This window comes from Hirundo rustica, chromosome 24, assembly GCF_015227805.2.
Source record: "Hirundo rustica isolate bHirRus1 chromosome 24, bHirRus1.pri.v3, whole genome shotgun sequence".
In the NCBI taxonomy this organism is placed as follows: domain Eukaryota; kingdom Metazoa; phylum Chordata; class Aves; order Passeriformes; family Hirundinidae; genus Hirundo; species Hirundo rustica.
The window spans coordinates 4,400,818-4,539,143 of record NC_053473.1 but is presented as its reverse complement, the minus strand read 5'-3'; the positions used below and the strand labels follow the sequence as shown (position 1 = coordinate 4,539,143).

The window sequence follows — 138,326 nt, the reverse complement described above, 5'->3', positions numbered from 1 at the left end:
TCATTTTCAGAGTCAACTTTTTAAGTAGTTTAATAGGAAAAACCGGGTCCCCTCTGATCACAGTACATGGAAAGGAAATATCAACCAAATGTTTCTTCTAAACAACTGCAAATTATTAATTTTCAGTGACGTCAGGCACGGCCCAACCGCCTCACACAAACGCCGAGGAATTGGTGAACTTTGGCACCCAAAAGAGTGGCCGTGGGCGCGTGTGTGTGCGTGAGCACGTGCTCAGAGCCCGGGCAGAGGGGACAGGTTGGGGACAGCGTGGTTTTTGGCCTCTGTGGTTGTGGCCACCGTGACTAACAGCGACAGCGGGGTGGCTGCGGCTGCGGGGAGCAGCGCCCTTGCAAAAAAAAACCACAAAAAACCAAAAAAAACTTCCAAAGTGTTACTTAGCAACAAAATACCGGCTGAAACACGGACAGAAATTAAGAAGGAATGCGACGGGAAAATCCCTAAATCCCGTTTACACTTGGGCGCAGCTGGGTAGGGAGAGCAGCATCGTCCGGGCACGGCGGCTGGCAGGGCTGTGCCCCACAGGCTGTCAGACCCCAAAAGCGGCCTCCGAAATTCCTTTGGAAAGATTTGGGAGATTAGACAAATGTTGCTTATAAATATAAACTGTGCAATAAACAAACTTGGTGTAAATAGCTAAGTAGAGTTGAGTCGCGGTTGGGAGCCCGGAGAGCCGTTCTGGTGTGGAAAGGCATTCTGAAATTAAAGGTTTGGTTAAAGAAAAATGTACACAAAGCCCTGTATACCCTCCTGCATCTCACCCTCGCACACACCCACACTCCTGCAACCCACACGGACCCCCGCCAGCCCCCCAGCACACCAAATCCTTGTTAGCTAACTTGTTTATTGCTAACCACAGCCCTTGGAAACTACAAATATTTAATTTCATCTGGCATTGGAACAGATGGGAGGCATCAGGCTCCCAAAGAGATAAAACAAATCTGTGGAAGGAAGAGGATCGCAAGTTTGGGTGTGGGTTGGAGAGCGTGTGGGAGCCTGGCAACCACATGGGGCTACCCATGGTGCTGTCAGGATATGGGGGCTCCGAGAGAGCTGATGCATCCCAGGGTGTGATGCCCATGTGGGGATTTTGAGGGATGACCGGTCCAGAGTCAGGCAGCCATCGTGGTCCTGCTCCCTTCCGTGGCCAGGGAAGGAGGAGTGCGTTTATGGGCACGGAAAATGTACCAAGGGCAGACCGTGAAGCAGGAGTGCCCGTGGGTCTCTCTGTGCCAGAGCAACCCCTGGACTCGGCGCCGGGCTCCGGCCGAGGGTTTGGCAAGGACACCCCCACTGCAGATGGAGAAGGGGACGTTCCCAGCACCATGGGTTGTTGGCTGTGCTCCCACCAGCGCTCCTCTCCAGGATTTGCCAGGTGTCTCCACCGTGACACCGGTGCTGTTCGTGCTCCAGCGGACGGGCACGAGGAGCGATGGGAAAACGGAGCCGGTGTGGACACGGGCTGGAGGAGAGAGAGGCTCATTTAAGCAGGCATCATGCTAAGGTGTGTGGGAGGGGAAATAGCATGAATAGGAATGTCTGAAATTAAGCCAAGGGAAAGACAGCTGCGTGGAGGAGCTCCGCAGCCCGCCGTGTAACGCGCCGGGGCGCGGGGGTGCCGCTGCTCCCCTCCGTGCCAGTCTCAGCCGGGCAGACCCCCAGCAGCCCCCGGAGCTCTTTGCTGGTAGAGGCTCTCGCAGGCTGTGTGGGGGCTCCGTGTCCGTAGCTGTGGTCCCATCCTGTGCCGTGCAGGAGCCACTGCCTCCGCCAGCAGCGCTTCTGCTGCCGAGCAGCTCCTCACCCTTTCCATCTTGGCGGGCACAGAATCACAGAATCACAGAATCACAGAATCACAGAACCACAGAATCACAGAACCACAGAATCACAGAAGGGGTTGGAAGGGCCCTAAAAGCATCTAGTTCCAGCCCCTCTGCCACAGGCAGGGACAGGGGACAAAGTTCCAGCAGCGCAACTTGCCACCTCCAAGGGGAGAGGACGTGCAGCGCTTGGGACACGGAGATCTCCGGGGTGTTGGCCCCGGCTGTCAGTTTGTTGTTGCAGAGCACTTTGCATGGCAATAAAAGCAGGAGGTCAGTGACCAGGAAGTCTTTATCCTGAGGCGCTCCGCTGCTCCGGCTCTCCAGGCAGCCATGCTGTGAAAAATAAGTTTTAAAGTAATGTCAGACTGATGGAGAATGAACCCCGTGGCCTTTGCAAGCAGCCCTGGTGTTCTTGGTTAGGCTGGAGGGAACAGATGGGTTCTCTCAGTCGCTCTGCGCCGTTATAATAATCCTAACTGTGCTGCTTAGTCCATTTTTCATTAGGGTCACTTTCACCTATGGGAAATCTTTCTTAGAAAGAAATGAAGAAAGGGAAAAAAAAAAAAAAAATCCTTCTGCTCTTCCAAACTCATTAGCTTTCACTATTACCAAAAGTGATTTCAGCAGTGCCATGAGGGGATCTGTGCTGGGCCAGAGCCCACGGAAACACAGCTTCTTGGAGCAGCTCACACCCAACACACAGGATGTGCCACGGAAAAGGGAATTGTACATCCAGCTTTATTACAAGGGGATGTCTTACCTCCCTGCCTCTTAGCAAGGGACTTTGAAATCTGGGGAGAAAAAAATTGGTTCTTAAGGAAAAAGCCTATTTTTAATGAGCAATTATTTTGTATTCATGCACCACCAACGATGTCCCTGAGGAGCAGCTCTCACCCAGTGCTGAGCAAAGTTTTCAGACCTCAGTTTTCGGATTCCTCTGATGCAAGATGCCAAGAGCAAAGCCTCCCACATCTGCACGGGGACAGCAGACTGCAGCACCCATCTGCTCCATCTCCCCAGGACCACAGTGTTTCCTCGCTGAAATTACATCCCACTGACTGCACAGGGTGCAGGAAAACCACAGAGAGGGGCCTCTGACCAGGACCTGAAGGCAGACAACTTTAAAAGAGGGATGCACAAGAAAGAGGAAGATAACGGTGCAGAAAATGAGAAACATGTCCCTTGAGTGGCACTGGTAGTCGCTCAGCATTATGATATTAAAAATTATTGAAGTGAGACTAAGGCTCTCAACATGCAGAGTAGTGGCTCTAAGTGAGGAAATTAGGACTATTAATCACTCAAAGGCGTTAACAATTCCAGCAGGCCAGGATGGCCCTGTTCCCAGTGGGGCTTAATAAAATACTCAGGGTTTGGAACACTAAAATAATATCTCAGATGTTTATAGCACCTTGCAGCCCGAAGTGCTTGGCAATTGGCTGTGATTTGTCTGCCACAGCGGGGAGAGCAGAGGAAGGAAGGTGCAGCATCCTTGGGAAGTATGCAAAGAACTCGAGGAGGTGAAATGCTGCCAGGCATGATGGAATTTGCTCTTTAGCAGGCAGAGAGGCAGGGATGTTGGATTTGATCCTATCTGCACAAGCTGTCTCCAACAGCTGCCCACGGCTTTCCAGGCTCCCTCCAAAATCCAGATTTCATGAGGACTCAGTGGGATGGGAAGGGAGCAGCAGCCAGGACAGTCTGGCTCCCAAGCTGATCCTTCAGGACTGCCAAAGCTGTTACAGAGCAATGGGGAACAGAATCACTCTCCCCAGGGGATGGACTGCAACAGCCTCTGATGCCACCAAGAGCCAGACCGTGTTCTCTTCTCAGCCTCAGAGCTCTTTTAAAGCTGTCCACAACCCCCGGGAGCAGATGACATGCCAGGGGTCCAAGGGATTCCAGGTGTCCTTTCCCCAGCTGAGCACACCTTGGCAGGGAGTGGCTGTGCCAGGAAAGGCAAATTCTGCAGCTGAAAACCCATTACCTGGGGTGTCAGAGCTGCTGCCATCGCTAAGACCCTTCGAGATGAAGGAGCATCCCTCCACCTCAAAGGCATCGTGCTGAAGGGGCTCACGGTGCTGACAGAGCTCCTCCTGACCCTGGGCTCTGTGTCCACCCACGCTCCTCTTCCCAAACAAGCTCTGCCTCCAAACAAGGAGGTACAAACTGCTGGAAAAGTTATGGGATCCTCGAGTTTTCACCCACAAACTCTCTCTACATTAATAAGTGACATTAACGAGTGATGAAGCCTCCTGCACTGGTTCTTTGTCAGTCCCTGGTCTGTCACAGGGACCAGTCGTGGGCTCCCTGAGCTTCCTCACGCCTGGATCCTGGCCTGCTGCATCACCAGAGCTGCTTGCACAGACATCCTTCTCCCATGCAAAGAGGTGACAGTGATTTTAGTTAAGCTTAGCTTCTATTAATCTAATTTAAAACTGTGCCTTTAATGGTGTCGGTGCAGCCCACAATGGGAATTTATGACGTTTCAAGCAGCTGTTCAATTCAGAGCACTAAAATCTTGATTTGTCTGAGAATGGCAATTCCAAAGATTGCCCTTTTAAAATCAAGCCATGTTCAAATAGGTTTTCCAATGCCTTCTGAAATGGTGAAAAATGAAATCTTAGCTAAAGCCATGTCCAGTACAAATCCCACTGGAAACTGAATTAGGGGCACTCGCTTATTTTGCAGGAGCACCTTGGTATCACGGAAGAGCAGCAGCACAGTTTCTGATTCCGCGTAATTTTACGAATCCCCATTAAATTAATTTCCTACTTCAAAACCTCATTTTCCCAGGGGCATTTCCTGGCTGGTACCTCCCAGTGAGCACACAGAGGCTCTGGGCTGTTCAGATTGTCACCTGAGCAGGGGACAGAGGCACGGCACGGGCCAGGGCAGCCTGCGGGGAGGTGGCGAGGCCGGGCGGGCTCTTGTGGGAAGCCCAGGAGGAGCAGGACGCATCCAGCACGGAGCCGAGCCGTGGGAGGGGGTCAGCACAGCCCGCACGCTACCAAGCAAATAGATGCGTCTGCCTCCGATTTGCGTGTTTATCTTAGAAGCAATTTAGGTTTCTCCTTGTTTACAAGAGCCAAAGTCAGCAGACTCTCCACAAGAACAACAGCTTGGAAGGCGGCGCGTGACGGTTGTCTCCTGTTCCCTCGTGCCTCGGCGCTGGCGGGACGTTGGGATGTTGGGATGTCGGGATGAGCTTGCTGCAGCCGTGCCTCTGCATGCGTCCCCGCAGCTTGCAGCGAGGACGAGGGCTTGACCTCGAAATCTCCAAAAGCACCTGCCCTTGGAACACGGAGTCTCCATCCTCCGCTGATGCGAGAAGGGAGGAAGGGAGAGCGGGAGATCCAGCGCGTGTCTCACGGCGCGGTGCCTCGCTCCCGGCTCCTGGCAGCAGAACTCCGGGGGAAAATGATGAAATGCACCCAGCTCGGAACTGCACGCTGATCGGCAAGAGGTGACACTGCAGCGTCATCAGCCCAGGGTGGTCAGAGGGATTGTGCCAGGCTCCCATCTGAGCTGGGCAAAGAGCTCGGCGCTTGGCAATGCCAGGGCTTTCTGCTCCCTCAGGAGGCAGCAGCGTATGGAATCCCGTTGGACAGGGTGGGGGATTGTTATCCCCACGTGCACTTAATTATGAATTTCCTTCTTCCTGGACTCCCAGCTCCTTCTCACTGCAGGCTGACCAGCTCCTGCTTCTGCCTCTCTCCTCCCAGCCCTGAAGTCCAGGCCTGGGTAGCCTCTAGCATCAGAAGTTATCTGTCACAGACTTTTCTGAACTCAAGGCTTGGGTTTTGTGGTTTGTTGTTTTTTTTTTTAAAGCTGGAAAAAATGCAGATTCCCCCAGAGTACAGCGCTGCAGAAGTGTGCCACTTCCAGCACAGCTTCATTTGTTTGAAAACAAAGTTCTGATAAGGCAGCTGGGGACTTCTGAGAACATCCATTGTCTTTCCCATTGCAGTGTTTTTAAAATGTCACAGATTTTGAAAAATAAAATTGGAAGAGATGCTTTCATCTATCCAAAACAAATGTTTGGGTTTTTTCCCCTCCCAAAACTCTGCTTGGCACAATTTTCTGATGTTCCTCGCCTTGCTCCATTTCAGAGTAACTGAACCCGACTGGAGCATTTCTCACCAAGTGGAAGCTTTTGTCTTTGCCGAGATAACCACAGCCTTTCCAGGACACGGGAGGAATTTTCCCTTCAGTTGTGTGTTGGATTTCAGTACATAAACTGATGGAATCCTGTAAGTGCTGTTGCAAATCCACTGCCACGGGCGAGGGGAGATGCAGGCGCTGACCTTGGCAGTTCTGGGATGCACAAGGAGAGGTGCTACTGCAGCAGTCGGTGCCCTTCACGCTGCTCCGCTTCCACTTTCTCCTGCCCGTAATGTTTGCTCTGATCTGGGTATTTGGCAGGAGAATTAAGGAGAAGTAATTAGCTTCCAGTGTGAAAAAGGGAGTGCCTAGTGTTTATCTTGTCTGGAGGGTTTCCCTTGATCTCGGTCTCCCAGGGGATGGTGTTAGTGCTTTATCCATCACTCTGCAGCCCGGGAGGCAGCTCTGCTGCCAACTGCTGTGTCCCAGCCCACTGCTGTGGCTGCAGAGCAGTGCCCCAGCTCAGCAGTGCTGGCAGAAGGCAGGGGATGGGGTCCCCACAAGGTCCCTGGTGAGGTGGCTCATCACAGGACATTTCACCTTTTCCAGCTTCCCCAGCGTCACTTTTCCCCAGCAAAGAGGAGCTTTGGCTACTTCTGCTCCTCCATCCTGCAGCCTGCTGCCTCCCAGCATCTCATCACTGCTCCTGCCAGCCATCCCCATCCTGGCTGGGCAGAAGGAATTTAGGGCCGGGGAATCTGTCCATGCTTCCCCGTAGGAATTCTGCAGTCCCACTCGATGCCACCGTGCCATCATCCGGCTGCTGGGGTGCTCCTCTGCCCTGTCCTGCCCGCCATGGGGAGGAACGGGCTGCTCTCAAAGCAAGGCAGGGAAACATCCACAGTCGGCAGTGCTTGAGGAGCTCCTGTTGGCTTTTCTTCCCCAAAGAGCTTCTGCTGTTCCTCTGCTTCAGGGCGAAAGGCTGGTGAGCGTGCCTGTGACGATAATGCTCGCTGCCCCTTGGAGTCTGGGCTCGCAAAGCCACGGGGAGCTGGGTTTATTATCCTCAGCTCCAGCCCGAGATGACCTTGTGCTTCTGCCAGCATTTAAACAAAATATTTTAAAAGACAGAACAGATCCCGTTGCTTTCTGTGCTTGCAGGGCTTTCCTGAGCCTGGGAGCTCTCTCGGGGGTGGAATAGAACTGAGAGAACATGTCCAGAGAGAGACAATGAAATATTGTCCAAGCTTATTGCTTTTTATTATTATTGAAGGAAGACTTTTTGCTTCCAGTCTGGGGGTTAGAAAAAAATCTGAATATCACCCAAACCTCATCCCTTCCAGCCAGAATCCCAGCTCCGTGCTCTGTGGCAAAAATCCTCCCCAGGCACAAGCAGCCAGAGGGGCGAGCGGGTGGTGCAGGCGGGAGCTGACGGGGATGGAAAATTCCATGTTGCTGCCATTGTCCGGGGTGGTGTGAGAGTGCGGGGCAGAGCTCAGGTCCCTCCCCCGTGGCTGTGGAAAGCTGCCCGTGGGGCTTAGCCGGGCTCTGGCGGGCTGCTGTGTGTGCCTTGTCTCTGTGCTGCCAGTTCTGCTCTCTCCCCGCTGCTGCAGCGAGGGGACCGGGAACCAGGCGGGGGCCAGGAAAGACAGGAGCCACAGCGGGGTTCTACCGGTTATGGAGCTTCAGGGCATGAGAGGGAATGTTCAGGAGATGCACAGAGAGGAATCGACAGCTGGGGGATAACGGTGCGGGTAAGGAGGGCAGCACCTGCTCCTCTTCCTCCCTCACCTGAGCGTGCCACAGGTGTCTGTGCCACGGCCGCTCCTGACGGACGCGGGCAGGAGACGGGGCAGAGCCGGCAGGAGCCGCGCCGGGCTCAGCCGGGCTCCATCCTGCTGCGCTCAGCAGGGCTGGGCGGCAGCGTGGGGCTGGGGTGTTGGGAAGAGGGTGGGAGGGAGGTTTTGCACATCAGCAAGTTTCTCTGCTGCTGCCCCAGGAGTTGACGCAGCCCGGGCTTACGGGAGACGTCCCGTGACCCGCAGCACCCGGAGCTGGCTGTCTGCTGCGGGACACGGGCTCCACAGACTCCTCGCTCCTTCCTGCAGTGATGGACACACGGGGAAAAGCTCTGCTTGCTCCCGGCTGGTGCATCCCGGGATTATCTTACTAAACAAAAAGGCTGTGATGGCTCAGCTGTGCCCTGTCCATGAACCACAGCCCCAGGCAGGTCTCCACGTGTGCCCCACAGCTCGCCCGTGCCAAGGGGATGCTGCAAGGGGATGCACTGCTGTGTGGAGACGCTCTGGGCAGAGCCTGGAGCAGCTCTGACACAGATAGGAAGGAAAGAGGGAAAGCTAGGCTTCAACGTAAGACACACCAAGCAGGGTGAGGACCTGGAGTCACTTGGTTTGTTCAGCTGGAGGACGCTGAGGTCAGACCTCGCTGGGGTCTGCAGCTTCCCCTCCTGAGGGGTAGTGGAGGGGCAGCTCTGATCTCTGCTCTCTGTGACCAGGGACAGGAGCCAAGGCAACGCCTGGAGCCGTGTCAGGGGAGGTTTAGGCTGGATATTGGGACAAGGTTCTTCTCCCAGAAGGTGATGGGGTGCTGAACAATCTTCCCAGGGCTGTGATCACGGCCCCAAGGCTGCCAGAGCCCAAGAAGTGTTTAGACAATACTCTCAGTCACAAGGTGGGAGTTTGGGGGTGTCCTGTGCACGGCCAGGAGCTGGACTCGATGGTCCCTGTGATCAGGACATTCAGTGATTCCGTGACTCCCCCGTGCAGGCAGGGCAGTAACGTGGTACCGTTCTCTCTCGCAGGTACATCGGGGCTCTGGGCGCGAGGGTGATCTGTGACAACATCCCCGGGCTGGTGAACAAGCAGCGACAGCTCTGCCAGAGGTACCCTGACATCATGCAGTCGGTTGGGGAGGGAGCCAAGGAGTGGATCCGGGAGTGCCAGCACCAATTCCGGCACCACCGCTGGAACTGCAGCACCCTGGACCGGGACCACACTGTCTTCGGCAGGGTCATGCTGCGAAGTAGGTTCTGCCCTGTCCCCTTCCCACCACCATGGGCCTCGTCTTCCTGGGAGAGTCTCTCCTCCCACAGGGCTGCCATGCCCGGTGGCTTGGATTACTCCCTGAGGAGAGCTTTGCCTTTCCTTGTAAATTAATCAAGTAGTAATGGGAGCAGAGCGCCGCGTTTGGAATAGCTGCACCAGATGAGATGGAGCAGGGGGAGCACTGGGGGAGAAGGGGGAAGGAGGAGACACCTCCAGAGAACAGGCTCATATGTAAACAGTAATGGGATATATAAATATTTGGAGAGCGGGGTTGGCCAGGACTCAGCAATTCACGTGGGAACTGGCTGTTCCCTCGCATGGCAAGGGAGGCAAGGCACAGATGCAGCTCCAGTCCTCGCTTCAGGCTCCGAGGTGGAGGAGGACCATGGCCCTGGGGCAGGTGCCAGCCCTGCACAAAGCACTGGGCACGGCCCTGGCCGGGGGAGATCTTCCCACCCCAGGTGAGGGACGGATACAACACCAGGAAACGTACCCGAGGAACAAAGAGGAAAAGCACGATGGGGACAGGGATGGGGCGGTTCCAGAGCAGGAGCAGCATCCTGGGCTCCAGCTGCCCTGGGAGTGCTCTGGGAGCAGACAGGCCCTGGGAGCTGGCACAAGCCCCGGCGCAGGCAGCAGCACTGCAGGACAGATGCTGCTGCATCCCATGACGTGCTGGGAGCATCCAGCCATGTGGCCTCCAAATCAAAAGCGGCTGGAAGAGTCTTTCCACTCACAGCTCGTATGGAGGACACGTGAGCACCACAGAAGGAGCCGGTGAGTGGGGGGCTTGCTCCTGGCTGGAGGGGATGGGGCAGCTGCCCGTGGGGTGGACAAGCAGCAGAGCCACGAGCCAGGTGCCTGACCTGACTGGGACCGGAATGCTGAGTGCAGCATTCACCCTGCCATGCTGCAGCCTGCCTGCTCAGCCTCTCTGTTCCCGTCACGGCACCTTTTCTGCTGCTCGCATCCCCTCCTGGCAGAGGATGGGGAATGATGAAAGCTCCTCGCCACAGCCCCATCCTGCGAGACCCAAAGAGAGCTCTGCTGCCTTTGAAGTTGCTTTCAAAGGCTCTCGAAACGAAGAGTAGCATGGTTTTGATTTGCAGCTTCTTTTACAACATTATAAAAACAGCTGCGAACTCGAACCAGAGACATAAAATCGCAGGCGGCAAGCTGTGCTGCGCGGGGAGAGCCGAGCCCAGCCAGAGCCGGCGCTGCCTCCACGCACCCACAGGAGGGAGGGGAGCGGCCCTGGTGGAAGGGTGCTGGCTGGTCTCAGCACCTGTGGGCACCCTGAGCGTTGCAGTCAGCCTGAAGGGCTCCAGGGAAGCCGAGGCTGCACATCGTGGTCGGCAGAAATGGCTGGGCTTGGCTTACCCACATCCAGGATGGTCTCGCTCCCCGTGCCCTGGTTCTTCGTGGGCTGCAGGCACTCGGCGCAGCCCGGCACGCTCACAACCCGTCCCTGTTCCTCTCCCCACGGCAGGCAGCAGGGAGGCCGCCTTCGTCTACGCCATCTCCTCGGCCGGGGTGGTCTATGCCATCACGCGGGCGTGCAGCCAAGGCGACCTCAAGGTCTGCAGCTGTGACCCGCTCAAGAGGGGCCGCTCCAAGGACGAGCGCGGGGAGTTCGACTGGGGCGGCTGCAGCGACAACATCAACTACGGGATCCGCTTTGCCAAAGCCTTCGTGGATGCCAAGGAGAAAAAAGTGAAGGATGCCCGGGCGCTGATGAACCTGCACAACAACCGCTGCGGGAGGATGGTGAGTGCAGCCCCTGCAGCGGAGCCCAGCGCTGGCTCGTCCCACTGCGACCTTCCGTAGGGGACTGGGCAGCTGGGACAGCTTGGCCAGAGAATCGGGACCTTGGGCATCTTTGGAGAGCGGTTCCTGCTGCGGATAAGGCTGGATGCTGCCCTGCCTTCCCAGTGCTCCCCTGCACGCTTTGGGGAATGGCCCCACGGGGATGGCAGGACCTTGCTCACCTTTGCGTCCCGTGTCCTTGCTGATGTTGGCATCAGTGACCTCCGTGACACAGCCCCCTCTCCCATTAGGAGCCCCCTCCCACACAGCCAAGGGCTGAAAGCTGCACCAGGAATGAGTAGACACTGGTGCAGTGTCTGATGGCCAGGGTGATCACTGGTCCTTACCCATCCCTCTTCCCACAGGCTGTGAAGCGCTTCCTGAAGCTGGAGTGCAAATGCCACGGGGTCAGCGGCTCCTGCACACTAAGGACTTGTTGGCTGGCAATGTCAGATTTTCGAAAAACAGGGGATTACCTAAGGAAGAAATACAACGGAGCCATCCAGGTGACGATGAATCAGGATGGCACTGGCTTCACAGTGGCCAACAAGAACTTCAGGAAGCCCACAAAAACAGATCTGGTCTATTTTGAGAACTCACCCGATTACTGCGTGATGGACAAGTCAGCAGGTAAAACCCAGAGCTCCAGTCATTACCCAAAAGCAAATCTTCCTCCCTTCCCCACAGGCCAGCAGCTCCCAGCTGGCCCAGCCTGGGGGCTCAGCTCCCCCACCCAACCCCAGTCTTTAGAGAGGGGTTACCCAGACCCAGAGTCCCCAGAGCACCCCACACCTGCACAGGCAGGACTGCATTTGTCCAAAATCCCCAGGCTTTACGCCAAGGCCCCAAACCCCTCAGGCTTCTGGTCATCCCAGGAGCGGAGTGTATCCTCAGAGCCCATCTTCTGCAGAGCAAAGCTCCCTCGAGCAGGCAGCAGGGCCTGTTCCGTGCACAGGCTGCCTGCTGCTCCTCTGAACACAGCCCGAGGCTGGGATGAGAGCGGGGAAGAGGCGCCAGGGCTGCTGGACTCCTGCAGAGGTGACCAATGGTTTCTCAGCCTGGAGCATTCCCAGTTTAGTTTGCAGCAGCCGTGGGAGCTCGGTGGGGAGCTCGTGGTCCTGCCAACCTCAGCCCTCCTCAGCCCGAGCAGAGAGGGCATTCTGAGCTTTGCCAGCTGCAAAGCCTGGCTCGGTGGGCACACACAGCTCCAGGGGCCCCCTGAGGCACGGAGGGGCTGCAGAGCACCCACCCCTGTCCCCTGCCACTCTTACACTCTGGCAGCAGCAAACCCGGGCTTGGGCATGGGAAGGGGGGCATGCAGATCGTCACAGAAACCCAGAATGTTTCGGGTTGGAAGGGACGTGAAAGATCATCTCATTCCAACCCTCCATCATGAGGGACACGAGAGACACCGAAGCCGCATCCCTGGCCGGGCTTGTGGCATCCCATGTCCATAAAACACAGCGAGTGCAGGCTTCGAAGTGCTGCCTTCGGAGACCCCAGTGCAGCACGTGCTGCGACAGAACAACGGGATTTCCCCACTAAAGCAGCCACACCCAAGCTCCCCACTTGCAGACGGAGATGCCCCAGTCTCACCCAGGAACCCCTGCAGGTGGGTGGGCGGGGAACTGCTGGAACACGGTGGAGAAGAACACCCTGACCCGCTCTGGCTTCCTTCCCCAGGCTCCCTGGGCACGGCTGGCCGGGTGTGCAACAAGGTGTCGCGCGGGACGGACGGCTGCGAGGTGATGTGCTGCGGGCAGGGCTACGACACCACGCGCGTCACCCGCGTCACCAAGTGCGAGTGCAAGTTCCACTGGTGCTGCGCTGTGCGCTGCAAGGAGTGCGAGGACACTGTGGACGTGCACACGTGTAAAGCACCCAAACGGGCCGAGTGGTTGGACCAGACCTGACGAGACGTGAGCGCTGAGGGAAGAAGCCACTGCCATCCCCCCTTGCGATTTTTCTTTCTTTTTTTTTTTTTAAAAACCCCTGTGCCCTGAGGGCCGTGATGCTCTGGGAGCTGTAGTTCAACTGCATGGCTTTTATTTAATTAATTCTACAAAGCACTAAGGAAAGGACTACAGTTCCCAGGAGGTAGTGTGGGCCCTTCAATGTGCTCAGCAGAACTAATCCCTGATCTAGCAGGAGGCTGCGATCCTTGCTTAAACTGTGAACCTGCAAAGGTTCTCTTTGCGAAGGGACGGTGCAACCAGTACAGACTCGGAGGACTGACTGTCGGGACGTGATGGCTGAGGAATCCTGCACCTCCCCAGAGAATCTACCTTACAGTAAAGCTTCACCAGCAAAAAAAAAAACACTAGTTCAGAATAATCTACTCTTGTGAAAGCATTCTTGCTTTTTCTTTTTTTGCGAGGCCAGAGGAAGGGTGTTGTGAATCCCTAAGACAGTTCCGTGATACCTGCGTTTCCCTCAAGCAGACCTGGCACGTCACTAACCCCACTGAGCAAGAGTCACCTCCGCACCGGGCTTGTCCCTGTGTCCCCAGCACAGGGGAGAAGTGGAGCTGTAGCTTGGAACTGAACCCTGTGAAGGACTGCACGGAGACAAAGGCCACCTCTAGGTGCTGGTGGACACACGGGGCTTGAGAGAGTAAATGAAACCTGTGAACTCGCTGGTAGGTTCTGGAGTCAGCGATACAACAGCGTCTCTGTACAACTCACGTGTATGTTGTGTATACTGCTTATTATTTTAAGTCAAAATTCATTATAAACCTATATCAGAAAATTACGTCCTTTGCGCTTTGAATTCCTACACACTCAGCAGGGCACCTCCCCAGAGCAGGAACCAGCCTGCAGCGTTTCTCTTCCCTGCTCTCTGCAGCTCCCGCTGTCCCAAAGCTTCCTAGAGAGCTGAGCATCCAAAGCCCCAGGGGAATCCTTTCTCAGCAGCATCACACTTCAAACATGTGGATGCCCCATCCCCAAAAGTGTTCAAGGCCAGGTTGGACAGGGCTTGGACCAAGCTGGCTGAGTGGAATGTGTCCCTGCCCATGGCAGGGGGTGGAACAAGGTAAGCTTTAAAGTCCTGCACCACCCAAACCAAACCCCGGTTCTATAGCACTGGGTGGAGCAGGAGATGCTAGATAAACTTCCAAATCTCTCCCATTAAAAAACCCCAAACCCTCGAAACATAATCAGCTAAAATTGAAGTGGATGAGAGGAGGGGAAGGCAGCTGCAGAGCTGCTGGTAGGTAAGTTACAAGGATCCACGCCTCATCTCTACAAATTTCCTCTTTTTTCCACCAATTCGAGCAAGCAGACTTTACAAAAATGCTTTATTTAGTGTACAGATATTTTCTAGAGTCCGGTCAAAAGGTCCCAGTGCACACAAACAAATACAGTGTATAACAGTTGACTCTGGAAACTAAACTGACCCAGGTGAAGGAAAAAAAAAAAAAAAAAAAAATTATCTAATTATCTTAATCATCGCAATTCCTGAGGCTGAGGGTGCTCCTGCAGTTCCCCCACCTGAGCTAGGGTGCACTTTGCCCCAGGCAGGGCTGTGCTTCCTCCCTGAGCCAGGAAAAATGGGCTTCATTTCCCTAATACTGCCCAGCATCATGCTGATGGGCAAGGAAGGACGTTTCACGCAGAGGAAGTTTTCCTGGAAGTTCCAAATTTATAACAATAAGAAAGGCCAAGTCAACAGGGACATTCACCTGCAAATGCTTTTTGCCAGGGTCTGCTTTAGTGCTGCCAGAGGTCTCCAAGGAGCTGGGGTTTGCTCCTGGAAGCGGTGAGATGTGTGGGCAAGAGGGAGCTGAGCAGGCTACAAGAGCAGAATCTGAAGGAAGGTCAAAGGAGCAGGATGGGATTAAGGCAAAGAAGATTATTCTGGTCCTAAGCCACCCATCAGCTACTGCACCAAGAGCATCTCCAAAGAGGGATTTTACTCAATGGCCCTGGGAAATAGTTTAAGTGGGGAGAGAAATCCCCTTTGAAACTGGCTTTGATGGGGGAACTGCTCGAAGAATTAAAAGAGCCACCAGCCATGGGCCGGATTAAACACCTTCCTCCGTGCCAAACCCCCCGAGAGTGCTCATGCAGAAAAAGGACCTTCAGCAGAGCTGCTGCAAAGCCACAGACAAGCCAGAAGGTGACATTTTAACAGAGCTCCTGAGAGAATTACAGGAATCCCACCTCCCCACTGCCTAACCTGCTTCTTTACAGAATTAAACCAATTCCCTGACAGCACGAGAAGGTTGTGCAGCACCTTCCCTGCTCTTGCACTGGAGCTGGTGTTTACCCAGGAGACTTCTGGTCTCCCCCCAGGCCCTTCCAAGACGTTCTGAATTTCAGGGAGAGACGATTTTCCCACCCTGGCCGTACTGAGGAATGCTGGCAGGTGAGCAGGAGGTCTGAGGCAGGCCAAAGTCATCCCAAGCCAGCGCAGCATCCGTCTGCGCAGGCTGATAGACCGGGAAAAGCCTCTCATTTATCTTCATTACTGCTCCACCTACTCTCAATTTACGACAGACTTGAAAAAAAAACGCTGCCCCCTCAGCCATCAATCCCAGCCTCCCTGCCAGAGCAGGACACACTCCCTGGGCTGGGAGGGACCCAGTGCCTGGGGACCCGGGCTCAGCCCCCCTTTTGCAGAGGACCCCTGAGGGGTGTCTGTAGGAGATCTGTGGGCCCAACTGATGGATAACACCTTAATCGATGGCTGCTGCCTAAATTTATCCTCCCCTTGGATGCAGAGGTTCCTATTTTAAAACAAAGAGGGAAGCTCCTGAGGACAGGTTGTCCTGGGTTTATTGGCTTCCCCCCCCTTTCTTGTTTCATCACTGAGATGCTGAAATTGGATGCCTTCAGTGCCCTGTGGAGTAACCACAGCTGAGACAGGAACCCTCCCTAGTCCTGCCAGGTCCTCCTGAGCAGCTGCATTCCTCTGTCACAGCAGTAAATAAGAGGAGTAAAAATTCTTGGAATCAAGTGCAAGTGCTACAGAAGTACCTGGAGAAGCAGTCATGGAGACAGCTCACCGAGCCCAAGTCCACCTGACAGAAGTGAGTTTTTTCTGCAAAGCACTGTGCAAGGCTACACTCATTTATTAACAAGCAATTAGCAGAAAACCACAGAATTGGAATAGAAATACACGGATCAGCCAGAGCAAACTCCCAGCGCTCGTGCAAGCCAAGATCCCGCTGTGGGCTGAAGGAAATTCAGACTGGTCAGTGCCCTACTGCAGATGAGCCCCAGGGAAGCTCCCCTCAGCACTCCCACCCTTGGCAAGCAGCTGTTTTCCATCTCAAAACATTTCTGAAGGCTGTGGTCCCATCAGGGAACACTCAGGCCCCCTCACAAGCCCCTCTTAAGTAATCTGCCCAAAACGTGGAGGGAGCCTTTTATCCAAGTTCATCTTCTAATTATCTTCCAGTCAAAAGCATGTCTGCACTCAAGGACAAGGTGCAGAATTAATTGCTTAATGAGCTTCTGGATATGTTACCTTCTCTGAAGCAGCTGGACAGGACATACAGGAGGAGACAGAAGCTGTTGGAAACATGGAATCACCTACAGGGCCAGGAATTGGAATTGACATCCAAATGTTCCTTGTGGGTCTCTTCCCCAGTCCAGGAGACTCTATGATTCTGATTTTCTCTAGTGGGTGAGAACAGGCCCAGGTGACACCACCATTGTTTGGGATGGAGGAAATGGCAAGATCTGTGAGTTCTTGAGCTCAGCAATGCAGGTGAATACATTGCCAACTCCATACCAATCCCAACACTCCCCTGTCTCCCCGTGGGCCTTTTTCTCTTCTCTTTGGGTTCATAAAGGCACAGAAAGCTTTGCTGAGGTACCTGTGATCAGTGCAATCCATGGGGAATCACCTCTTCTAACAGGGGCAGATTTATTGTGGCATTTGGGCTAACGTTCGTCCCGCCTGACAAGATCTGTGTGCACGCTCTCACATCCCAGACTGCTGAGGCCGAGGCACAGAGGGCTGCTCCAGCTAGCAGCAGGGGGGGTCACTGCTCTGGAATCACAGCCAGTGAGTCAAGGCAGGAGAATGCAATAGTCACATACTGTGTCACTCTGTTTCATAACTGACGAAAGCCCACGGCCAAATTAGCAAAGGAATCAGGAGCTTGTTAAGAGAAGGGTCCAGCCGATGAGGCCGCGCTGCGATTGCACAACTCAACGCATCCAAGAGTAAAAGGAAAATGTTGCTGGCCAGAAATAACCAAAGGGGGAAGATCCCAAGGGAGGAACACGCTCATCGTGGTGGATGCACCCTCAGTGATGCCGTAAGCAAGGGTGTGTTACCCCTCCCTCCCCAATGACCAGACTCACTGAAGATCCCACCAAAGAGCACACAACAGCAGTTGAGGCTGGAAATGAGGAAAATTCCAAGCACATGAGCAGCATCCCTGATCACGGTCTGGTCCCTCCAGTAAGGGCTGGGGCATGCAGAGCACACCCTGCCAAGGAGGCTCCAGACAGGGAGGAGACAGAGCTGCAAACTGAAGCTCCCTTTACTCTTTATCCACCTTTATTGTAAGATGGGTGAATTCAGAGCACAGGACGCTGAACACAGAAGCCCCACTGTGGTTGTTACTGTCATCCTGACTGATCTGTAGAGATTTTTGATCCAAAAGCAGGTGATAACAGCTCATACATCACCTCTGCAGCCATCCTAATTAAATGCAGGCAAGAGGAGCCTGTCCCTTTTAGCAGCAGAACAGGGCAAGTTGGGCACTGCTCAGAGCTGGTAGAGTGTAAATACTGGAGGAGAGGTTCAGACTGGGTATCAGGAAAAGGTTCTTTCCCCAGAGGGTGGTTGGGCACTGAACAGGCTCCCCAGGGAGTGGTCATGGCCCCTTGGCTGCCAGAGCTCCAGGAGTGCTTAGACAATGCTCTCAGGCACAGGCTGGGATTGTTGGGGTGTCCTGTACACAGCCAGGAGCCGAACTGAGTCCCTTCAGCTCCGGATAGTCTGTGATTCCATGAACCCCATCCGCCCTGCTGCCCACAGTGCCCCCTGCAAAGGGCACAGCACAGCTCCCGCGTGCTCCTGAGCTGCACAGCTGGGCCCATTCGGACACCTCAGCACAGCCCCACTGGCCCCCACCCACACACCCCACAGATTAGTGTTTGGGAGGTGCTGCTCCCCTCACTGCCTCATCTCGGAGCAAGGGGGAAGGGCAATATTAATTTATGTCTGGCCAAGCCCCATACATACATCTCCTTTCCCTAAGGGAGTCTGCTCTCATATTTAACCTCTTCATTCTGCTGGCACTGGAGGTGGATGATGCAGCTTGGAGAGGTGCAGGCACTTCCCTCTCCCCCTCCTCCTGGAATCTTCCTCTCACTTGTGGTCCTTGGGATTCACCCAACGTTTCTCAGGAAAAAAAGAAAGAAAAAAAAAAAAAGGACCTCTAGACAAGTATGCATTTAATAAGCAGTGAGACAAATAAGCTCCAGTTATCCTAGCAGAATTACAACACCAGAGAACAATTTTCTGCATTCCTCTGAAGGCCTGAAGGAACCCAATTGCCTGCTCTCAGGCTAAATAGGTACCAGACACCAAGTGCTCCATAAGCAAACAGAGCCCCCAAAGTGCAAAAATGAAATAAGTAAAAAGCTTCACATTACATATAAACCAGCCGTTTGCACCTTGTTATTAATGGTCTCAACCATGACCTTTACACCCTGCCTTGCTCAGAGTCATGGATCTATGAGGCTTGGCACCCTCACAACAATTCCAAGATGAGGAGCAGGGAATAAACATGCCTGGCCAGCGCTGGAGAGATGCAGGAAGGGAACCGGCCTGTGACAAATCTGCATGGAGAACCGCCCCAGGGCTATCTCCCTATGAAATTGTCCCCATAACCTCAATGACCAAGGTGTCTGCCAGCATGAAAAGTCCTTTTGCCACATACATGCATGCATGAAAGCTACTAACAGGCATCTATTCCAAACTTCAAAAATGAAGGGCTCCCAGCATGGTAAATATCTGCCACAGATCATTCCCCAGAATTTTGATGAGATTTATAGCCCACATGAACTAGGGTTGCAATGAACAGACCTTGTTACCCTGAAGTATTTATTAGTCTAAACTGCCTCACCTCTGCTGTAAGAGTTTTATTATTCTATCAGTGCCAACAGCCAGTGGCCAGGTTTTGCTCTAGCACCCACTACCATCATGGTACGCTGCATAGAAACGCTCCCACTTCAAGAGCTACATGAAATCAAACAGCCAACAGCAGGTAAGCATCAAACTCTTCAAGTCAGACAACATTAGGAAGCTGTTTCAGCGATGTGTTAAATCACATTTGTGTCATCTCTGCAAATGCACGTGCAATAAACTCCTGATTCACAAAGCTCTTTAGACACTTTTCATTAAAGTCAGTGCTAAGATGGGGCAAATTCACACAGGAATTCAGTTGCTTAATTGCTTCACAAATTTTTGTTTTACTGTGGTAACACTTCCCCCTTTCCTACCCTTCCTGTCCCTTTTGGAAAACGCTCCTGGAGAAGTCAGAGGCTGGCAGGAAGAAATGCAGCTACATTCTCTTCCTGGACATCCTGATCAAGAACGAACCTGTCCTGACACGGCGAGACACTGCGAGCACCCAGAACTCCAACAAACCAAACTCACCCCAAACTCAAACTCTGCCTAAATGATCAAAGAGCCCATCATTACCCTGGTTTACAAATACACAGATTCAGACAGAGAAATAAATGCTGATCTTCAAGATTCGACTTTCACTGGCTGCTCTGAATGAACTGAAAGTGTGAGGAGTCTGTTAATGCCACATAAAGCCTTGTGAAAAAGCTATTGCCATCCCAATGGCTGTAAAGTCACCACAGTTCTTGTTTCAAGGAAGAGACATCAATATTCATCTTGTCCTGAGTCATAATTGTAATTTTTTTATGTATACATACATATAAATAGATCTGTTTATATACACACACACAAAACATAATTGATATGGCATTACTAAGGTATGGGTCAGGTCTAAGTCCCTGCTCCTAAGTGGCAAAGGGACACTTCCCAAAAGCATGGACAAATCCTGCTGGAAAATCACAGCACTCCTTCCTCAAGAACCGCTGGCACTTCTAGAGCCAGGAAGATTTTCATTACACAGCCGGCTGCCAGCTCTCCTTTCAGAACGAGCCCATCCCCTTTCTGTTACTGTTATGTCAGGGGAGGACAGTGAGAGAAAGCAGCTCTTGGGATGATACATGGGAGGCAGAGCTTCATTTATAACCCCACACAACTGCTGGAAAAGGTTCAACTTTAAAAAGCATTAGCCTGGTTACCTTATGGGCCCCTGCAGATCACGAAGTGAAATCACATGAACACAACAGGCCTATTAATCACCACTGTGATTCCAAAGTGAGAAACAGCCCCAGTGACCAACTGGAAAGAAAGCTGAGAAAATTACATTCTAGTAGTTAGGCAACTCTAAAAACACTGGTAGTATCTTTCTGTAGGGCTTCCCTTTTGATTCCTTGATGAATTCAAATAGTTAACCTGGATTTAAGTCCAGTCAACAGAAATATACAGAAGAGAGCAAACAATGGCATTTCTACCTAGACAAGTGTGTTTCCCTTCAGAGTTACAAATAAACTACACTCACAGGATATGCAGAGGTGACCTTCTGTTCTTCACAGAACTTGGTTTATAAGGTAAAGAAGGATTTGAAAATAAAGAAAAAGAAAAATAACTAATTCTTGACCTTCTGTGTAAGGAGGTATTTTAAGTCAATTTGAATGACGTGTAATTGACTGATGTAGGGATTGTTTCAGAGAATACAGTAGGCTACAGCAAGCTTCTTCCATCCAGGATTCAGAAACTGGGTTAATTTCCACCACCTTTGGAAGAAGCCATCAATGTCACAAACATTCACAAAGATAACGGAGATCAAATATGTAAAACCTCCCCAGTTCTTAGGGCCAAGTAAATGTGCTTATCTGCAGAAAGATGATGAGTTTTCATGCGCTCGGCATTAGCATTTATCCACAAGCCTGTGCTATCTCTTCACTTCCCCTTTTAAGAAGCCTGGGCTGACACGACTCTGCCTCCCCGGTGCCAAGCAGACCTGGGTGGGAAAAAGGCTTCTGCTCTGATGGGAGAGTGGGAATGGGAGTCACACCTCAATTACCTCAAACCACGTGGCTGCCACAGCCATCTTTTCACCTCTGCAGTAAACAAACCCTCAGGGCTGGTCTGTATGTGAAGCAAATCCTTTGAAGAGTTTTCCACATCTCCATTCTCTTCAAGTTTTCATATCGACAGTGACACTACTATGGACTAACACTCAAAAGTTCAGGTCTCCCAAAAACCTCCCATGCAGGTATCACAACACTTTGGGCAGTTGCAGAAGCCATCCTGTTTTTCAAAATGCTTTTGTCTTGAAGAATGAAAGATGCACAATTAAACCTAAAGAAGTAACGTGAAATAGAGGAGTTTACCATCTCCTTGAGTAGGCTCGTAAGATAGAGAAGAAACAAATCTTTGTTTGCACATTATAATCTATATTAAACAGACACTTAAGAAGTCAACAAATTCAATGTGTTAAGTAGCAACCTTTTAATAAAGAAAGCAGAACCGTACTTTGCTGTTAACAAATATTTTGAAAAAGGCTTATAAAATTAAATCTAAGCCAAGTATCCGGTGCATCTGCAGCTGAGGAGGAAGCATCAATACTCCAAACACCTGCTCAGTTTGTGTATTCTCCTTTCTTACAGAGGAAGTATGAGCTTCCAGTTGTCCCAGTGATTTAGAGAGCAATAAACTATTGCTCAACAAGAACTATTTTCTTAGATGATTACAGACTAAGGCCAAAGAAGAAATTCCCATGTTAAGCACCATCAACATGGAAGCCTGTCAAGGATATCAGTTTGAAGATCCCAGATTTCTTCCTCGGCCCCCAGAGCTGGGGGTCAGCCAACCACCAAGTGAGGCTCACCAGAATAAAATCAAACCATCATGGAAAATACACTCCAGTCACACTAGAGTCAGCTGATGCCAGGGCTGGACAGCAGCAGGTCCTTAATGTGCTCCATAGTGAAGATGAAGGGTGAAACAAGAGTCCTGAAGCACTGAAAGAAACAAAACAATAAATCAGCTCAGTTTCCAAACCAACTTCCTTCTGCAGACTCCAGGTATGAACAAAAACCACCCCATGTCTTTCCCTCAGGGCAACAGAATTCCAATCCCTTCGGTGCTGATGCCATGAAATAGGCTTGTTGTAAACATTAGATATTGATGAAGACACACAGAAGAAGAAAAACCCTCTGGAAGCCCCAGTTCCAGCCTTGTCCACTCACCCCTGGCGCAGTCCCTTCAGCTGGAGGCCAGAACGCTGGGAGCACTCACTGGCCACAGCACCCGCAGCACCTGGGCAAAAGCACAAAAAGCACGAGGGTTAGGATGGCACTCCTGCACACTGCAACTGGCATTCCCACACACTGCAACTGGCATTCCTGCACACTGCAACTGGCACTCCTGCACACTGCAATTGGCATTCCTGCACACTGCAACTGGCACTCCTGCACACTGCAACTGGCATTCCTGCACACTGCAGCTGGCACTCCTGCACACTGCAGCTGGCACTCCTGCACACTGCAGCTGGCACTCCTGCACACTGCAGCTGGCACTCCTGCACACTGCAACTGGCATTCCTGCACACTGCAAAACTCCTGCACACTGCAACTGGCACTCCTGCACACTGCAAAACTCCTGCACACTGCAACTGGCACTCCTGCACACTGCAAAACTCCTGCACACTGCAACTGGCACTCCTGCACACTACAACTGGCATTCCCGCACACTGCAACTGGCATTCCTGCACACTGCAACTGGCATTCCTGCACACTGCAACTGGCACTCCTGCACATTGCAACTGGCACTCCTGCACACTGCAACTGGCACTCCTGCACATTGCAACTGGCACTCCTGCACACTGCAACTGGCACTCCTGCACATTGCAACTTGCACTCCTGCACACTGCAACTTGCACTCCTGCACACTGCAACTGGCATTCCTGCACACTGCAACTGGCACTCCTGCACACTGCAACTGGCACTCCTGCACACTGCAACTGGCACTCCTGCACACTGCAGCTGGCACTCCTGCACACTACAACTGGCACTCCTGCACACTGCAACTGGCACTCCTGCACACTGCAACTGGCATTCCTGCACACTGCAACTGGCACTCCTGCACACTGCAACTGGCATTCCTGCACACTGCAACTGGCACTCCTGCACACTGCAACTGGCATTCCTGCACACTACAACTGGCACTCCTGCACATTGCAACTGGCACTCCTGCACATTGCAGCTCCCCCAGCTGCTCAGCACTGTGCCTTCAGGGATAAACAGGCTAGGGAGGGCAGGACAGAGGAATTTCAGAGAACCACAGAACCATTTAGGTTGGATGGGACCTTAAAGATCACCTCATTTTTTCCATATTTAGGCACAGATTATTTACAGGTCACCGACTCAAAATGAACAGCCCATCCACCAAGACGGGTCTGTGCTTCCAGACGGGATCCATACTCTAGATGCCATCTAAACAGTTCCAGAAGTAAGATTAGGCTAAAACAAATGGTGCAAACTCCCCTGCACCTTCTCAACCCATCCCCCAGATATTCCACTGGCACTCAGGTGATCCTTGTGCAAACCCTCATTTCGTGAATTAGCAACAACAGGACTCATTTACTTTGAAAGTTTTACTTTGGCCCTCCTGGCTTCTATCATAACCTCAAATATTACATTAAAAAGGCTTTTAAAACATAACATTCACAGCAGTGAATGAGCTGTAGGAGCTTTTCCCAGCAGTGGGCTTCTTCCCTGCCCTGTTTGCGTGTGGCACCTTCACATTAAGTGCATGAGTTAAGATGTAGATTAGCAAGGCAAGAAACCTTTGCCCTTGGCATCGACACTCAGCTCTGACAGGAAACTTCAGGCTTTTCTTTCCCTACCAAGTGTAGAACCACTCATTACACATTGGCAGGGAAGTGCACATCTCCAAACTATACACATTTTCTCTTAGATAAGCAAAAGACTCAAGTGTTTATAAATATGAAAAGTTCAGCAGCTGGCTAAAAAGTTAATTCTCCAGTCTCACTTAATGAGCTTTGGGGAAAGTGGTAGGGGGATTTGTTCTTAAAGTAAAGCAGAGTGTCACACAAAGCAGGACTTGCCAGACACGGCTCTGCTTTGCCCTGTTTTCTGTCCCTAGATGGCTGCCACGGACAAAATGGCAAGGAATCCTCCATCAGGGAGCTAGGGAACAGCCAGAATGAAAAATATTTTCTCCTAATCTTACGATCATAAAAAATTAGCCAATTTTTAATTTAAGTCCCATGACTTCTTTCTTCATTGTGAAAGTATCAAACAATCCATATAAAACCACTTTGGAACAGGAACTGTCTTAGGATTTTGTCCAATTCCCTGAAAAAGAAAGTTGTTTTCAGTAGGATACAGCAGGAATACTTCTCCACTATTTTTTCAGTACTTTAGTAACAATTTACCCTGGTCTATTCCAGTAACATAAGGTTATGATGTAAAAAAATGGGATTGATCTGCTTGGAATTGCCCAGAGCAGCTGTGGCTACCCCATGCCTGGAAGTGTCCAAGGCCAGGTTGGATGGGCTTGGAGCAGCCTGGGGTAGTGGAAGGTGTCCCTGCCCATGGCAGGGGGTGGAATGGGATGAGCCTTAAGGTCCCTTCTACCCAACCCATTCCATAATTCTCCATAAGGTATGTTCAGTGTTTTCTGACATCTGTTTACAGTGCCTGCTCTCACTCTCTGTCACTGGGGTTCTCACAGACTTCCTGGTGTCTTTGTATTACAGAAGGAATTGTGCAACCTCACTTTCACAAGATGATACACATCCACCCAGTCCTCCATCTGTGTAATTATTAAGAAATAAAAATTCACACTGAATGAAAAAAACAATCAGACCCTTTTGTCTGCAATTTCAACAGAAGTTGTTATCCAGCAATGTTTTTCAGAGAGCTGGTCACATTATCATCATGTGCATAACTTGCTCCCTTCTGTCACTTACTGTGAGGAATCTGAACAGTAACTGCTTCACAAACAGAGCTGTCTAATGATCAAGAACAGTGTGATGCTCCAAGAGATCAGAAATGGGAATGAAACAAGCAGCGAGGCCCAGGAAGCACCTGCACTGGTACTGCAGTGGATCCTCTACCACTGTCCTCAGCAGCACCAACTCATACAGTTAGCATGGAATCACAGAATAGTTGGGGTTGGAAGGGACCTTAAAAATCATCTAATTTCTAATTTCAAGGGCAGGGACACCTTCCACTATCCCAGGCTGCTCCAAGCCTCATCCAACCCAGCCTTGGACGCTCCAGGGATTTGGCAGCCACAGCTTCTCTGGGCATCCTCGTGAGCTTCTAACCGCATCAGGAAGCGCTCAACGTTCTGCCAGCACCAGTCCCCGACACCTGCGAAGCCCCGGGGCCGTGCAAGACACCAAAAGTCCCGGCGGCGCCGGTTCCCGGGGCTGGGAGCGCGGGGGCAGGAGCGGCTCCCGCAGCCGGTGCCAGCGCTCCGGCCGCTGCCGATGCTCCAGCACGCTGTATACATTGGAACCAGTAAACGCTTCCTTGTGATTTTTGGCCACTTGGAATATTTTTAGCAATTTGCCAAGGTTTACCCCGTGATTTATTATGGAGGAAACAAACTCAAGCACTAACAAATGAAAATATGTAAACTCAGACTTTTCAAGTCAATAGAAAGGTATTCAACTTCTTAAACCCCTTGTGAGGGCGTTCAGCTCACTGTGGATTCAACTGCTGCAAAAACAGTTTGATTAAGAAGTAACTGAAATGTAATCTAAGGAGATTTATAGTGAAAAATTCCATATACACAATACTTTCCAATTGCCATTCCTAAAACTGTGTTCTAGGTTTCCTGGAAATACATTTTGCATTGCTTTTATCTATGGCCAAAGCACTCCAGATATACCAGCTAAACTGTATTATCTCTACGTACTATATTTAATAAATTAAAAAACAAGTAAGATGAAAAATACTCGAAGTAATGAAATACACAGGAAAAAATAATTTTAAAAGCTTTAAAGCACTGGAATTACTCAAAGATATAATACTCAATATAGCAAATAATAATTGCTTTATTACAGTATGCTTGAGTGGAAAGGCTGGTATCATTAAATAGAAGATAATCTTCCATTTTTGGTATGAAAATCCAAGTAGATGCTGCTATTACAGACCTCCAGGAAACAACAGAGTATGTATAAAGTGTTAGCAGCCATCACAGCATTATCTGTAGTTACACTAATGAAGCAATCAATTAACTAAAACACAGAATCACAGAATGGTTTGGGTTGGAAGCGACTGTAAAAGTTATCTAGATGCAACACCCCTGTTGTAAGCAATAAAACCAGAAATGTTACTTTGATGTTGAGTATCATTGTTTCTTACAAGTTTTCTGAATCCCTCTGAAAACATCAGGAATGGAATCATGAGTACAATTATCTAAATAAGTAAAATATGGAAGAGTTTTCATCATTAAAGTATTATTCAGAGTCAACATTAATTCCAGCTAAAATAGCAGAATACTGGAAGTTGGTATTTCCTTCTCAGGTGTCAATCTCTAGAGAATAATACGGAATTCTCTTCTTCCCTGATGATCTCAGCACACAATTTCAACTTTTGCTGATAATAAACTGCCACAAAGAGCGTCCAGGGCCCCTTTGTCTGTGCCTGCTACCACTGATTTGGTTGGCGGAATGCTGTGGCAATGAGCACTCTTCTTGATCATCCCTTTTTTTTTTCAGCTGAACAGACACTATCCATCTTTTCCTAAAGAAAATAAACAAAATAAACACACTGCCAAATGACTAAACCCTGGGAGGTTTTTTTCCCCCCACACTTGGACATGTCACTGGACATCCCAACTGCAAAGCCAACTCAATCGTACAAAGACTTTTCTTTTTTTTTTGGTTCAAGAAACCCAGCAGAGAGAACTTCACCAAGCAATTCTTTGTTAGCATAACATTTGACCTTGTATCTCTTTGGAAATCATACAACTTTGCTAATGCAGCCCTTACAGAATTAATCAAGCAGATAGTTAGCCCCTAGTTACTATGAATCCAGCCAATTATGAGCAGCGCCGAAATTTGTCACTGGCATGTCCAACTACATTTTCCAGCATAAAGATCAACACCACTGTGTGGAAATGAGGCCCCACTCTCAGACCTGCATGACTTGGACACCAGACTGGGCTCACTAGTAAAGGCAACACTTTTAGGAACAAAGTATTCTTAAAAAAAGAACGGCTTTCCTCCTGGGCCTCCATTACCTGTTGCATTAAACCAGCCAGGGTTTTTTCCCTTCTATTTTGACTAGCAAAGCCAGAATAAATTATTTCCTTCAGAGCTCTTTATTTGCCACTCTGCTCTACTGCAGAAGATCCACAGTTCAATACAGGCCAAACTTACTGCCTGGAGTAGTTTGAGATGCTGGAGTGGGAAGCTGCCTATGCACTTTGTTTCTCAGCTTCCAGAATCCAGGGAAAGATGACAAGGCTACAGACAGCAGATGCTAACAAATAAGTAAAGGAAAGAAACCCTAAAAAGAGCAGGGCAGAGAGGGAGAAAAGAGACAAGCACAGAAGGCACCCAGAGGAACAGATATATTTAAGATACATTTAAAGCATCACAGATTATTACCAACGAGTCCAACTTCTGTCCTTGAAAAGGTACTCAAACGACAGAACTGCGGTCACTGAACACATTCTCCATCTAGTAAGTGAAACCAGATGAGATACAAACCCACTGCCTGAGCTCCTAAAAGGTGTAGTGACAGCTAAACTCAGTTCTGAACCCGGTTTGAAGTCCCCAGTTAACTTACCTGTTCTCATCCATTCCATTTACATTGTCCTGTGGGGTTTCAATGCTCACAGAGACCTGTTCACCTGCAGCTGAGCCTGCCTTTTGCTCCTCAAAATCTCCAGTCAACAAATTTATTTCTGAGGCTCTGCCACTGCAGTTGTGCACTCTGACAAGGATAAAATCCATACTCACCACAGTGGTCTGTGAAAAAATTTCTCTGAAATTTTTGCCTTGCTGAAATGCTGCTCTCTAAGAGTGCAAATTAAAGCCGTGGTGTGTAACAGTAACAATTCATCTCTTGACAAAATAGACATTTTGCCCAAACTTCATCATGTGTTTGTCACTACCGAGATTCTTACATAAGCAGGTAAAATAATTTATGCTCCACAAGCATGAGATTGACTAGAGGCTACTTCACCCTGGACCTTGAAATTCCCAAAAACTCACGAGATACCTTCAGAAGCCCCCATGACGGAGGGAGTACTTACAGCTTTTGCAAAAATGACCATCAGCTCAGGGAACTGGTGGGTAAGGAGGGCCAGCATGGCTGAAAAGGAACACAGGCCCGCTGTGAAATGGATGAAAAAGGGAAGCTCCTTCTGGGGGTAAACGGAGACTTCATGAAATGCTGAAAGGAAAAAATGAAGAATGTTGACATTTGATAATCAAAGACTGCTTTCTGAATTATTTTTGGCCTTGTAACTCATTTCTGGACTTTCAGAAGGAAAGACTCCTGCAGCACATCTAAGGTTCCAGTACTTTAATTTCTTAAAACTTTTTCCCCTACATCACATGCTTGTTTTCATTATTAATAGTCTTTAGGTATTTGTTTGCATTATTAACATTCTCTTCCCAGTCTTCTTTTTCACTTTCATGGGCTTTATTCTTTAAGTATTTCATCAGGCTCAGTCTTTGGTACCTACTTTTCTAACAGGACAGAGGGAACACCTATAAAGTTCACAAGCTGCCAAAATTACCCAAACCAACTAAAACAATTCACGTGTTTTCAACTCTCTGCAGCTCTAATCCTGTTACCCAAAAAGAAGAACACATCTCTGCACCCCATAAGAAGCTGAGCAAGTACAAAACGCCCAGCATGTCGTATACACATATATTTCTTAGTACTTCTTGAAGAATTCTGGTTGTAGACTACAGTAAATCTGTTCAGAGCAGCTGACAGAGCAGAGCTCAAAGAAAACAGCACCAGGACTGGGTTATAAATTCTGTACATAGCAGCTCCTTGCAATTTCCAATCTCTGGTAACAAAATCCAAAGCAGGTGATTAGCCAGGCTAAGGGTGGCATGTGGAGCTTTCAGCACTCACAACACTACTACTGGTCACTCGCCGAGGACCTGCTGGGTGAATTTGCAATTATTTACTGGCTCTGGATACCTGCAGCTCTGATTTCCATCCAATGATTTGAAAAGATTTTTAAATGAAGAAAAAGAATCGTTTCTATAGACGTAAGTAATTATAAGAGGACTGCCCTTCTTTGACAAGCTGTTTCTAAAATCTAACAAAAACATAAAATTATAAATGAGCCTTTTTTTGTAAAATGAGAAAATACAATTGTATTCTTTTTTAAACTGAAGTCTGTGGAGGAAAAAGACACTTTACCCTCCCAGTTACTGCTTCTGAATGCTAGCACATTAAAGCACCATTAGAAGAGTAAACCCAGCAAAGTGTCTTGTGCTCTTGCAACTCATTAATGGCAAAGTGCTCAAGGTTTGTTTTGGTTTTAATGATCGATTTTGGAGCACAATTAAGTAGGATATTTGGAGATCCATGTCTAACACCCATAAGAGATGTTAATGGTACCTAGAGATTCCTGCTATATAGAAACTCACCTCACTTCTACAACACAGAGCAATGTAATTCAGGCAAGTGTTTAAAAAATAGGAACTAATTCTTTTTGCAGTAGCTTTTCCTACACTGGGAAATTAAAACCAAATTCAAAATAGGTAAAGACAACTAAAGCTAATTCTATACGTTCACAGACATTTGAGAAGCGTTACTCATCAGACCAATCCACGTTTTTCAAATCATTGATTTGGTCAAGGTTATTTTAAATAGATAAAATTTTTAAATGAGGTGCCAAGATTTCTTGAGGAAGTACTGCAATAAAAGTGTTAAGATGATTTTATTTATAGGTAGTTTTATATTTAAAACATAACAGGAATGCGTGAGTGATCCTGTTGAAATATCTGCATGTGTTGGTGTTTAATTATGCTGGGAAGTCTACAATTTAGGGTTAGTTGCTAACCAAGGAATTCCTTGTGCAATATCCTGCATAAGTGAGAAATGAGTAATTTAAAGCAGTCTGGGGGCAAATTTAAATTACACATTTTAAATATAACTTCAGGCTTTTAAATAGAAACACGTCTGTGCAGTTTTCCTTTCCACAGCTGTGGTCTCTGTAGGGCTGCTGGTGCTTTTGCAGTAGCCCTTTCCAGTCCCTGGGGAATTGTGTTTCTTCAAGATATAGAAGTCCGACCTCAAAGGAATTCAATTAAGATGTATAATTAACAGCTCCATTCTAATCTAAATTAATGCTATTTTCCTAAATATCATGAGTACAGGCAGTAATGATCGAGTTTATTTGTCTTGCCCAAGGGTTCATAACTGCATAAAGTAACCTTGAAGGAAAGAGCAGCTGGATAAGACTTACTCTTCAGTATCAAATATTAGTATAAATCCATAGAAATATATGTATAAAAAGTTCCAGGAGGCAGCCAGCAGATGAATAGACCATTGAACTAACAACAGAAAGCAATCCATGGTCTGTGAAGCTCCAGATTAAGCAAAGATTCTCTGTAAGATCACAGACAGGTTTTACTGGATATCCAGTGCAGAACTGGAATCACGGACTGATTCATTGCTACAACAGCAGTCAAATCCATGAATTCTTTTAAAAGCATTTTTAACAAATGGTCAGTTTTGTTATTCTCAAGGTTGGCCAGACTCAGTCTGAATGTACCACACACAGATTTCATCTCTGAAGGACTCGGGCTATTACAGCATCAAGCTGACATTTACCACACACACATCAAGTGCTTCAGGATCTGTTGGGAGGGACATCAACAAATAGCTGAACCCCCTTCACAGGAAGCTCAAGCTAAAAAAAAAATCACAGTAAGGTAAATACAGAATACCACAAACTGAATATGTCCTTAGCCTGTGTTTTATTATCATTACTGCTTAGAAACCACTTACTTGGCAACAGTTCTCTGTCTGCTGTTTCTGTGCAGCTTGGGTAGGGATAGAAAAGATGTCCTTTCTCTAATGGGTATGGGATCATCCTAAACGCTGCAAAAAGGGTGAGTGACGTTAGATCTGTACCTCATCAGGCAACCAGCTTCTCACAAAGACAACCAACCACGCCAGAGGGGGGTAAAGGCAGAGAGACTAGTCTACTGTACAGAAAAGAATAAAAGGAGATGCTTACTGCCTTCCCACGTGCAGTGCAGCAGGTTTAGAGCCCCTTCTATCCTCTTCCAGTGCTGGAGGTGAAAAAAAGCGTACGCTACTGCCTCACTGTCCCCTCGCTTCAGAATGTGCTCTGGAGGCAGCACTAGGCTTTTCATTTCCAGTAAATACTGAAAGGAAAAAATGGCAAGTACACCTGGTTACATGGAATGTTCCAAACCCTTTCATTGTGAAACATAAATGATCATTTTAGGTATAACTGGGTGTAAAAGGGGCCAGCTTCTACCACACAGCAGCCAGGCTGCACTGAGTGAGAAATGAAAAGCAGCAAAACACACTCCTGTGTATGTGACTCTTAAATTAGTCTTTCATACACACACACACAAAAAAAAAAAAAAAATCAAGAAAAAACATATGGCATAAGACAAAATAAAAATACATTCTTGTGGAACAAACACTAAGGATAATGCTGCAGGTGCAACACCAATGAGGGACAAATTTAGGCTGGTATAAAACCCCAAACCAAAGGTATTTTTGCTCATTACTTCATCACCGAAAGCTTCAATGTAGGAGGTTGAGGACTTGTTAGCTCTGAAGTATGAGCAGCAAACCTGAAAGTGTCAGTGTGCTAACCAAAAGAATAATAATAAACCAAACCCGGGAAAATCTTCTTTTAATGTGGTCTTACCGGGCTCCCACAAAGTATCTTTGATTTCAGATTTTTTTTAATTTCAGCCCTCTTCCTCCATCAGCAGAAAATCTGATGCTCAGAGGGGTCAAAGAGCACAAGGATTAATCATTTCCTATTTCTTTGCAACACAAAACATGCAATTTTTTCTAATGTACCACATTTTCTCATGGCACATTAAAAAAGTCAGGTATCCATTTGAACTTAGCTTTTAAAAACAGATGACTACTTCTTACAAGAATGAAATGACAGTTTCAGCTCCAGTATTTACCTGTGAGCTGTCCTCTCCTACCACACAGTGTCTCATTCAATAACAGCCAAAGTTAATCCACATCTTTGATCAACGTAGCTGGCAATTCCTTGGGGTGTCCCCCAAAGTGTAAGAATGCAGCTAACTCACCGATTTATTTCAGCAGATGCCACAAACTATGAGATTATTTACTAATCCAGTTTGAGGACTTAACTTTTCCCATTCAGACTCTTCAAGGAATGTAGGAGGGGTTGTGCCCCAGCCAAATAAAGCACATTTGCTGCCTGGCTAGGTTCTTCTCCCAGTGCCTTGGGCCTGCACTCTGGAGGGTAATATTCTTGCTAATCCTCTCTAATCCTCTTCAATTTTTTTTTTTTTTTTTTAACACAGTAAAGGATCACTCACACAGCACTGCTGTGGGAAAATGGTCTCAAATATCTGACCCCTGACCCGACTCCTCATGCTCTCCACAGTGCCCACTTTTCCATTATGCTAACTGGGAATATAAATCCAGCAGTGGTGGTGAAGCCCCACTGCAAGTATTGCCACAACACTCCAACGCTCAGCTCCAGGCTTTGGCTCTCTCTGAGCCTATGTTACCACATAAACACAGAAAAATTCCAGGCTGGCAGGTTTTCACATCCATGTTTAAGCATAAAACAGGCAAGGTGTCAGTGCTGAAGGCATCTCAGTACTGAACTGAAGGTTTCGAAGTCCTTAGACGTGATAAAAATCTCTAAGATATTCAGAACATGACTGCAAAAGACTGTTTCATAAAGTACCAAAATGCAGTTCCAGATTTCTAATTTGAAATGGCTTAAGAGGACCACGTTTCTAGCTGGTTCTAACTTTCCAAACAAACCCCAGCCTTGTAAAAGCAGAACAAAGAGAACAAACCTTATTTTATTTTCCTTATGCAATCAGATGTGTGAACAGAGGGACTTCCTGCTTTACATACCCATTTTTAGTCTATGGGACAGAACAGAGTGGAAATTCAAAGATCAGATTCTCTTCCCCCTCTGTGATCCACTGGACAAGTCGCTTCACTTCTCTGCCCTTTTTCATTTGTTTGCTTTGACCATGAACACTTCAGAGTTTTAAATAGCCTGCACCACTAAAATTCTGCTCTGTCATCTAACCAGTTGGTGCCTAAAGACAATATTGTAATAAAAAACCCATGAAGAATGGATAGATGTACAATTAGAAGAGAAAATCAAATTAATGAAACCTGGAATCAGTTTCTGAATTTGTCTGCAGAACTACAGACCATATTTTAACAACAGCCCGTTTGAAACCATCTCTAACTTCTTTTAAAAAGGTATATGAGGCTCCAGAAACAACTGGAGGACACCCAAAACAAAAGGACTTTTAGATAATGATAATGCATTATAATCTTCTGCCCCTAAAGGCAGAGGCTAAAGAAAAATCTGTCTGAGACTGTCTGAAATGAACTTGCCACGCTCTTGATCAGTCATGCAAACAAGCAGCAATTTCTCCCAGCAATTAGCTTCCTCAGTGCACATTCTATTGGATTGGACAGGCAGACAGAACGGAGCGCCCGGATCATTCCAGCCTCCCCAGCAGCAGCCACTGGGGCTCCAGCATCATTTGCAGAGGATTAGACCCTGCACTGAGCCAAGCTCCTGCCTCAAGGTTTCACCCTGGAAGCATCACCAGTACAGTAAAAAGCGGTGCAAGATGTTATTTTCACCCAATGCTCCGTGGAATCTGCGTTTCGATGACGGCCGTTAAATTACAGCCTGTGGTGATACAGACTCTTAATCTTGTTTACACGTGGATGGAGAAAATAAGTGACTGCAGATCTTTCAATGACCATGGAGCCGTGGTTGAAAGCCCAGCAGAGTAAAGGGGTTTGGAATACTGGAGTGATTATTGTTTGGAGAACTTATTTGGCTTCAGGGACTTGGAAGCAGGGCGCTGGAATGAGATATCTTTAAGGTCCCTTCCAACACAAATCATTGTGTGATTATTTTGTGATTTTAAATATCTAAATTTATATTTATTAACGTCCACCCTTACTGAGGGTAAAGCGCCTTCAGTGATACATTACTGTATTTTTCCAAAATTCCAAGTTTAAATTTTTGTGCAAAAACCCCTGTTTGAACATCAGCTATTACTTAAAAAAAAAAAAAGCCACAAAACATTTATGATATAAATCCTAATGTTCTTAACAACCCCATGGCTGGAGTTATAACAAAATTCAAGACTATACATGGCTAGAAAGGCTCCCAAAAGAAAATTATATTATAATATGGTATTTTTCAGAACACATTACTTGTGTATGTACTTAAGTGGTCCAATAGGAAGTAAAATACTCTTACCTTTGGAACATGAGGGTTAAATTCCACAGCTCTGTGAATTGCTTCCACAGCATTGATTTCTGCTGTACTAAGCCCTCTCTTGGAGGCAGTTTCTGGGGAGAACCTGAAGGGAAAAACCCACCTTGAACAAAAGTAATAAATAATAACTGCTAACCAGGTGTTTATCTGCGCTGCAAGCTTGGAGTTCATTAAAAACTGGCTGATTTATAAAGAAAGATAAACAAACCTTTCTGGGAGAAAAATGTTCATGTTAAGTCAGGTATCTTACTGTTCTCCATGCCCACATATGAAAATTCATATTCAATCCTGTCAGGGGAGTGCCCTGACTTTCAGCTCCCTGTTCCAGCATCACCTGCTGGGAGGTGGGGCTGGGCTCAGACCACAGAGAAATGCCAGCAGCAACTACCACAAATATCCTGCACCCACCCCAAAAAACAAATCCCTGAAAGCAAAACACTGAAAACAGAATTTATACCAAAGCACTTGGCCAATACATGGGCTTGTGAGAAACATCCTCACCTGTACGAACTTTATGGATGCTTAAGAGTAGTTTTAAATTGTGTTTTGTTACGCACACAAATGTATGTGTATATATAAATACACTCAACCTGCTCTCAGAAATGTATCTGCTACAGATTTAGGCATCAGCAGGGATGTAAAAAGGATTAAAAAATTAAATTAATCCTTGAATCGAAGCAAAGATTTTTTTACAGATTAGAAGTAATTTTAAAACATAACAGATTTAGACCTTTTCCCTTCATATTTTACATCAAAACCCAAAATTAGCAACAAACCGTTGTTTTCACATATGTCCTTGCTTACCTTTCTGAAACCGCTCTGGCTTTTAGCAGAGCTGCTGTGTAACATATTGCTGCTGATTTGGGAAGACTGATATCTGTGATAAAATAAAATAATTACTTATTAAAGCTCTAAGATTCTAAGGCAATACAAACATTTTAAAGCCACATCCTTCGAGTTCTCCTTGGGAATGGGAGACAATGAATGGAACATCTGGAACATCTCAGCTGTGATTAGAAACTGAATTTCTTTGCACAGTCACCAGTCAGTTTCAGATTGAAAATTCGAAGTGGTATTTAGGTGGTGGGAGTAATATTTTGCTTCTAAATGTACAATCACAATGAAACTGAATCCAAAGAGAAATGCATATATAAATGCACTTAAGAACAGAATGTATTTCCTGTGGTAACCCACAAAGATTTAAACTAAGCTTCTAATCTTTACTTAATTTTGCAACTGTACATTAACACAGTTTTATACAATACTGAGAGACTGACCAGAAGCTGACTGCGAAGAATTACACTACAGACAGGTAGATGAATTTTAACAAAAACGCAATTTCCGTTCCTCTGCGGTTCCACGGGGGAAAATTCTATCAGTTGTAGCTTTGTAGAGTATCTGAAGCCAAGTCTGAGCTGACAATTACAGATTAGAAGGTTAGCACTCCACAGTGTAAGTTTACTTTAAAAGCAGACAAAGTCTGGGGTCTAATTCCCAAGTACCATGTTGTGTATAGTCAGATGGTTCTTGCTTTTTTTGTAAATCCCATCCTGGGCCTGTCCATCACTTACTGCAAGTCTGGCTGTTGTGTCAGGCAAAACACAGGGGTGCTGCAGGGAGTTTGAAGCTTGTGCTCGTTTTTCCAGATGCTCAGAAAAAAGTCAGCAATGCTTTCTTAAGAAAGCGTCACAATTCCTGGTATTAACAGAAAGGAGCACTGGGCAAAGTGCAAACGGTTTTCATAAATTAAAAAGAATCCACCCAGGAGAGGATCAAGGAATGGGAGCAGGGTGCTAGGCTGGCCATGCACAAGTGGCACAGGATTAGGGCTAAAATATAGCTTTGATTCCCTAAGGCAATGAAGAACTGACATAAGAGAGAACTCAACAACTTCTGAGAACAACTGTAATAAAATACTGCTGTGTCCCTCCATTCCACAGGTGCTTTAAGGCCCTGCTCTGACAGCAGCCCACTGTACACTCATGAAGTGGGCACTATCCAGGTGGCAAAACTGAAGGCAATAAAAAATAAGTATATATTTTGTTAACCTTTCTTTAGATTTATACAATATCTGAAACCTACTGAGATGGGAAATGAAAGCAAACATCATCATTTGATGCACACCACTGATCTCTGGCAGCAGCATGTTTGCACACTGCTACTCTCTTGAGGAGCAATCTCAGTATCACAGAAGCATGAGACCAAGCCTGGAAGATGACAAAAAGGTCGAAACAAAAAAACCTTTTCCAGCTTATTTACATCAGTTACTCACAGGGCTATGTGCTGGCTATGAAAAGGCTGATGAATTTAGGCATATCCAGAAAAGGCTGATGAATTTAGGCATAACCAGGGATGTAGAAGAGATTAATTAAAGTAATCCTTGAATTGAAGCAAGGATTTCTTTACAGATTAGAAGTAACTTAAAAGTAATTCATATGCAATTTAATTTGCCTAAATTTGAGCTCAGCAGTCAAGAGGAGACCTCGACCTGCACTCTGCAAGCACGTATTTGTTACTGAGGAAGGGAATCTGCTCACCTTGCTGAGGTCATGGGGACACTCCTGCCTGTGGACAGACATCCCCTGCCCACCTCACTCACGCTCTTACGCAAAAACACCCAGATCTTCCAACAAACATCACTTACCATCATACTTGGCTAAAACTGCCTGGACATCTGCATAAGCCTGTAACTCCAGAAGGGCCTCTAGGAGGTTTTCATGGATATTCAGCATACTGAGGAGTGGAAACTCTTTCATCAACTGCAAATCAGTAAAGAGAAATAAATTACATGTAGAATTGCAGCTGAACCACTGGAACACTTAATAGAAATCAGTACAATAATCTATGATTTTTTTAATGATCTGTTGTTTCAGAGTGTAAGGAACTGGCATGGAAGCAGCATGAAAAGAACTGCATCATTTCATAAAATCACAGAATGGTTTGGGTTGGAAGCAATCAAAGCTGATCTCATCCCAAGCCCTGCCACAGCAGAAGGGCAGGGACACCTCCTACTAGACCAGGTTACTCAAAGCCCCATCCAATCATGATGTGCAAACCTCATGGGAAAATAATTCGATTAGATTAATTATGATGCCTAGAAATGAACTTAAAACCATCAATTAGGACAATGTGACTGAAAACAATGGTTAACTCAGGGGTTTTTTTACTTTTACTTACATCTCTCATCATTTTTACCGCTTCTCGTATTCTTCCAAGTTTCCTGGCACACATAGCTAGTCTCCTTTTCACATACACCAATACATTGGTGTCTCTTCCTGATTACAAAGACAAACAAAATATTAGTCTACCAGTTTCAATCCTTACCTCTCCTCATTATAGCTTTAGCTTTACATTTCTGCTCACACAAACCCAAGAGTTTATGTGATTCAAAGTCCTTACTCAGCTGTGCTTCATGCTGGGGGCTCTGAGAATGGCAGTTCTGAGATTTTCTGTAAATCATTTCTCCTGCTTTCAGAGCCTGCTTGAAATATTTCTCAGCATCCACAATGGTTGTTGCTTCTTCCTCAGCCAGGAGGACATATGCAGTAGCACAACTGAAATAAGAGAAAAAACTGCTAGCTATTTTGAGGGAGGAAGTTTAGCGTTTTTAGTAAGTGTTAGAAGCATTAGAAATGGGCAAGATTCACTTCTGTTTAAGATGTAAGCACTGACAATATTAAAATTCCAAAATACTGACTTGAGTTCAAAGGGGCACTGACAGGAAAAAAGAAACCTTTTCCATTTTACAGTAAAACACACACACACACACCTCTCATTTGGTGAAGAAGCAAAGGAAAAAAATTGTTAAAGCAAGTTAAATTATTTTCCTTGAAACTGTAAAATGGTCTGTAATTGTCTGGAAAGGTTTTTCGTTTGGTTTGCTTTTTCAAAACCAGGAGGTTTTAGAACATTTTATGCAAAAATAACAAGACAACATAACAAAGCAGATCACAGCTGTGGATGAAATTCTTTGGTTTATGCTACAGAGTTCTTTTAAATCCTTTACAGGAGTCCATCTGTGAATTCCAAATACAGTTCTACCAAGAGGCCATCTCTGAAATATATTCTCTTATGTTCAGTTAAGACCATTCTATAGCTGAATAAGATTTCTCATTTGTTATTGCCATTAATACAACGCTTTAACAAAAAAAGCAGCACAAAAGATGTTCTTTGTAGAACAGTTCAATACTTCAGGGCAATTTACAGCCCCAAGTGCAATTCCCAGTCCAAAGAGTTCCCCTTAAGCATTCAGAACTTTGCTAAAAGTGCATAATTAGACGAAGAAACTGACAGTGTGCTCACTTAATCCTTCACACCAGAAACACAGCAACTGAACTTATAAACTTACTCATTGTTCAACTCTAGGGCTTGATGTGCTGCTTTAATCCGGGCTTGCGGGTTCCTCTCTCGCCACGCTTTCTGCATAACTGCAAAAAAACCATGGAAAGGCTGGTGAGGGACATGGACACCTGCGAAAGCCCTGGGAGCCAGTGGAGGCCACACTGGCTGACAGGAGCCAGCTCTAATTAACACTCCCTTCCAGCCTGAAAGTTCCTGTTTGCTGTACAATTGTTATAGGAAGAACAAGCGTCCTAAATTCAGCCTGCTCCTACCAAGCATCAAATTCTTGCGACAGCTCATGACGCCCCAAATTTCATTTAAGAAAGCAACACCACCAGGAAGATTCCTCACTGACCATTTCAGAACTCCTACACAGAGCACAGAAACAGCTTACACAACCAGGCAGATGTACAATTTCTAAATTGCTACAGATTTCTGGAAACATTTCCCAAGACTTGTTGAAAGCTTGGCAGGAGCAATTGTTAAAACACAGGTTCTTGCAAAGACCTGCACAGAACTTAAATTTAAGCTTTCAAACAGAACTTCAAAGAAAATAGTGATGGAGTAAGTGGTGTCTTGCACAGGTAGAGTTTTGTACTTAAATATTAAGTTGCCCAGAGCAGTGTGGCTGCCCCTGGAAGTGCCCAAGGCCAGGCTGGACAGGGCTTGGAGCAGCCTGGGACAGTGGAAGGTGTCCCTGCCATGGTAGGGGGTGGAGCTGGATGAGCTTTAAGGTTCTCTCCAAACCAAGCTATTAGACAACTGTCATATAAAGGGTTAACGATTTCTTTTTCAATTTACAAAGCACATTTGAGTAGCATCACACAGCAAAGTCAATTCAAGATATGAATTTATCAGCTTATTAGAAAGTGTTCTAGGGAACAAGTAAAAAGGGTGAAATCTATTCAGAAGCGTCCTTTGAACTACAACTTGAGTTCAAAATTATTTCAATGCAATGACTCTAAACCCCTCCCCCTCGTGCCTCCATTTGGTAACACTGGAAAACACAAACTGAAAACCAACTTCAAGGAAAACAACACACTCAGAGCTACCATTTTCTATGCAGGACTATTAACTTCCACACTAAAAACCAGTTCCGAAAGTTCATGGAGTTCCATATCTGGCCTATCTCAAGGACGATAAGAAAACTGAAGAATCTATACATGTTTCTTTTGGAACAAAACCTCCTGCTGTCAAGCAAGAATAACGTGGAAAAATATTTGAGTTTTCTTTCGGAAACAAAATATTAGTCTTGGCTCAGCAAGCGAGACAATTCACTCCCTTTTGTGAAATAAAAACACATCTTTCATATCAAACATGTCACAGCCAGCTGACAAGGAACACCTCCGGAATGTGACAAATTGACAATAATTCACACCCACACTGACAATAACCAGGTAAAGAACATTTTCTGCACTAAACATGTGGAACACAAGGAAAAAAAAAAAATCTGGAGACCGCACTATTCATTACTAAGGTTTAAATGAGACCACGTTCTGGCTGTTGAGAATATAATCCAGGTTTGCAATATTGTGTTAATTATTAGAAATGTGTGAGATTTTCAGAAATGTCAGGACCCTGACAGCACGAAAGCTGTAGAGAATGCACAACATGAAACAACATCTTTCCATTAAATTTCACTAAATTTCAAGGTCAGGTTGGAGAGGGCTTGGAGCAGCCTGGGACAGTGGAAGGTGTCTTTGCCCAGGGCAGGGGGTGGAACTGGATGGGCTTTAAGGTCCCTCCCAACCCAAACTACTCTGTGATCCTCTGCATCAATGAAACCTCTTTAGTACTCGAGAAATGCTACAGTTTCACAAAGCATTTGACACGGTACTTTGAAATTCACTAAAAACACACACCTGACACTGTCCAACACTTACACACCTTGCACAGACATCAGTACCTGTGTCTGAAGGCCGAAGGGCATCTGTGTCACATGTGAAAAAGGTCTGATGATCTTGAGCTGACAAATTCATGTCATAGTAAGTAAGAGGCTCCTTCCCAGTCACCCACATGTACCTAAAACAGCAGAAATTTCAGTAAGAGGCATTCCTAGTAATTAGCAATGCTGATACCAAGGGGATATCTGATGTGCCTAGTGCAGAAAATCCGTAAAAAAACACTAAAGCTACTAAAACAAAGTTTCAAGTACTACTGTTCAACAATCTGTAAAGTTCTAAACAACTTCCTAGAAAGCAGCTTTTCCCATGAAGTGATACTCGGAGACTTACAATATAGTTTAATAAAAGAGAATTTAGATTGAGAATCACTGTCTTGACCTCTGAATAAAGTCTTTTTTCCTACTTTACTCTCATAAAGCCCTGATATTACAGCAATATTTTTGTTCTTAACATTGAAACTGCCAAAGCTTGGCTTGGTGCCTTTTAAACACAGGACTGGTATCAATCACCCCTATAATCTTGCAGGTCTCCAGCTGTCTCCTGACATTACCAGTGCAAGCTCTGTGAAGAAGTTATGTGCATACCCCCGATTAAATTTAAAAATATGCAGTGGAAAACAAGATAATTAATACCTGCTATACTCTGCCCCTCTGAAAAGATTGAGAGGATTTCGCCACACTTTGCACTCTGAGGAATAAAAAAAAGAAAAAGTACTTTTGAAATTAAAAGCGTGGGAAATATTACCTTGGCATTAAAATGCAGTAATGCAAAAGCAGTTGTACTTTCAAAAGCATCGTTAATTTTATTATTATGCAATCATCATCATCTTAAACTTCTGCTATTCCATACATATTTTTGCTCCCCAGCCTTGCTGGAGCACAAAAGCACAGGGTGGGAAGATTAAGCAATGCACGTATGTACACTCGTGCAATATTTACCTCGCACATATTTAGAACAGTAAAAAACTAATGCTACTGAAACTGTTTTAGCTAAATGTATAACATTTTCTAAATCATATTTTTAACAATGAAAGCTTCAGAGTAAAAAAAAAAAAAACACCACATTATTATTATTTAACTTATTTTTACCACTACTAACAAAACGCTTTGTAAGATGTAGGCTTTGTCCATTTTTTACAAGCCAAAGCCATGAAAAGGCCACCTCAAAGGTTAAGGAAAGCTCCTGGAGTCAGGAATCACCTGGCATGTTCTGCCTGCCGCTCTCATTCTCCCCCGCCGAGAAAGCTGCTGGGGCTGGGGGGCTGCTCTCTGCACCCCCGATGAGGGGCCTCAGGTGGCTCACAGAAACCTGCTCAATGAAGGATGTGCCGTATTTCCTGAAGTGCCACCACTCAAACACCTGCCACAGGAGGAAAAAAGCACCAGAAATTTCCTCAGGTGACACAAACGTGAGGGATGAAGAGCGTTCACAGCAAGTTCACCCCCTTGCAAATGATCAGGGATGGAAGTTATCTCCATACAGAGTGACATTAATGATCTGCTTTGGCCTGTCTTGTCATGCAGGATCACTCAAAGAATGTGAAAGAGAATGGAAAAAAACAGCAAAATTTTAGTCAAATGCTATGTTCCTCCCTCCCCAGGTCACTAGGTAACTGATAAACCCTTTCAGAAGTGCCTCTATAGGGAAACTGGGACCAGAAGCAAAAAACCATCATATTCTTTTTTTCTGGTGAGGGTATTTCAAGTCGTAGCCCTACCTGTAGTACCAAATTTATAGTATTCAACACAAGTGTAGTTTTTTTTATTTCACAAAAATAATCTAAAAGAATAAAGGATAAAGCAGCTCATTAAACTGAGACGTTCTGCTAACCAGAGAGGAGAGGCTAACAAAGAGACAGGGCTGAGTTAACAGCAATGACAGTCATTTAGCAGAAATTTTGGGCCAAAAATATTATCACCTCTTTTTGAGGCTATTAAAAATACCTGCATACCACAAGCCCTCAAGGACTACATCAAACTGTCAGCCCTGGATCAGGTACTGGTCTCTCCTCTCTGGTGACCAGTGACAGGAGCCAAGGGAGCAGCTGTCAGAGCAGCTAAACCATTCTGGCATTCCCTACAAGTTATTTCCTCACACTCATGCAGTCCCAACACACAACACACACAGCAAAAGATCTGCAACAATACATCAGAGAAGCTCCTTCCCAGCACAAAGGCACCCTCTAGAGTCTGATATTAATTCCCTTTACCCCTCATAAAGTCATCTGAGAGGTGCTAAAGTTGTTTAAAAAAAAATAAATAAGTGGACTACTTACAAATATCAGTCCAGATATAAAACTCGAAGTTACTGTAAGGGCAAAGTAGAATTTTGGAGTCAAAGTGCTTAAGAACACAGTCACTGTTAAGAGAAACAAAATCAAAGACTTAATAAGTAGAACTGAAAAACAAAAATAGCTTGTCTATTAAAGAATGTTGAATAGCATGCAAATATATAGTATACTATAGCCCTAGTAGCTTTATAATGCTACGCTGTTAGGGGAACCCTTACCACCGATTATTTTGTTTGTATCTACCTGTGACAGTCAATTTTTATATTAAAAAAAAAAAAAAAAAAAAACAACACAACAACAACAACAACAAACCACAACAAAACCACACTGTACATTTCTGGACAAAGCATCTTATGGTTTCACCCATACAGTGGCTGGTGGACCACAACAATTTAATGTATTATTTCACTTTAAGACAAAATCATCCTGTTTTGATGCAAATTTATATTCAGTGCCAACATACATTTTCCACAGACTTCTCCCTCCTACTATCGAGAGCACAAGGCAGGGGATGCAGTTACCTAGTGGTGCTCTGGCCACGGTTTGGACTCAACCTGCACATCAGCCCTGTCACCTGCCACCAGCACAGGCTGGACAGGGGCGGTGGCGGCCAGGGCAGGGCTGGAGCCTGACAGACTGACAGAACCCCAGCAGCAGCACTGGGGCAGCGCCTTGGCGGCTTTCAGCTGCCCCAGGAGTGCCCAGTCCTCAGCAGTGTCCCCTGCCCAGGGTTAGGTGATGAGCTCAGCGTGTCACTGAGTGAAGCTCGGATGCACGAGCAGCCCGCAGGCACCGCTGGGAGAGACTCACAGCACAGGAATATCAGTTACTCAGGGAAAGATCTTATCGAGTCCAGCCTGTGATCTGTCACCACCTTGTCAACAAGACCGGAGCACTGAGCGCCAGGTTCAGTTAGTCCCTGGGTACCACGAGGGATAGGGACTCCAGCACCTCCTGGGAAGCCCATTCCAATGCCTGGCGACTTTTTCATTAAGAAATTCTCCCTGATGTCCGACCTGAACTTCCCTTGGTACAGCTGGAGGTTGTTTCCTCTTGTCCTGTCCCTGTTCCCTGGGAGCAGAGCCTGATCCCCCTTGGCTGTCCCTTCCTAACCCTAACCCAACCCTAACTCTAACTCAACCCTTCTTGTCAGGGAGTTGTAAAGAGCGAGGTCCCCCCCGAACCTCCTCTCCTCCAGGCTGAGTCCCCCCCAGCTCACTCAGCCACTCCTGGCGCCCCACATCTTCTCCAGATCCGCTTCCTTCTCTGGACACACTCCAGCCCTTCAACGATCCTCCTGAATGGAGGCTCCCAGACCTGGACACAGCACCTGCGGAGCCGCTCGCCGGTACCCAGCCCAGCGGGACGCTCGCTGCCGCGGTTCCCCGGGATACACTATTCCCGATCCAGCCCAGGATGCTCGGGACGCCCGCCCTGCCCGCACGCCCGGCTCCACAGGCAGGGTCCGCCTCCGCCCGGCGCCATCCGCCCCTGCCGCTCTCACCCGCCGCCAGGCCGTCCCGGAGTCGCACCGGCACCCGCAGCACCGCGTACAGCAGCCCGAGCCCGGCGGCCACGGCAAGGAGCCCGCGGGCCCAGGGCGTCGCAGCCCTCCGCCGCAGCTGCTCCCAGCGCCGGAACGCCGAGGCCGCCCCGAGGCACGGCGGCCCCCGGCCGCTCCCACCGCCGCCGCTGCCCTCCGCCATAACCGCCGGCGGGGCACGCTGGGACAGGGGAGGGACAAGCACCGAGGCGGGGCTCCGCCAGCTCGGGTAGCCGGTTCAGCGGCCCCATCACCGCCGCTCCAGGGCGAAGCGCGGACCGATCGTCCTTGACACCACAGCCGGGATCCCCGGAGGCTCCGGGACGCGGCAGGTCCGCCACCGCCGTGTTCCGGGTAGCGAAAAACCTGCCCGTTGTTATGATGGTGGCATCACGGCGTCTGCCCGCAGCTAAGATGGCAGCGGCCGCGCTTCCGGTCTACGGCTCCCGGCCGTCTCAGCCCACGGGGCGCGCCGGGATGACCAGGGCGGGGCTCCTGTAGCGTGGGCAGCCTGTTCGTGGAGTCCATCACCGCTTCTCCGCCAGGGCATATCCCACACGATGACTGGGAGCCCCGACAGCTCCGGAAGACGGCAGCTCTGTCAGCTGGTACGGCGAGAACCCACCCGTTTCTATGATGGCGGCTGCGCGGCGTCTGCCCGCAGTTAAGATGGCACCACCAGCTCCGTCCGTCCACCGCCCGGCGCTCCCGGCGTGCACTGCGTGGGGCCGGGCACACAGCTGCCAAGATGGCGGACCTGGAGGAGCGGGTGTCGGATGAGGAGAAGGTAAAGGAAGGGGGTGGCCACCCCTCCGCTGTGGGCCTGCTCCGCTGCCCGCGGGAAGGCAGTGGGTGGGGAGTGGCGAGCAAGCTCGTCTGGTGCCGGTGCGGCGGCCTGCGGGTGCCTTGGGGCGGGCGGGCCCCCGAGACCACCGGGCCGCCGCCGTCCAGCGGAGGGACCCGCCGTTCCTTACCAGCGCAGCATAGAAATCCTCATTGCCTTCCGAAATCCTCATTGTCTTCCGAAATCCTCACTGCCTTCCTCACTGCCTTCCGATTTCCTCATTGCCTTCCTCATTGCCTTCCGATTTCCTCATTGCCTCGGTGCTGCTGAGGCGTCTCGGCCAGTCGTTGTGCATGAAAATGGATAATCTCAACCTAAACTAGGGGAGGTTTAGGTTGGACATCAAGAGTTTCTTAGCAGAAAGGGCGATTAGACATTGGAAAGAAGGTGATAGAGTCCTCATCCCTGGTCATGATCAAGGAAGGACTGGACGTGGCACCCACTGCTCTGGTCTTGCTGACAGGGTGGGAGTCAGTCACAGGTGGATCACTTGGTGATCTTGAAGGTCTTTCCCAACCAAAACGATTTTGCGGAAGTGTTCTTTCTGCACTGCTTTTCCCGAATCAGCAAAGTAACCAGCATGTGTGTAAGGTGCTTTGAAACCTCTTCCCTTCCTAAACACCCTCCGAGTGTGTCATCGCGCTTTCTGCTCACTCCAGCTCCTGACAGGAACTTTGATGTAGGTCCTGCAAATTATACTGTATGGAAAGGACTAAGTAGGAGCAAATAGAGCCATAATTACTTTAGGAAAGGGTGAAATGAGCAGTTTGTTCCTCTTGTGTGAGAAGGTTACAGCTTGCAAGTTCTCTGCCAGTTCTCTGTCTGTTGTCTACCCACAAGTTTAAAAATACACTGTTACTCTTCCGTACTTCATAGAAGTGTTACAACTTAGTGCTTGCTTTGTTTCTTAGCATTCCGGAGGAGTTGTTCAGGCTCATGGATCTTCAAGGATCCTACAAGTCCAGGGGTTGCTTTCATTTTTTCCCTTAAACTGTCATTTCAGCTTTGTTTCAGTGACATCATTTGTGAAGCAAGCAGAGCTTTAGAGGTGCAGTTCATCCATTAGTCAGTCTTTTAGGTGATGTTGTTTGAAATAAATATTCCAGAGCAGAATTGATATGGCCTTTTGAACATTCAGTTTCAACTAACTCTATGCCTCACACAGGCAGAGAAGGATAACCTTAAGGGAGGATCTGAAAGAGAAACATTTACTGTAGCAAATATTTACTATGGTATCCATTTTGTGACTGTTCAGATGAGTCTAGAAACTTAATATATGTTGTTTTTATAAGTGTGAGTTTACTGGTACTTTAAAGCAGAAAACCCAAAGCCATCAATTAAGCAACAAAATTAATTCATTCCATCCTCCAAGCTTCACTCCTTTATGAGTGTATTTTGGCTGAGAGATTAATTTCTTACTCCAGACAGGCTGGAAGAGCTGGGGGTGCCCAATCCAGAGAAGAGAAGGCTTCAGGGAGACCTTAGATCTCTTCCAGCACCTAAAGGGACTCCAGGAGAGCTGGGGAGTGACTTGGGACAAGGGCCTGGAGTGACAGGCCAAGGGGAAATGGCTTCCCACTGCCAGAGGGCAGGGACAGATTGGATATTGGGAAGGGATTCTTTCCTGTGAGGGTGCTGAGGCCCTGGCACAGGGTGCCCAGAGCAGCTGTGACTGCCCCTGGATCCCTGGAAGTGTCCAAGGCCAGGCTGGACGGGGCTTGGAGCAACCTGGGTCAGTGGAAGGTGTCCCTGCCCGTGGCAGGGGGTGGAATGGGATGGGCTTTGAGGTCTCTTCCAACCCAACCAGTCTGTGATTCTGTGATTTTCTTTTAAGTTCCTCTGAAATCTCCCCCGTTCTGCTCAAGTTCTTCTGCTGCTGTTTCGCCAGTGTAAAGTAACGGCTGAGCAGCTTCCCTTCCCCTCAACCACTTTCCCCATTTTAGAAGCAGGAAGTTGATGCTGCAGAGCTGAAATGGCACCTGAAATGGCCCCAGGGGCCAGGAAATGGGGCAGGTTGCAGAAAGTCCCGTTTTGGTGTTTCTGCAGAGGAGCGTCCTGACACCGCCCTCCAAGAAACCAGCTCTGAAAACCAACAACCATTCAAGTGCTTGACATTTCAAATTAATCACTCCCCAGCCTGTTTCCTGCACTCCTGATTTCAGTAGTTTGACTGAAATTTTTTGTATTTTATTGATCTGTGAGAGGCAGGGCAAGGGATAATTACCCAAGTGAACACTTTCCACTTGCAGCCTTTGCTTTGTTCAGAACTGGGTTTGTAATAACATCTGATTGAAGTGCAGAGGCCTCTCTGTGTTGGTTTAATTTTGTTCATCCTTCCAAGTGAGAGAATTAGTGGAAGACTGTAGAAATCTCTCACTTCAGGGTAACACTTGGGCTTTTTTTCCTGTTTGTTTATTTCTTTTTCCCGTAAGGATTTCCTTATGAGACTCCATTGATCTAAAGTTCAGCCTACTAAAACCCTTTTGCAAGCGTTTCATGTTCTGCAGCCACAACATCATTGCAAAAACTTATAAGACATTAAATTTTACAGCTTTTTAGAGGCCTTTTTTTGCCACATGTTGAAGCATTTTATGAAAGAGAATCCATTCATCCGGGGAGTTAATTTGTGTATTCCAGTGCTGCTTTCCCACTGAGAGGCATCCTGGCATAGGTGTGGATACTTGAGAGAGCTTTAGCACAGCGATGTTCTGTGCTGTGCTCACAGCTGTACTCGCTCAGAAAAGCACAGATTCTTTTCAGAAATCTCTCAGCCTTTTGGGGCGGACTCTGAGCAAAGTCCACGGAGGATACAGAGCTGCAGGGTCTCTCTAAACTACTGCCAGGCTCTCTTCATCACTGCACAGATTTCTGACAGTGAAATTTGACAATGTTGTGGCAGCAATCTGTCCTAATTACAGCTCTTTAAATAGTGAAAGTTTTCAAACAGTTTAAGAGCTCCATTTTTAGTATTGCTGTATACTTACCAACCTGAAACCATAAGGTTAAGAGAAATTGGTTTTATGTCTTTTTCATGTTTTCTTTGTATTGCTTAATTACTTCAGGCACAAAGAATGTATATCTATTTTTTGAAATCATTGCTAATTTGAAAGACAGTATATTTTTATCTGCAGCTCAATCCAGTTCAGGCAGAGTTGTTACTTGAACCTGTTGAAATAAGGCAATTACCTTTTGTTTGGAAAAGTGTTTATTTCTTTTCTTGGCTTGCTTTAAATAATTATGTGACAAGCTATACAAACAATTTCTAATTAAAGCAGGGAACACTGTTGAAAGAAGCGAGTTATTTCCAGCTGTGGTGATAACTTCGGTGAAGCAGTTGGATATATATACACAATTCTTTGTTTTGCTGCTCAAAATGATAAGTAGAAAGTAATCAGAGTCATAATGAGCAATTCTGCAGTCACTTTGAATAAATGCCTTGTTAGACCAGAGAGGCTCATTGGTCAGCTTTGTTAGCTGGGCTTATCAGAGGAAATGTGACGTTTTTATTATTCTGAGGGAGAGGTTTAATTTTGTCACATTTCCTCTTTCATTTCTTCCAAGAGCTTTCTATTACCTTTGGTCCTATAAAAGCCATAAAAGATTTGATAATGAAAACCATAAACTCTTACTAATTCCAACAGACTCAATACCTGGACCACCTAAATTCTAATGCTGCAAGACATGTGCGTTGGATTTCAGAACACGTTGCAGTTAAATTACACTTTAAGAGGGATGGAGTTTTTCTTTTCCGGATTCAGAGTTTATGGACATTGAAAGTTGGCCTTTTCAGTTATTGGTGCCTTCATCATGACAGTTCCACGTGCCTTCATAGAATCCCAGAATGGTCTGGGTTGAAAGGGGACCCTGAAGATCATCCAGTTCCACCCCCTGCCATGGGCACGGACACCTTCCACTATCCCAGGCTGCTCCCAGCCCTGTCAAGCCTTGCTTTGAACAGTCTTCCAAGACTATTTCTATCTTGACAGTGCAGGCCTGGATTTCTCCCTAAATCTGCCACTTCCTGTCGCTTCAGAGTTGGTTTTGTTGGTGAATTGCTTCAATATGTATGAACTCAGTAAATTGTCTTTTGTCTTTAATGATTTTTCTGCTTCATTGTAGGTGCGTATAGCTGCAAAATTCATCACTCATGCACCCCCTGGAGAGTTCAATGAAGTATTCAATGGTGAGCAATTATGGACAAAATGATCTGTGGTGTTTTCTTCATGTTTTATCTATTATAAAAATCTAAGGCTATGTCACACCATGCTGCTTTTAAAGTTAGTGGCTAGGGAAAGCATGCAGTCCTTCTGGACTACTGCTTAATGAAATTACTGAATCATTTTAATGTTTGCATTTGTACACTTGAAAACAAAGTGCAGAAATAGAAACATTTGATCAAAAAGTCCAGTAACACACCTGAACCCTTTCTTCTCCAGATGTCCGGTTATTGCTTAACAATGACAATCTTCTCAGGGAAGGAGCAGCACAGTAAGTACTGAGGCTTCAAACAGAAGTCAAATTCTGTTCTCTTATACTCATCATTCTGTGACAAAGAAAACCATTTGCTGTATTCAGAGCAATCTTCTGTAATTCTTTACCCCACCTAACAATATGTATAATGAAAGGTGTGGGTGATTGTTTTTAAAAGCCCTAAATTGGAATTTGTGCTGTATAAAAATGACAGGAAGGCACTCTGCCAAAAGTTTAACTCTGCAGCAGCAGCAATATCTGATCATGTTGAATTGTCTGATTGTCTAATCAAGCTTTTTGATGCTAAGATCTATTTCAAGCTAGGTGACAGTCAATCAGCAAGTATTTACATTAGAAAATTGTTGTAAATATTCGTCTGTTCATTTGTTTACCTCGCTGCTGTCTAAATTGTAGCTGGGATGTTCCTGTTTTGCCTTGGCTTGCTCACATTTCCCCAGGCTACCTGCTGTTCTACTTTTGAACTCTGTGTTTTCCTGGTCATCACTAAACAAACCTGCTTTTAAACCTGGGGTTTATAGCTAACTACAGTAAAAGGTATTGAAAAACCCTTTAACAGTGCTTAATTAAGTTGATGTTTACTGTAATATAATTACACATCATGCTTATTCTCAAGTCAGAATAAATGTGCACGTACAGCTAAAGCTCTATTTTCTTTTGACCCTCCACAGTGCATTTGCACAGTACAACATGGATCAGTTCACTCCGGTGAAGATAGAAGGGTACGATGATCAGGTGAGAGGAAACTTTGTACACTTGAGGTTTGTATTGCTGCACTGTGAAAAAGCCATAAAAATGTTTCGTCAGGATGTTGGCTCACGAGTCAACATCACCATCAGCTGACTCACTCATGCTGCTCACAAGGTACCACCCCTTCTCCTTCCCCCACATGTCATGACAAACTTTCTTCTATAAGAACAATGCATAGGCAAAATAGTCTCTTTAAGTTCTGTGTGGTACCATTTAGTAAATCCAATTCGTTGTTCCTTAAAGCTCCATGCTGAAGTCACTGGAATTTTACTTGAGAATATGAATGATTAAAGATTGCTGTCTATTTAAAGCTCACTTCCAAATCCTTATACTGCTACTTGCTTACAGTTCCTACTGGCAATTGATAGTAGATTCTTAATAGTTTGTTTGGTTTATTTTCTGCAATTTTAATCCTTTCCCAGTTACCCTAAAAAAGAAACTGTATCTCTGTTTATACCAAATCATTGATTTGGTGTAGTGATTGTGCTTAATACTGTCCAATCTATGCCAGCAAAATAAGTTGTTTCAGGGGTTTTTTAAATTTTTTTTTTCAGAACAAACAGCAAGTCATAGAGGAGTTAGAAAGCTGCCTGACCATCTGCTCTGTTCTCTGAGCCAAGCTCTGACCCAGCTTTTCTGGTGTCCCAGATATGTTTATGGGAGGCATATATTAAGAGGGCAGTTCATAGAAATAGCTTTGATAAGAAAGCTACAGTACAACCTGCAAAAGAAAAAAACCCCACCCCAATAAAGTCAATATTTGGGAAGCCAGAGAATTAAGGTGAAAAAGAAAAAAGAAGGGAATGTGCAATGCTCCTTTGCTGTCTGCTTTAGTTGGTGTATTTTAGTAGTCACATCTATGTACCCTTCTTGCACAGAAGTAGAGCTGTTGCAACTTGGAACATGGCAATAAATGGTAGATTCCAGAGTAAAAGTCTCTCTCTCCTTTAGAAACGAAGAAGGAAAACAGCTGAAATAATTTTAAAGGCAAAGCAACCTGCTTCTATTGTAAGGATACCAAATTTTAAGCCATATATATATATTATTATAGTTCAGCCTCTTCTGGGACAGAAGTCTACATGCAGTATTACTGTGGAGAGCAGAGAGTTCCCTTTAGCCTCACAACATCTACTCATTTAAATTATTACTGAAAATACTTGATTTTCTTTTTGTGCTCTTATAGGTCAATGAAAGAACCTATTGTAACAGTGGTATGCAAGTAGGCAAAAATGCAAAATAATCTATAGCAGCCTAAATGTATCATCATTTCAACTTCTTTTACAGGTCTTAATCACAGAACACGGTGATCTGGGCAATGGCAGATTTTTAGACCCAAGAAACAAGCTTTCTTTTAAGTTTGATCACTTAAGGAAAGAAGCAAGCGATCCCCAGCCCGAGGACACAGAATCAGCTTTAAAACAGTGGAGAGATGCCTGTGACAGTGCACTGAGAGCCTACGTCAAAGATCATTACCCCAACGGCTTCTGCACTGTTGAGTATCCATCTTGTTTCCCTGGAGCTGTATTGCTCTGAGTCAGTCAGTCCTAGAGCGGACTCTGCTGGGCAGAGCTCTTGGAATTCTCCATCCTCTCAGCATTTTGGCTAACTTTGGAATGGCATGTTCCAAAGAGGGTGCAGCTATCTTGGTGTGCATGCAGAGGTAAAGATGGGTTAGAGGTTTTCCGTAGGCACGGCTGCCAAGCACCTTCACACCTCCCGGTAATAAAATTCCTTCAGGGGAGGTGTTGGATAAAGTAACTCGCGGTGCATGTTCCCAGTGAGGTTCCACCACAGCAGCCTGCACCCTGCTGCCAAGAACAGAGATTGAGAATGGCTTTCCTTAGCTCTTGGGCCTTTTTAACTCTTTTTCTAAATACAGGTTTATGGTAAATCTATAGATGGACAACAGACAATTATTGCCTGTATTGAGAGCCACCAGTTTCAGCCCAAAAACTTCTGGTAAGATTATTTTAACGTAGTGTGTTTTCTTCCTTTGCCTGGTTCCTCAAACCAACCCATCCTCTAGCTCTGGCACAGTCTGAAGGACAGGGAGTTTTGGGCTTCCCAAGAAATTCTTTTCCTTCTGTAGTCTGTTTTCCTTGCAGCCCCCTTGGCATTTACCAAAACTCTTCCGGTGACCTATCCAGAGGAAAAGGCATTAGCAGAGCTGGATAGATGCTCCTTTATATCTCTGGAGCTTCTTTGTACTGGAGCTGCATTAAATTCAGCTGAGCTGCAGAAATTTAACTCCATGCCATCTAAAGCACTAAATCCCATGTGGTATTGGTGATAAGACAACATCAGAAACAACTGGCTCGTTAATTTGGTTCTTTTTGCTCTTAGAGCTTCTTGGAAATGGTTTTTCACGCTTTGATTGCTTTTAGGAACGGGCGTTGGAGATCAGAATGGAAATTCACCATCACACCACCAACGGCTCAAGTGGCTGCAGTGCTCAAAATCCAGGTGAGTTATTTTTTGTGGCAGTAACAGGAGAAACTGCACTGTGCTTGTCTTACACAAATGCATGTGGCTCAGAATGAGATGCTGAAATGCAGCAGAGATGTCCTTCTCAAGTCAGGACGTTATTAAACTAAACAATTCAAGAAATTCTTTCTTAAATCTCATATTTCAGGAGTAGTCTCAGATCTGACCTGTGGTTTATTATGCAGCATTACCCTATAGGCCTCCACTTTGCTTCACTTTATAGGGCTAAAACATCTACCTTGAGTCTTTTATAATTGCTCTTATCTCAGCTCTGGGCATTTACTGATCAACATAATCTTGAACAGTCTTGACAAAGAATGAAACCTGTTAGAAAACCCATCCTGCATTTAGTCTCCATGTAAGCAGAGAAGACTGGCAGGATGCTCTGTTGCGCCATTTTAGCAGCGTTTTGGGGCTCAGGAATTCTGGAGTGAGTGGTCATGATAAAACCTGCATTCTGTCTTTTTCTCCAGGTCCATTACTATGAAGATGGCAACGTCCAGCTGGTCAGTCACAAAGACATTCAGGACTCTGTACAGGTGTCAGTAAGTATGATAAAAGATCTTTATGAGAAGCAACTGTTTTATTCCTTAAACAGCTCATGGGGCATGCACTGCTATGACTGCATTCTCTTGACTTGAAAGTAATTTTAGGGTGAAGCGTGGTGTTTAGAGTCACGTAGGAATACCAGATGGCCAATTGCTTAAAACTCGGTCTTACTGGAAAGTGTCTGTTGGAAAGCTTCTCTTGGAAGTTTGGGTTAAAGAGGACAGAATATGCTTTTCTACCTCTGTGCGAGGGAAAGGAACAGTAAGAGACACACACTAAGAGAAATTTGGAATTCCTCTGGTATGGTAGAGGGAGCAGCAGCTGCCAAGTGACTCCTTTTCCCATGAAGGTCCAGTTCCTTTGTGCGCACTAGGGTGCAGCATTGCTCTAGTTTGGAGCACAAGCTCTACCCAGTAAGGGAAAGGAACCCAGCTACAACCACGAGGCACAAGCTGGTGTTTACCCACTTTATCTGTACTCAGCCTATCATTTGAGAAGAAATCTGTTATGTAGCTTATGTACGTTGCTCTTAAGCACACCATTTTTATTTTTTTTTTCTCCTTCACAGAGTGATGTCCAAACTGCTAAGGAGTTTATTAAGATCATAGAAAATGCAGAAAACGAGTACCAGGTAAGATCAGTGGTAGTTAAATAAACCATAGAATCACATCAGTCTCCATTTGCAGTTCATGGAAATATGGAGAGCTGATCTCTGGTTCTGTTCCTGGCTTAGTCTGATGTTGACTGTAAGAATTGCTTAGAAAAGGGCAGTAGTATTTGTTTAAATAATACAGTTATAAAGCTGTAGTTACAAAGCTGCGTTGTAATAAACTATCAGGTTTGCTGTATGGTTTTTTTAAAGGATTACAAAGGATACGTGGAACAAGCATGGGAGGGGAGTGGGTGACTCGATGTATTTTCCTCTGTGACAGTTAAGAATACTGAGGAGGGAATTTAAAAACTGCACAACAGCTTTTACATTGTCCCAGCCTGTGTGCAAGGACACTGGAAAGAGATAAGTCAGTGAAAGGCCTGAGGAGATGGTGCTGCATTACAGGGGAGGTGAACAGAAAGCCTTGATTTGTACACACACTGATGACTGCATTATGAATTTAGTTAATAGCGTACCTTACACCTTATAGAAAGGGGTTTGTGCCTTTAACACTGAGTTGAGCTTTCCCACAGTGTTTTATGAGTGCCCTAACCAAATCTGCATGCCCTTACAGACAGCAATCAGTGAAAACTACCAGACTATGTCAGACACCACTTTCAAAGCCTTACGCCGGCAGCTGCCCGTCACCCGCACCAAGATTGACTGGAACAAAATCCTCAGCTACAAGATTGGCAAAGAAATGCAGAATGCTTAATGCAGAAACATTGGAGGAGTATGAAACGTTCGTGTGCAAAAAAAAAAAAACAAAAAACAAACAAATGTGGTCCTATGCCAAGTAGATGGTTTCTAAACCAGAGCAGCGTTTTTTTAGGGCTTTCGAAGTTAACAGGTTTTCTAGCCTGAGAGGGAACCGTGGAACAAATAGTTGTCTTTGTGTTTTGTGTTTCCTGCCACATAAACTTCATGTTGTAGCTGCATTTAATAGGTCATTTAAATTCAGCCATTCATGGCCCAGAAGTATAGCTGTTTTCAGTCACTGGCTGGAAAACTTCCTAGCTGGAAAAGCCCTATTATTACCCAGGAGAGGGTGCAGAGCGTTCCTTTCACCTGTATCCAGCACTCCAGGTATCCAGTAAGTTTGTCAAACCTGCCAAGAGCTCACGATGCTGCAAGACACAGTTAAGTGCAAGACAGTGAATCCTCGTGTATCCTTATTCCCAACCTCCACAAAGCAGATGCCTGCAGGCTTAGATTTTACTGTAGAAAATGTGTTTACAGGATCCTTTACAGAATTCCCTACTGACCCAGCTCTTCCAGGGATGTAATTTTTTTTTTTTTTTTTAATGAAGATTTGAGCCATGTTCCCTAAAAGTGCACATCTTTTTTTCTCCCCTCCCTCCTGTAAGTACGGTTACCAGACATGTGCATCTTTACAGAACTGCAGGATGAGTCACTGATGATCCACAAGGGCTGGATGGTGATTAAAAATGCAAATGTCTACAGAATAATAGGTATGTTGTGCTTTCAAGCTTTGTGGCAGGTTCATAGATTTGTATCACAGGTGTATGGATGGATAGTGTACAAAATAAATAAACTTGCACCAAAGTGAAAGAAAAAAATGCTTTCCATTTGTCTCAGTTGTGGACAGTTTCTTGTCATGCTTAAGAGGGGATTTTGGAATGAATCTTCTACGTGCTTGCCCTGCGTTACTGTTTTCCCCTTCTAATATCAAAATTAGCAGTCATAACAGTTTCTCTGAAGGGGAGGATGAAGGAATACACATATGCCTTTCTGGTATCTTGGAACAAGGATTCACTACAAAGTGAACCTCCTTTGGTGAACTCCCTTTGCTTTGTTTGCACTTGGTTATCACTGGGCGCCTTGCAGGTTCTGGTTTTTAAACTGCCTCATGTCTTCTTGTTTTTAAATACATAAAGGAAAAAGGGTTGGAAAGAGTGGGGTGCGGTTGCCTGCATTGTTACACTTCAGGTTTTGCACAACACCACCACAAAATAAGAGTTTATCCTTTGTGAGTTTCATCTAAATAAAATATATTTGTATTTGCTGCTGAGACTGACAATTCATCCCTCAGGCATCCTCTGTATCAACCAGTCTAGTGCAAATAGACCAGTCTTTGTTTAAAGCCATTCGTGTCTGTCCTTCCATGGTCTCACTCCCTGTTAATTCCGGAAGGCTGGGAAGTGGTGCAGTCACCATCCCTGAAATTATTCAAAAACATGAATGTGGCACTTGAGGACATGGTTTAGTGGTGAACACGGTTGTGGTGCTGGGTTGATGATTGGACTTTCATGATCTCAAAGGTCTTTTCCAGCTTTAAAAGTTCAGCAATTAAGGCTGGGATGGTATCACTCCAAACCCCGGGTGATGCTCCCACCCAGGTTTACAGCCCTGGGAACAGGAGGGCTGAGCTTTCAAATTAAAAACAATCACAGAGCTTTAATGCAGCTCCTCACCCTGTAAAAAAGGCAGCAAGGAGGTAGTTCCACCCATCCTCGGTGTCTTAACACCTACCTCAGGCACTCCTGGCCATATCCTACATGGGAGAAAGCAGGGCTTTTTGCAGGGTTGGCACAGTGCTGGGCGCAGAGCTACTCAAGGACAGTTTGTTAGGAGTTGTGTCTGCAGCAGCACCCAGGGGAGATGAAAGGTTGTGTGGGCCTCAGGTGCTGTGGGCTGCGGCCCTGGATCCATCCAGGAAATCGCTGCAGCAATTCCAAGAATGTGAAGCTGAAGTAGGGCCCAAGATAAGACTGCACACAACACAGCTTTTAACTGTCTCAAGGCTAGTCCTCAGCTCCTTACACTGGAAGCAGTTCACTGCCAGCGCTCCAGCCTTTAGAGCATTTCTGTATCTTTGTCCTTCTCCAAATCAGCTAATCACCCTTTAGACTGACTCCTTCCCTTCCTGCCCCTTCTCCCCCAGGAACCTTCCCTACAGCGGGCTCCGATATCCCGCCCGCAGCCCCTCCACCTGCCCCGTGCCGGGCGGGCGGGTCCGTACGGCCCCTCTGGCTGTCGTTCCTTCCTGCTCCGCCAGCCCAGCCCAGCCCAGCCCAGCCCGGCTTAACCTGGCACTCCTCGACGGGTCACCACCTCGGCTCGGCTCGGCTCGGCTCGGCCCGGCCATGTCGTGGTTCAGCAGGGGGGACGCCCGTCTTTGGGGCTATCAATTCGTGCAGTTTTTGCAGGACACGGGCCGGCAGCAGACGAGCCTGCGGGAGACGCTGCGGACCATCTACAACCAGGAGTTCCGGGACAGGTGAGAGCCCTCGGCAGACCCAGGCAACATCCCCTGGGGCAGAGCCCTGACCAGCATCTCCCAATCCCCGGGCCAGCATCCCCAGTGCCTGGCCAGCGTCACTGGTCCCTGGTTCATCATCACTGGGGTCCCCGAGCCCGTCTGCCTCACCAAAGCCCTGCTGGGATGATCCCCAGCTCCAGGGGCCCCCAGCAGCTGCCTGGGGATGGCCTTGGACACCCACTGCCCACCACACTCCCCCACCTCGCCCTGCTGGCACCAATCACACCGGCCCCTGTGCGGTATCACCGCTGTTAATCGTTGGCAAAGCCGGGTCTCAGTGCACTGGTTGGACTGGGAGGAGGTACCTGGAGAGTGATCCCTGCTGGGACCACGGTGGCTGTGCCTTAGCAGAGCCAGCAGCTGTGCCAGCTCGGCTCCTGAGCACTAGCATGGACAGGGACTGTGGCTGTGAGCCAGCTGGAGTGGCTGTGGTATGGCTGGAGCAACAATGGCACAGCACGGAACTGCTGGAGCGGTCAGCAGGGATGTGAGACTTGCACAGGCCAGGGGGAAGCCCAAGTCCTTCTTCCTCTCCTGATGGAGAGGGAACCTGCTGAGAACTCCCTCACTGCAGCCTCAGTGTCTTGCTTCATCTTCCCACTTGCCTCACCTCAGCTGCCTGTGCCCAGGGCGGCTGAGCCACGCTCTCCCACACAAACCCTCTCCTTGTTTCCACAGGACTGACGCAAAGACACCCGGGTTTTCCCGCATCTTGCAGGCACTGAAGAAAACCCACCAGGTTCAGGTGTGCGGGGAGGTGGTGAAATTCAAGGTGAGTTCATGCTGGGGCAGTGCCCACTAGGACTGGCTCCTCAGGAGCTCCCTGCAGGATCCCAGGGCCGTGCTGATTCTGGCTGCTCCTTGCAGGTGAAGAGGCGTGTGGTGGTGGCAGACCAGTACCGAAGACCCAGAAGGAATGCACGGACACCTGTGCCCATGTCTGCCTCAGGACAGCAGCTCAGCTCCTCTCCACAGATGCCCCAGATCTATGGCAAGCAGTGGTATGACCGGCAGCACCCCGCCTTGGCACGGCCCCTGGATCCCCCACCCCGGCTGGGAAAGCCTGACCCTCCCTCCCCACAGGGCTGAGCTCATTCGTGGGAAGCACGGGGTAGAGATCGCCTCAGACTATGACCAGGGCAGTGGGAATATCCGCTTCCCAGTGGTGCCGGGTGAGCCCCGGACAGTCACTGTCCTGGTGCGGAATCGTGGGACCCAGGCGGTGACGCTGCAGCGCTTCCAGCCACGCCAGCAGTCACAGGAGCTCTCCTTCACCGATGAGCAAGGGGCAGCGCAGGGCCAGTCCCTGCTCTTACACCCGGGTAGGGTCCCATCCCATCCATCCCATCCCATCCCATCCCATCCCATCCCATCCCATCCCATCCCATCCCATCCCATCCCATCCCATCCATCCCATCCCATCCCATCCCATCCATCCCATCCCATCCCATCCCATCCCATCCCATCCCATCCATCCCATCCCATCCCATCCCATCCCATCCCATCCCATCCCATCCCATCCCATCCCATCCCATCCCATCCCATCCCATCCCATCCCATCCCATCCCATCCCATCCCATCCCATCCCATCCCATCCCATCCCATCCCATCCCATCCCATCCCATCCCCTGCCCTGTGCCCTGCCCTGCAGAGAGGATGCAGGACCCAATCTCACCCCTTCACCCCGCAGGTGAGGTGTACCCCATCCAGGTGCGGTGCCTCACCGCCTGCAATGGGCACTTCAGTGCTGTGGTGTTCTTTGAGTTCACCACGGAGCCACACAAGCCCTTCAGCATCTCCCGCTACATTGCTGCCGTTGCCGAGAGCCAGCTGGCCAAGGACCTGGGGCCCTCGGCACCTTTCCAGCCTTACGAGGCCAGCCTCCAGCGCCTTGTCACGGTCATCACCGAGGATGGCATCCCCCCTGACAGGTATGTGGTGGAGTCACCTGAGCAGAGGGGCCCAGCCTGTTCTCCTGCCAGGGCAAGGTTCAGCTCCTTGATTGTCTGGCACCACAGGACAGTGCTTCGACCCTGTCCGATGGCTGGTGACTGGCGCTGGGGACACTGAGTAGTCCCTGCAGCACTGCTGTCCCCTCCACCCAGCTCCCTGAAAAACGAACTGGAGAGGGAAGTCCCTCTGGGCACCTACCAGTACCCAAGGAGCCTCAAGGACACGATCCTGCTCGGACCCAGCACCAGCGCCAGCTCCAGCTGGGCTGCCATGCGGTGAGTGCCAAGGGCTGAGAGCAGTGCCGAGGTGTTCCCTGAGTGCCAGGGTGCCCCTGGGACACAGTGACATTGCCGCTGCCCTCAGCTCGCTGCTGGAGGCACCTCTGCAGGCTGAGAACTACCACCAGAAATTCCAGCTGCTGCTGCACCTGGAGGAGATCCAGATGGAGGTGAACATACGGCGCTACGACATGCAGGATGTGACCATGGAGCAGGAGAGGGGGCTGCTGGTCCTCAGTGTGCGTAGGGGGGTGAGGGATGGGAGGGGCGCTGGCACAACGCTGGCACTCCCAGAGTGCCTGGCATCACACCAGCCCTTCGGCACAGGTGCCTGGCGTGGCCGAGAGCCGCCCGTCCGTGCTGAGAGGGGACCACCTCTTTGTCCACCTGAGCAGCGAGCGCTGCCACTCCCCGCTCATCCGGTACAAGGGCTACGTGCACAGCGTGGAACTGGAGCGGGTCAGGCTGGGCTTCTCCCCCAAGTGAGTGATGTCTGGTCCCAGCAGCCTTTCTCGGAGATGCCAAAGGCCAGGAGCGGGTTGGAAAGGGCCAGGAGGGCGTGGGAGGGTGCCCTGTGCCCTGCTCACACCGTTCCTTCCCAGGCTGCAGAAGAAGTTTGTGAACAGCCTGAAGTTTGATGTGACCTTCACCTTCAGCCGGCTGCCACTGCAGGTCCAGCATCGGGCTGCACGCCTGGCCATGCACCCCAGCTTGTCCAGCCTCCTCTTCCCCTCCGCCTCCTGCCACAAGTCCCTCTTCCCAGGCCCCTTCCAGCCCCAGTGAGTCCCCAGTTCTGCAGGGTGGGAGGGTCTGGGGGGATGGAGGGGATGGAGGGATGGAGGGGATGGAGAGATGGAGGGGATGGAGGGGATGAAGGGATGGAGGGATGGAGGGGATGGACGGGGTGGAGTCGATGGTGCTCCAGCAGCGCAGCCTCTGCTCCCACAGGTGGTTTAACCGCAAGCTGGAGACCAACGAGGAGCAGTGCAAAGCCGTGACCCACATCGTGACGGGCATGTCCCGGCCGGCCCCATACCTCATCTTCGGCCCCCCTGGCACTGGCAAGACGGTCACTATGGTGGAGGCCATCAAGCAGGTGAGTGGCCGGTGCCCTAATCCAGCCCTGAGCGCTGCTGCCCGCTCTGGTCCATGCTGTCACCTCCTCCTCCCACCCAGGTGTGGACATGCTTCAAGGATGCCCGTATCTTGGCCTGTGCCCCTTCCAACAGTGCCACAGACCTGCTGTGCCAGTGCCTCATCAAGGACATCGCCCCTCAGAATGTCTACAGGCTCATCGCCAGCTCCAGGAGCTACAGGGAGGTGCCCACTGACATCATGGTAGGTCCCTGTCCCTCCACCCTGAAATCCTGTCAGCACCCCGGGGCTGGTGTCCCCCGGGACAGGGGGACCTCACCCAGTGCCTGCACTCCAGCCCTGCTGCAACTGGGATGATGAGCAGAGCAGCTACGTGTACCCAAGCAAGGAGAGCCTGAGGCAGTACCGGATTATCCTCACCACACTGGTGACAGCAGGAAGGTCAGAGGAGCTGGGATTGTCCCCAGGCATCCGTGACAGGTGGAGGCAGGGCTGCCTTGCAGCCAGGCTGTGAAGGCAGTCCTGGGCTTCAGCAGAGAGGGGTTGGAGCAGGGCAGGCATGGGAGGATGAGGATGAAGGGTAGGAGAGGAATGATGGCCAGGTGGGGCAGGATGCTGAGACAGCCTCGGTCCGTCTCTCCTCCAGGCTGGTGTCAGCCAACTTTCCCCCTGGGTTTTTCTCCCACGTCTTCATCGACGAGTGTGGCCACGCGGTAGAGCCGGAGAGCGTGGTCGCTGTCGCGGGTGAGTGGTGCCCGCTGCTGTCTCAAGCACCAGCATCTCTGCATTGGCCTGGGCTCCCTCCCCTTCCCCACTGAGCTCTCCCTGTTCCCAGGGCTCCTGGCTCCCATGGATCAGGAGACCAACCCCAATGGGGGGCAGCTGGTGCTGGCAGGAGACCCCAAGCAGCTGGGCCCCGTCCTGACCTCACCGCTGGCCATCCAGCACGGTTTGGGTGAGTAGGGAGAGGGGTGGGAGTGCAGCAGGCAGCCCACAGGGGCTGAGTGGGCTTGTGGGGAGCCACAGGATATCGCTGGGCACAGGCACCTCGCTGCTGGAGAGGCTGATGCTGCACAACCCCCTGTACAAGAAGTCGAGCGGAGGATATGACCCGCAGTTCATCACCAAACTGCTCTGGAACTACAGGTGGGGACGGGGACGGTGCAGGAGGGGGCTGAGCCAGGCAGGGATTGGTGAGCGTGGCACTGCAGGGTCTGTCCCCCAGAGCCTCGTAGTGCCTCAGCTGCTGTGGGAGATGGGAGTGCACCTGCTGTCCTGGGTGCCTGAGAGGCTTCTGGACCCACGTGGCACCCACCCTGGGCACTGTCCTGCCTCTGCCAGGTCCCACGAGGCCATCCTCAGGATCCCCAATGAGCTCTTCTACGACAATGAGCTGAAGGTGTGCGAGAGCAGCGGGCTTGACGTCCGGAATCTGTATTGTACCTGGGAGGAGCTTCCCAAAAAGGTGAGGGGCACGGGAGGGACTGGCCCAGGGGGATCCCCGAGACACAGGCAGAGCAGAGGTGGATGTTCTCCATCCCCAGGGCTTCCCCATCATCTTCCATGGGGTTTGTGGGGAGGACCAGAGAGAGGCCAAGAGCCCCTCATTCTTCAACACGGCCGAAATTGAGGTCCTGCTCGACTACCTGAAGAAGCTGCTGCAGAGCCAGGGCAAGGGAAGCTGCCCCACCGTGTCCCCCAAGGAGATCGGCATCATTTCTCCCTACAGGAAGCAGGTGAGGGGCACAGCTCCGCAGGCAGGGCATAGGCAGAGACCGCCCCAAGGGACAGGGAACACTGGGATGGATGGGCAGCCCCAGGGCTGGCACAAGAGCTGGCACATCCACCCACTGTGGTGGCTGGGTTTTGCCACACGCCCCCACTCAGGTAGAGAAGATCCGGAGAGCCATCACCTCCCTGGATCCCGATCTGCGGAAGCTGCCGGACATCAGCCAGCTGAAGGTATGTCCTGGGTGTGAAGGAGAGAGGAGCACACCCCGCCCCAGGAGGAGGGATCCCTGCCAGCCCCAGCCCAGGGGTGCTCCTGGCCCCTCACCTGCTGTCCCTGCCCCAGGTGGGCTCTGTGGAAGAATTCCAGGGCCAGGAGCGGCACGTGATCCTCATCTCCACCGTGCGCAGCTGCAGCACCTACCTCCAGTTCGACCAGACCTTCAGGCTGGGCTTCCTCAAGAACCCCAAGGTACCGCCTTGCCCTGAGCAGACCCTTCTCCCTTGGCATCCCCTTCCTCCCTCCGGTTCTCACAGGCACCAGAGCTGCCCCGGGTGCTCGGTGCCCCACCAGAGCTGCCCGCACCTGGGTGGGGCTGCGAGACGATGAGAGGTTTTGCAGCCAGGTAAATCCCTCTTGCTTGTCCTCTTCAGAGGCTGAACGTGGCCATCACCAGGGCCAAGGCTCTGTTGATCGTGGTGGGTAACCCGACGGTGCTCAGCAAGGACCACCACTGGCACAGGTGAGCTGCTCCCTGCCCTTTCCTGCTGCCAGCACAGCGTGCCTGGCCGTGCCCACCGCCACCTCCTGCCCCCCTCCCCGCCTCTGCACCCGCAGGTTCCTCAGGTACTGCAAGGAAGAGGGCGGCTACACGGGATACCCCTACGAGGATGAGAGCACGGCCGAGAGCAGAATCGCCCACTGCCTCCACAAGCTGCAGCTCAGCGTTTAACACCCGGGTGAGCAGAGCTGGGCGCTGCCAGTGGGGCCCCGAAGGCAGCAGGGTGCCAGTGATGCCGTGCCAGCACCCCGGGGTCACAGCTGGGGCACTGGGAGGCTTCTCCTGCCCCAAACGGAGCAGGGCGTACAACAGGTTTTTGCTTAGGGGCCAGCTCTGCCATGGGGTTTCTCTGCAGGAAACACACCTGGGAAAGGAGAAGCCCCACAAAGCTGCGTCCCCCTCAGCCTGTCCCTGGCCTGCAGCAGCTCCTGCTCTTCCTGTCTCCGTCCTGGGGTGCTCCGTGCGTCCCCGGGGAGATGGGGCTGAACCCACCAGACCAGAAGGTGCTGCCAGCCTTTCCTGCCAGCCACGGAGCCCACACCAGCATCAAACTGGGACAGCTCTCCGTTTTAATCATTTTTTGACGTGGCTACGGCAAAACAATTCCCTGTGACTCATCTCAGCGTTCAGTGAAAGGCTTAAGCCTTTCTGGCCTCCAAAGTGCGTCACTGGGCGCCCAGGGGAGCTCACTGCTGCTGTGAAGGGTGACTGGGGAAGGCAGGGACCTGGCCTGGCACAGGCTGGCTCAGCTCTCCCCGGGGCAGCTGCCTGGCCTGAGAGCTGTGCAGGCACTCTATTTCCCTGGAATAAACGTTTGGAGAAAAGCAGTGTGTTGTTGAGTCCTAGGTGGGCCTTGCTTACACAGACAGGCTTCAGAGCAGCGTCAGGCTCACCGCAGCCCTGCCCTGCCCTGCTCCAGAGGCAGGATGGCTCCAGCGGTGATGGCAGTGCCCATCGCCCAGGGACTGGGTACAGCTGGGAAGTTCCTGCCCGGCCTTTCCAATGTAAACTGCTCCCTGGCTCTTTTGCAAGCACAGGGTACTGAGTGAGCCCTGATCCTCCACCAGCAGCTGAAGCGAGAGGGGCTGGGGGCCAGGCAAGTCCCCAGCCTGCAGCACAAAGCCCCAAGGCCCAGGCAGGAGCCTGGAGCAGCCAGGGGCACAAAGGAGACCCAGAAGAACACCACACGAGCAAAGTTACAATTACTAAAATACCGGTTCGCGTTTATTCTCCCAGTTACGCAGCTGGGTTCACTGCTGCCAAGTCCGTGACAGAGGCAGACTCGGAGGCGGCAGTACGGGCAGGGCTGGGCACACGTCCCGGGAGGAGAGCTCCTGGCAGCAGCTGAGCCCAGCTCTGCTCCCAGGCAGGGCTAAAGCTGCCCAGGCAAGTCTGTAACACCGGTGTGTGCTGCCTGCACGGCCGGGGAGAGCAGGCGAAGCACACCAAGGGCCCGGCACAGCCCGCACGTGAGCTGTGACCGGCACCTCCTGCTCCTGCGGCACCCGCCCGGAGCTGGGAAGGAGAGCGAACACCGCGGCAATGCCCGTGGGAAAGGCAAAACCAGGGAGCTCCGTACAAAACGGGGCGGCACGGGGAGCGACACGAAACACCCGGCCCTGGAGAGCGCCAGGTACTGAAGGCACTGGCCCCCGGTGGCCCCGGAACGTCACAGGGACGCCCCGAGAGCGTGGGCGGCAGCTCTGGTGCAAAGGGTTCAGGGCAGGTAGTGGCACCACGAGGTCCTGCTGTCCGCCACGCTCCCTCCCCGGGTGCCGGTGCCCGCCGGGGCCGCTCACAGCAGCGGGCAGCCTCTGCGCTTCTTGTTCTTCCGCACCTGCAGGCCGGCACGGGTGGCCATCTCGAACACCTCCCGCACGCCCTCCTTCGTCTTGGCCGAGCACTCGAGGTAGCCGAAGGCATTGATCCTGTTGGCCATGTCCCTGCCCTCCTCTGGCTTCACCGGCTCCTAGGAAGCAGTAAAAACAGGGTTTGGAAAGGTGGCCAGAACACAAGAGCGACTGCCCTTGGGGCATCCAGCCCTTCCGGCCAGGAGCTGGGGTGGGTGGAGGCGGCTCGCTGGCTGAGGGCACCCGGGGCTGTCCCCACCTGCTTCATCTTGGCCAGCTCCCGCCGCGTGTGCTCGTCATTCCGCAGGTCCTTCTTGTTCCCCACCAGGATGATGGGCACATTGGGGCAGAAGTGCTTCACCTCCGGCGTCCACTTCTCAGGGATGTTCTCTGCAGTACGCACACGTGGAATCCCGTGAGCGGAGGGGCTGCTGCCCCCACAGCCTCCTCACAGAAACCAACCCCGAGCTTCTCCCCTTGGAGCAGGGAGAGCTCGCCCCACAGCGAGAGTCCTCCTCTCCCACCACCTCCGCCCGCTCAGCAAAATTCCCAGCATTTCCCTGAGGTGCACACGAAGCCAGGGGATGAAGGGATGGCTCTGGCAGCCTTGAGGGGCAGCGTGGGATCTTCCCCGACCCCAGGGGGTTCAGCAGCAGCACCGAGTCCCGCGGGAGCCCCCCTCAATCCCCAATCCCTACCGAGGCTGTCCGGGCTGTCAATGGAAAAGCACATGAGGATGACGTCTGTGTCCGGGTACGAGAGGGGCCGCAGCCTGTCATAGTCCTCCTGTCCTGCTGTGTCCCACAGGGCCAGCTCAACCTGAGAGGGGAGAAGGACACGGCTCAGTGCCTCTGCAGGCCAGGAGGGACAAGATTTTAATCTTCCTCAAACTGGGGCAGGTTCAGGGTGACCCAGAAATGCCGGAGCCCTGGGGCTCCTCTGAGCACGCAGAGCAATCCCAGCAGCAGCGCTGGGAGGTGGCACTGCCAGCGTGGCACCGTGGGGCGAGGGGATGGGAACGGCCCTTACCTGCTTCCCATCCACCTCTATGTCGGCAATGTAGTTCTCGAAGACGGTGGGCACGTAGACCTCGGGGAACTGGTCTTTGCTGAACACGATCAGCAGACACGTCTTCCCGCAGGCACCGTCCCCCACGATCACCAGCTTCTTCCTGATGGCCGCCATCGCTGTGGGGACACGAGCGGGTGAGCAGGACAGAGCAGCACGGGCAAACACCAGACACGAGCACCTGGGCACGTGGCACTGGGAGCAGCCAGGACAGAGGCACCCCCGGCCCTTTGCCAGACCCCCTCCAGCTCCCACACGCATCAGCTCACGGGCACCACGAGAACCGGAACCATTTCCACCCAGCCCTGCTGCTGTGGCTGGGAGAACCGCCCCAGCTGTGGTCAGTGCTGGTGGCTGTAGGCAGGGACCTCGTGGGAGGTGACAAACCACCCTGCCTTCCCCAGACACCCAGCCCTCCCTGGCTTTGCTGTGCTAACCAGGATTTTGGACAACCTCAGAGTTCCACGCACATGCTGGCTTCATTTTAAATTGTAAATCCTTCAGGGCAGAAACTGTGCTCCGGGTTTCACCCCGGCACGCTCACCGGACCCCAGATAATCTGACCAGCAGCTGGAACATGCCAAGGCAAGCTCTCGGAGGTCTGGGCAAGCAGGAGCTGTGTGCCTGGCACCCGGCACCGGGCTGGCCCCATCCCAGCCTGTCTGAAAAAGGAGCCTTTGCCACGGAACCGAGAGCCCACGCCAGCCATCACTCAGCAAACAGAGCTGAAACCCCACAACAAAGCAGGCGGCTTTCTGCCCCAAGGGAAGAGGATGCAATTCTGCAAGGAAAACTACCCCTTGTGCATCCCTCACTTTCCAAAGGGGTTTACAGCTGAGCCTGAGAACCGGCCAGGACAATGCCACAAAATGCCTGGCACAGTCTGAATGAGGCATGAGAAAATCAGCCACAGTGGGATCACCTCCCTCCCCAATCTCGTGACCAAAATCTCTTTTCCATCCCCAGATTCCCAGTCCAAGAGCCTGACCCACTCCCTGCACGCCTTCAGCGTATCAGCAGCTCCCCATCCCTGCACAGATCCCAGGAATGATGCAGGCTGACACGTCAGGGTTTAATCCCTGAAAGTTCACACTGCTCTGGGGGAAATTACAGGTGACCAAGAAACCTCTCCTGAAGGCAGGGATGTCCCATGCTTTCCACCTCAGCCCTGCCCCTCTGCAAACCCTCTGCCCAGGCAGCAGGATGGGAAGGAGCCGTTCATGCCGGCGGGAAATAACCCTGTGGGAAGGGCACACACATCGGTGTGGATACACTGAGCTGGAAGCACAGCAGCAGTGGATCATGCTGGGATCACTCCAGGATCACCAGGATCACCTTGGGAAGGCCAGAATATTACAAACCTTGCCTTTAATCAGGGCACTCATACCGAGCCTCAGCAAAGGCCAGGGATCTGCCCCTGCCCCAGTGATCCCACCCTCACCCCGTGCCAAGAGAAAAGGGAGGAACGGGGTGAGACGGGAGTCCGGCTGCATCGTAATGAGCTGCCAGTGAAGGATTAAGAAATGAATGGCTGGCTCACACTCCAAAGGCAGGCTGCAGACCTGCTTGTCTCATCGACCTGCCACACAAACCCCGGGGAACCACCCCGGGGAACCACCCCAGTTTCACAAATCAAAGCACCCAACGGTTTGGGCAAAAGAGAGAGAGTTTGCGCTCAGACCAGACCCTGCTGTACAGATCCCTGTAGGTCCCAGGCATTTTGGCTCACAAGCTGAGGCAGGAATGGTTCATGGCTGCTGTTAACAAAAATAGAAAGCTGGCACTTGTGAGGTGAGAAGAGCGAGAATCAAGGGCTGCATCCGGAAGGATGTGACATTCCTCAGCTGGGACCCTCGGTGTCAGGCACACATCCCAGCGGAGCAGCACATCTACAGCAAGGTGAGCACATCTGTGCAACACTGAAGTCAGAGAAGAAAAAGAAAAAGGTGCTCCAAAGGGCCCCTTTCAGGGACCAGGGGCACTTTTTAGAGAGGCAAGCGCTGAGCATGGAGGGGGAAACAGCTCCTGTCCCTATTCCTCATGCCCTGCTGTTCCTGCCTGTCCCTGGCAAACCCACAGTGCCACAGAATCAAGACTGGAAAAGACCTCCAAGATGCACAAGTCCAACCCTTGTTGCAAAACCATCCTTTTTGTCTGACCAAAGGCTGCTGGAGGGACCAGCAGCATGTCCACAGCACAGAAAAAGGAGAGCTCAGGGAGAAAAAAGCCTGTTTACTTGGACACAAAGCTGCTTTGCCCACAGCAAAACATGATACGCTGCTTTGTGGCTTCGTATCTCCAAGAGGAAAGGCAGCCTGGGCCAGGCCAACATCTAACCCACGGCACCAGGCAGACAACAACATCTGCATTGTAAGGAGCAGCAGATGTCCAAGGACACAAACACCCGCTCCCAGCTGGATCTGCCCGTGCCCAGTCTGCAGACGCTGGATGGAAACCAAAACCAACCAGAGTGGCACCGCTCCTGCCCAAAATGCTGCCCTGCCCACACACTGCCCCAAACTGAGCAGAGTCACCGCACCCAGGGCTCCTTCCCACGGCCCTCCCTGACCTGGGACCCCTCCCTGACCTGGGAAGGCTCCGGGCCCCAGCAGCTCCCGAGCCCGGCGTGCTGCCGAGCGGTGACTCAGAGGGCAGAGGCGCTGTCCCCACCCAAAATCTCAGCACAATTCATTCCATTACTCAGGAGAGCCGTCCAGAAATAGCCCATTACTAATCCAGAGCTGGTGTGCAGAGGCGAGCGGGGCAAGGAGGCTGGAAGAGCCGTGAGCCTCAGCGCTCAGCTGGGTGCCCCCATCCGTGCCCTGGACCCAGCAGCTGGCGCAGCACCAATCCCAGATTCCAGCAGCTCTCTGCTCCAGGAGAGATGAGCTGCTCTGCCAGGGGATGCTCTTCTGCTCAGCAGGATGAGGCCAGTCCCTGGCTCGAGGATTCTGATGCGAAGCTCTTTGCACTGTTGCCAGATTACGAGTAGGTAAAAAGAGAATGAAGACAATTTCATGAAGACAAACGGGGCGATCCCGAGCACAAATGCAGAAGATTTAAGTGACAGCAGCCCTGAGAGGAAGGACTTGGGGATGCCGGTGGATGAGAAGCTCTACGTGACACAGCAGCGTTCACTGGCAGCCCAGGAATGCCCCTGTGTGCAGGGCAGATCCCACAGCCTGGGATCAGGGGAGGGGGGAATTCTGCCCCTCTGCCCCACTCAGGTGAGACCTCACCTGCAGAGCTGCCTCCAGCCCCGGGCTCCCCAACACAGGGAGAACACGGAGCTGCTGGAGCCAGGCCATGGAGCTGGAGCCCCTCTGCCCTGGAGCCAGCCTGGGAGAGCTGAGGTGCTCAGCTGGAGAAGAGAAGGCTCTGGGGAGACCTCAGAGCCCCTTCCAGAAGAAATTATTCCCTGTGAGGGTGGGCAGGGCCCGGCACAAGCTGTGCAGAGAAGCTGTGGCTGCCCCATCTTTGGAAGTGTCCCATCTCTGGAAGTGTCCCGTCTTTGGACAAGGCTTGGAACAACCTGGGACAGTGGAAGAGGTTCCTGCCCACGGCAAGGGGTGGAACAAGGTGAGCTCTAAGGTCCCTTCCAACCCAAACCACTCTGGGATTCTATGATAATCTGAGGACAGCTTTACTACAACTGCCATCAGGCCAAACAATTAAAAGCACGCAGTCATCCACGACACGGAAACTGAGATGTTAAACTCTGCCAAGCGCCAACCACCCCAAATTACAGCCAACACTGCCCAGCCCACGCTGGCAACCCAAACTGGCAGCTCGTGGGTGTGAGCAGCAGGGCCCCGCTGGACATGCCTCCTGCTCATCCATGGAGATAACAAAAGGGAGCAGCGAGCGTGTGCCAGCATTTCCCGCTGCCAAACCCCGCAGGGCTCCCGTGCCCAGCCCTGCACCTGCTGCTGCAGGCAGGGGGACGGCTCTGGGTTTAATCTGTGCCACCACTGCCAGCACCAGCTGAACCCTGAGCAGGGTTCACCTTCAGCTCACCAAAAAGCTGCAACAGGACCTCAAATTGCTCTGTTCTACTTTCCAAGCGATGATTTTAAAGCCATCGCCATAAAATCAGCCAGGCTCCAGGGCAGCCTTTGTGTTGCTGGTTTCTCCCGGCTCTGTGCCTCAAAATGTGAAGTTCCTGCTGAGCAGGATATGGGGAATTCCTCTGGCAGCAGGATGTGTCCATCATCCAGTGTCTGCCGTGGGGATTCAGGAATTGCAGAGAACGATGTTAATGCTTTGAAGGACTCCAACCAGGGACAGAAATCTTTCAATGAACCTCCTCGGACAGACTCTTACTTCCTAGAGGTAACAGAGGGGTTTTGTTCTAAAGCAGAAATTCCCAAGCACTGCTGCCGGCCCCACCCCGGTCAGACCGGTCACACCAGGGATCACAGCCCTGGCCAGAGGCACAGCTCTGAAGTTTGGGCAGGGCTGGGGGGGAAAGAGCTGTGCTGGGAGCAGCCCCTTGGCAGGGATAACGCCAGTGCTGCGGGGCTGTTCCACTGCAGAAATGGTTTGAGCAGTTTGGACTCACTGGTACAATGATCAAGTAAGTAAACTCCCAAATTAAAGCCCCACAGGAATGTCCACTGTGGGGAATTTCATTTGCTGAGACACCTGAGCCATGGCAAAGGTAGTACAGGACAAGTGTCTTGGCCACTGCTGCAAGCACCAGTGGGACTCTTACTACAGAATCACGGAATCATCAGGGTGGAAAGGCAGAAAAAAATTTCCAAAAAGGGCTGGAAGCAAACAGCGGTGCCAAGGGGAAATGCAATGGGCAGGGCAGAGCTTGGGCTCCCGGGCAGCTCGAGACCATCCAAGTGGCGCTGCCTTTGGCAGAGCAGCAGCTCTAATTTCGTGCTCATCCGGCCGAGCTGTGCAGTTTGTGCAGAGCACACCAGTCCTCAGCCCTCGCCCAGCTCTGGCACCCAGGGCTGACCCACACCCACCCCCGCCACCGCTGCCCACTGCTCCCAGCCGCCTGGCTCGCCTGCCTCTGCTGCCAAAACCCAGCACCAAGGAAAACATCTCTATTTACCACTGAGAGCTGCCTAAAACCTTCCTCTAGACCTGCCATATCCAAACAAGAAGTGATCGTCAGAACAGGAGCTCAACCCGGTGCTCGGGTTTAGACCTTACCCTTTTTTTGGAGATATTCTTTAGACACAACCAGGCAGGCTGGGCTTAACACACACCCCAGCGGCAAAGGGAAACTGTCCAGACCCAGAGCAGAGTGTCCAGGGTGGCTCACTTCCATTGCTAAACCCCCACAAAACAAAACATCCACAGGCAAAACAGAGAAAGGAACTGGGAACAGCAGAATTTGAAAGCCTAAAAAAAGTTCAAACCACAAGTGTTTGAGCACTGTGGGAGAAGCTGCCTGCCCTTACCTCCTTTTCCAAAGGACATCATGCCATGTTCTTATTTTACCTCCTGCAGTAGTGACAGCCTTCCCAGCCTCACGGCAGCACAAGTGTCTCGCTGAAAGCTCCAAATACCATGCCACAATCTCAGCAGATGCCTGTACTTGTGCAACGCCTGCCTGCCCCAGCGCCGATCAATATTTGCTAATACAATTCCTTACTTTTCATGGCAATACGCCTCTCCAGTGCAAACGGCAAGTCGGGAGGTGAGCCTGGTTAAACGCTCCTGATAACCTGCAGGAAGAGAGGGACTTGGCTTATTTCCCATTTATGTGTTCCCCTGGAGAAGCCGGAGCTGTCAGGAACCTGGATGCAAGTGAAAGCCCACAAAATCTCACGCAGCCTCTACCCGAGCTGAGGTGGAAGAGCTGGACATAAAACTGAAACTGTCTGGATGCCAAAAGCACTCGGCAAAATAGAAACAAAAATGCAACCGGTCCCCGAGACACGCAGCCAGCCAAAGCCGCTACCTCCAGTCTCCAGTTTCCCGCCTGGAACACTTTCCCAGGGATGTGGGGGGCTCAGCCAGGCCCCTGCTCCCAGCCCAGCCCAGGCAGATGCAGCCCAGGGATCACACTCCTGTTCTCCCGGGGGCGTTGAGAGCCTGGGGCTGAGTTTAGGGAGGTTGGCGGCCACTGAGAGACTTGGCTGGCAGGCTGCTCGTGCTGGAAAAGGCCACGCAGTCATGCTTTTGGAATGCTCCCCTGCTCCTAAGACATTACACAATTATTTCCCCTCCCCGCAAGCCCCCCTAATATAAATGTTTAAGAATGAGCTCAGCAGTAAGGAAAGGGAACTTTTTTTTTTTTTCCTTTTTCTGAAGAAAACACAGAGCAGCCACTCCATAATCAAGGCTGTACATGGGGACACTGCTGGAGCGGGAGCTGTGGGGAGGGATGCGGGATGGGGCAGCAGACCCCAGGCTCTGATCCCAGGAACAGACAGCCGGAAACTGGGACCCACAGCCCAAGGCCACCCTGGAGGGATGACAACCTGCAGTAGCTGAGGTGCAGCTGACCCACCCTCACCGCACCCAGGGACCCCCACCCAGGCACACCCACCCCACCCTGTCCCGCTGCACCCCACCCAGCCCGGCTGTGCCACCCACCCTGTGCCCTATTCCCCACCGCTGCACTGACCCCACACCCCAGTAACCCCACCTTTGAGCCCAGAACCAGTAATCCCACATCCCACTAGTAACCCCAGACCTCAACCCCTCCAGACCCTGATCCCAGTTCCCCAAAGCCCCACCAGTAATCACAAAGCCCTGTTTCTCCACCAGTAACTCGGACCCCATCACAGGCAGTAATCCAGACCTGAGTTCCCCCAGATCCCAGCTCTGGCCCCACTCCTCATCAGTACCCCCCACTCCTTACCAGTACCCCCCACTCCTCATCAGTACCCCCCACTCCTCATCAGTACCCCCCACCGCCCAGCTGCCCCCTCCGGCACGGACCCCGCAGATCCCCCCGCCCAGCCGGGCTCCCGCAGACCCCGCACCTCTCTCCGCCGCTGCCCGCCCCGCTCCGTCCCGCTCCGTCCCGCTCCGTCCCGTTCCGTCCCGCTCCGTCCCGCTCCGTCCCCGGCCGCGCCGCGCCGCTGCGGGCACCGCCCGGTCCGGGACCGCCCGCCGAGGGCGGAGCGGGAACGCGGGGCCGGGATGGGCTGTACCGAGCTGGGATGGGCTGTGCCGAGCCGGGATGGGCTGTGCCGAGCCGGGATGGGTTGTACGGAGCCGGGATGGGCTGTACCGAGCCGGGATGGGCTGTACCGAGCCGTGCAGAGCCCCTGCCAGCGCTGCCCCTCCGGGACAACCGGACTCCCCCCGCCCCGGTGTTTCCTCGGAGCCCTCGGGCGTTCTGCTGGTTCAGGGTCCCGAGGCCAAGTGGGGAGGGGGCGACCCCAACTGCCGGGAGAGGCTGAGCTGCTGCCCTGATGCCCCCCGTGCCAGGCGAGGCCAGCAGCACAGAGCGCTCCCACTGTGACAGACACAGAGCTGGGACCGACAGACGCGGAGCTGGGACCGACAGACACAGAGCTGGGACTGACAGACACAGAGCTGGGACCGACAGACACAGAGCTGGGACTGACAGACACAGAGCTGAGACTGACAGACACAGAGCTGGGACCGACAGACACAGAGCTGGCTGTCCCCAGGGTCCCCTCCACAGGGGCACTGCCAGAGGGGGCTGTGACGCGCTGTGCCCCGCATCAAGGTGACCCCAGTGCCCCCGGTGCGCTCCCCGTGCCCACCATGTCCCCCTAGGACATCCAGCTGCAGGGCAGAGCTCCCGTCCCTCAGCCGGGGAAAGGCAGCCCCAGGAGCCTGGCCCAGACCCAGGCTCATAAACCGCTGCTATTTTAAGGGCTTGCAGCCGATTTTTCTTAATTTATCAAGCCCCAGGCCAGGAGCTGGTTCCAAAGGAAATGTTTCCTTAGTAAAAAAAAAGGGAACCACAGAGGAAGCTTTAAATGCAGCAGTCTCTGCCTCCTTGCTTTATCCAACAGCCGGGCAGTGACCTGGAAAACCAGAGCCGGTTCTCAGCCACCAGCACGAAAAGGAACGTGCCCGGGGAACGGGGCTGTGCAAACAAGTGTGAAGAGAGCACCGGGAGCGTCAGGGGTACCAGACGGCCATCAGAGGGACGTGGGACAGCAGGGACGCCTCCAGCAGGCAGCCCGCCCTGGAGACAGTGCCTGAACTCCCAGGGAGGGACAGCCACATTCCTCGGAGCCGCAGCCCGCCCCACTCCCTCCCGCAGAGACAGGAAAACCTCCAGCCTTTTCTCCCTTCCATTCCGTGGGTGATGTTTCTGTTCCCACCGCACTGGCCATTGCTGCCACCTCCCAGCCAGAGCCGGGGGTCCAAGACCCCCAGGCAGAGACTGGCGGCACTCCAGGGGTTCCCACTGCCCCTGGGCGCTGGATGGACACTCCATGGGCTCTGACCGGTGCCAAGGGCAGATGGACAGCAGCTCACACGGCTCTGCGCAGGCCCGTTTGCCTGCCGACATAAATTAATCAAAGCTAATTGGCTTTTCGGTAAGTCGTCTTTGCGGAAGAAAGACTTTGAAGTAGGTAGGACCGAGTGGCAAAATCTTTATTTAAACACACGGTGCTACACAAGGACAGGCTCCCAGCACCACTCCCTGCTCCCTCCAGCATGGAACCAACAGGTTCAAATCTCCTGCATAACTTTCATTTCCCATTATGTGCACCCAGTTTATTTACATCTCACCGGTTACAGGAGACAAACAACATTCACCAGAGGTGACACTTGACGGGAGCTGGCTGCTCCCAGTGACAGGACACAAACTGCTGGTGCCACAGCGCCTTTCCCAAGCCAGGGACCGTGGCCCAGCCCTCGCCATCCCCACAGTGCCAGGATGGGACGATCCCTCACAGTTCAGGAGGATGCAACACTCCACAGAGGTATGGGAAATGGATGCTCCGGGTCAGAGATGTGTGTGATGCATAAATCCAGTGCAGAGATAAACCGCTCCAGCTCCGCTGTGCACCGCTTCTGAGATCATTAAGGAAAACGTGGGAGCTGTCTTTCCCTGCCCTGGTCACACCAAGCTGCTTTTACTGTGGGTTCCCAGCCCTGGGCTAAGCAGATCCAGTGCAGTTAAGCTGTTAAGCTCACCTGAATAGGGCTGCTCTGTGTGAGGCTGCTAGCTCAGAACGTCTCCAAAATACAGACGTACATTCGTAGACTCCCCACAGCAACAAAGGGCTTAAACATTTCCAGCTCAGCTCTCCAGTTAATAAATAATTGGCTCCAGAAGCACTGCAGAGGTCCAGCTCATGAGAGGATGGGGGTGGAACCTGTGCTGGCTGTGCAATGGCTTATCCCTGCTCAGGGCTCAGGGCAGAGCTTGGCCACTGCTCCAAACTCCCAGACCAGAGACTGACACAAGGTCCGTGAGAGAATGAAGGTGTGAGGGGCTGAAAATCGGCAGCACAAGGCTGTGACAGCCACTGTGGGGCCACAACTGGGCTTGTGCCAGGCTGAGCTTTGCCCAGCTGCCCGTGGGACTTTACTCCCGGTCGCATTCCATCTGAGCCCCAGCTCCAACAGCAGCTTCAGAGCCACTGGCCAAAGCATCACAGGGCAGGAGACAGGGGGTGGCTGCGGCAGGTAGAAGCCCCCCAGCAGCCCCCAGGCTGTCACACAGTCAGCACAGCCGTGACAGAGGCAAAGGACATGCTGAGGAGCCGAGGAGCCTTCAGGCTTTTCACAGCGTTGAGAAAGTAGCAGCAGAAAAACATCCCTCAGCTCCAGTGTTCATTGTCTGTCCAAGGCCTCTCGGTCTCCACCCGGGACTGGGATGCAAGCAGGTGGAGGGGGATGCACTGGACAGGAGCACAGACTGAGGCTCTAGGTTTTTTACTCTTCTTGCAGCTGGCTCAAAAAACAAGTGCTCAGAGGAGGGGTGGCCCTGAGGCAGCGCCAGTGTCCCACTCGTCTCCATCCAGGCAAGGCGAGCCCCGCTGCCCCGGGCTCATCCAGCATCACGTGTAGTTGCCGGGGCCACCCAGCGGGATCACAAAAACAGAGATGTCGTCACCAGAGCCCAGCTTGTCGTTGGCCAGCCGCCAGCCCCGCTCCTTCAGCACTCCCCGTGACCGCACCACCAGCTCCTGGGCCACCATGGTGTACCTGGGGGCACAGCAGAGCACGGCTCAGCAGTGACCCCAGACCCGCTGATGCAGCATCCTGGCAAGGAGGGAGAAGCTGCAGCAGCTAGAGGTGCAGAAAAGGGTCCCTGGGAGAGATCCAGGCTCAGATACGCATGTCCAGGGGAGCAACGCACGCTGTGGAACCCAGAGGGATGCGTGGCCACAACACTGCTCTGAGGAGCAAGGCCAAGGGGAGGCGGTGGAGCGCACAACATCCCTGCTCCCCTGCCCCCCTGCAGCTCACCTGCACGGGTCGTTTGGCTCGTAGCTCGTCAGCACCTCCATCACCACACCAGCCACCTCCTGGTCATTGGTGACATCCCAGAGCCCGTCGGTGCCCAGCACCAGAACATCGTCAGGGCAGTGCTCATACTGCGTGAGGTCATAAACCCTGACCTGCAGCAGGGCAAAGATGCAAGGGTGAGAGGTAGAGGAGGCTCCTGCTGCACTGGGCACATCCTGTTCAGTGGCTCTGGCCACCGCAGGAACCCCTGGGTGCGAAGGGCTGGCAGCCAGGCTTACCTCTGGGAAGCAGGACAGGAAAGGCTTGATGTGGATGTTGGAGCTGAACACCTTGAGGTCGTGGTCTCCCAGGCCTCTCGTGACCCCAATTGTGGCCATCATCCGAGCCTGGAGGATGGTGGAATCAAAAGAGAACTTTGAGCAGCTTTATATCCAGCTCCATTCCCAGCTGAGACCCGGTGATGACAGCACTACCAAAAATGGGCTGAGATCCCTCAAAACAGTGAGAGCAGGCAAAAAACAACCCCTGCCAAGCTTCTGCTGCAGCGCTTTACCTTTTTGCCTTCCCCAAAAATAAGAGGAAACTTCAGGTCAGCCTCTTCTATCTTTTTGTAAGCCCTGGTTAAAACAAGCCAGAGACAAGGTGTCAGTAGGTGAAGGCTTCCAGCACCCCCACTGATCCCTTGGGAGCGGGGTACCCCGTGTACCAGAGCCCCCTGCCCCGTGGCGTGGGATGCCAGAGACGAGCAGCCACCGCAGCGGGGCCCCAGTGCCGCTGGTGAGTTGGGGGTTACCAGCCATTCATGTTCTGGTCCCTGTAGAGCATCTTCTTCCCCAGCTCCTTGGGCTGGACCCTGCGGGGGAACTCCAGGTGCGTGAACTCCTTCCCCAGCAGCTCGGGCTTTAGCAGTGCCTGCAGGAAGAAGTGTCGGCTCAGCCACAGGGCTGGGAGAGTGGGATCTGTGGGTCCAGCCCTGCCCAGATGAGGATCCACCATCCACTGGGACTTCGGCTACGACATTCCGAGGCGGGAAAACTTTGGCTGCTCTGGAGCCGCTTGAATTGGTGCTGGTAAAGCAGCTTCAAACCACCCACCCTGCTAAGCCAGAGGGAAAACGAGCTGAGGACAGCCATGCCAGCGCTGGGCAAGAAGGTGAAGCTTTTGCACAGAGAAATAAAGATCTCCAAAAGGGATCAAACCATCAAACCCCAGCAAATTCCAGGAGAAGCTGGAATTTACCCAGAAGGAGTCATAGCTGCAAACATCCCAGGATGCCAGGCTCGGCGCAGGGCATGGCACTCACCCAAGGAAGAGTGATGGGTCTTTTCTGAAAGTGTCCGAGCTGTGACTGTGACAAGGGACAAGCAGCAGCACAGAGCCCCGGCCAGGGCAGCCCTCACGGAGCACAGTGTGAAGGGCACCGGGAGCAGCGAGTGTTGGAAAATGCCAAAGGGGAAAGAAAAGCAGGAAGAGAAGAGGAGATCCCTTGGGAAGATGGGGTGGCAGGGGCTTGGTTCTGAGGCGTGGAGACCCCCAGCCCACTCTGGGGGAGCCCTGACCCCATGAGGCAGGGCATCTTGTGGCAGAGCAGCATGTGCCTGTCCCCAGCCTGCATCCTGCCCCTCGCAGCCAGCTGAAGAGCATTCTGATCACAGCGCTTTCCTCCTCTCGGTCATTCAAAAATAGATTCAAGGGAGAAAAAAAAAAAAAAAAAAGCCTCAGTGTTTTTCCAAGTGCATTGCAAGCCAGGAAATTTCATCCAGCAAGACCTTCTCCAACACAAACTCCTCCTCCCCTGTGCTGCCCTCACAGAGGTCTTTATAACCTTAGAGAGTCTCCCTGGGTGGCACCAGGGGATTCATCCAGGAGAGGGACAGGGAGCTTTCAGGGAGAAAGACAGAAACCCGTTGGCACACATCAGCTCTGACCCTCCAGGGAGCAGCCAGGGAAGAAACCAGGGCTGGGCAGGAGCACTGCAGCTCCTCTGAGAGCGAAAGGGAGCGCGGCGGATGGAGGGAGCAGAGCCGCTCTCCTCCAGGTCCCAGCAGCCCAGGCAGGGGATGCTCCCTGTTCCCTGGACAGCAGCTGGACAAGAACGGACCAAAGTGGCTCCGTGCAAATGTACCAACCCAGCCCCGTGCCAAAAGCCTGGGCTCTCCGTGTCCGGCTGTGCCAGGCTCGCAGTCACAGACCCTCACACCGAACCCGCAGCAAACCGGCGCTCTGCCAGCCACAAGATGCCCCCGTGCCAGCTGCCTGCATCCCGGTGCCCCTGCCCGTTCCAGGGAGCAGTCTGGGATGGACAAGTGCCAGCAGCAGGTCCCAGCCACGGGGCTGCCCTTGGGTCCAGAGCCCCAGCACGGCAGCAGCCCAGCAGGCAGCACAGGGGACTGGGAAGAGGCCAGGAGGTGTTTCAGCAGGAATGAGGTTAGAAGAAAGGTCTTTCTTACTAAAAACTGCAGCCTCTGCCTCTCTGTCTCTGGAGTAAACTCCCTGGACATTGGAATGATTTCCCCATTACGGATGATAATGGCCCTGCAATGAAACATGGAAGGATGAGATTAGAGAGAAGGAGACTTGGCGGAGGAGCTGAGCCTGGCTCTCCAGGGCTGATTCCCAGGGTGGTACAACCCCTTCCCCCCTGCTGCCTGCCCTTCTCCCAGCCTGAGGTGGGAGCTGCTTCCTGGATTCACTGCCGCCCTGGGCAGGGCATGGCATCCCTCCCTCCTGTGCAGGAGAGGGGCAGGAGGGAAGGGGAAACGGGAGAGAAGCGTGGGGCAGAGAGGAATGAAGCAGATCAAATCAAAGGACAGGATATGGTTAGAAAAGGAGCAGCACAAAGGCGGGGCACCACTGAGGGGAGCTGCAAACAGCAGGGGCAGAAATCGCCTGCAGCAGGACACAGATGCACGTGCCCACCCCACACCAGCACTGTCACTTGCTGCTGGGGCTGCTGTTACAGGTTAAGGTCTCAAAAAAAAAAAAAAAGAAAAAAGAAAAAAGAAAAAAGAAAAAAAAAACACCCAACCAAAAACAAACAAACAAACAAACAAATATAAAGGTCTGATAATGAGATGTTTCTGGATGTCATGGTAGGCCCAAGGATCTCCAAGAGTGGTGGCTGTGAGTCTCCTCCGGTGATGTAAGGCCAGGCTGAGTTCAGCTCCGGCAGTGTTTGATACCTGAGAAGGCGACAATAAACTGTTACCCAGAGGTCACGACCTCAGCAGCCTGTGCACGCTGCCATCCTGCACGGCTGTGCCTGGCTGCTGCTGCCATCCTGCACGGCTGTGCCTGGCTGCTGCCGCCTTGGACAGGGACCTGCATCCACAAGCAGAGGTACGAGGGATCTCCTTCTTCTCTGTGCCAGAGCTGGAGGCACATCCAGCCTGAGAAAATTGACCAGAGCCTGTATTTGCTGGTCTGACATTGCTGAGGACAAGGTAAAACCTGCGGGAAATCCCCAGAGCAGCTGTAGCTGACCCATTCTTGGAAATGTTCAAGGCCAGGTCGGGCAGGGCTTGAACAGCCTGGTCTAGCAGAAGGTGTCTGCAAGTAGCAGGGGGTGGAACAAGACGAGCTTTAAGGTCCTTAAAATTCTCGGGCTCCAAGCTCCCACTGCACTTGTCTGCACATAGATTTGTGTCCTTCTCCTGCAACAGGTCACTGTTACGAAGTGCACTCTAAAATGACTTTTTTTGCACGTTTTTGAAAGCTTTGCTGAGCGCAATTTTCACTCTCCAACCTGCAGCCCAGCAGCGGGGGCCAGGGCGTGACCCAGAGCCGCCTGGCTAGCAGAGAGGATGTTGTTAGGAAGGAAGGGAGCGCATCCCAGATTTTGGGGAGCAATTCCACAGCCCTATCTGTGCACCCAGCAAACACAGAGATCACAGCAGGGTGCACTGTCCCTGGGACACGGAGCAGGCAGGGGATGACTCTGCCCGGTTCTGCCACCTTCTCCCTCCCCTAGACAGGGATGGAGCTGGGTGCTCCTCACCAGCCATCCCTCTGGCACCACCCCACTCTCCTGGGGTGTCCCCAGCCACCGAGCAAAGGCAAGGGCTGCCCCGTGGGGCTGTACCTGCTGTCACCGGCGTTGGCCACGTAGAACTTGCCCATGAGGTAGATGGCAGCCAGGGCGCAGCAGCCCCCGGCTAGGTGCTGGGATCCCCGCTCCCGCTCGATCTGGTCGTCCTGGGGAGACAGAGAGGCTGCAGGGTAGGTGGGCAGCTCCAAATAACTCCTGAGTGCACCAGCAGCACCTCAGCTCCAGGTGGGAAGCAGTGAGCAGGAGGGCACCTTTCCCCACACACCATGGAGCGGCTGTAGGGCTTGGGGGGGGTCTTGTGGGGCAGCCAGGGATGTGGTTTTACTGGGACAGGCAGGAAAGAGCAAGACAGGAGGGGAGCAGGTGGGCCTCCTGGAACAAAGTGCAATGAAGCCTTCTGCACCCACACAGACCTGGAGCCCAAAGCCTCTGCATTCTGAAAGCTCAAAACACAGAGCATCACAGAGCCCTCTCTGAGATCATCACACTTGGAGCCCTCTCTGCAGCCCCCTCCTTGCTGCAGAGCTGCCTTTTACCAGTGGGCTCATGATGCAGACACAGAGGTGCTCCCAGGGGAGCCCTGGACGATCCCACGGCAGAGGATCCTCACCATGTGCTTAAAGGCGTTCTCGATGGCGCCGATCACCAGGCTCTCGTGGGACACCACTTTCTCCAGGTGAAACCGTGGCACAGCATCGTTTGGGACCTCCCCGTGGTCCTCAGCACAGGACACGTGGTCTGGATCTGCAGAAGCGTCGTGAGGGAGGCAGATGGGAGGTGGGGAGGGGTCCTGCAGGATCTCCACGAGGTCGCGGAGCTGCTCGCAGATGTGCAGGTGGAGCCGCTCGGATGCCATGACAGCAGCGCCGCTGCCCGCGTGCCCATCAAACAAGGCCCAGTAGTGGAAATAAAAACCTTTCCTGCCCTGCAGGGAGAAGAGGGAAGGTTTAAACAAGCCTGCAAGGAAGCAGATGGGATGGGGAGTTCAGAGCAGCTTGGGGCCACTAGCTGAGGACAGTGACACGAGTGTCACAGTGCAGGCAGGAGCAATGGGGGCAGCTGACCAAGGGTGTGGGGACACAGCTGACCCCTGGCTGGAGCCCACCCCTGCATCAGACAGCTCGTGCCTCCGAAGGGGAGGCACCACTGTGCCAGCACGGCAGCCACCTCTGCAGCCCACCAGGGCCCCTGGGCCACGGGACCCCCTGTGCCAGCCAGCCCTGCAGCAGTCACCTGGGGATGGGGATGGTAGGAACAGGCAGAGGGAAGTGCCACAAACCGAGGGAATCCCCCGTGAGCACACATTGCCACGTGTCCCGCCTCATGCCCTGCTGCTGGGCATCTTCCCTGTCTTGTCCCTGCTTGGGAACCACCACGGCTCTCACCCCATCCAGCTCCCCGCTGCCTTCCCTGGACGACAGCCGGCCCCTTGGGCTGGGCCTCTGCTCCACAAACACCACCTCACAGCACGCCTGGTCCTCGTTGTGCTGGCTCTTCCCTGCGTTTATCACCCTGCCAAGAGGAAAAAAGGTATAAAGGGCCTTTCTTTCACATCATGTTCCAGCAAACCCCATCCCACAGCACCTCTTTCCCCCACTCCCGACCCTCCACTCACGCCCCCATGTCCCCAGGGATGCCAGGGATGCCCTGCACAGGTGCTCCTGTCCTGTCCCGGGTGTCCCAGAGCAGTTGTGTGGGTTGATCTGGGTCCAGGGGCAGCATTGAGTCCCCCCCACAGCTGGGTCCAGTGGGAACCAGTTGTCCACACATCTACCAAGGGAGGTGACCAGAAATAAACTGAGTTTGCTGAAGGTCCCTAGTACTGCCCTAGGCAGAAAAACTGCCCCAAAACCTGCATCAGCCTCAAACATACACCCCGGGACACCCTGAGAGAATCACAGCCTCTCCCATGTCCCATCCCTCCTGGGGGGAGCAGGGGGCTCAGGGAATGAGGGGAGAGGTGATGACGATGAAATCAACAGAACTTTTGCAGAAATATTCACACGGACTTTTCCCATCCTGTGCTGACACAGCAGATTCCAGGTCTAGATTTCAGAAGCTGCTCGCAGGAAGAAGCTGTAAACACAGCAGGGTGATTTTTCTTTGGGCAGACTTCCCTGGTGGTTTGCAGGAAGAACTCTTGGGACACGGAAAAGGGGATTTTTTTTTTTTTTTTTTTTTTTTTTTTTTCACTCCTACCCCGCTATCTCCAGGGGAAAATCGACATCTCGTAAAGCTCTCTGGGATATCGGGAGATAGTTCAGGGAAGGGATGCAAGAGCGGACTGAGCACTAAGCAGCAAAAGCCTTCAAAGCCTGACCTTCCCGCCAGCTTTCAGTTAAGGCTGAAACTCGCAGCTACTGAAAGAAGACAACCAGGTCCTCGAAGGGGAAGAAAACTCGAGCAGTCTCAATTCCAAAAAACCCCCAGCTCCCTGCTCTCCCCGAGTCCTGCCAGAGGCACCCATCGGTGTCAGCGGAGAAAACAAAACGGACAGAAGAGCCAAAACCCCTCGGGGACATCGGTAAGAGCACAACCCCTCTCTGCTGCCCTCCCCTCACGGGCATCCACAGCGCCCGCTCCTCGCTGCTGCTGGAAAAGGGACAGGCGCATCTCCCCGCCAGCCGCGACCCATTTTCGTGCCCAAGGTGCTCCCATCCTGCCCTCCCCAGGCTGCAAACAGCCGCCCCGCTCCCGGCCCCGCTCACTCCGCGTATCCCGTGCTCCAGGGCAGGCGGCGGCGGCCGTCCCGGGGGCTCTGCACCGCCCTCCCGGTGTGATCGTCGGCGCGGCGCAGCTCCTCGGGGGTCAGCTGCAGGAAAGCCGGCCGGCAGAACGCGGCGGGAGGCGGCGACCCCCGAGCGGCTGCGGCTCCGCTCCCTCCTCCGCGGGGTTCAGCGGGGTGCTGCCCGCCCAGCCCCGCCGCCAGCTGCGCCACGGCGGCGCGCACCCGCAGCAGCATCCCGAGCCCGGCAGAGCGGAGCCCAAAGCCGAGCCGAGCCGAGCCGAGCCGAGCCGAGCCCCGCCCCGCCGCGGTGCGGTGCGGTGCGGTGCGGTGCGGTGCGGGGCGGTGCGGTGCGGTGCGGTGCGGTGCGGTGCGGTGCGGTGCGGTGCGGTGCGGTGCGGGGCGGTGCGGTGCGGTGCGGTGCGGTGCGGGGCGGGGGGAAGAAGCAGGCGCGGCTGCTCAGCGCCGCAGCGCGCACCCGCATCGGCCGCCGCTATCCCGCGCAGAGAGCGAGCCCCTCCCGGGCAATGAACTCGCTGCCCGCTGGAGGTGGAGCTCTACCGGGAGGGACCCGGCACACCGCCGGGAGCCCCGGGGACACGGGCAGTCCCGGCGCGGAAAATGCTCTGGGAAAGTCTTTTCCCCGCTGGAGGTGGGGTTGAGGGGCTCGCACTGTCCAGGCGTTTTGCCGACAGGAGAGTTTCCTGACTGGATAGTCCCGAGGCTCCAGCAGAGCCACCTGCCCCGGGACAGCGTCCCCGTCCAGCGCCAGGCTCTTTGTCCCCCCTCCCGCTCTCATCAGCCCACGCGCGGCCATTAATAACCGGGCTATTAATAACCAGCAGGAGCAGCAGGGACGCACCGTGAGAGGGCAGAAAGCCGAACCTCTCCCTCCCTCCCTTTCACCCAGGATGCTGCGCTCCAGCGTGAGCAGGATGCGGATTTAACTGAACCAGAGCAGCACATCCTCCCTGGCTGGGAGGGGAAGTGAACGCCATCGCCTGCGCAGCCTGACCTCAGCGCCTCCCTGCCTTTGGGCTCCTGTGACAGAAGAAAAAAAAAACAAAAAAAACCCCAGTGACTTGCCTTCTGTAAAGGAAAATTGAGGCTGTTTCTTAAAATTCGTGCTCCCTGGTGCTTCAGTTTCAATCCGTTTCACTGATTGCTGTCACCACGGGGCTTTGGCATTGTAAGTTTCAAGCAGCGCTGAGAAGCCCTCCAGGCTTCAGCAATCTTCAGCCAGACATCTTCAAACTGTCCCAGATTATTTAGGAACCCAGTACAGAAGTGACTCCGTGGTACCCCTCTTCCCACCTTCTAATCCCAAGATTTAAGGTCTTCAGTACACTTTAAAGCTCTTTCTGTACCCTTCAGGACTTGAGCTAGTGGGCAGCATCCCAGCCCACGGTGGGGGGTTGGAACTGGGTTAAGGTCCCTTCCTGGGGGGTTGGAAGGAGGTGAACTTTATGGTGATCTTTAAGGTGATCTTTAAGGTGATCTTTAAGGTGATCTTTAAGGTGACATTTAAGGTCCCTTCCAAACCAACCCTTCCAGCCCGAGGCCAGCGCCCCTCGAGCTCCTCTCCAGCATTCACGGCTCCTCCCCTCAGCTCCTGATGCCCTCCGTGTCCAGCTGCAGGTCACACATGGGGTACTCTTAGATCCTGAGTGCAATATCATCGTGTTATTAAGGCTGCAAATCACTGGATTCTCCAGTGAATGCGTCTCCCCGCTGTGGGACTGCCGATCTGCCCCTACCGCTGAGTCACCGCGATGTTTTCCTTGGAAAGAAAGAATTGGCCGTTTCCAGACCGACTTCTGTTGACCCTGCTGGATGTTTGTTATTTCCGTTAAATCGAGCACGGCACGGAAAGAATGGCCTGACAAATAAACACGTTCCTGCAGGAACGCTCCCTGAAACAATGCGGTGCTAAAGACTGATTTCCAAGAAAGAGGGCTCCGTTTCCCCCTATTCATCCTGCCAGACAGACCCACGCGAAGTTTTCTCCTTATCTGCGAGGCTGCCGTTCCTCCTCACAAGGTTGCCTGGCACAAGGCCAGGGGATGCGGATGCCGTAGCCTGAGTCAGACTGAGAGTTCGGGGAGGTCAGCACCGGTAAAACAGCCGCTCTGGATGTCAGCAGCTCTGCCCTTCTCTCTTCCCATCCCTCTGGCAGTGCTGCCTGGGATGTTCACGCTCTCCCTGTCTCCTCATCTCACCCAGTGTCCCTCCCTGAGCATAAGAGTGTCGCTCACTCCCTCACCTTCCATGGGGACAGCTTCAGGTGAAGCACTCCAGCGAGCTGCCCTGAGAAACAGTGATTTAAAAATTAGTGACACAGAAATTAGCCCTAAATTGTGCTATTTCAGTTAATATCTCACGCAACTGTTTAGCACTGAAAAAGCCTTTCTAGGTTTGATCTTTCCTCTAGGTAGCTGAGCCCCAGAGGAGGTAGGATGGAGCCAGGGATATTTCTTTGTGAAAGAAAAACATGTTGGTGGCATTTAAGCCAGAACAGAAGTAAATTAAACATCAAGATCATAAAAGTACCAGAGAATGTTTTAAGACAGGCCCTTTGCAGCAGTGCATTAGTTGTCTGTAGAGCCTGACTGTGTAATGAGTAATATATTAATTTATAATTAGCACAATACACTGAAGCTCAACAAATAGCTTTGTGCACTCTGGAAAATTCATCAACAGAAGAAGCGGTTCTTAATGGTTTCCAAGGTTTGTGTGTCCCCTGTAATTGGGAGCTTCAGCATTTATTGTTGTTTCTTTGAAGGGCTAATTTGATTGCAACCATGCATCTTTATTCCCTGTCTGTTCCTGCTGGAGTGCAGAGGAGCCTTCGGAGCGGTGCTGCTCTGGGTGTGTTCTGTGACCTCTCTGCAGGTGAGCACATCGGTGTTTTGCAGAGCAGATGACCTGGATTTGGTGCAGATTCCCGGAGGGTTTTACCCTCTCCTCTCCCTCCTGCAAAGTGGGGGGCTGAGGAGGCACATTAACCTCCTTGGGTCACTTGGCTTTTCCCCCTCTGCTGTTTCAAAATCTTCCGTAGCCTTTTCATATCTCCTAAGGGATCTTCATTCGCAATTCTGCTCTCAAAGTCTTCAGGAGCCTCCTGGTCTCATTTAATATTACTTGACAGTAGAAATACAGAAGAAGAATAATAAATGTGTAACAATAACACTCACTGGAATTTATGGAGCCTTTGGGTAACTTACTTTTCAGTCTGGAAGCTCAGAGCCACATTCCAGACAATGCAGGGAAAAGGACTTCTCCCCGCTTTTGTAGCAGTGTCCAGGATTCCCAGAGATCCTCTCCCTGGACCGCTGTTTTGACAGGCTGGAAATCTGCACTGAAATTCCCTGCTGTCAGCAAAACCTTGTGAAAAGGGAACAAAATCCTCGGTGCTGAGACAGCCTGGAGGCACCGGGGCCTCCTCAGATGGAGGGGATAAATAAACTTGAATCTTAATTCAGTGATCCACTGAAAGCAGGGTGTGATAAATCTTCCCCAGGAATAAAATGTCAGGAGTTCTGCTTTTTTCCAGCTTTAATAGAATCATTTGTACCCTTCTGCCTATTACCAGCTGTAGATAAGTTGATGGCACTGAGCGTTTGAAGTCTTCTGACATGTCCAGATGCCTTTGCATAACCACTTGCCCCCAACTCTTCTTGTACCCCAAACCCCAATCCATGAGTTTTCTTCCTGAAAAAGAAATAAAAAAGCTGGCTGCTCACCTGGAAGGTACAGAAGGATTCCAGGCATGTGACAGATTTCTTACACGGGAGCAGGATTTATCACTAAGGGTACATCAGGAAAGGTTGCTAGGGTTTTCCTGGGCAGCTCCTTTCCTTCCCAAACTTGGCTTGTTATGGATATACTGGAAACTTGGGTCTCCTCACCCAGTAAAGCACTGGGCTCCTTGAGGAGTCACAGCCAGGGAGGAGAGCAAGGCTGAAGGCTGCTGCTGGACACTCAGGGAGAAGTCAGGATGATGATGAGAAGGAATTACTGTGTTCACTTCCAGCAGAATTTAAATTAAACCAGTTTTACTGAAGTCTTAATTCCTCCCCGGTATTTAAATGCTGTGATCTGGAAAGCAACAAGTGTATATTTCTGTATCATTACTCCAATAAAGAGCTGGAGTTTTGTAGGCTTCCTTATTAAACAATCTGGCCTAATTTAATTGGAATTTGGCTGGTGTGGAAAATAGCTTTGATTTAATTTGCTCTTGATCATTCCACTAAAACTTTGTGATCTGAAAGTAGTGTGTTTGTATTTACTTATCACAGCACAAGAGACCTGCATTGGCAGGCTCTCCATCAAATTACCTGATGAATATAAACAGCAGATTTAATTTAGTTTCATATCGATTTTTGTCGTTATTATTAAAACCCTCTGATCTGAAGAATGAGATGCTCGTATTTCCTTAATATCTTGTTACTGGGGTTTGGGTTAATCCTGCAGAGCTTTTCCTTTTTCTTTTGGGTAACCAAGTCTAACTAATCGGAATTTAACGTACGGCAATTCTGACTCTATAAAGGGGGAAAAGAAACTCAGTTTCCTGGGACAAAACAGCAAAGTAACCTATTCCTGTCAGGGGCTGGAGTAGTCTCCCCTGGATACCTGTGTGCATTTTGGGGGTCCCCCAGGAGCTGGTGGGTCACCTCAGGGCATCTTCCTTGCCATCTCTCTGGTGCCCTGAGGAGGCTGCCGGGGGTCCCAGCCTGGGACTGGCAGCAGGGCCCTTTCCAGGGAAGGGAGAGGGGATGCACGAAGGCTTTGGGATCCCATGGAAAGCAAATGGCTGGGAAATTTGCAAACTGCCCACATCCGATTTGTCTGAGCAGCTGCTGTTCGCCTGTAACTCAGCTTGGTCTTGGAAATGATTGCACGCTTCCAGCTGAGCGGTGGGGTGGAAGGTCCGGGGGTAAGAAGTGAGCTGTGTTCAGAAACCAAAGGCTTTAATCGGTGTGCAAACAGGTTTGAGCAAGGCAACAAAAACGAGTGCATGTAACTTCAGCCTCTCATCTCAGCTGTGCTGAGCTGGCAGGTCTAATTCCTGGCAACACTTGTGAAAAAATTAACCTTTGCTTTTGCTGTTTGGTGTTTTAAAGCCTGTTGCTGCCTGTTCCGAGAGCAGCCGTGCCAGCTGTGTCCTGGGGGCACCAGGAGAGGTTTTCTAGACAAGCCTGGAGCTGCCTTGGGGAAGGAGCTGGCCCAGGTCGGTGTCGTGGTCCCAGATGTTGGAATCCCCTGTGTCAGGGAGAGTCTCCAGCAGAGCCCGATATTTCAGTTCCAGGAAAGCTGAGCTTTGGTGGTCTGACACCAAAGACAGTCTCACCTTTTGAGGAGAGGAGGGCTTCAGGAGTGGGTCCCTCTGCCTGTCTGTCCATCCCCACATGGCTCAGCGCCACTCCGTGCTTGCTGAGCCATCACACCATTTTTTGGCCGAGGAAATTACTTTGTGGGTAAATCAGCTCTGACCAGGCTCATCCTTTGAGGAGGAGAATGCCAGGGCGAGCAATCAGTCCAGCTGTCTGTCCGTCCGTCCATCCCCGCACCATGCCATACCCCTCGGAGCTCGCGGGGCCATCACCCACCACCTCCAGCTCTTTTCTTTTTTTTTTTTTTTTTTTTTTTTTTTTTTTTGTCGAAGGACAAGTGGTTGTGCGTATAAATAATTTTCCTGGTAAATCCCCTCCGCCCGTTCCTCCTCCCCGACCGCCTTGACGGGCACCGGGGCCGACCGGGGCGGGGCAGCGCCCTGGCGGGCGGGGGCGGGCGGCTCGGTGCGCAGCCGGTGCCGGTCCGGGATCGCGGGGCCGGTCCCGGGACGGCCGCAGCAGCCGGTGCCGGTGCCGGTCCGGGATCGCGGGGCCGGTGGCCGGCAGCAGCAGGCGGCGCTGCGCCCCTTCGCTCCGGCAGCGGCTCCGCCGGGCTCCGCTCGGCTCCGCGCCCGCCGCCCCCGCCCAGCCCCGCGCTGCCGCCGCCGCCGCCCGGCGATGCCCGCGGCCCCCGGCGGCTGCGGCCCGCGGAGGCGGCGCTGACCCGGCGGAGCGGAGCTGCTCCCGGCCATGGGCAGCGTGGGCCCCCGCCCGCACCGAGGCCACGGGCAGGTAGGTGCGGAAAGTTTGGCGGGGGGGGAGACGAGACGGTATCCCCGGGGCTGCTCCCATGGCGGCACCGCTCCGAGGGGACGCCGAGTCCCGGAGAGGGTCGGGGAACCGGGGTCGGGGAGCCGCCGGGATCGGCGTGCCAGGGAGAGCCGGCGGCACCGGGATGCCGGTCCGGGGCTCCGCCGTGCGGTCCAGCGCTCCCGGCTCCGCCCGGCCGCCGGACGTCGCTGCCCGGTCCCCGCGTGTCCCGGTCCCCCGTGGCCCGCCGGGGCTCCTCGGGGCCGGTGCGGGGCTCGGGAGGGCCCCCGCAGTGAGTTTCTCGGGGCCGGCTCTGCCCGGCGCTCCGTTACCGCTGGCTCCGACAGCAGCGGCGGCCACGGCCCCTGTGCGGGGACTCGGATCCGGTGGGGCCGGGTCCGGCCGCCCGCTCCGGGGTGGGATCGTCACGGATGCTCTTTTGCCAGCTCTGGGAAGCTACTCGCCTTTGTGGGAGGCAAAGCACTGCTGGAGAGATCGCAGGTTCTGCAGCCAAGGATGCTCCTTTACTCTAGAAGGGGCCGTGGATCCCAGCTGCTGCTGCCTTCAGCACAAGCTGTCCCTGTGGCCAAAGCCTTGTGCAGGACAGGATGGCATGGGGGCTTTAATCTTCTTCTGCTTCCTCCCTCTCTGCTGTAGCTCCTCCAGCCGGGATGGGTGACACCAGGCTGGAGTAGGGCAGTGAGAGCCGCTGCCTCAGGGGGCGGCTCGAGGGACGCAGGATGAGCACGGTCAGATGGCCCCAACACCGCGAGTAGAGGTTCAGAGGCCCGGAGGAGAGCGTGAGCTGTACCAGCCCCACTCTGGAGTCATGAGTTTGTCCATGCCGGTGGTGCCAAGGCAGGGAAGCAGGAGCCTCCTCCTCCTGCTCATCCCTCTCGCTGCAGGGAGAGGCTTGGGGGGCTGTTCAGTGTGTGGGTGCCCTGTACCTGGAAGAGCTTGTACGTGCTGGGGCAGCCACACCCCAGCAAAGAGCCTGCACAGGTGAGATGTTGTGGAAACTGGCGCTGGATGAGGCTGAGGTTTGGGCTGTTAGCAGAGCTGACCTTCAAATTGCCGATGGCAGTGGGGTGGTGGGATCTGTCGAGTGAGCGAGCAGGAACAGGCTCATGGGTGGAATTAAAAACTCTCCTGCTCACCTTGGCTGGGAAGGAAATGCTGCAGATGCTGGAGGAATGAGCAAGAAGCTGGAAATAAATCAGTGTAGAGAAGAGGATGAAGGAGCACGCTTGGGGGAAGAAGTCCTTTGTGTTTGTCTGTGCTCCCAGGCCACCTCCGTGCCCGGTCTGAGGGCATGTGCTGCGTGCTGCCCTCGGGAGCACATCTTTGGGGCTGGACCACTGTGACTGTGCCTCAGATAAGAGCTGAAATGAAGTGTGCAAAAGGACTTGGCTCAACCTGGAGCTCTGGGGCTGGGCCAGGCTCTGCTGTGGTGGGGTTTCCCTTTGGAGAGGAGCAATGCAGCATGAGAGGGTGTGGGAGATGATGTCTGAAGATCCCATCAGTGCAGCTCCACGGCCCCATCCAGCTCTGCTGCCATGGGAGCTCCAGCTTCCCAGCTTTGCCTCTCATGGAGCATCCTCAGCGCTGCAGAGGGAGCAGGAGCTGATCCACTGCCACTGATGAAGGTGAGGCTGTCGGTGAAGAGGCTGCTGCTGTTGTGGGTCTGTATTCAGGGCATGGCAGCATCTCACTCTCCCCAAGGACCCCCAGCCTCACAGTTTGTGCCCAGGATGGGCAGAAACAGAGGATTTCGCAGGTCCTGGGCCCAAATCTCACAGCCCATATGGGTCTGAGCATTTCCTCCCCTGACCAGTTTGGAGGATCCAGTGCTCAGCCGGATTTCCAGGAGATGAGAGGAAGAAAGGAGATGCTCCCTGCCCAGACTGCCCTGCTGTTCTGTCCTCTCTCTGGCTGCTGAAGACTGAGCCATACTGGAGCCTGTGCTGCCCCTTCCTGGGTGACTCTGGAGGTGACTCCTTGCTTGTCAGGATCTTCCAAGCAGTCATCAGCTCCTCTGGAGACCCAGCAGCCTCTCCACATGGCTGCACTGGCTCTTGTGCAGCCCAAGGAGCTACAAAGGAAGGACGCCTTCCCTTGGGCAGCATCAGTCGGTGTTCTGGGGGTCCAACCCTCCTCTTGGATGAGGAGGGATCAGCTCTGCTGTCCTGGGGTTTTCAAGATTCACAGGGATACGCAGGGGGGTCCTGGGCTGGGTGCACAACCTGTCCCTGTGTCCAGGGCAGTGGGACGTGGGCTAAAACAATCTGAATTTTGGCTTCAGGTAAACACTAAAATCAAACTGCCCCCACCAAGAAGCTGCAAAACACCGCCAGGGTTGTGGGAAAGTTTCTGTGCCCGTGAGATCTGGCCAGGATTGCTCCCTGCTCTGTGGCCAGGGTACAGCCCTGCCAACCCCAGGTCGTGCTGTGCTGGGCCAAAGCACCGAACAAAGGTGCCCAAGTTCCAAGAAATGCTGAAACAGCAGGAAATACCTCTCAGAACACAGGCCAGCAGTGCAGAGAGGTTGACAGCGTTGGGGCTGCAGCAGGGAGGGTTTGTGTCACTCAGCACAGAAACTAGTCCTTGTGCCAGCTTCCCCCACCTCCCTCTTTCCTCTTTTTGGGTGGAATTCTGCTAATTATCCAGCTCACGTGGATCTTTGCAAACAATGCTTCAGACTGGCAGGACCTGGAGCATAATTTGGCTTGACAGAGCCCCTCATTAGCACCGAGGGGCACTGGGCTGTGCTCCAGCAAACCGTGGACTCTGGCTGAGGGTCACAGTCCCACATGTGGCTTTAAAGGAGGAGGAGGAAAATGTCCATAGCTCCTGTGACAGGTCGTTGTCTGGAGGGCAGCAGGGAGCTCTTCCTGTAGGGTATCTGTGCTGGAGAATCTCAATGAAGCTCCCATGTGGATGATGGCCCACACCCACGTGTGCCCACAGGACACGGACCCACGCAGAGGAACCATCATCTCTTGACACGCTGGTTGCAACTGAGGTTGATAGTCTGAGAGATTGGGGAACTTGACAGTTCCTTCAGGTCCCAGCTCAGACCCAAAAGGCAAGAGAAGCTAAAAAACTTCAGCAAAAGAAATCCACAAAATTCCAAATGGCACATAACAGAATGGAGAATACCAAGATTTTCAGCCAAAATTAAGTGTTTTGACATGCCAGAACATCACTCATCATTTCACTGACATCCCAGGCTGAAAAATCTCAAGTCAGACCAAACATTTGTAGTAGTAATCTCACGACACTGGAAGTTGATAGCTGTCAAAACAGCGATTTCTGAGGAGCGATTTCTGTGTTTTCTAACGGGGGTTTGGGCATGGGTGGGAGCTCTGAGTGCCTCTGCCAGCACTGGGGTGCACCTTGGCTTTGTGCTCCCCTGAACCACATGTCCACTCCTGTCCACCAGTGTGGCCCCTGCTCAGCTCAGTGGTTTCCCTTCAGAGCGTGGCGTGGACAGTGTGGATTGCATTATTGATAACGCTGTGATTTATTTATGCTTCCTTGGCTATGGCAAACAGCTCAGCCTTCCTGAGCTGAATATACTCTGCACTGGGAGCGCGTTGCTGTCCTCTGTGGGACGGAGTGGCCGGTGGAGTGTTTGGGTTTTGGTCCAGCTGAGAGGTTTAGGGACGTCTCCTGGAGACCTCAGATGGCCTGGAGGGTCCCATGGGCAGGAGCCGGGGATGGGCTCCTCCAGAGGGACCCTGGTGGGGCTCAGCCTGGTGCCGGGAGCCGGGCTGCGCTCCCTGCGTGCAGCAGGAGCCGGAGCTGCAGCAGCAGCCAGGAAAGCAGGCTCTCCTGATGGCTGCTCCGCTGCGAGGTCCACAGGAGGTTCGTCGGCACTGGGGAATCGCCGTCTCAAAAACCGCACTGGCATCGCGCCTGCTGCCCTCACATCTGGGCTGCTGGGTGCGCCCCACCGCGGGGTGAGACAGCTGCCTGCTTGTCCAGCTGGGACACAGCTCCTGCGAGGCGCAGCGTGGCCGGGCACGGGTGGCCCCAGGTGAGAGGGAACGTGCCCCACTCCCGGCTGGATGCAGGGCTGAGGCACGCACACCGCTGGATTCGGGGGAAGGGCTGAGCGGCTCTGCCAGAGCTGTTTGCTTTGTCATTGAGCAAACAGCGCGTGCTTTAAGCTGACATCGGTATTTACACAGCGGGCTGTCGCGTCTCCAAAGGCACTCCAGCAGTACCCGCTGCTGTTTGGTGCCCCTCTGAGGAGCCTCACGCAGAGCATTTTCTGCAGGAGCACCAGAGGTCACCCAAATGTGGTGAGAGAGCCTCACGGTCCCATCGTGTCGCCTCAAGGAGCAGCAGCTTTCTTGAGCCATACTGGGTTCTCTCTGGCAATGGAAGGGCTGGAGCAGGAGCAGCCCCTCATCGCCCAGTGGGCAGGGATGGAGTCAGCACAGCACGTGGGATGCAGCCAGTCACTCTTGGGTCTTCTCCTGGCCAAGCCGACCATGCCACAGCATTAATTAGAAGTATTTCCTTACCTCTAAATTCCTTTTTTAGCATAAAATAGGTGGTTTTGTCAAGACAACTTGTTGTTTTTTTTTTCTTCCCGAGCAAATGTCAACACTTTTGACGACATTTTCTGATTCTTGTTTTCCAGATGGGAGAATCAAAGTGCAAAATATCACTCTAAATCACCACTTCAGAATGAAGCATTTTTCATTTTGAAATGTCAGTTTAAAACAGGACAATTCATTATTAGATGCTTCAAAACAAGGAATGTTCTTTTTACCACTTCAAATCCCTTTGTTTTGATTAAAAAAAATGTCAGCGTGTTGTGTCCTGGCTCTTCATTTGAGGAATCTGTTTCACCGTCTTGTGGCCCAGAGCAGACAGAAATTTCAAGCATGGTTGAAAATGGAAAATTTCATCTCTGAGAGGTGTGGGTTTGTCCAGTGCACTTCTGGAACTCTGCACTGCCCGTGGAGGAGACTGAGGATGCCAGCTTGGCACAGGGCAGGGCTACCCCCGGCACCTGCCGCTGGTCCTGGCAGCACTCCCCAACCTCAGCGTCCTCACCGCTCGTCTTTGCGGTGTCTTGCTAATAAGTTATGATCCAGCACTAAAATTTTATGGGGGCCGTGTTTGTTTGCTGGTTAGACCCCAGCAGGTGACAGTGGAGGCTGGCAGGTCACCACGTCACTCGGCAGATGCCAGGAGGTGACGTCGCTGTTGGTGCCGCCGCCTGCGGAGCGCCGGAGCCGCTCCCGTCTGAAGGGGCTGTGGCCGTAAATCATGAAGAGAGCGTATTTAAAGGACTCCGCAGTAAAATACAAAACCTTTGGGGATTTTTCTCTGAGGGCTTTAGGTGATACAAAACTTGGCTTCTTCCCAGCATGCGCGGCATGGAGCGGGAGTGGTGCCAGTGTGGTGCCAAGAGAGGTTATCGGGGTGTCCAGGGGCAGCTGATGCAGTTTGGAGTGCGTGGTTGAATGAACTTGGCCTCTGTGCTGGAAGGAGGAACAGCTCCAGAAGAAGGTGACGGCCTGGGAGAGCGGGCTGCAGGTCCTGGAGCTGCCAGGAGCTCTGTGAATCCAGCTGGCAATCAGCTGGATATATCCAACTTGGAATCAGCTGGATATATCCAACAGGAAATCAGCTGGATATATCCAACAGGAAATCAGCTGGATATATCTAACTGGAAATCAGCTGGATATATCTAACTGGGAATCAGCTGGATATATCCAACTGGAAATCAGCTGGATATATCTAACTGGAAATCAGCTGGATATATCCAACTGGAAATCAGCTGGATATATCTAACTGGGAATCAGCTGGATATATCCAACTGGAAATCAGCTGGATATATCTAACTGGGAATCAGCTGGATATATCCAACAGGAAATCAGCTGGATATATCCAACTGGAAATCAGCTGGATATATCTAACTGGGAATCAGCTGGATATATCCAACTGGCAATCAGCTGGATATATCCAACAGGAAATCAGCTGGCTATATCTAACTGGAAATCAGCTGGATATATCTAACTGGGAATCAGCTGGATATCTAACTGGAAATCAGCTGGATATATCCAACTGGCAATCAGCTGGATATATCCAACTGGGAATCAGCTGGATATCTAACTGGGAATCAGCTGGATATATCCAACTGGCAATCAGCTGGATATATCCAACAGGAAATCAGCTGGCTATATCTAACTGGAAATCAGCTGGATATATCTAACTGGGAATCAGCTGGATATCTAACTGGAAATCAGCTGGATATATCCAACTGGCAATCAGCTGGATATATCCAACAGGAAATCAGCTGGATATATCCAACTGGAAATCAGCTGGATATCGACCTGGAAATCAGCTGGATATATCCAACTGGAAATCAGCTGAACATATCCAACTGGAAATCAGCTGGATATATCTAACTGGAAATCAGCTGGATATATCTAACTGGAAATCAGCTGGATATATCCAGCTGACAATCAGCTGCCCTGTTCCTTGGCTTCCTCTGGGGTGCTGGTTCCAAGACATCCAGCACGATCAGCTCATCCTTCTGTTTGTTCTGTGAGTGGTTTGCAAATTCCAGGCCTTGGGCATCACTGCAAGGGACCTCAGTAACACAAGAGCAATAACAGCACAGGAAAGGCAGAACCTGAAATGACTCGCTGCTGATCTACTCTGGCTCTTCCCACACACTCTGGGTGTGCATTTAGTGTTTGTCATCTGCTTTAATAACCTGCTATAAAGGACCTGATCTTGTGCTCTCAGCAGTAAAATTCAGGAGCGGCTCTGCGGGTCCTGCTGTTCAAAGGGGTGAGCAGGGTTATGGGCTGAGCTCCTGGAGAGGTTTCAGTGGTGTTACGGGCACATGCTCATGCACCTGAGAGTGTGTGTCCTGAGGTGGGGCTGGTGAAATTCCCAGGTGTCCCCAGCCACTCCCAGGAACACAGTGGCTCACACTGATGGCAGAAATCACTGCCCATGTCCTTCTTTCTCCTTTCAGATGCGCTGATGTCTGCCTCTTGCAAAGACTTGACCCACCTGAGGTTGGCAGATGCACAGATGTGAGCGTGAATCCCCAGTAAAAGGTAACCATCACTCACCTGTACTGCTGCTGGTGGGATCTCTCTCTGTCCTGCTGCAATGGCTGATGCTGCTGATGAAGTTTGAGGCCATTTGAGGGTGGTGGGTGAATCCCTTCCCCTCCCAGGGCCGTGCCCCCACAGCCCAGAGTTGTGAGGACACCCCAGTCCAGTTCAGGAGTCACACCACTGCACGCAGGAGCATTGGTGAGTGGATGTGCACCTCCCAGCCCTCCTCAGCCCCTCTTCCTCCACATGTCTCTTCTTCTTTTCGGTAGAATGAGTGAGAGAGACAGACAGAGCCTGAGCAAATGGGTTTTCGTGCTCAGTCTCTGCCTTACCACGCTGTGGGGACGACTGACGCTGGCCTCCACGCATCATCACAGAAGCCATTCAGGTAGGGGAATCCCTGCTGCACGTGTCACATGCCTGTGCACCCATCGGGGTCCCCGGGATAACGGTGGTACTTTGGGGTCTTCATGGGACGCCTGAGGTTGGGGTTACATGGGGACGAGATGCTTGGTGAAGTTCTGCCTCACATTTCTTGGAGGGGGGAGCAAACAAACACCAAGAGGCACCAACACAGTGCCACCGTGACAGCTCTTGGGGTGGCATTTGCAGTGTTCATGTGTGTGGGAAACTCCGGTCTCTGCTCCTTCGGCACTGGTAGGAACAGGCAGGCACGGGGCTGTAAAGCTGCTCCTCGCAGTTAGAAGTTGTGCACACTCATTATGGGGTGTTTAAAACCAGTGGCTTGGTGAGTCAGGATGGTCTGAGGAGATAAAGAAGGGATTCCTTCATGTCTGTTAGCAAAATCTGAGACACAGATATACATCTGATATGTGGATCTATTATTGCAGTAATTCTCGCTCTGTGAGCAGTGGATGTAAATCTTTCCACCCGAGTTGCTATGAGTGTCACAAAACCCATTTTTGTGTGGTGGACACTCTCCACTTCAGGTTTTCATTAGAAATAAAAAAAATTTCATCCCCTTCATTGCAAGGATCATCTAGAAACACGGAACAAGTGTAGAGTGATGTAGAACTGAAAAGCCTTGCTGGAAAACATCACTGTGGCTCTGAGATGTTCATTTGTTATTCCCAGCTGTCAGTTGGAGATTTCCTCTCTGGGCATTGGAATGCTGCTTTGTGGCACTGATGTGATTTTTTGGAGGGGTTATGTGAACCCACGGTTGAAGTTTTTGTCTGGAGAAGAGAAGCATCTGAGTTGTGCCCATCCTGCCTGGCACAGGAGCCTGATGGGGCAGTGGGGGGACACGGTGGTCCAGGGCTGGGGGCTCCTTGGAGCGTGGTGAGAGGACATATGGGGAGGTGGATGCTGGTGTTGCTGGTGTTGCTGGTGGTACTGGTGGTACTGGCAGAGCTGTGCACCTTGCAGCACAGGCAAACACTCAGATCCCAGGGCACCTGCTGTCTGCTTCATGCCTCTGCTTGGAAAGGGCATTTACGGGTTAATTTGAAACCATTCATGCTCTTGATTGACCCCAGCACCTAACCCTGTCCTATTTCTGTCGTTTTTGCCTGACAGTTAAAGCAGTTCTAATCCTGTAATCCCCACCCTCATTGCTTAAAACCAAAACACATCTCCCTTACTCAATCAGTCAGCAGCTACCTGCCTTTGCCTCGCCCTGACCCTGGGTCCCCATCCCTGGAAGTGTCCAAGGCCAGGCTGGACAGGGCTCTGGGATGGTGGAAGGTGATCCTGGTAATGGCAGGGAGTGGAGCACGATGAGCTTTAAGCTTCTTTCCAACCTAAACCATTCTGTCATTCTAACTGGGAGGAAACTCTTCATTTTCTTTTTTATTTTTTTTGTTTTCTGGGATGACTTTGCCACGGAATCAGGTCTGCCAGGGATATGGGCACTGCTGGCAGCTTAAGTGCTCGCTCAACCTGCCCAATCCCGGTTCTAGGGAGCTCTGCTCCTCCACTGGATCCGTTTGTAGGGAGCTGCTTCTTCGGGGAAGAGTCACGTCTGGGATTAACAAAGCAGCAGCTCACCGAGGTTTGAAGTGCAGATGCCCAGGTGTACTGGTGGCTGTGAATTATGTATAAATCTCACTCGTCCATGAGCAGCCAGGCTCGTGGATTCATGTGCCAGCAGGCACAGACTCTGGGAGCTTTTGCTCTTGCAGACTTACCCACAGCAAACCAAACTGTGTGATTTTTATTCCGGAAAATTTGATCCACAGAAAACCACAGGGCAGACCAGGAGCAAACACATTAAATTTTGACCCTGCTCCGTGTCTGTATGAACACGGTTTCTCTCTGCCCATCCTGCTTTCGTGACATTGTGAGAACTTCCTGTGGCTGCCTCATCTCTTGGGCTGTGTTTCCATGGTCTCAAAACAAGATTTCTTTGTCTACTTTGACTTCATGGGCTTTATTCTCCTGTTGTCTGCCCTCTTGTTGCTGAATCTGGGACAGGTTTCGGTGAAGGTTATGTTTGGAACATAATGCTGCATAATAATGCTGCTTTCACAATGCTGCTTTCACAGTGCAGCACTCTCCGTGGCAGTGATGTTTGTGCCCAAGGAAGCTGTGGTTGTGTTCCTGTGTGGAGTTGAGCAGGGATAACTGTGTCACCGATGCCTGAGACCCCCAGAGTCAGAGATGCTGAGGGACAGATACATCCAGAGCCTTCATCCCATTAAAAAAATGTGTTTCTTCATGGCTAAACCAGCTAAAAATAATCAACAACAGAGGAAGATCTTTAACTGCCATCTCAAACTTAAAAAATTCTTGAAGAGAGAGTCCACATGCAAACCCTCTCTTTGCTGTCCAGGGTCTGTGGCAAACAGCTCTGATAACAGAATTATAGAATATCTCGAGTTGGAAGAGATCCACAAGGATCTTCAAGTGCGACTCCTGGCCCTGCACACGAATCCTGAGATCCCTTGTGCCCGCCCAGCACAAGGAGAAGCTGCTCTGTCCAAGCAAAGCGCTGCTTCCTGCAGAATGGGGTTGGATTTAAAGAGCCACATCAATCAAGCATTTGGAAGCAGAATAGGAGAGTCCTCGGTGCAGAATGATTCAGCAGCAGTTTAATCCCCTGTGTAACACGGTGAGGTCTTCATGAGGAGCAAGGCTGGAATGTCAGGATCCAACTCCCACAAAGGTGGCCCCAGCACCTTCTGATGCTGATAATCAAAGGGCTGTCTTTGCCCTTATTTATGTTCATCACTCCACCTGAAGCAGAAGGAAAAGGCATTTAAGTCAGCTGGGACCTTTTCTTTTGGGAAATGAGGTTCTCTGGGCATTGCCTGGCACTTGAATGCATCCAACTTCTCTTCATTTTGTAGCTCTCCACCAGCAAACAGCATTATACACCGAACGTGGAGTTGTGCCCACGCTCCCTGAGACTCTCAAAACGTGTCATTTCAGGTTATGCCACAAAAATCCCATGCTCTGCTGCTCATTTAAAGGTCAACCAGAGCAGGACAGCATTTTTATTTTATTTTCACATGCAGGATTCAAAAGCCTTTTGCTCTCACAGCTCTTTTATGCTTCCACCAGATAAGCTGTGCCTTTTTAAAAGGGCTGCAGTGGGGAAATACCAGTTAAATGGGAGGGAGAAGCATGCCAGAAGCTCTGGAACTTATCCCAGGCTCTCGGGAGGTTTCCTGCTGTCGGTGTTAAACACACCATCCATCTGATAGGCATTTTGTTCCAAGTTCCCTGCTGCTCAGCTGAAGGAGGAGCAGCTGCAGGGAGCTCTGGAGCCCGTTGCCAGCGTGAACGTGGGCTCAGCCTCTCTGCTCACGCTTCCCAGGCGTGGGACGTGAAAGCCCCGTGTGGCAGGGAACCTCCTGGCACCTCTGTCTCCTGCTGGTGTCCCTCGGAGTGGGGCTGTTTGTGTCCCCTGCAGCGAGGAAACAGCGGTGTCTCCTGCTGCCATCCTGGCAATGGCCGTGCCTGGGGCAGAGGGATTTCTTTGCTCTCAGTTACAACGCTCCAAACTCCTGTGTGTGATCGGGATACGCAAAGCAGTCACACAGAGTCAAGAGATTTTCGCAGGGTAGAGGGTTCCTCCGAGAGAGCTCAAGGCTGAGCCAAGGTGGAGAACAAGGTGGAGAGCCTCTGCCTGTTTATTTCTTACTTTTTATACATTTGTGGGTCTGGCTGAAGATTGGCTTCTGGAGTTTTCACCCCTTAGCCCAATGGCCAGACCAACCATCAGTTACAATTGTTTTCAGGTTAGAAATATGCAAACAAAGGACAGAGAATGAAAAACAAAGGATTTGTTTATGTTACATGTGTGAGAAAAGGTGAAAACTGCTCCTAATATTGTGCAGTAGCTAAAAGGTCTGACTCCATTTTATGAACAATCAAAAGGCTTTAAAAAACTCAGAAAAACCAGGGTGACCCCTGTGCCCACATGGACGCTGGGGTCATGTCCCATGGGCATGGCTCACGCTGCCTGCGGGCCAGGGGTGGGGAACGGGTGGTTCTGGTGTGTAGGAGCTGAGGTGCTTCAGGCCAGCTGGCATGGGTGGCCCTTACCTGCTCCCCACGGGCGTCACCACGCTCTGTCCTGCTGCCAGGGCTGGGGCTGGCACCTGCACGGGGAACGTTTCCAGTGGCACCGTGTCCTAGGGCAGGTGCCAGGTGGGCACAAGGCAGTGCAAGGGGGAATGGTTTCAAACTGGAAGGAGACAGGTTTTGATTAGATGTTCAAAGAAACTCTTCCCCGTGAGGGTGGTGAGACCCTGGCACAGGTTGCCCTTGAACACATTCCTGGAAGTGTTCAAGGCCAGGCTGGATGGAGCTTGGGGTCACCTACTCTAGTGGCAGGGCATGGAATAGGATGATTTTTAAGGTCCTTTCCAACCCAAACCAGTCTCTGATTCTACAGTTCTAAGACCTTTAGGCAAATGCGATTATTTTGCCCCCTGAGAGTGGGATGGGTCCTGGGGCTGCGTGCTGCTCCTTCAGCTCTGCCATCAGTGGGGCCCTTGCTGTGAGGCTGTGTGTGCCCCGAGGGGGCTGTGGGGCTGTGCCAGAGCCTGTGGGGCTGTGCCAGGGCAATGGGGTCCCTGCCTCACACAGCCAGCTCCTCCTGGCCAGGGACACTGAGGCTGCAGGTCCGGCACCGAAATGCCCCACACTCATCCAGCTCCAGTAAGGCAGAGGGAGTCAAATTCCTCTTTATCTCTGAGCTGCACCTTTCTGAGCAAATTAAAAAAGCTTTGACACGTTAGCAAACTGCTAGTGCATGGTTGTAATGACCGATTTCTCAGTTCTCCCTCGGCTGAACCTTTTAAAATTAGCTGGAAATGAGCAGCCGGAGAGCGGGAATGCGAGGGAGCGGAGGGGTTGCCTGGGCAGCCCTCCCGGGAGGAGCTCCGCTAATGAAGCCTTTCTGAAAATGAGTCAAAACCCTAACTATGTGTGAACACTGAGGCTCGAGGGTGTAAAACCCCCTGATGAGATGCAGGGGGTGGAAGAGTCACTCCTTGTGGTCCTGGATCACAGTGTGATAGGAGTGTGAGCTCATAGGCAGCCAAAGCCAAGGATCTCGACTTCTTCCTCAGATTACTTGAAAAATCCCATGAAGTATAAAAAAAAGGGGCAAAATAATTGTGTTTGTTCTGCAAAGAGTTGCTTTCCCTTTCACTTTCACCAAAGGCCACCATTTCCGTACGCAAAAAAGAATGGAATTTATTACTAAAACTGAATTACTATGGCGTTTCAAAGGGGAGATAAAATTTGCGGCCAGAGATGCTATTACAAAAAAATTCCATATAATAATTGTGTAGTTATTATGGACAGAAATGAAAGTAAGAGTTCATTAAAAGAAAACGAGGATGAAACCGCAATAAATAAGTTAAAGACGTGGTGACTGAGCCGTGCTGCCCGTGTGCTGTTGGTGCAGGGCACAGGGGAGTGTCCTGGAGCAGCCCCTCACATCCTGCTCTCTGTCTCCCATCCGAGCAAGGATGTGAGGAAAAAAAATAAATGTCTGCAAGGCAAAGGGGGGGAAGAGATCCCATTTCCCTCAGCTTTCCTTGGAGGGGCTGCGTTCCAAAAGCTGGGCAGTGTTTGTTGGTGGCTGTGGGACCTGCCGAGGTCAGCTGCCCTGGTCCCGCTGCCTTTGTGTCACGGGGAGTGGACGGGATCCCCGGCAGAGACCGGGGGTGAATGCAGGGTGCAGCCCCATGTGCTGGGAGAGGGCTCAGTTACCTGCAGCAGCAGCAGCTCACACCATTCCACACAGCCCTGCACATCCTGCTTGCACCTCCTTCCAAACCTTTCCTCTGGGGGCAGCTCCTGGAGCTCCTGCCTGCACTCGGGAATGTGGAAGGTGCCCCGAGCCAGGGGTAGGGAGCAACCAGGAATGAATTCCCTGATGCCTGCTCACCTGAATACATTTTGGGATGTCACACTGCAGGAATGCAGCTTCCCTGTCCTCTACCCAGCCTGGCTCCTGTTTGCTAGGGAATAAATCCTGTTCCCGGGGCACGGCCGTGTGTGGCTCTGCGCTGCTCCTCCAGGGCTCATTAAGCAGGACCTGCAGGGATCTCTGGGGTCATGGGAGTGAAGCCTCTCAGCCCTTTTTGGCTGATTTGTATTGTGCTTGTGTGGGCCATTACCCAGCCGAAGCACTGATCTGAGATGCTGACCAGCTCCGAACTCTGATCCCAGAGGTGATCAGCCAACACTGGGGTTTTCTACTTTCCTTAATATTTTAATGGCGCTGGGAGGGGGAGCAGCAGAGCAGCTCGGATTGCTGATGAGCACTGACATTTCTCTGCCACTGCAGGGTGGAAACGCCATCCTGATCCCTCCCTCTCCAGGCTGAGGGTGGGTGATGGCGAGGTGGAGGCATGGATTGCAGCTGGGGGCAGAGGTGACGGCACTCTGCTTGCAGCCAAAAGCAGCACGATGCACCTTCCCCTCTGGTAGCAAAGTGCATCTCATTATCAGCTGCAATTACCTCACGAGCTCATTAGTTTCAATAAAGCTCTTGGCTTGGCCCTGGCGAGAGGGGATGAATTTTGGATGGTAGGATGGGGGGTGAGGGCTGTCAGGAGCCCAGATGCCAGAGGTGTGGAGCAGGAACCACCACTTTTCCTTGCAGGTGTGCTGGGAAGATGCAGTGCCCAGACACCTGTATGTCACCAGCAGCCCCGGGGGCGATTCCAGAGGCTGGGACAGCGCTGCACACACCGGGCTCTCCTGGTGCCCACACCGGCAGTGTTCCCCAGGGCCCTGGGCAGGAGGTGGTTGAAGGTCTCTTCTCAGGCCCTGGGCAGCAGATGCCTGGAGCTCTCTGAGGTCTGACCGTGGCTGTTCCTCCTCCTCCAGTGCACGTAGAGCCCGGCACATGCGAAGTCATCGCCGCTCACCGGTGCTGCAATAAGAACAAGATCGAGGAGCGCTCCCAGACGGTGAAATGCTCCTGTTTCCCAGGGCAGGTGGCAGGGACAACGCGGGCAGCTCCCTCCTGCGTGGACGGTGAGTGCCCCACGGTGCAACCCCGTCCTTTTCTACCCCTGGCCTCATCTTCACATCCGGTTAAACTGGGGTGGGGTGTCCGTGTCCCCGGCATTAACAGAGGAGACCTGCCCAAGGATCCTGAGCGGAGCAGTGGGGAAGGGGGCACATTTTGGGGACACTCACACAGCTGGTGTGGATGTGACACTCTGCTCTGTGCAGCCCTGGGCTCTGTGCTCTGGGGGAGCTCAGGTCTGCAGCACCCATCCCTGCACGTCTCCTGACCCTGCTGCCACAGCTGGAAGCAGAGACAGGATTCCAGCCATGCAGCACCTTTGCCCATGAGGAGCACCAAGCAAAACCCAAGCTCTGAATGTTTTATTGAGTTCCATCACATGCCGTGACCAAAGAGCCATCGGGAGCGCCACCAGCCCCTGCGTGGCATTGATTTGCTTGGCAGGCAGTGCCCTGTGAGTGCAGCTCTGTGCAACACCAAGGATGAATTGTCAGGGAAGGCTCTTGCTGTCCTCAGCTGCTCAGGTCGTATTGTTCCCAAATATGAGAGAGCCCACTCTGGTTGCCCAAACTGGAGGCACGAAACACAAGACCCTAAGAGAGCAGAGTGGTAGGAGACAATCCCTTTGCTCTGTAAGCAGAGCCTGAAACAGTTATTGAACAGCACTGCTCTCTCTGCAAGAGAGGACATTGGGCATTTTTTGTCCTGGGGTAGCGAGAGATAACAGGGTGTTCTGGAGCCAGGTGGAGCAGCTGGGTCAGGTGAGGCCAGGCAGGTGACGAGCAGCTCCTTGTCCAGGGCTCCTCGATGTGAGCTGTGCTGCAGAGAGGGGCTGTATCTCCTGGTGTCACCCAAAGGTGGGCAGAGCCGCTCCCCCATCCCCTGTGCTCCTCCATCGCCTGTGCTGCAGCCTGGCCGCTGACCCCCTCCTCTCCCCCAGCCTCCATCGTGCTGCAGAAGTGGTGGTGCCAGATGGAGCCGTGTCTCCACGGGGAGGAATGCAAAGTGCTGCCTGACCTCTCGGGATGGAGCTGCAGCAGCGGCAACAAAGTGAAGACGACCAAGGTACGTCCTCAGCAGGGGATGGGGGGAACACAGCTGAGCCTTCCCCGGCCTGGGGCACGCAAAACCCAGGAGAGCACCCACAGCTCTGTGGGGAAGGAGAGAGCTCCAGCTCCTGCAGGAAACACACTGCTTGATAAGGACTCACCGAAGCAGAGCAGAGGGTCTGGGCTGTGCACTCGTCACCGGTGCTGGAGGGGCTGGCAGCCCTGAGTGGATCCCACAGCCTTTCCAATTGCTAATTCTTGCTGGGAGCTTCGGTGTTGGATGGCTCAACCCCTGAGCAAACATCCTGGGTGTGTCTCTGGAACATCCCGGGGCTGTCCAGGTTGCTCCCCAGCACCACCCACTGCTCCAGGGCAGCAGGTTGCCCCTTCCCAACCCAGCCCTGAATCTGTCCCCGTTCCCCGTCTGAGGCAATCATTTGTGACAGAGCACTACACGATTATTATTTTCATGGCTTGCTGAATCCCCCGAGGAACAAGGTGTAATTAAAATTTTATCAAACTCATTAGTAATTACATATATGCCATGGTTAATCAGTTGCATAATTTTGTAATCATTGTTCACACTGTTGAGTGTAATTATCCCTTATGCTTTCATTTTCCTCGCCCCACATCCCCCACCACAAGATTATTGCATTAAGCAATGTCGGGATTCTTTTTTCATTGCTGCTATTATTTCTGGGCACAGAAAGCACTTTTGTGCTGAAGTGTTTTTATGGACATCCAAAAAGGTTCCTCCAGCCCTGAGCACCCATCACTGACCAGTAAATGCAGCACTACATTGAGCTGGTTGTATTTTTCTCTTTTTAGTGGATTTTTTTGGTTGGTTTCCCCCTGCTACTAACTTAGCCCAAAGCCTCTGTTCTGGCTTTGAATTCTCGTTGGAACCATTCCCATCTGGAATGGGAGTAGGGCTCGGGAGCTTCTGCTCTCCTGCCTTATCCAGCAGACCCCTCCATTGCCAGCCTTTTTCTGGGTGCCGTGCCCTTCCTTAGGGGGTGGCAGTTTGGAAGCACAGATCCACGTTTTCAGGATGATTTTTGGCAACTTTGGGTGACTTTAGTGAGCTCTGGAGCGGTGCCAAAGGGCTGGATTTGCATCTCAGCCCTCTGTGCGGACAGACCACAGTGGGAGCTGCAGCCAGAGCACAGAAATCACAAACCATCCATAGGGTGACATTTGGAATGGCCACTCCATTAAACGAAAGTAAAGAGCAAATCTTAATTTGCACCTCTGGAGGCTGTTTGCTGATAATTCCTGCACGGGGAATCAGCTGGATGCCTTGGATAACTGCCCCTCTCCTCCGCAGGTCACTCGATAGCCTCCGTGCAGCTGCTGCATTGCCTGACCAGCCCCGGCGTGGCTCCTGGTGCCCCGTGAGCAGCAGGATGTGGCCCAGTGCCTGCAGAGCTGGGATGCTCCATCCTGCACCCGTCAGCGGGACTGTGACAGCTACTGGATCAGAGCATCCGCTGAGCCCCAGCGTCCCTGGAGGCTGCAGGCAGGGACCCCAGAGCAGCTGCCAGAATCCCATCGCTCCACGGCTTCCTCCTTTCCTGTGGACACATTCACCAGCCAAGAAATGGGCTCGTTCTCCAATCCTCCTAAACAGAACACTAGCACTGTGTAAGAGCTGCTGACAGTACAGACACAGACAGGCAGCAGGCCCCCGAAATGGGCTTGAATAGCTGAATAGCTTCAATGGCTGAAATCATTGCTGTGAGTCGCCTTTCCCTCTCTCCCGAGACGCTGAATCCGAGTTGCAGTCAGGAATTGGGAATTCAAGGGTTAGGTGAAACCCTTCCCCACGTGGCTCCTGGCTTCTGGCCCTGGGGTTCCTCGGAGCAGCTGCTGAGCTCCAGCCTGATCCCAGATCGCTGGGGGCTGCTCTGCCCTCGGAGCACGGGGCTTTCCCTGGCCTGCTGTGACCACACGTGGCACATGTGGCAGTGCAGGCACAGGGTGTCTGACACCCTGTTGGTCCCCAGGGATGGTGAGATGTCTCCATGGCGCATGCTGCTGGCTCCTCCTTCCTCGGTAATTGCATTAATCAGGTTACAAATTTAATATTTTCCACCATGCAAGTCCCAGGCACTGAGTTTCTGCTTGTGTTTGCAGTTGAATTTCAGAATTGTGTGAGAGGATCTCTGTCTGCAGCTCTGGGGCGTCTGGGGCAAGCACATGCCCAGCCAGGGCCTCAGACCGAGCCAGGTTTTGTTGCAGTAATCCAAAATAAAGAAAAAGATGTACCACCTCCTGGCCCTGAGCTCATGACCTTCTCCAGGACACTCCAGTTCCTGTGGAGCAGCAGCTCACGGTGGAGGTGAATGTGAGCTCTGTGCCCCCAGTGTCAGAGGTGCTTGGGAGCCCGGGGCTGTCGGACCAACGCCGCCAGCCCTGCTCTGCGGCTGCTCTGGGACCCTGCAGGGGATGTGCAGGTGCAGGAGGAGCTGGGGATGGTTGGGGGCCATGGCAGCGAGGGGCTCACTGCTGTGTTTGCTGCTCTCTGCCCTGGCTCCCACCACAGGACTCATTATGGAGACGTTTTGTAATGGGGTATGTAATACCCTCTCCAGATGCGATGTAAATACCAGACTGTGAAATAATAAATTCATTTTAACCTCTGCAAAAGGTCTTCTCACTCTGCAGCAAAGGGAGGCTCTGGGAGTGCTTCTCGTGCAGCTGAATCCGAGGGGAAGGGGCTGGGGACTCTGCCCTGGACATTGCAATCCAAACCAGCGGGTGCAGTGGTGGCTCTGGAGGAGAGCTGAAAGCCTGCTGTGGCCAGCAAAGCCTCATTAGCTCATAGTGACCCTAAAGAAAAGTGCACTAATTTCTGCAGGATGCTTTGCTGAGAGCTTTTCTTGTCCCATCCCTCCACCTCTGTGTGGCAGCCCCCACTGCTGCGGTCCCCACAGATGCTACCCCAGCCCACGGCCAGACTGTGATTGTAAGCTCTCCACGTGGAGTCCTGACCCCTCTGAGAACCCAGGCTGTCCAATGCAGGGTGGGAATCTGTTATTTCCAGCAGCAAACACCAGGCTGTAGATGGGAGCATCCCTGCTTGGCTCATAATGTGAAGGATCCCCTCTGCGGAATTGTTGAGCTTGACACCTACACTGATATAAAAAACATTTTATTGTCTGCATAATAGGTACCCTCGAAGCTAATTTTTCACTCACTGCAGCCCAGAGTTTAGTGAGGAAATAGCCCCTTGGAGTCTCTGCTGAGTGCTGACCTCGCTGCTATCACACCATCAGAGTACACAGATACTGCAGATTGCTGCTCCTCTTCTGGCAGCCAAATGCATTTCCAAGGAGAACGCTGCAGCCTGCGGGGCTGCTGGTGCTACCTCTGCCTCCTGAGCAGCCAGGGGAGGATGCTCCTGCCACAGCTTCTGGCCCTCTGCCCTTCTTCCTCTCCCGGTATTTTCAGTGCTTTCCTTTGGCCAAGCAGACAAACAGTCCTAGCAGGAGCAGTAAACCAAGGATGAGGGTGATGGTGATGATGATGATCGTGGTGATGGTGGTGGTGGTGATGGTGATGGGAACATCTCTGGGCTGAAGCAAGCACTTTGGTGCCCTGTCCCTTTGCTGTCTCAGTGGGACAATGCCACCTGCATGGTCCCCAGTGACCTCGGACACCCTGGTCCCTTCTCTCTCCCTGTGACCACACTGCTGCTCCCTGAAGGACACATCAGCCCCTGCAGCTGCATCAGCAGCTTGGACACCCCAAGCTCTCACGCCAGGGTCCCAGATCCACCCTGCCCAAGTCCCCATCTTGTGCCAAGTTCCCTCTTGGCACACCCGTGCAGTAACTGACTGGGAGCTTGCACAGACAAGATTTGAAGCTGCCCCGAGGGGTGATTAGTCAGAGGAAACTGTCGCAGTTTAACGTACTTTCAATATCATCTCCCTGGGTATTATAATTACAACCCACTTAATTGGTCTTCAGGAAAAAAAAAAAAAGGTCTTTTGTATTAAGATTTCGTGAAGAATTATTAGAGAGTGGATTAAAAGACAAGGATTCCATTTTAGCTACAAATACTAAAAGAATAATGCATAAAATACCCCCAAATTACAAGCTGACTAAATTTAGAGCCGTGCTAGGAGGTGAAATGAAAGGTAAAATGAAACCCTTTGAGCAGAGCAAGGTGCAGCATTATCAGAGAAATAAGACAGAAACATAATTAACCAGGCAGCATTACGCTGAAAGATGGCAAATAGAAATGGGAGGCAAAATTAGTGAAATTGCAGAGCAGGCTCATTTATTTCTGCTTTATAAATCAGTGCTACCTGTCAGCAGTGATGCCAAAGCCATTCCAGAAGAGGAGCTTTCCAAGGAATGCTGCTCACAGGGGCCTCACCTTGTCCAAGCTGGGGCTGCCGTGCTCCCCTGGATGGGGAACTCTGTGTCACTGTAGGAGCAGGTGATGCCTCCAAGGGTCGCATCTTCGGTGCACTTTCCTTCACCCAGCTGTGGTGCATCCAGGCCACATCTGCTCTGTCCTCTGCCCCAAAAGCTGGTTCCGTGTCCCTGATGCTTTGCTGCTCTGACTAGTGCCACCCTTGTGACTTTTGCAAGTGTTGCTCCGCTGGCATCTCACAGGGAACCTACCCTCAGTGGCCGCTTGCAAGGAAGAGCTGAAGTCCAATTTAGGGCTGGAGGAACATTTTCTTTAACTGTGCCAAATTTCCTCCTCTCAGGCCTAATTGGCTCCCATTCCCTATAACCTCTGCCCCCTGCACCCTCCTGCCCTTGCCCTGCTCGCTTCTCTCTGCTCATTTCCTTTATTGCTGCTCAATGAATTCAAACAAGAAAAGAATTGTCTTTTCCACAAGTAGAAAGATTTTTGTTAGAACCACCTCAGCCACGCAAAAACGTCTCTGTGCATCTCCCGTGCTGTGCTGTGCTCAGGAATGGAGAAACCTGGAACTGGCTTATCAGATGAGGAGCAGAATCTGTCTCGTCCAGCTTACAGGATTCACAGAGGTGGCTGGTGGATGTGGTTGTTCTGGCACTCGTGTGTTTGGAAATGAGCTTGTGGGCCAAGTTTCTTTCTACTTTGCCAATACCTTTCACTAAGAAACTCTATCTTTTTTTTCTTTTTTCTTTGTTTTTTTTTTTCTTTTTTTCTTTTTTTCTTCTTTTCTTTTATTCCACCCCCCTTCTGGCTTTTTAGATATATCCCTGTTTTGGGGATGTGAAGCAAACAGCTTCAGCATCCAGACACGCTGCCTCATCCCTCCAGCACTCACAACTGCCACTGTGGATGTGGGGACATGGGACCACGGGCACCTTCCCCACTGCCTTGCATGCCATGGGACTCCATTAGAATCACCGAGACAAAAATACAACAGCACAGTCTTTTCTCTGGTTAATACACTGTGATGGGGCTGTTTGAAGCGTTAGATGGCTCTTCCAAAAACTCATCTTCATGTTTTATTCAAACGTGCATTTGTGGAGATGTTCTTGAGGGAATGAATAAAATATTCATTCAGATGCTACTGTGCAATGAAGACAGTCAGGGCAGAAACCATGCTGCAGGGTCAGGGCAGAGCTGGCTCTGCTGCAGGCAGCCTGACTCCTGATGGGATCCTCCTGGGATCATAGGATCAGAATATCCTGGGCTGGAAGGGACCCACAAGGACCTTGGCCAGTTCCTGGTCCTGCACAGGACATCCCCAAGATTTTCCTGCTCTGGATGAGGGGTGCTGGCCCTTGCTGCCACCCGCTTGGGAGACACCAGCTGTCTCCAGAGGCTCTGGCACAGCTTTCCACGCAGAACTCGTGGATCCACCTGGTGCTGGAGCAGTCAGTGCTGAACAGGATGGTGAGACACTGGCACAGGGTGCCCAGAGAAGCTGCGACTCCCCCATCCCTGGAATTGTTCAAGGTCACGTTGGACAAGCCTCGAAGCAGTCTGGTCTGGTAGAAGCCTTGAAGCAGTCTGGTTCTGTCCCTGCCCGTGGCAGGGGTGGAACAAGGTGATCTTTAAGGTTCCTTCCAATCCAAGCCATTCCGTGGTTCTACGATTCTGCGGCTGCATATTTTCTTCTGTCCGGGGTCAGTCTGTCTGCGCCACACTGAGGCAGGTGACATGGGCAGAGCTGCAGAGGTGGCACTGCACCAGAGAGCAACACCCATGTCTCATCTTGCTGCCGTCTAAACCCCGTGCCTGACTCCCATCCCAAGCTGGCAGGAAAACTCAGGAGTCCCAAGGGCCAGTTGTCTCTCCTGTCCACCTCCACATCCGGATCCCTGCACACTCCAGATCACAGAACCATAGAACCATGCTCTCCCCTCCCCAGGAGAAAGGCACATGGACATGGGGGGCTGCACAGAGCTCATCCTGGGCAGACTCTGCTTGCTACCTGGATCAGGGATTAAATAGAGGCTCATTTTTAAAAAGGGATTTCTAGCCTTGTTTTCCTGCTGGGGCAGCTGCAGTGGCCACAGCAGAAAAAGAGCCAATGGCTGGGGCAGAGCAGAGAGGGAGGATGCAATTTAATTTGTGCATTTCCCAGTTTGTTAATCTCCCGACTTACTGCTGATATTTGATTTCCGTAGCATTGCTTCATAATAAGGGGATTAGCCTGGACCATAGGTCAGCTCTGATGCTCATCTACTAGGGATTACTGAGAAATTCTGCAGTTAGTTAACGGGTCAAATAGATAGAAATGAAAATATCTGTATGGCTTTGTTGACATTCGCAGGAGCATTCAGTCTGTGATCTAGCGCTGGCTTTCCTGACCCACTCAGCATCCCCTGCTTCCTGCATCGTGGGGGTCCTGACCCACTGTTTCCTGTTTCACAGGGTTCCCAATGCCCTGGTCCCTGCCTCAGGATAGTTTCAGTCCTCTCCTCTCTGTCTCATGGGCTTCTCAGTCCCCTATTCCCAATCCCACAGAGATCCCCATCCCCTGCTGTTGGGCCCAGAGCCCCAGAGTCAGGAGCCTCAGCATCCCTCCATTGTCAGGGTGATGGATGCTGTGGTGCCTCCAGCTCCAGTCCTGGGCAGAGCAGGAAGTTCCTTGGACAGTGTGTGAAATCCCCGTGAATCGTGGTTTGAATTGTTCCTGTGCACATCAGTGGCACCAGAGGTTAAGGTATTAGCAGGCTGACCTGGATATGAGCAAGTCAGACATCCCTAATAAACGCCTGCTGACTGAAAACACAGGCAAATTAACACATGCTCCATTTCCTCCATTTCCTCCTTTGCTCTGGTCTCAGCTTCCCCACGTGTGTCAGGAGCCAGCTGTGCCTGGATTCCCGTGAAGCAGGACTGGCCACCTCCCTGGTGTCACCTTCTCTGCGATGCTCCAAGCCCAGCCTGGTGCCCTGAGCCACCAGGAGTGAGATCCTACAGGCAGAGAGATGCATAACTGATTTATTGGCAACATGATACAGCGCACAGAGCCAGGATTAAGTAATGATCCTATTAAACACTCCTGGATGGATTCATATTCGTGAGCTCTAAGTCAATCAATTATTTAAATACAATAGTACTTAAATACACTGGGAATCCTGTGATTATTACAGGGGCTGAGACCATGTTCATTAACAACAGTAATAAATATTGTGTAAGGACTGTTCCGTAAGGACTTTATTCCATGAGCTGTGAAAACGGTTCCTGTGCAGGAACTGCGAGGCTGGGAGGACATGAATATGGATCAGTGGGATTATTACAAGCACCAGCACCAAGGGACAAAATTAGTGCTTAAAATTCCCTGCAAAGACAAAATGTAAAAGACAAAAACTTTTGCAATCTGTCATAATAATGAAATTTTGATTAGAAAGCCAGGATCATGCATAAGTTACTGAATCCACCCTCCAGGCCAAACAATGTTTTGAGTCCATGAATCTGGTTCAGAATATTTTGGCTTTGAAGAGAATTTTGGCTTTGCAGTGGACACAGGGGTGCCCAGCACCAGAATGCAGGTGGACCGTGGTCCTGAGTGCCAGACACACAAAATTAACTGACCTGACCTGGAGGAGGAAAAAGAGGAAGAGGAGGAGGAAGATGAGACAGTGACTGCCTGGTGAAGAGCATCTTCCTGAAACATCCTGAGTACATGCATGACCATGCTGAGGACAACAATCTTCCTTCAGGGTTTTCTGCTCCTACGTAGCAGGGAAATAAAAATATAAATTATTTAAGCAGGCAGAAGATAATTAACTCTAAATAATCTGGACTCTGCCCATGTTATAGCTCTGCAACAGCATTAATCTCACTAATCATTTAACTTTACTAACTCAGTTTTCAGCGAGTTCAACAATGCGTTCCGTGAATCCAGCATTGAGCAATAGATGTAAAGCGATTGAGTTGGCAAGCCTTGTGGCACTGCAAGTCTGACCATTTCATTAACGAAGTTAATCACTTTTACGCCATTGAAGAAGTAGCAACTCAGTCACATGGGTAAATTTTTTCATTGTGCTGATGGGTTTTTCTGGGGTAGCATTAGAGGGTGCTCTCTCAGAAACATTAAGAAAGAGGAGTTTAGACTAACGGGATTGGTGGGGAACAGTTATCTAAATTATGGGGTGAGCCTGGCTTTGACTGAGGAACTGTAGCTTGTGCCTGGCTCTGAGGTGAACCATGCCACCAGAGGGTTTGGGCAGGATTCCATCCGGGAGCCTGGCTGGGAGCGCAAGCACCAGGCCAGGCTTTCCATCGCTCTCGAGGTGCCTCTGCTCATGCCCTGGCCTGTGCGGTGGCACGTGCTCTGACGTGGGCTTCTGCGCATCAGCCCCATGGCTGTGAGCTGCAGCTCCCGCTGCGGCGTGTGGGGCAGGACTGAGTCCACTCCCCTGCAAACACCAACCCACGTTTCTGAAGCCACCAGACAACCCAGGCCGTCGTTTTCCAGTCGTTCTGCTGTGCGAGTCACAGGAGCGCGGGGAAATGAAAAGGTGAGAACACATTATTGACTAATTACTTAGTCATCTCCAAATGGTTATTGAGCCCGCATGCGACTTTGACAAATTACTCCCCAATTTTTGTGACTGATACACAATTTGATTAATGAAGTTTTGCGGTTCTCCTGTCAGAGGGTGACACAGCGTCTGATCCCAGTGCCTGGCAAAAGGCAGCGGTGTCGTGTTCCCCATATCTGGTGGCATTTGCAAATGGTCAGCCAAGACATAATTGAGCAACGTGATATTTTGTTTGAAAGGAGCGGTGGGTTAATAAATCGAGCCCAAGGCGGAATATCAACGTAATCTGATCAGACTGACACTGATTACTGCGAGCTGATGCCTTTGCCATGCAGGGTGTCTGAGCACTGAACCACCCAATGTCAGTGTCAGGAGATTGATGGCAAGGAGACCTCCGAGCTTTGCTCACACTGGTGTCTGCCCTGCAGAGCCCCAGCACAGGGACAGCCCTGGGCAGGAACCCCTCCCTCTTCAGCCCCACCTCTGCCTTTCTCAGGGCTGATGTAACTCCTGGGAAGAGGCAGGACTGAGCTGCAGCACTCTGGGGTCTGCTCAATATTTGGTTAATATTTGTGCTTGGCTTTTCCACCTTCACCTCGAGTCAGGAACCTCGCACAGCCGAGCCCAACAAGTGCAAGCAGATCAAACTTCTCATTTCCACCAGGAAACGTTTTTAAAATCCTGTGCAAGAAGTGGGAAGATTAATGACCTGTGGCTACAGTGCCTGGAAACCCTCATCTGCAGCATCCCTCGCTTTATCTTTAAATCCTCAAGAGCAGCACCTGTGGAGAGGGACGCTGGGGCAGGGGAGGACGGGCTGCCTCTGTAACAAATAGTACTGGGGATAACAGGGAGCTCTGGATGCTGCAAAAGGCTGTTCTTGTAGACCAGAAGGCAAGTGGCCTCATCAAGACAGAATTCACACTCATTTGAACAATAAAATCCCCACTGGCTGCCGGGGGAAAGCAGAAAGTAGCCTTTTACCGTGGAAAAATTGCGATGTGCCGGTAGTCAGGCACTGTCAGAGTCATTGTGGAGGGAAAAGCCAGATGAGGCAGTGTCAGAGCGGTTCTTCACGGACATTAATTGCTTACGCGTCTGTGGCACGTCCCTGCCTAGCAGCAAGGACTTGGAAACGCGCCGCCAGATGTTGGGAATGAAAGAGAACTGATCTGCCTCCTCTGGGACCGGGAGAGGAGCGCTGAGGACAGCCTGATGTCCCCATCCCTGCCTCTGTCGGTCAGCCCAGCCCCTCCTGCCCGAGGCCGGCTGCTCCCTGCTCCCATCGCGGGGAACGGGCAGGGGTGGGTGCTGAGGCTCAGCCAGGTGGGTCTGTGCCTGCCAGGACGCTGATGATTGATGCCACAGTCACCACTTCCAAATCAATACTCCTAGAAATGCCCGTCACTCGTCCCCCACCCGATGGTTCTGCTCCTTTTCTCTCCGCGATAGTCGATAATGTGCTTTTTAAACAAGCTGGGTTTGTTTTTTTTTCCCCTTGAAAACCGTTCCCCCAAGTCCCCCTCAGTGCTCCACGCTCCTTAGGTGTTTAACAAGCCTCATGCTCTGTGCTTTTCCTGCGGGGTCCGTGTGCAGGTGGTTTTTCCTGTTGCTTGTGCTCACCACAGGGTTGCTGATGAGGTGTTGGTGTTGCCGCTCACCCCAGTCTGAGCGGTTTCTGCACCTCCATCTCTCCTGTTAGCACCATTTGAGACCTCATCTGGAGAGCTGATGCCTGGAGCAAAGAATCCAAGACTCCTAAAGGCAGCAAGGCTATTAATTAATATTTTAACTGCTTTGCCGGAATAAATTCAGCTTTAATGAAATAAAATGAAACCAGCGGCCTGGTGCAAAATGAGCACAAGGATGGAGTTTATATCACAGTGTAGAGTCCCAGTGGTGAGTTTTTAAAGAGAAGCTGCATTTCAGGCAGGGCTCTGGCTGTCGGATGGTTTTCTCTGTATCACTTTCAAAGGCAGTACAGCTGCCACAGAGCCAGGAGCTGGACATGTGCCACCAGATGTTGGGAACTAAAGAGAACAAGCAAATCCCTGTCTTAAAAAAGAAGCCACTGTTATTTGGGATAGGGCCATGGGAGTTGACACCAGGTTCCCTCTTCTATTAATCAGTATTTGTGTTGGGTTTAATTAGTTTTGATTGCAGCTTACAGATGTAAATGTGTCTCTCATGGCATCTCCCTCACCTCCTGGGGATATGAAACGAGTGTTTAGTGTAACAGCGTTGGAGCGGTGCACAGGAAGGAAAACAAACAGAGGAGCTTCATGCACATCCTCAGAGTTTCTGGCGATCTCCACCTCAGCCTGTGGTAATAAACAGAGAAGGAAGAAGATCCTGAAAAGGAGAAGGGCAAGGAGAAAGGAACCCCGTCTTGATGCTCCTGGAAAGCAGCATCTGATGCTCTGAGGAAGGGTCCAAGGACCATCCCCGTTCTAGTGTGAAATCTGCGGGAATTGTGCATCAAGCTGTGCTCCACAGGAGGAATCACAGCTGTGCAGGAGCAACGTGTCCCTTGAGCAGCCCAGCAGCGACCCTGAGGACACCTTGCATCAAGCTGTGAGTCCTCTTCTGTCTGTCAGATGAAGAAAGAATTCCTCACCGGCAGGTTAATGTGCTTCATCCACCCCCCACAGGAATATGATCTTTCTTATTAGTGTTTGCCATTTTACGGCTTAATTAAGGTCACCCAGTGGGCCTGTAAATGACATCTTAATTAATAGCCTGCAGTATCTGCGCCAGTCAGGCTTACTGTGGGGACAGTACCTCAGTGAGAAAGGAGACGTGAGGCACACCTGGAGTTCTTCCTCTGCGAGGAGAAGGTGTGGGTGCTGATCCCAGCCTGCTGCTGTGTGTGACAGAGCATGGTGGCTCTGCCTGCGGGCGCTGCCTGTCCCCAAGGAAGGTGCTGCTTGAGACTGGCATCCCAGATTTGCACTTTGACATTTACTCCCAAACCACGAGACAGAGCAGAGGCCACCTCAGCAGCCCGTGAATGGGGATGTGTGTGATCTAACAACCTGCTTGTGACTCAGCGATGTACTCACATCCATCTCTTGTGATTTACAGCTCAGCTGGGTGACTTATTTCGAGTCAGTCAGGTTCAGAGACAACCTATAACTCAGACCCATCACATATTCATCAGTGACGCAGGACTTGGATAACTTGAGGATAACTTCAGAATTAATTGTGTTACTTATGAAGTCGCTGACATGACTAATCAATTGCCACACGGCAAATAAATCAGCAAGACACCTGAGAAATTCATCATCTTTTTTTTTTTTTTCCCTGTTAGAAACATCACATGCCTTATAAATCAGACATTGGACTAGTTTGTTTTACATCAAACCCTTGGAAAACGGCCTTTTGGGGAGAATATATTTATGAAATATCTGTCCCGAGCCTGTTAAAGGAATTAAAGAAAATGCGAGGGCGGTGGGTTGAACATTTTATTTTACAATCATTATCTGCGTGCAAGCAATGAGCTAAGACCTTGGCACAGTCACGGCTGGCGGTTCAGGTCAGCGCAGGGCAGGGTGCTGTGTCCAGAGCAGAGGTGTGAGCCGTCCCCTCTATCCCCACAATCTCCACCAGCCCCATCCTGGGGTGAGCTCCTGCGGTACCCCTGCGCTCTCAGCCAGAGCTGCGAGGACGTGCATGGAGCTCCACATCAGACCAGGCTGGGCGAGGCTTGGAGCAACCTGGTCTGCTGGGAAGAGTGCGTGGAACCAGATGAGTTTTAAGGCCCCTTCCAGCCCAGACTATTCTGGGATTGTGATCCCCAGGTTGCACACAAACCATCCTTTCCCTGCAGCTCAGCAGCGCTGCTGTCACCCTGTCAGCCCCCTGCTCGCCAAGAGGAGCAGATCTGCCCCTAATGATAATAATCAATACGTTCAATGAGGAATCAGATTTTATTTAACGTGCAATTCACTTAGAGTCTGACACTTCTGGATTTATTAAAGCAGTTCTTGTACGTTGGCTTGGTGCTGATTGATTCCTTGAAATGCGTTTTAGTGGGGATTTAAAGTCCCAACAAGACAGACGTTTTCTATATCCTGCATTTAAACTGCTGCAAATGCAACGTGTTCTTATCAGTAGGTGTCCCTTTAGAATACAGAATCACCCTGCTTTTGTTCTATATATAAAATGCATGGAAGAGTTTATTCAGGACATATTTAAAAGATGGGTTTTTTAATGAATCTGTAGGCAATTTACCATAAATTACAGATGGAAATGTAAAATCTAATCAAATTAGTTGTATAAGCAAAACCATATGTGCAGGAGTTCTACTCCTGGGGAAAACACCCCCCCACAAATTAAATAAAAGCATTGGAGATTATTTAAATACATAGAGTAGATTTTTAAAGTATTTCCTTAAGGGTCTCAGCCTGCACAAAGTGCGTCATTAATAGAACCCGAAAAATTGCCAGTAAATATTTATATTAGCAGCTTTGGATGGAAAACCAAAACTCCAGGCAGAAAATCCAAGGTTTCCTACCAGATGGAACTCTGAGACTTGCTGGTTTGTGGCTGCTCTTCCCGATGGAGTGGGATTTTTTGGGTGACTCTGCCTGGCTTTATGTGGAGGGATCCCCTGGAAGCCAGGGGCTGTGCTTTTTCAGAAGCATCTTCCAAAGACCTTCGCTCACAAGAACTCCTTACCCTAACTGGAGGCCTTAAACTCAATTTCCCCGTGTGAAGGGCTTGGTGAGCGGTCATCTCCTCCTTTCCCCAGAGCCCTTTGGGACCCCCAGCTGAGGAACACCAGGGAGCTGCTGCTGCTGACCAAGCCTGGTTCAAGCCCTTTGTGGGATGCTCTGGAAGTGGTGGGATGCAGAGAGACTTGACTGCCCCAATCTTCCTGCTGCTCCAAGAGCCATGGAATGGGCAGAGATGGAAGAGGATGTGCAGTTTTGCTAGTTTTAGAATCACAGGATGGTTTGGCTTGGAAAGGACCTTAAAGATCTTCATAGCAGATGATGAGAACAGTTTGTAACACCCTGCTAAAGGAACAAACATTGGTGCCAATAGGACAAAAAACACCCCTGGCTTTCTCCTGCCTTGTCTCCTCTCCTTCTTGCCTCATCTGCAGCTGGAATAGATTAATGAGATGCAAATATTGACAGCAGACTGCAGCTCCTGAGCTTCCCGGCACGGGATCATCGGCTGCTGAGTCCCGTTTTCTGCGGGCAGCCAAGGCTGTCCCCAGCCACAGCGAGCAGCTTGGCTTTCTCAGGGGTGGAATAAAGCTCTGAAGAGAACTCAAAAAGCCCAAGCAGCCTGACTGTGATGTTCTGCTCAGTTTCTATGGGAACAGGCTGAGCTGGTTGATTGGAAACCCACATGCAGGAGGGGCAAGAGAAGGAGTGAGTGGGGCTGCAGACACAGGGATTAATTGGTGTGACTCAGGCTGGGCTTTTATATAATTTGCAGCCATGCCAAAAAAGTGCCTGGGCACTGGAGTTGGAATGCCAGGAGCAGATGTTCACAGGAGAACGATCTCATTGCTTGTTGAAACGATCGTGGCGCCTACTCAAAAAAAAAAAAAAAGGAAAAAAAAAAAGGAAATGGATGATTTATCTTTGTCCACTAGTTTCTAAATCACCTTTAACTTAGAATCATGAAGTCATTAAGACTGGAAAAGTCCTCTAGGATCATCGAGTCCAGCATTAACCCAGCAGTGCCAGGTTCACCACTGAACCGTGTCCCTCAACATCACACCTACACATGTTTTGAACACTTTCAGGAGTGGTGATTCCACCACTTCCCGGTCATCCTGTTTCCAGTGCTTGCCCACCCTCTCAGCAAAGAAATTTTCCCTGATATCCAATCTGAACCTCACTTGTAAAGGTCATGTGCTCAGGCAGGAGGAGCATCTGCTGCTGCAGGGAAGGCAAGAGCTGCTCCTTCCCTTGCCCTTGTTCCGTTTGATCTCACCTGGTGACAGGTTAAAATGGATTTTTTTTTCATTTGGGAGATTATTGCCAGCTATGGGAAGGAATAAAAGAAGCCATAGGACTGTCAAGCCTCAATCCTGACAGTGCATCACCCACCACAGACCACCAATCTCTCCTAAAAATGATCCCTGAGCTGAAAACCTCCCTTCTGTCAGCCTGGAGCTTGGACATTCCCTGGCACCGTGCAAGGCAGGTGCTGGCACAAACCCTGTAGGAAGGCAAAGCTGCTGCCAAACTCCATCCCATGTCACTCCCAGCTCCTTTGGTATGTTTGGATGCATTTTTTCAGGATGCTGCATGAGCTGGGAGAGCAGTGGAATGATTGTAAAGCATGTAAAATATGTTCCACTTCAGCCATTTAGAAATAACGAGCACAGCTACATGCTTGCTTGGGAAAAAAAAAAAAAAAAAAAAAAAAAAAAAAAAAAAAAAAAAAAAAAAAAAAAACCACATTTGGAAACCAAAATTAGATGCAAAGCTGAAAGATAAAGTCTGTTGTAAGCACTTGTAAGAAAGAGTTTAAGAAAAGGATTAAAAGGGATTAGTTGAACCTCTGGGACAGAGAAGCTCCATCAGTAAATCTGATTATCAGCTCTGCGTAGCACTCTGTGATTTAGAATGCCAAAAGGCTGATGTTGTAAATAAGGTGGATTTGGAAAGGCAGGCTCCCATCCCTGCCGTGCTGATGGAGGCTGGAGGACACGAGTGGCCAGCACTGAACGGGGTGATGATCCCAAAATTCTCTCCATGGGGCAGGGATTCCCTTGGATCAGGGCTCCCCTCCTGCCCACAGAAGGACACGTGGTGCCTCCAGGTCCTGGAAATGAAACAGAACCAACGCCATCATCAAATCATGGAATGGCTTGCAATGGAAGGGCCCTTAAAGCTCACCCAGTTCCACCCCCTGCCCTGGGCAGAGGCACTTCCCACTAGGACCAGGCTTCTCCAAGCCCTGCCCAGCCTGGCCTTGGGCACTTCCAAGGTCTGAGCTGGCGGATAGATGAGGTTTTCATCCTCTTCCTAATGAATGGTGCTCAGTTCGAATCTGGAGATGTTACTGGTGTGTCAGTGGCTGTTGAATTATTCATTGATGAGAAAATCACAAAGGACCAGGCAAAGGAGAGCACAATAAGCGGCTAACTGCTTTCATTGGTGTTGCCTGCCTCTTGTTAGTCCACTTCCTTGTAATCAGTAATTTTTCCAACGGATGCATTTGGCTCCAGGAGGGAGCACAGCGCACAAGCCGTTGTGCACAGGGTACCTTCTGCTGTTGTTTTCTAGAGAGTGCAAGATTTTTGTTTGTGCCTTTCTTCTTCTTTGGTTTGGTTTTTGGTGGGTTTTTTTGGTGGTGGTGGTAGTTTTGGGTTTGTTTTTGTTGTTTGTTGGTGAATCTTTGGGATTATTTTTACTATTTTCTGGTTTCTCCCCACGCTGAGCAGTGCAGTGCCGTTCAGCGGAGGATGTGCATCATCTTCCTCAGCATTTCCCCGGAACCTCTCTCCTCTGACCCTGCTACAAAGCAAACCCCAGCGCTGCCCTGGCCGTGCCCAGGTCATCACCCCCTCGTAGCCTGCAGGGCTGGGACATTCCTGTCCCACTCCAGCGAGGCTTTAGGTGACGCGCCTGCTTCAGGTGGCACATCTGCCGCAGGCACTGGCGCTGCTTTGTGCCGGTTTTTGGGAGCTCAGAGCTGGGGGAAGCCCGGGAAGCCCAGCCCCATCCTACTATGGGCGCTGCTCCCTGCAAACCTTCGTGGAAACTCATCAAACCTTCGGTAGGAGTAGGGTGGATTTCTTCCCCGCTGTTCATGGGAGGGTTTTACAGCCTAGACCCACCCTGCTGCTGTTTTGTTACTTCCAGCCTAATTTTATCCCTCGGTTCATACCTCATTATCCCCGCTGTTAGCAGCGTTCTCTCCCCGGGGACAGCCTGGCAGAGATGTTCAGATGCATAACGAGGAATTTCCATGCCTGCAGCCCGGACCCTGCCAGGTGGGACCCCCTGGTCCCTCGCTGCCCACTCGCTGTGGCTCTCTCCTCGCAGCAGCAGTGCCACGGCCTAACGAGCATCCTGCTAGGAAAATTAATCCACGAACGCCAGAGGTTTATGTCCAAAAAGGAGACAGAGGAGTCCTTTTACTTTATTTGAATAAAGGGCATTTCTGCTGGGGTCTCTCAGTTTTTTAGAGGATGCAGCCTCCTTTTTATCCCAATTTCCCAGCCCCATTTCCCTCTCTCTTTCCCCACTGCCTGAGGTACTTGAGAGGTACAGACTTCCCAGAGTGCCTGATACCTAAAATTCCCCTTTAATGTATAACCCCCCTGCTAATTTTTAATTCTCATGGGATTTATGGATTTTCCCCAATGTTTCTTTCATCTTTCAACATCCCATTTTCATTTATCAACAAACCCACAGTCTGTTTGTGAAGGCAAATATCTTCTTTTCCATCCATTAATCGGTGGAACCCTTCCCATCGTTTCTTTTATCTCTCATTGCCAGTTTTATCTACCAACAGACCTGGGGCTTGTTTGTAAAGACAAATCTGTCATTCCTCTCAATTCCTGTCCCGTGGGGTCCCTCATGCTCGACCAACCCTGAAGATGAAATGGACCCTTGGGTTCAGGCTGTTCCACAGAGGTTACCCCCATTGGGGTTCCCAGTGTCTCTGTGGTTTATTTTTTCCCTTTTCACAAAGATAAAACCTTCTAATGAGCTGATTAAACATTGAAAACAGTTTTTCATTAGATTTACATACAAAAAAAAAAAAAAAAAAAAATTGGAAGCAATTGCAACAGTTAGCTTACCATGGAAATTGGGTGTGTGGAGAGGATAAAAATGTTCCTGCAAGACAAAGACAGAAAATTCACGTTCACACTTACCGAAATAATCTCCTTTAATTTGTCACTTTGACTTCAGTCCTGTATTTTAATGTGTGCTTTACACCCCAAGGGCTTAGCTCGCTTGTTGAATGATGCCACGTTTGCACATCCTTGTAGGATAAAAAATAATTGGTGTTTCAGGAATTGTCTTAAGTCCCTGTTTTTGACAGTTGTGTTTCTGATCCTTTAGCCCTCTGTTTCACCCTTTGGTGAGGAGTACCAGTGCTTGCTGGAGAACTGAGACAGCCTGGAGAGCTGAAATAATCCTGGGCACTTGTTATGAGAAAATTGAATTGTTATTTTCATTTAGGATCTGGAAAAAAAAAAAGAGAAAATGAAACAAAGCTCGTGTGATTTTTAACATAAAGCACTTTTGCATTCTCGAAGAGCACAACTGATGTCCCAAACCAGGTCTGTTTAAACAGTGATGTTTTGCAGAGAAGAAGCAAACATTGCTGGGAATCTCTGGCATCAGCACCCTCAGAACAAAGACAAAGGAGAAAATGCTCAAAATTCTGTTTGTGCTCTTCACAGTTTTGCATATTTTATATGTCCTAATGAGGTATGAAAGAAAATAATACAGGGTGGTGTAGTAAATGGAAAGAGAGGAGACAGGAGAGTGTAAATCTACAGATTTTTTTTTTTGTTTTTGGCCTGTTGGCACAAGGGAGAGCCGCAACCACAGATTCCCAGAAAGGTTTGGGCTGGAATGAAACTTAAATCTCATCTCATCCCAGCCCCTGCCATGGGCAGGGACACCTCCCACTGTCCCAGGCTGCTCCAAGCCCCATCCAGCCTGGCCTTGGACACTTCCAGGGATCCAGGGTTATCCACAGCTTCTCTGGGCACCCTGTGCCAGGGCCTCACCAGCATCACAGACAAGAATTTATTCCTAATATCCAATCTAAAGCTGCTCACTGCCAATGTGAAGCCACTCCCCCTTGTCCTCTCGGTTCCTTTACCTATTAATTAAAAACTGGCTTCATCATCTGCTATTAAGTTGAATAAAATGTTCCATCCACTTCCATCTCTGCCTGTTCCCATCCCCTGCCTCAATTTCCTTATAAACTATACAATTTGAGTTAATTTTCTCCAAGCAAGCAGCATTTATTTGTGATTTACACAGCGGCTTTTGCTGGGGAGAGCCACGATCCGAGGTGTATCAGCTTCCCTCATTCAGTTTTATGGAGCAGGAACATCGCAGTCAAGAGAAAATTAAATGGGTAACAATTACATTTATGCCTCTAATTCAATTATTTGAGGTTATAAGAGCATCTGTCTGCTCTGCTGCTTTTTTTGCTCCTGGCATCAGCAAACAATCACACAGGCTCTGGGCGCTCCCCGACAAGGAGCGGGCAAAATCTCCATGAAAAAGAGCTGGATCTTGACTCCATCATGTATCAATGCCCCAGCTCCCTGCTGCTGGCAGCAGGAACACTGTCTGGAAGGCTGTGCCATCTCCTGCTTTGGTTAATGCCTTGGATTATGTCACCCAAAAATGTGTATTCTATTTCATCTGTTGAAAGCTGTTTTTTGGGAGATGTTTTATCCCTCTAACTCCAGTGGGGAGGGGATGGATGCCTTCTGATAACGGCCCAGCCATTGAACCCAGGTGGGGCAGTGTTTGTTATCTCTGTCACCTCCCCTCCGTCCTCCAGGGACATCTCCTGATAATGGGCCATCAGGACCCACCAGTGCCAGGACACATTCCATCATCCATTGGGAGATGCTCCACACAGTGGGGAGGAGCCAGCTGCTCCCAGCTGGATAAAAACTGGCACGGAAGGACACAAGGGATCCGGTTTTTCCACAGGATTCCTGGAGGAAGACCGGACCCATCTCGTCACCACTGGATTTTCTGCAGGACCATCTCTACTCCACAGAACCACAGCTGTTACTCCAGGAGGATTTATCTGGACTGCTTCCAACACCCTGACCACCAGGGTGCCAGGTCTTATCCCTGACTCTGTCAGGGTTTTTCCAGAATTTTTGTTTTGCTTCCTTGCTTGTTTTTTTTACTACTGCATTTGTATTTTCCTTTTCTTTTTTTTTTTTTAATATTCCTAGTAAAAAACTGTTACTCCCATTTCCCATATCTCTGCCTGAAAGCCCCTAATTGCGAAATTATAATAATTTGGAGGGAAGGGGGTTTACATTCTCCATTCCAAGGGAGGCCCCTGCTTTCCTTGGCAGACAACTGTCTCTCAAAACCAAGACAAGGGGAAGCTACTCAAATAAAAACCATTAAAAGAGTGTGATATATGTCCTAAAGTTAATTCGTGTTAAAAGATACAAGATGTAATTCACTCCCTGTAAATATAAGTTTTATTTCTAATCAAGTATACTACGGGTTAACTGAGGCTAAAACTGCACGGAGAGGGGTACAAGGAATTTCCTTTGCCAGAGATTACACAGGAAGGACACGAGAAACTATGGTAAGAATTACACGAAAAGGGACACGAGGACACCTCTGCCGGAATCGTTAAAAAGAGAACAAAGACAACAGAAAAGGGAGATGGAGAACCCGGAGAACCAAATGATTACATCAGATCGATATCTCATCCGTCTCCTCCCGACATTAACATCTCTACACAGCACCTGGACACAGCAATCAAGGACATTGTCTTCCAGAGCAAATCCATTCAGACACACCAGAACCCGAACATGAATATCTAATGAGGCTGCCTCGGAAGGGGGAACCTCGGAGTCCTGAGTTTCTCTCAGCGATCCAGTGTATAAAAAGAGACAGCTCCAAGCCAGAAATGTGAACTTGGGGGGTGACATACTGACAGAGTGTGTTACCGCGTTCACCCAGCGCCGAAACCCGGGGTTCCACGCTGTCCTTTTTAATTGTGGCTATCAGAGACTGTTATTTTGTCTCACAATAAAATTCTAAATTTTGATTTATAGAATTTGGTCTATCGTATTTATTACAAGGAGTATGCAGTGCTATCAGGGAGGATGGATGGATGTCAGAACCTCCCTGCAGTGAGGGTTTGTTGGCCGTGGGCCAAGGCTGGACTGCGGGACCCCGACGCCTGCTGCTCTCTACATCGCAGTACCAGAGCAGCCCGTCGGTGTTGTGAAGCCTCCTGCACTCGCAGCCCGGCCTCAGCGCAGTGGAACAGTGCTTAGGAGTTACATTCCATCCAGAACAACTGCAGCCCGAGCAAAATCACTCTTACAAAATGCAAATGAGCTGCAGCTCCTTTTCATTTTCCGTCTTTAACGGCGTTTACTCTGTCGCTGGTGGATTTATGGCGTTTGGCTGCAGGTTTTAATTGCTGTTTGCGTGCGCAGCAGTGCCACAGCCAAGCGCTAAATGTGTATTTCCATTTTACATCCAAGTTCAAGCCAGCACAGAAAAAAATAACAGCGTGTGTGTTTTCACATCAGCTCCATCCTAATTTGCCCTTAGAGCTGCTGAGGAGAAGGGATGGAGTATATTTGTTTTATTTTGAGCTCTTTGTAAAACACCCGATGAAGCAGAAAGGAAACCAATCCCACAGCAGAGGCCACGCAGGGTCCCCTTGTGGCTTTGGGGCTGGAAGAAAATGTAATAAAACTTGTGTGGCTGCAGCGGGCTGAGGTGAAGAGCAGGAGGGGTACAGGGATGTGTCCCTGGCTTGGCTGGTGCCACCAAGCCTTTGGGACAGTGTGGTGGCTCTGGGAACCCTGTCCCCCCCTCAGTATGGCACTCACCCAGAGGTAGAGATGTCTTTCATTTCCAGGTCACACACCATCCAGGTACTTTCTTCCCTTCTTTTTTCTTCCTTTTCTCCCCCTGCTTTCTTATTCCCTGGTTGATCAATTATTTAATACATTTCATCCCAGTGCAGAGCTCCCCGAAGTGAGTTGTTTTAAATTAAATACATTTCTCTTTGAATCATCTGGAGTCCCTGAGAAATTTTTAGCTCTGCAAATGAGCTCATTAGAATTTTGGAAGTGTACCTGAGTCTCGCCTCTGTGTTTTTTTCTTTATTTTTATTATTTCAAATCTCATTCCACTTTGTTCCAGGTTCAATCTTTTCCCTACAGCAGTGCCCTATGTGCTGACTGATCAGAATAATTTCAAAAGGAGCGAATTAAAGGCCACAACATGAAATTTCCATAGAGAATTGATGTGGGTTAACTGTCTGTATCTTATTGTGCTGCCTTGTTTGGAAAGCTTCTAGCAACCATCCATTATAGTTATAAGGCTGAGTGATGACTACAGCTACACTGGGAAAAAAAATGGGAAGGAAAAAAAAAATAAAAGAAAAGCATTTTCCATGAATAATGGCACCAGGGTATTTAAAACACTTGGCTGCACACTTTTCAGGCAGCAGGTGCTGAAAAAAAATGCATTTCTCCCTTAATAACCTTTAAATCCCTTGTATGATGTGGGTTTTCTCTAATCCTCTAAATATGTTCGGACCAGACAACAAAAATACGTACATGACAGATTGTGGCTCCCAGGGTGAAAACCACTTCTCCCTCTCCCCATAGACACAGAAATTATGTCTTATTCCAGCTGTGACACAAGTTCTGGTCCTCCACAGGCACAGCCACACCTCCACGTGGGCAGAGGACTGCCTGGACTCGGCTCCCAGGAGCTGCTCCAGAGGTGAGAGCAGGGCTGAATCCAAGGGAGAGGCACTGCAGGGCACAAGCAGTCAGACTGAGGTTACAGCTCTGTGCATCCCCACAGCGAGAGAGATTTTTGGCAGCAAAGGCATTTATTTGCAGCCCCAGCTCGTCCCAAAACAAGAAGGGGACGAGCAAGAGCCTTTTCTCAGTGATGCTGATAGTTTGGTTCATTTATTTATTTTTTCTCTCTCTTTTCCACCTGGGGGAGGTCTGCTCCATCACGTGCTGCCCAGGGGAAGGGATGGGAGGTGGCTGCAGAGCTGGGCTCTCCCTGCCCTCTGCCTCCTCCTGACCACACATCTGAGCGACCCCAACAGGTAATGGGCACAGACAGCCCCAGTAAAATGATGTAGCTGGGAAATTACTGTGTGAGTAATTCCCTGGATGATGACAGTGAGTTATCTCTGTCCCTCAAGCAGTTGAGGGCAGCACCGGACTTTTACAGCTTTTAATGCCAAGGCTGGCAAAAAGTGGAGGTTCTCACACAGGCTGTGCCCAGCAGTGCCAGGTGAGCTCCGTGCATCCTGCTCTGGGGCAAGGTGTCAGTTCCTGCCTTGCTGTGGCTCTTGGCAAGAGATTTTGGGTTTGTTTGTACCCCACCAGCTGCTGGGGCCACATCACACACCCCTCTGCCACCCCAGCTCCTCACAGGTGTGGTACTGCTCTGGTATCACAGGAATCAGCTCTCCAAAGCTTCAAAGCTTCACTAGCTTAAAACTTCTGTTGAAACAAGATATACAATTTACATCCGAATCTGATCCTCTATAGTGCTAATGCACAGAACTTCAAACACCAGCGGCTGCCACTTCACAGGGCTGAACGCCCTGACTTTGTTCTGGGAGTGACATGTTTACCCATAAAGGTAAAACCTTTTGGTCCATCAGGACACTTTTAACCTCCAGTGTGTTCTGACCATTCCTATTTCCCTCCTGTGCTGGTTGGAGCAGGGATGCTGTCCCCTTTCCCTGGAGGAAATGCTCATCCTAGACCTTTTTTTGATTAATGTCACCTTCTAAGCTTTTAAGTGCCTCACCCTCCCGGGTTCTCCACCTCTGCTGTTGTGTGTTTGTCAGGGGAGTCAGCTGCATCGCCAAGCCATGAAGGATGTGGAACAACCGAGGTGACAACGCACATCCCTAAGCCTAAATCAGCAATGAAATAAATTGGTACAAAATCCCTCTGCTGGGATTTTCTGAGGAGCCTCCAGGCAAGCCTCAGGCAGGCTGGTCAGACAGCAGAAGAGCCAGGGAAGGGCAGACACAGAGTTTGGGTCGGAGGGGACCAACCAAAGCTCATCTTGTCAAGGGCAGGGACACCTTCCACCATCCCAGGCTGCTCCAAACTCCATCCAGCCTGGCCTTGAGCACTTCCAAGGCTGGGACATCAATGCTGCAAATGCAAATGTGCTCCAAACTCATTGGAGAACTCAGGAGAAAATGAACAAAGAGGAAAAAAAAAAAAAAAAATCAGGGAAATAATCCTCAGTGTTGTAGTGAGAGCAAGAGCTCGTAGGGCAGGAGACTCTGAGGGAGCCTCTCTCTGATGGAGCAGACACTAACCTGAAGGAGCAGGTCCCAAAGCCCTGCCAGGATGGGAACTGGCCCAGGCCAGGGGAGATGAGAACCCTGAGCCACCAATGGATTAGAGCATCGAGCCCATGAGCCTGGTTGTTCCACCATCTGCATTTTCAAGGGAATTTTTTTTTTCCCAAGAATTTACTCCTGTTTTTCACGGGACATCAGAAGCCACACAGTCTGCCCGAAGCTCTGCTTTTCCCTTTTCCTCACTCGAAGAAAACCAAGGGTCAGGAAAAGCCAAGACGGGCGCATTTACACTGAATTCCCCCCTGCAGATCCCAAACAAAAGCTTCAAAAGTGCCACGAATAAATTTCTTCCTGTTTGTCTTCTGTTCCGGTGTTAAATGGACCATTCTGTGCTCTGGTGGCCCAGCAGGGAGAGGCCTCTAGGTCTGCTGAGCAAAGAGAGCTCAGTCTGCCTCTGCTGTGCTGTTATTTCATTTTCACCATGACTAGTCTAAAGACCCAATAATCACAGATAAGCCTGAGTGAGCTCTTGTTAAAGCCACAGGGCAAATAACCAGCCCAGCCCAGGGACCCCACAGCGCCTGGGAATTGCTTCTGCCGCTCCACTGCCTCCAGCCACCAAGGACAAGCAGCTTTTGATCCGCCAACACTCAAAACAGGACTGTCCAATTGGAAATTTCCAACAGGCTCCTTTCTTTGAAACAGAATAATTTGCAGTTTGCTCGGTGTTTTTAAGCCAAGTTTCTTCCCTGCTTATTTTCTGAATGTTCTGTTTAGATGAAAGACCTGCCTCCTCTGCTCAACAGCAGCTCTGCCAGGCTTACTGCCGCAAGAATGTCCAAAAATCAGAAAAATATCCCAAATGTCCAAAAAAAAAAATCAGAAAAATATCCCAAATGCCTCCAAAAGGGAGTCACACCTCCACCTCTGGTTCTGGTGTTCTTCATTCCACCAGCAGGAGAATTAAACTATTTGAATTAAAAGGAAACTGCCTCATAATGCCACCAAAGCGAGAAGGGGATGAGCCGGAGCCTTTCCTCAGTGGTGCTGATAATTTGGCTCATTTTGAGGCCCCCAGCAGGTTCTGTGTGTTGGGGAGGTTCATCCACTGCCAAGGAAGGCGTGAGCCCTGGTGCTCCGACCCTGAGGGATGATCCCACCCCGCAGGACACTTCTGCACCCTCAGGGCTTTCCTCCCTGGAACGGGGGATTGTTATTTTGGAAGCAGCCATAGGCTCATGGTACAGGATCAGTCATTTGGGAAGGGGATCAAAAAGGGATCTGTCACGGTCGCTTGGGTTTCCTCCCAAATGGCAAAAACCCCATTTCCCAAAGAATGAAACCTATGGTGCTTTCTCAGAATACCTAGAAAATGAAGTGCAAGCCATGAATGTCAGGAAATTGCCTGATGTGTCATTTTCTGAGCATACCTTCTTCGGAGAAGGAAAAAGGTTGCTTGCAAATAATGAGTTTCATGCGTTGATAACAGGGGCTGTTAATTAGCCCTGGGTGCCACTGCTGGCAGACACTGGAGGTAACAGGAGTGTGAAAACTTATACTGCTGGAAGTCTTTTAATAGTTCTTTTGGTATGACACTTGAGAGGACGGTTTGTGCAAGGAGTCAGTTACCTCAAAGAGAATCAGATTAAAGCCACAGGCAGCAGGGAAAGATGAGGGCAGGACATGCCAGGGTCGGGCAGCTGGGAATGCTCTGCCACCAGGTCCTGGACCATCACCTTCTCTCTGTGCCTGGGACCCCTGGACCATGCGAGGAAGATGAATATACAGTGAAGGCAGAGCCTCAGGTGGTGTTTCCCATCAGGTATTTACCCGTTTCTAGGTTACTTACAAAGGAGTTTTTCCCTTTGAGACTGGTGAGGCCGTGGTACAGGTGGCCCGGAGCTGCTGTGGCTGCCCCATCCCTTGAAAGTGTCCAAGGGCAGGTTGGACGAGGTTTGAAGCAACCTGGGATCGTGGAAGGTGTCCCTGGCCAGGGCAGGGGTGGGATGAGATGAGCTTCAGGTCCATTCCAACACAACCCATTCTGTGATTCTGTGATTCCGTGATTATTGCTTTAGTGCGGAGCAGAGACAGGGAGGTAGGGAGCAACGGGCTCACCAAGCAGGGTTAGGAGCTCAGTCACGAGCGCAGAGGATTCCTTTGAAGCTCTCAGTTATCTCTCTGGCTGGCAGAGAAATGCTGCACACCTCGGTGTTTTATTCCCTTTGATCTGGCTGCCGTGGTGTTCGCTGCCCCCGCCGAGCCTCTCGCTCGGGTCTCCAAATTCGATGTGGGTTAACAACACCTCCTCAGCCCTCTGGTGCTCCCCATAACGCTGCTTTCACATTTTGTCAGCGTGCAGGGCGGGAGCGGGGCCGAGCCACTCTCACTGGCACCCACGGCCGAATCCCAGAGCCCAGTTTGGACCAGCTGACGCTGTGCACGCACGGCTGGGACACTGGGGAGGGCAAAGGAGCCCCATCATCACCTGTAAGTACGGAGCTGTACCAAATGCAGCCTTGAAATCCCCACATCCCACCCTGCTTGCTCATTCCCAAACACCTCCCTCAGCAAAGCCCTGGGCTCTCCTCCCTCCCATCCCAAGGTTTGGCTGCTATTCCCTAAAGACACGTGAGAAAATCTCCCCTCAGTTGTGCCGGGTCCCAAGGAAGCAGCCTCGGGGTGAAAACCAGTGACAACCACCCTGTGTGATCTACACAGAGCTGCACCCCAGAACCCCGAGGACGGGACCTTCATCATCCTTGGAAAAACAAAAGTCAGCTTTCTGCTGGGATGCTCAAGGGTAGCAGAACCAGGAGGCTTTATTTGAAATTAAAATAGTTCCCACTGTGGTGCATCTACCACTTAAAGGTTATTCAAGCAGTAATCCCCCTATAACGAGGTGACACCTCTATTATTCATACTTTTGACCTAATAATGGCCATCTAAGGTCAATGCAGACCTTTTTCACCCATTTACAGAAAACCACCCAAAGCCATGAAGAAGAAGGAAGAAGAAGGTGAAAAAGAAGGACTCAGACAACACCCAAAATCTTCCATCTTGACTCATACATATTACTGTGCACTAAAACCCCAAATTCTCAGTTTCTAGGATTCCAGCAGTGCGCTCAGTGCTAATTGTTGCCACCACTGAGCCGGGGGTCGCTTCTGCTCCTGTACAAAAGCCATTAAATGTCACCTGAGGAGCCTGACACAGCCCAGCACCTTCTGCTTAACGCAGAGCTTGTCCTGGTCTGCCAGCTGCTGATGGATTCCACTTCCTCCCGTCAATATTTTAATCAGGGTTAGGTAAATTTGGGAGGTGAGCAGGTGCAGCAGGGAGCTCACAGCTTTACTTGGACACACAGAGTGGGGCACAGAGCTTTGTTGAAGAGGGTTCAGCCTGTAGCACACCTGCTGTCAGACCTGATGCGTTCCCTCTCAGGGTGCCTGAGGCCACATTTAGGATTTCATGCGCCTCACAGAGCCCCAGGAGCAGGAGGGTCACTGCCTGACACCAGAGAGAACGTGCCCATGGGGTGAGTAGACACAGGGGACAGGAGCCTTGGGATGAGTCTGTGCCAGGTTCCCCCCCTGCATCTTGAGGGGCTTCATGGGACAGCCACACGCTGGTGGCTTCCCTGCCAAGGGATGTGATGTTCCTGGCTGCTCTTGCAGGTGGTCTGGGACCCACAGAGCTGCTGTGGGGTGTGTGACAGCACCAGTGGCACCAGGGTCCTGGTGGCCCCGTGCTGCTGGGTCACACAGGCAGGTGTCCTCCTGAATGCATGGCAGAGCTGGCTGAACGAATCACAGGGCTAAATGTGACACAGAGCAGGGAGAGGGAGGGAGAAGCAGAGGTGAACAAAGCCTGTGAGGGGCTGGCAAGCGCTGTAAGGGCACAGGTTTCACACAGCATGGTTTGGGTTGGACGCGACCTTCGAGACCATCTTGTTCCAAACCCCATAAAGCTCATCTTGTTTCAACCTTCCACTCACCCAGGTTGCTCCAAGCCCTGTCCAACCTGCCCTTGAACACTTCCCAGTGTGGGGCAACCACAGCTGCTCTGGGCAACCTTTTCCAGGGTCTCACCACCCTCTGAGTAAAGAATTTCTTCCTAATATCCAATGTAAACCTGCCCTCTTTTGGTTCCCAGGCTTCCTTGTCCTCAGTACTGATGCCTGATCTTTTCCAGGGTGTGACCAAACTTTTTGCAGTCTCAGGTGATGAGTTCCTGAATCTAAGAATGAGTTCCTTAATGTCCCTAATGGAGAGGGAAAAAATCTCCGTGGGCATAGGAAGAGGGGCCATCACGAGAAGCAGGGCAGGAGCTGCGTCATCCCAGTGGGATGTGCTCCAGTGCTTTGGGACCCAGGTGTTCTCAGGGCTCTGGTGCAGCTCCTCTGAGAAGGACCAAAGCAGAGGAGTCTGCCAGATGAAATTCTACACGATAACTTCACAAAACTCACTTCGTCCCAGTGGGGAAATAACACCGAAGGAGAAAGGCAGAGGGGAGAAGATTTTAAGTTATCAGAGAAAACTGCTTTGAAGAGAAGTGTTAAGTTTCCCCTCCAGAGGACTAAAAGCATATTATGTTCTGACCCGATTAAGACAGGGCTCCTTACAAATGAGGCAGGAAACAGCTTTGAACTTTTGCACAGAGCATTATCAGCATATGCTGTGCCATGGAGGGGGACGGAAGATCACAGGGCTGCTTGGCTGGGGAGCACCTAGGCAGGGATTTAATTGCTCTGAAGGGAAGTTTAAGGCATTTCTCCCAGATGAAGGTTTGTTATCTGTCTCCTCTGCTGCCCTCTCCAGAGCTGACTGATGTTGCCAAGGCATGGGAATCGTGGAATCATGGAATGGTTTAGATGGAAGGGACCTTAAAGATCATCTCATCCCACCCCTGCCATGGGCAGGGACAACTTCCACTGTCCCAGGCTGCTCCAAGCCCCTTCCAGCCTGGCCCTGGACACTTCCAGGGATCCAGGGGCAGCCACAGCTTCTCTGGGCACCCTGTGCCAGATCCTCAGCACCTCACAAGAAGAATTCCTTCCTAATATCCAATCTAAACCAGCTCTCTGTGGGTTTAGTCATTCATTCCCCCTTGTCCCATCAAAGGGCTCCACAGCCAGGCTCCAGCTGTGATTTATGGTTTAAAAAGGAAGAAGGAAGCATGCTGGAATCACTGCAAAAAGCCAGAAGTGTTGGGAAAATCCCACCCTGTGCTGCCTGTGAGCTGCCTGTGCAGCCCTGCCTGCTTGGGACGGGGTGTCTCACCCAGCACCTCTGGCTGGAGCACCCCAGGACAGGCTACAACCATCCCACTGGAGCCAGGTGTGCCTGTGCTTATTTCCAGATGTGACACTGGGTGCTGCTCCCTCCTGGTCCCTGCATTGTGATTTAATTTATCATTTTAACCATTAAATGTAGAGGTTTTTTGTTTTTTTCTTTTTTTCTTCAGATACACTCTTATAAGCTATTCATTTTAATTTGCTCCATCCTTGAAGGTGAGTTTAATAACGTTCATACGTTTTCATTTATAAATTTGTCAGTAATAAGAGAGTTGGCACATGGGAGAAAGTAACTGCATAATTGCTGCTTACACGCTTGTCTTACTGAAAAACTGCTGGCTCAGGCATCGGCCGTGCTGGGCATCATGCATGAAATTGCAAATAGAATTTAATTTGCCCTTGTATCCTGTAGGATCAGCTTAAAATGATTAATGCAGGAGAAAATGTTGTCAAGATTTTATTCATTGCAGTCCCCAAGGACTGCAGCGCAAAGCCGTCATGTAAAACATGACAATGTGTCATACGCAGCTTTCCGAACTGCTTTCCCGTGGCAAACAATCACATTTCTGCTCCTTAATTCCAGTGCTGAGGTAAGTGGGATTCATGCCATGCGTGTCATTGTGATCTCCTGGACAGGTGGAAATGTAATTTGTTTTAAATTTAGGACATACCGAGCCTGGTGTCATCATCAGCATGGAAACCGCTGCAGAAACAGTGCAGGAAGGTGGAAAGGGTAGCCAAGGCAGAACTGGGAGATGGGAGAAATGGCCCAATCTTAAAAAAAAAAAGCCTCTGAAGAGACAGATGCTCTTCCCCTGAAGCTTCTCTTTCCACTGCTGATGAGTAGCCAGTTAAGAAAAATCCCTTCTGCTCCATAGCCACCAGCTAATTGGTTTGCCACGGTGAGAGAAATTACTGGATTGTTCTCACTTTAGCGGTGGGTTTCTGAGGAGGTTATGGCTTAGAAACTGTTCTCATCAGGATTCTAATTGAGGAATGAAATATGGCTTGTGATCACGTTATTGAAATGGATGGCCTGGTAATTACGTTAATACCACAGAATTACTCTAGATCCCATGTGAACTGCAGCTGGGAGCATCCCTGTCTCAGAGGAGGAGCCCCTCCTGCCTCTGCGTCAGTCACTGCTCTGTGAGAATGAGGCATGGATCTCCCAGTCCCCCGAGTCAGAGGCAAACATCCTTTTTCCTTGGCATGAAATCCGTTTTACCTTTTGATTTCTTGTCGGTGGATCCACAGCAGCCATTGAACCAAAAGCAAAACCAGAACCTGCGCTTTCCCCCACGTGTGTGATTCCATGGGGGATCCCAGACCCCTCCCGAGCCACTGGGATGGGCTGGTGACTCCCTGAAGCTGCCAGCTGGGGAATCCTCCTGCGGCAGGTTGTGCTGCTGTAATTACAGAAGCCGTTTGGCTAATTAGGCACTCAGAGCAGGGCATGGGCACCTCGGGCTCAGCTCTCCAGCCCACACTTCGCTGCCTGTGCTGTGGCAGGCGCAGAGCAGGGCTGAGGCTGCCAGAGCAGCAGACAGCTCACCCTAAAACCACATTTTTAGTGGAGGAGCGGTGTGTGCATCAGGGGAGCAGAAACCACAGCAATTAGATGGTTGTGGTGAAAGTCAGTGCAAGCGTTGGATCGTCAGGATGCTGGGCACCCACTGATGGCTCCGAGGATCGCGTTCCACACAACTCTGCTGACCCACCTGAGGGTAGGGCCCTGGCACAGGGTGCCCAGGGCAGCTGTGGCTGCCCCAAGGCCAGCTTGGACAGGGCTTGGAACACCCTGGGACAGTGAAAGGTGCCCATAACAGCAGAGCTAGAAGGAGATGAGCCTTAAGGTTGCTTCCAACCCAAGCTAATCTGGGACGCTCTGATGGTTTGGCAAGGTGGATGTCCTTGTCCAGCCTGCACCTGCCAGAGTGAGCACATTTAAAAGGCATCTCAGTTTGACAGGTTTTCCACTTTTGCATTGATTTAGAAAAGTGCTGCAAGCAGTCATCGTGCTTAACCCCCTTCGCAAACCTTATGCCGGATTTTTGTAATTAATTATTAGCAAAGAGAAACACGTCAGGCTTGAAGAAGCCTACTGGGTCTCCTGGCAGGAGCACATGGACTAATACCTTATTGGTTTAGCTGCCAGTTAAAATGAGGCAAATCAATGTAAATTTCATTGTATTACAACAATATCGATTCCCTATTAAACAGCGGACAAAGCAGGTTATGGCTTTAGGAAAGCTATTAGGAGTTAAGAATTGTTTTTTCCTTGAGAATAAATGGGAAACTAGTGCTTAATACTGGAGAGTGGAAGAAGGAGGAAGGTGTATGGGAGGTTAAGGGGAGTGAGGGGGCACAGTCAAGCCAAAAATTGGCTGGACAGGGGACAAGGGAACGCCAGGTTTGGCACTGGGATGCTCCAGTCCCTTCCAGCCCCTGAGTGGGATCAATACTCACATCCCATGCAAGGTACAGTCTCTCTGCCACTTCACTTCCACTCAGTCATCAGGGGAAAGCACTCGGGTCAGCAGAGCAGAAAATCCCTAAGGAATTTCATCATGGAGAAAACCTCCCACAGCCTGGAAGCCAGGCAGGTGCCTCCATAACATTCCTCCTCCAAAGGGTTAAACCAACGGCGGCCGCAGGCCTGGGATTAAGATAAATAATTTTTATCTGACTCAATGCTGATAACACAATCAGAGCTGGGAGCTCATTGACTCCTGGAGTCACTTTTAATGGTTCTTTACACAGTGAACTCCACACCATCTCTCGCCCATGTGAGTGCAAGGTACAGGAAAATTCCCTGATACCACAGAAACTTGTTTGCACCAGAGGACAATAAAATGATGAATTAGAAGCAGCAATTTCCACTCTTAATTACCAATGACAAACTAAAAATCAACTCAAACTCCTGTAAAGGAGCATGCAAAGAAGGAAAAGGAAAAAACATTTTGATTCCCTCAATCAAATACTTAAGTCTATTAACTGTGTACATATGCCAACGAAATGACCTTTTGGATGCTATTTACTGAGTGACACAGTGGCAGGCTGAGAGCTGGGATGTTGGCATAGTCCCACCAAGATCAGCCCCAGGACGGGGTTATTGTCAGTGTGGAAAATGGGACGTGAGCTGCCACAGCAGAACCAAGAGCAGCTCCACTCAGAAGGGGAACATTCGTTTCAGCCTGGTGGCATTTCCTTCACAAGTGAGTTCAGAGCTGGGTTAAGAACATGACTTGGACATGCCCCAGCTCTGCAGCCCCATGTCTGGACTAAAACCACATGAATTATAAAAGGAAGGAGGAGGATTCCTATGGGATGGAGAGGGCAGAGCAGCACCCTGTAGAGCTTTAACTCAATCTTCTGTGCGAGGAAATGGATGAAGATTACCTGTAACAGGGATCACAGCCAAAACCCCTGTGTGTTGCACTGAGCTGCAGCCCAGCACTATGCCACAACAGTCTGCAGCAGCCCAGAGGACCTCAGATTGAAATAATCCAATTTAGGGAAACCAAAAGTATGAATCACAAAACACCAGCTACAGCATCCAGGTAGGAAAGAATGGGAGCAGTGTTGGCTGGGTGATAAAAGCAGCCTGGCAGGAGCTGGAATAGGATGCTGATAAAGCTGTCATCCTTATCAATCTACAAAAAAGTGGTTATAAAAGCTGGCCTTCGAGGGAAATATGGGCAGTTCTTGGAAGATAATTTGAACCAAGCCTCCTCTGTGTGCAGCCAGAGCTGTGAGCAATGAGAGGACAGTGCTGCTCTCCTCGTCCCCTTGCTCCCTGCTCAAATCCCTGTTGGTCAGCTCAGGTCTCTGCGCTGGTGATGCTTTTCAAACACCAG

General features: G+C 50.9%; 7 protein-coding genes across 10 annotated transcripts in view; 4 read left to right on the top strand and 3 right to left on the bottom strand.

The window, feature by feature from the left end:
• The window catches only part of WNT2B (Wnt family member 2B), a 16,244-nt gene extending 2,791 nt beyond the window's left edge, over positions 1 to 13,453 (top strand). Inside the window, exons 2-5 of the mRNA XM_040085466.2 lie at positions 8,761 to 8,981; positions 10,494 to 10,771; positions 11,176 to 11,440; positions 12,494 to 13,453. Of these exons, the coding sequence (XP_039941400.1) occupies positions 8,761 to 8,981; positions 10,494 to 10,771; positions 11,176 to 11,440; positions 12,494 to 12,723 (994 nt within the window). The 3' untranslated portion in view covers positions 12,724 to 13,453. The remainder of the gene's footprint in view (positions 1 to 8,760; positions 8,982 to 10,493; positions 10,772 to 11,175; positions 11,441 to 12,493) is intronic.
• A 7,896-nt stretch (positions 13,454 to 21,349) lies between these two features.
• On the bottom strand, positions 21,350 to 44,673 carry ST7L (suppression of tumorigenicity 7 like). Of its 2 annotated transcripts, XM_040085338.1 has the most exons (16): positions 44,442 to 44,673; positions 42,923 to 43,005; positions 41,847 to 42,006; positions 41,280 to 41,334; positions 40,650 to 40,765; positions 38,751 to 38,829; positions 37,802 to 37,956; positions 37,580 to 37,677; positions 37,047 to 37,161; positions 35,207 to 35,279; positions 34,385 to 34,487; positions 31,124 to 31,274; positions 30,892 to 30,984; positions 28,166 to 28,305; positions 22,114 to 22,183; positions 21,350 to 21,885 (listed from the first exon to the last, which is right to left on the bottom strand). In XM_040085338.1, exons 1-15 carry the CDS (start codon positions 44,641 to 44,643, stop codon positions 22,130 to 22,132), a joined length of 1,677 nt encoding a protein of 558 aa, XP_039941272.1. In that variant the 5' UTR covers positions 44,644 to 44,673; the 3' UTR covers positions 21,350 to 21,885; positions 22,114 to 22,129. The 2 variants fall into 2 exon arrangements, with proteins under 2 accessions (XP_039941272.1, XP_039941273.1); XM_040085339.2 differs by lacking the exons at positions 21,350 to 21,885; positions 22,114 to 22,183 and adding an exon at positions 25,936 to 26,646 and having other exon boundaries at positions 44,442 to 44,643.
• A 507-nt stretch (positions 44,674 to 45,180) lies between these two features.
• On the top strand, positions 45,181 to 56,354 carry CAPZA1 (capping actin protein of muscle Z-line subunit alpha 1). The gene is made up of 10 exons (XM_040085336.2): positions 45,181 to 45,267; positions 49,444 to 49,507; positions 49,761 to 49,812; positions 50,484 to 50,547; positions 51,847 to 52,053; positions 52,442 to 52,521; positions 52,947 to 53,025; positions 53,520 to 53,591; positions 54,164 to 54,226; positions 54,822 to 56,354. The coding sequence occupies exons 1-10, from the start codon at positions 45,229 to 45,231 to the stop codon at positions 54,960 to 54,962; spliced, it is 861 nt and encodes a 286-aa protein (XP_039941270.1). The 5' UTR covers positions 45,181 to 45,228; the 3' UTR covers positions 54,963 to 56,354.
• Positions 56,355 to 57,014: 660 nt separating this feature from the next.
• Positions 57,015 to 64,193, top strand: MOV10 (Mov10 RISC complex RNA helicase). Its single transcript, XM_040085569.1, has 22 exons — positions 57,015 to 57,488; positions 58,209 to 58,302; positions 58,398 to 58,531; positions 58,614 to 58,852; positions 59,221 to 59,461; positions 59,636 to 59,758; positions 59,847 to 60,000; positions 60,089 to 60,243; positions 60,364 to 60,540; positions 60,710 to 60,857; positions 60,938 to 61,099; positions 61,194 to 61,297; positions 61,503 to 61,600; positions 61,692 to 61,811; positions 61,900 to 62,002; positions 62,198 to 62,321; positions 62,401 to 62,592; positions 62,744 to 62,818; positions 62,931 to 63,056; positions 63,239 to 63,327; positions 63,423 to 63,544; positions 63,722 to 64,193. Exons 1-21 carry the CDS (start codon positions 57,355 to 57,357, stop codon positions 63,535 to 63,537), a joined length of 2,907 nt encoding a protein of 968 aa, XP_039941503.1. The 5' UTR covers positions 57,015 to 57,354; the 3' UTR covers positions 63,538 to 63,544; positions 63,722 to 64,193.
• Positions 64,194 to 64,562: 369 nt separating this feature from the next.
• On the bottom strand, positions 64,563 to 73,329 carry RHOC (ras homolog family member C). 3 transcript variants are annotated; one of them, XM_040085468.2, is made up of 6 exons: positions 73,238 to 73,329; positions 71,705 to 71,971; positions 66,246 to 66,403; positions 65,915 to 66,035; positions 65,476 to 65,606; positions 64,563 to 65,335 (listed from the first exon to the last, which is right to left on the bottom strand). In XM_040085468.2, exons 2-6 carry the CDS (start codon positions 71,724 to 71,726, stop codon positions 65,162 to 65,164), a joined length of 606 nt encoding a protein of 201 aa, XP_039941402.1. In that variant the 5' UTR covers positions 71,727 to 71,971; positions 73,238 to 73,329; the 3' UTR covers positions 64,563 to 65,161. The 3 variants fall into 3 exon arrangements, with proteins under 3 accessions (XP_039941402.1, XP_039941403.1, XP_039941405.1); XM_040085469.2 differs by having other exon boundaries at positions 71,899 to 71,971; XM_040085471.2 differs by lacking the exon at positions 71,705 to 71,971 and having other exon boundaries at positions 73,238 to 73,277.
• A 1,525-nt stretch (positions 73,330 to 74,854) lies between these two features.
• PPM1J (protein phosphatase, Mg2+/Mn2+ dependent 1J) lies at positions 74,855 to 83,674 on the bottom strand. Its single transcript, XM_040085734.2, has 10 exons — positions 83,421 to 83,674; positions 82,098 to 82,224; positions 81,323 to 81,637; positions 80,746 to 80,858; positions 79,115 to 79,199; positions 77,458 to 77,576; positions 77,218 to 77,281; positions 76,943 to 77,050; positions 76,665 to 76,816; positions 74,855 to 76,400 (listed from the first exon to the last, which is right to left on the bottom strand). Exons 1-10 carry the CDS (start codon positions 83,672 to 83,674, stop codon positions 76,253 to 76,255), a joined length of 1,485 nt encoding a protein of 494 aa, XP_039941668.1. The 3' UTR covers positions 74,855 to 76,252.
• A 5,785-nt stretch (positions 83,675 to 89,459) lies between these two features.
• On the top strand, positions 89,460 to 107,836 carry TAFA3 (TAFA chemokine like family member 3). Its single transcript, XM_040085735.1, has 6 exons — positions 89,460 to 89,562; positions 96,590 to 96,674; positions 96,947 to 97,065; positions 103,995 to 104,144; positions 105,080 to 105,204; positions 106,516 to 107,836. The coding sequence occupies exons 3-6, from the start codon at positions 96,948 to 96,950 to the stop codon at positions 106,525 to 106,527; spliced, it is 405 nt and encodes a 134-aa protein (XP_039941669.1). The 5' UTR covers positions 89,460 to 89,562; positions 96,590 to 96,674; position 96,947; the 3' UTR covers positions 106,528 to 107,836.
• The last annotated feature ends 30,490 nt before the right edge of the window (positions 107,837 to 138,326 follow it).

Excerpts from the sequence above, each read along its gene's own strand:
- MOV10 (XM_040085569.1), top strand. The coding sequence starts at position 57,355 with ATGTCGTGGTTCAGCAGGGGGGACGCCCGTCTTTGGGGCTATCAATTC. Across the intron at positions 58,303-58,397 it reads GGGAGGTGGTGAAATTCAAG|GTGAAGAGGCGTGTGGTGGT; the intron begins GTGAGTTCATGC and ends TGCTCCTTGCAG. Across the intron at positions 62,003-62,197 it reads AAACTGCTCTGGAACTACAG|GTCCCACGAGGCCATCCTCA; the intron begins GTGGGGACGGGG and ends TGCCTCTGCCAG.
- PPM1J (XM_040085734.2), bottom strand. The coding sequence starts at position 83,674 with ATGCTGCTGCGGGTGCGCGCCGCCGTGGCGCAGCTGGCGGCGGGGCTG. Across the intron at positions 80,859-81,322 it reads AGAACGCCTTTAAGCACATG|GACGACCAGATCGAGCGGGA; the intron begins GTGAGGATCCTC and ends CTGTCTCCCCAG. Across the intron at positions 77,577-79,114 it reads GGCAGAGGCTGCAGTTTTTA|GCACTGCTAAAGCCCGAGCT; the intron begins GTAAGAAAGACC and ends TTCTTCCTGCAG.
- ST7L (XM_040085338.1), bottom strand. The coding sequence starts at position 44,643 with ATGGCGGAGGGCAGCGGCGGCGGTGGGAGCGGCCGGGGGCCGCCGTGC. Across the intron at positions 37,957-38,750 it reads GCCCTAGAGTTGAACAATGA|TTGTGCTACTGCATATGTCC; the intron begins GTAAGTTTATAA and ends CTCTTATTTCAG. Across the intron at positions 37,678-37,801 it reads CCAGCATGAAGCACAGCTGA|GAAGAGACACCAATGTATTG; the intron begins GTAAGGACTTTG and ends CTTTGTAATCAG.
- RHOC (XM_040085468.2), bottom strand. The coding sequence starts at position 71,726 with ATGATGTCCTTTGGAAAAGGAG. Across the intron at positions 65,607-65,914 it reads TGACAGCCCGGACAGCCTCG|AGAACATCCCTGAGAAGTGG; the intron begins GTAGGGATTGGG and ends TGCGTACTGCAG. Across the intron at positions 65,336-65,475 it reads AGCTGGCCAAGATGAAGCAG|GAGCCGGTGAAGCCAGAGGA; the intron begins GTGGGGACAGCC and ends ACTGCTTCCTAG.
- TAFA3 (XM_040085735.1), top strand. The coding sequence starts at position 96,948 with ATGAGTGAGAGAGACAGACAGAGCCTGAGCAAATGGGTTTTCGTGCTC. Across the intron at positions 97,066-103,994 it reads TCATCACAGAAGCCATTCAG|TGCACGTAGAGCCCGGCACA; the intron begins GTAGGGGAATCC and ends CTCCTCCTCCAG. Across the intron at positions 104,145-105,079 it reads AGCTCCCTCCTGCGTGGACG|CCTCCATCGTGCTGCAGAAG; the intron begins GTGAGTGCCCCA and ends CCTCTCCCCCAG.
- CAPZA1 (XM_040085336.2), top strand. The coding sequence starts at position 45,229 with ATGGCGGACCTGGAGGAGCGGGTGTCGGATGAGGAGAAG. Across the intron at positions 45,268-49,443 it reads GGGTGTCGGATGAGGAGAAG|GTGCGTATAGCTGCAAAATT; the intron begins GTAAAGGAAGGG and ends GCTTCATTGTAG. Across the intron at positions 49,813-50,483 it reads CTCAGGGAAGGAGCAGCACA|TGCATTTGCACAGTACAACA; the intron begins GTAAGTACTGAG and ends GACCCTCCACAG.